Genomic DNA, 117538 nt, shown 5'->3' on the forward strand with positions numbered 1-117538 from the left:
GTTCTTTTGTGTGTGAAACTGTTTGATTTTTTTCGTGGGTGAATACTCATCTGTTTCACCTGAAATTTGTCGCGTTTTGTTTCAAATTCAGTGGAGATTCTTACGTGGTATTTCAGGAATAAACTATTTCGGGAGAATTTTTCAGAAATTTTGTGCAAACCAAGGCTATCCTCTACCGAAACTTGTGAAATTTCTCCCTAATTTCTGAAATTTTATTTTGGGTCCGTATTGCGCCGAAAAAAATCACACAAGTACCTTCCTATGTTGTTTGCACCTAGGTAGGGAGGCACGTCCATAAACAAATCACAGAAAGAAGATACGGGGTAGAAAAGCCAGGACGTTTCGTTTTCGGAAAACCAGTTTTGTTCACTCTCGGTCTGGGACTTACTACGCCTTACTCCTTGGGTATTTTGGTCTGAAGTTTTTACCAGACGTTCGTCACTGTGTCTACTGAGTTTTGGCTGAGATCTGAGCCCCAGATTCGTCCCACAAGATTGGCAATAAATTTTTTATTCATCACTGCCAGGGCTGAAAGGAAGGTTCATTTGTGTGTGAAACTGTTTGATTTTTTTCGTGTGTCAATACTCATCCGTTTCACCTGAAATTTGTCGCGCATTTATGAGGGGGTTTTTGGGCGCCAAGCGATGTGGGTCGTTGGATCAAGCAAATTCAACGGCTAAGATCTTGTGACATTTGGCTTTCCGAGACGTCTTCGAGCTATAAATAGGGGTTGGGAATAGTGCCCTCTTATGGTGGGCGTCACTGTACTGGTATGACCGGACGACTCACTGAGTCGGCCAGTACTCGGCCCATGCCGCCACCCAAACGATAAAGAGGCGACCGCGTTACACACGTGGTCGACCGATCCATAACGTTCAAGTCAAAGGTTGACCGGATTAGGGAGACTAATCCACGATTAAGGGTGGCTTAACACAACCCTAAGCGCAAACCAGCGCCCCTAACCTGGCCCAATAGTAAAGGCCCATTAAGGTAATATAAATATCACGCATTTCAAGGAGAAAGGTACGTCATTATCTACAGTACTCTAATAACCAAGTGCCGATACCCCCACTGACTTGAGCATTGGAGTGCCTTCCGCAGGTACCACCCCCGTCTGAGGAGTAGGACGACCGAGGGAAGGGAAGCACAACCAGGAGGGTGAACGCATCGAGGAGCATCGAGAATGTGAAATCGACCGAACACGGAAGTATGAGCAATCGTTCTCTAATCCCCAAACTCATTCGAAAACATAATCTAAAACAAAACAAAAAAAGTACTTGCTTGGGTCATCTAAAACTGAGTCCTGTATCATTTAATTTTATAATGTAAGTCTAAACATAATTTAATCTCATGAAACACTTACTTTGTCTCCTCAAGGATTTGTTGATTAATTAATCTTAATTTATTTAACATACTATGATCAGCTTAAAAGATTGTGGTGGTGAATCAAATTCAGTGTATCATAGATATTGTTTCTGCATGCACTATATCTAATCTACCATCAAATTTCGTGGCTTCAGATTTAACTCAGAGATATATAAGTTGAGGGACATAATTAATTCAGTGGAAATAAATTCAGAAACAGTATCTTATATTACAATATATTTTAAATATTTTCTTCACTTGCTTTAAAATAGCTTTAAAGTTTCAATAAAGTTTTTTATAATTATGTGTGTTTTTAGTATTCATGACATGGTGATTAACTGCAACAAACTTAATTTCTCAATTGTTTGTACTGTAGTTTCACATGCACATTTTCCATCACAATTCTTCTAATAAAACTAAACACATAGTATAGTATATATTAACACTAAAAATATTATTAAATAAAAATAATTTTTAAAAAAATAACTAATTGATATCTAAAAGAATTTATATTATTAATAAAAAAATTAAGTATTAACTAATTAGCTATTAATATTTTACCTCATGGTTTGTGTGAGTATTGTGAATCATAATTTATATAAATAAGTGAGAACTAATTGATTATGTATTAAACATAGTTGATTATATATTTATTTTATTGATAGAAATTAAGTTATATTTTATTATATAAAGGAAACTCATATTATTTTAACTTATATTGTAATATATTAGTAAAAATACATGTGTTCTCGCATATGTATATTCGTATTTTTTTAATTTAAATAATACAATTTTAGAAAAGTATAAATTTAAAAATTTATTTAAAAAGAAAAAATTTAGGATTTATGTTATCCTTCCCTTTTTCTTCTCTTGCCTTTCCTTTTAAATCAATCACAACCAATAACTTTGTCCTTCCTTTCCTTTTTAATCTTATGTTCACACTTTGTCCTTTTACCCCTTTCTTTTAATTTTTTTACAATTTTAAAAACATTAATATATATAAATAGATAAATTTAAACTAGAAAAAATGGGATAAATTTCTAAAATAACAAAACAGTTAAAATATCAAATTGATTTAATATATTATTGAAGAAGGTTTTCTCATTCCACATTATCACATTCATATTGACAAATTTTTATATAAAAGAGTTAAATATATTTTCTTCATAGTTCTTGTTTCCTAATCTAAACTTTGGTATTTGTAATAAAAAAATTATTGAAATTTTTTTATCAATACATAACAAACAAGCCTAAATTGTATTGTAATATTATAACATTTACATCAGCGATAAATCAACATAAAATGTTTTAACATTTTAGTTCACATTGAAAATTTGTTTGTCATGTAAAAAAAATTAGTAAGAAGTTACTCTAATAATTTTCTTATTATAAGTATCCAAAAAATCTAAAGTTTAAACTAAAAACAAAAATCAATTTCACATCAAAATACAAAACTAAAAACTAAAGAGATATTTAAAACTTTATAAAGTAGACTTTAAAAAAAAAACTAAAAAACCTAAAAGTCAAATCAAACCTACTAGACTTTTGAGAGGAAAAAAATGAGTTCATATATTTGAACCCGGATTTTAAATAGACCAAATCTATTTAATTAGATTTTTATTTAGCCTAATAATATACTTTTATTCAAACAACAACACGTTTTAAAAATACCAATATATATTTGCTGTCACAATAAATAAAACCTGATAATTATGAATAATGATAAATATACATTATTTATACTTGAGTTACATTCTATATATACTGTACTTTCCTCCATATTTTTCCTTTTATCGTCTCTTTTTCATTTAAAATAGAGATCATTATTTATTAGTTACTATTTTTAAACACATGACTCTTAATGTTAGAAGATAATGAGATTGGTTTACACCTTAATTCTATGGGATGAAGAAATTTAATAATATTTTTTATCGAAACTATTTGAAATAAGAATTAAATAATGAATAATTGGTGCGATTTATCCGTTTGTGTGTTGAATTGCAAAGAGAAGAAGATGATTGAATTTGGTGTGTGTGTCTCTTGATGGAGTGAATTATTCAGTTCCTTGTCCTTACGCAACAAAACATCATCCATCACATTAACATTTAAACATAAATTTTGATTTTCTCTTATGTTTTTGTTTTGTTGGAAGTTGGATGTTGGAGTGAGTGATGTCTGAAGGCTATTCCTGTGGCTGCTCCGACTCCGACTCTTCCTGCGGCTGTTGGTCTACCGCCGCCACCGCCGCCGCCGCCACCAGATCTGAGGCTTCAACCGAACTCAGACTCTACAGAGCCTTCATCTTCTGTGTCCCCATCTTCTTCACTCTCATTCTCCTCTTTCTCTTCTACCTCTTCTACCTCCGACCACGAACCAGGCTCCATTGGATCACCCACTTTGGTCTTCCCAACAACCTCGACGACCACAACCACAATGCCATCTCCACTGTAAGCAAAGTTACACTCTTTTTCACCCACTTCGATTCATTCGCATTTCTTTCTGTTCAATTTTCTTCTGGGTGCTCCTCTACCAGGCTGAGTTGGGCTTGAACAAAGAACACAGAGAGATGCTGCCAGTTATTGTCTACAAGGAAAGCTTCTCTGTCAAAGATACCCAGTGAGTTCATTTTCTTTTATCATTGCCCCCTTGTTTTTATTCCATAACTTTTAAATCATGTTTGAATTTGAGTTTAGGCCGTATTAAGCTCTAAAACCAAGTTATTTGATCATTATGAGTTATTTGATGAGAGATGCTTCTCAAATATACACACTGTTATAGTCATGTTACTAGTTAACATGAGATCTCTAACATTTTTGGGTGTCCTGAGAAAGGTCCAATTGTAGGCAACCCAATAGGCACAATATTCTCTAACATCTATGCTAAGGCCTAGTTCTAAAACTTGGTTCATGGGATGAAATTTGTTCCTACTTATATACCGTATTTTAATTATATTAGCAATGTAGTCTTTTCAACACACATTTTACATTGAGGACTAAAACTTTTGAGTGAGTAGTTCTCAGGACAGAACATTTGTTATAGGAGGTATAGTAAGAGGTGACATGATATGTCTAATAACAAATATTAGGATTGATTTTGATGCTATCTTAGAATTTCAGTTCAGGTCTAATTTAATCCCAAAAAGTAACTCTTACGGAGAGAGATGCCTTCCACTTATTTACATATTCTTAGCCATATCACTAGTGGGCTCTGATTCTGTTAATGTTGTAGTTGAAGTTAAGTAAATACTTAAGGACAGGACAATGTTGCAGTGTTGTGGAGTTAATGTCTGTCAACTGATGTCAGGAAATCTGTTAAGAAATGTCCCAAATAATGCTCTAGGACTTGCTCATGATGCCCTTAGCTTTGAGCTTCATTTTGTTGGAGATCACACATCGACTAGAGATTGAGACATTTCATTCTTTATAAGTAGGTGCAAACCTCACCTCATAAGCTGATTTTATGAGGTTGAGTTAGGCTTAAAGTCCATTTTTTAATATGGTATCATAGTCATTTTCGAGTCTATCTTAGCGAGTGTTTGTTGGACTTATCAGAAACAAAACGTTTTGTTGTAGATGCTCAGTATGCCTCTTGGACTACCAGTCAGAGGATAGGCTTCAACAGATACCTGCATGTGGCCACACATTTCATATGGGCTGCATTGATCTTTGGCTTGCCACCCACACCACCTGCCCTCTCTGCCGCTTCTCCTTACTAACCATAGCTAAATCTTCGACACAGACATCTGATTTGCAGGTAGATATCACCAACTTCGATCATTTTGTACTCATTTTGCAGCACTGAGTCTTACATATAAATGGTTTTGTGACTATTTAATTGATAACTGTTTGGGAAGGAGTGTTTGCAAGTTACTACTCTGCCCCACATGGTTTTAATCTTGACCCTTCTTTGATGACAAATCAATAGAATATACCTTTTCAAGATTCTAAGTGTAAACATGTCATATTAATGGATATATTGATATCTTTCTGATTTTCTACAAAGAAAGTATTGAATAAAAACAGTAAATAAATTTAATGCCTTCTTGGAAAGATAAAGGAGGATTCATAGGAAGATACTGTAGGAGAATTTAGAGTTATTCAATTGAATAACTGTTTATACTAGATTTGTGGTTATTCTCAATAGTACCGAACTGTTTAGATCACTGATCAATGGTCATGCCTCACACATATACTGACAAATGGAACAGTCACAGAACAATGAAGAAACACAAGCCGTGGAAGCATCTGAATCAAGATCTACTATGCATATAGAAACCACTGTCCTCCGAAATGTCTCTGGAGAAGTTGCAATCAGCTCTCCCTGCATTGATGTTGAAGGGCAAAATCAGCAAGACAATCAATAAGAGCATCTTGATATGAGAGACTCTTTCTGGTAATTTATTTTGCATTTTTCATATTTATTGCAATCAATGTTTGCACCTCAATTGAACAGACACTGACAAAGCTACAACATGGTATACTTGTTCTATAAAATATATGGTCTATTTACAAGGTAGCTTCGTCAGTTGGTGAGAGTTTTCTAAATGAATTATCAGTGTGTTTTAGAATTCGGTCATGTAGAAGGTTGCATGAAATGATCTGTTGTTGCACTAGACTTTATACTAAATTCATGTCTGATGAAAAACAAATTTCTTATGTTAATTTTCTCAGTCGTTAGTGTTTTTTTTTATAAAAGCTTTCATGTTAGGCATCATTATGCAACTTGACATCTCATCTAAGTTGACACTTCAAGTAACAACAATCATACATATGCTATCACGTGGAAAAAAGTATTATTAAAAAAAAGAAAATACAAAAAAAAATATGGGAGGAGTAGACCAAAATCCATATATTAACAAAACCGATATTAGCTAAACTATACATATTCATAAATAACCCAGCAGTCATTAGTGTTTGATGTTAAAATGGTTATAATGAGAGAAACAGTGACAAGATCTAAGAATATTGTGCTCAGCCTAAGATACCATCATAAATTGGAAGTACCAAGATTCCTAGAGACATATCATCCAAAAAGCTAACCTCAAGTAATAGGAACTTGAGGGTATTTTCTTACTAAATCTTTATTACTGAGTATTGTTTAATTAGTGTATGACAACCCTAAGATATTATTATTTTGGAATGGTGATTGTAAAATATTTTGATAGTACTCGGTCGTTGGGTTCAAAATAAGAAATAGAGTGAAGATGAAGTTATATCTTTATAATTATTTTGTAAAAAAATGAAAAATTTGTTTCCCAATTCAAACAAGCTTTATGTTTTAGCAAAAGATTATGAAGTTGACTTCCTTCTTCAATATATTACCTTTCTTGTTATGTATCTCCTTGGGTTCATTCATGAAACTTGAAAAGGATCATTACTTGATTTAAGATTCAAACTTTGCATATTGAGTAGTTGTTGTATCATGTTGATAATCGCTTCTATTATTAAATTGATGAATCCAGATATATTTTAAAAACATTCGCCTTAACCATTTTTTATAAGGGTTGAGACACTCCTAAAGTGTTTGTATAAGGATTAGAACACTCCTGAAGTATCTTATTTTATTTTATTTATTCTTTGCTGATAAAAAAAATTATTAAATTGATGAAATCCAGATAGATTGGCATACTTGGATCTTCCAACTCACTTGAAGCCCTCCAGAGTGCACAACAACAATCTGCATAGATTCATACTTCACCAAGAAAATGTCTTCATTCGGGAAACTACAACTTTGATGGCACATATGAATTGACTCATAATTGTTGTAACATATTATGGTTCCCTGAATGAATGGATCTTTCAAGCATTGTAATTTTAGGTAGTGTACCTAAAATAGTTTACTTCGTAAGTGAGCACAATCTTTTGGCTTTCATTTTTTTCATTAAAATTGCAAAGGGTTTGGTATTGAATTGTTGGTAAAATTTTAATACACAAACTTACTTTTAAGAATAACCAAATTTTACAAGGCAAGTTTCATGTAAAACTATAAGACACAGTTTTAGGAGAAATTCAATGAGTGAGTGAAATTCATATAAGGGATTGATATGCACCAATAAGTATAAAAACTTATCACTATATTGGCTGTGTTTTTCATCAACAACTCAAAAATGATGAGTAAGATGTGTTCCTTAAGCTTCTTAGAGTTGTTCTTTGAAGTTACAAATGTGATTCTTCATCAAAAGGTTGAGTTTAACTGTGATATATCAGTGTGGCATCAAAATATGTTTGGTTTGTGGGTAGTCAGAAAAACTTACAAAATGTATAAGGTCAACAAATTTACAAAATTTGAGTTTTCTTTTTATAATCTTGTTAGGCCATTATCCACTTTATAAAATAATAATTACATTTAAAAAATAAAAAATGTCAAAAAACATTTTATTAAACGATATATATTATAATTTATACATATTAAATAATAGTCTATTTACGTAAAACTATCAAAGTGTAATTATACTTATAAGTTAATTCATTACAAGGAGAGTTGTGAATTTATGGGTCAATCTCAACTCACTCCTATAATATCCCATTTTATTGGCCTATTAAAGAAGTGGGTTGAAAAACCCTTAATCCTGAAAGCTTCCTGGGTTAGAATCAGAACCAAAGATGGATTTGCCTGTTACAAGACTTTAATTAAATCCTAAATATTTTTAAAATTGCACAAGTCTTTTAACATGTTTTAAATTACAAATTTATCAAATATTTTACATTAATTATAGATTTATCTTTTATTAATTTTTACTATTTGCAACTTAATTGAAAGATTAAAGGTCAATCTAAATTATGTGACTAAGTTAAAACAACCCAACTTAAGTTCAAGTCAACTGATACTGTTTAACATAAATTCAACCTAAAAGGAGTTAATATGAACTTGATTCGACATGGACTTAAATCAACTCAACTCGAAGTGAATCAGTCTCAATTAGATCTAACATTATTTGACTCAACATCGACTTAAATCAACTCAACTCGAAGTGAATCCGTCTCAATTAGATCTAACATTATTTGACTCAACTAGTTTAATGCGACCTAACTCGATTAAGTCCGAGGAACTGACTTTACATTGAGACCTTTTACCAAACAACAAACCCTACGAAACTTGTAGAAAAGACTCTCATATTAACTTTATATATATTCATTAACTTTATCCCTTGTAGAACCCAGACTTACACTTGCAATTTAGCAGGAAGTTTCCTTCTTCTCTTGCTGATCCATTGTATCAGAAAGAGTCACTCCTCTGGTCTCTGGTAAACTCAACAAGGTGAAAGTGGAGCAAATTATAAGCACTCCAAACACCCCATAAGAGAAAATGTTGTTGTTCCTCCCTGCAGATATCAAAAACGGACAGAATATGCAACCAAACACCACAGCTTGCCTCGCAAGTGATGCTGCAGTGTTCCTCACGCATGTGGGAAATAGCTCTATCATGTATATCAGAAACACGTTGAAAGCAATGCATGCACAGAAAAACGATGCCACTGCTACCCACACCTTCACACCTTCTCCTCCATTGCTTATCACCACACACACTATGCAACATATTCCACTTCCCAGTGAGAATGCAAAAATGGATAACTTTCTTGAACAGTTTCCCAAGAAATAGGTCACCACGCAAGAGGGTATTTTCATCAAGCCATGGAACACAACAGCAAGGTAAATGTTGTAGTCCAAGTTTCCCACTGCTAGTGGCATGCCAAAATACACCATTCCAATGCCAAAACCTAACCCCATAACTGCCACCATCCGTTTTGGAGCCCAACTTGCTCTGAACAACATGGAAAATCATAGTTTGATTACTTGTATACAGTCTTTCTTTAGTTTAGAAATAAATATATAAAATAAAGGATAAATTTATAATTAAATGATATGAACTTTTGAGAACTGTAAATTGAAATGCATTAGTTTACAATTTTAAAATTGTTTCATTGTACAAAATTGTTTTTCTTTCGAGTTGTAATCGTGTTGATTGTAAATATATTATTACCATACGAAAAAATATTAAAATAATAATATTTGAGAGTTGTAATATGGTTATATAAAAGATTGAGGTTGAATGTATGATTACCTAAACAACATTGCTATTGAAGAGTAAAGTTGAAAAAATGAAACCCCTTCTTTCTTTTTGTCTTCACTCCTTTGAAGATAACTCTGTTTATGTTGAAGACATGATTGAGTACTAAATAAGGACATGTCTGTTGGTGAAACACTAGTTTCTTCTGCTAGAGTACTCAATCTTTGTTGGTGTAAAGTTTGTTGAGGAGGCTCTTCTGGTAGGTTTTCAGTTAAATCCATTGCTCCACCACAGCATGAGACATTAACCCTTTTTAGACAGTTATGTTGGAGACATGATTGAGTACTAAATAAGGACATGTCTGTTGGTGAAACACTAGTTTCTTCTGCAAGACAAAATCTTTGTTGGTGTAAAGCTTGTTGAGGAGGCTGGTTTTCAGTTAAATTTGCACCATTTTCCTGAACTCCTTTAAGCATTGCCATTGCTTCTTTCACTCGACCTTGCATGAGAAGCCACCTTGGAGACTCGGTGACAAAAAGGTAAGCAATGAGAGAGTAAGAAATGGCAGGAACAGAAGTCCACAGGTAAAGATATTTCCATGGAGAATTTCTGTTGGCATAAGCTAGACAGGGCAAGGACATGTACCCTGATGTGAAGAAGACAGAGTCTATGATCCCCACTGTGAACCTCCACTCAGTGCTCACTTTCTCTGTGAGTAACACCAAGCAACATGTGGAGATGGATGACCTGCAAAACCCAATGAGGAATTTCAAGGCAGAGTAGATCCAAATGTTGGTGGAGAGCATGATGGTGAGTGAAAGCATGGACATTGATAAACAAGAGAGAATGATCATGTTCTTCCTTCCAAGAGATGTGTCAGCCAAGGAGGCCAAGAGAAAGGAACCAAGAAGGCAACCAAGGAAGAAAGAGGATTGAGGTAAAGCTGTGATGAAGCTGCTGGCACATTCAAGGCCAAACTGTGATATGATTGTCCTAGAAGAGGGTCCATCCCATGACCAAGAGGACTTTGGGAGGTTGCAGATGTGAGAATGTGAGGTGCATGTTGAGGTGTGGTTGGTGCAGTGCCATGTTGGGTAATCATCAGTGTAGATTGCTATGAACAATTGCTGTGAATCGAAGAACATTGCCACTGACACAAGGATGCATTGAAGGAACTGTGTCCACCCAAAGTTTCCCAAACCCTTCTCTATCATTGACACACTCATGTTGTGTTGCTCAACAGAACTACACTCAGATGCATCTTTAACCGAATCCTCCATTTCAATTCTGTGTTTATTAGGTATCTTTGTTGATCTGAACTGAGATAATGGTTTCAAAATATATAAGTATCATGAATCTTTTATTTTTTATTTTTTTATTTTTTTTACTTGGTATTTCAAACAATTCAAATAACAAAAATCATTTAAAAAATATATTATTAAAAGAAAATAAAAAATATATATAAAAATACTAGATCAAAATTTAAATATATAGATAGATTATATGTATTTATAAAAAAAAAAATTAGATATAAACCTATTATACCAATAAAATAATTCTTTATAAATAAATTTTAAATTAATCAATTTTAAATAACATTATGATATCATTGAAGTGATGGTGAAGAAAGGTTAAAAAAAAGGTTGCTGGGGTTTTCCTCTCTGATTTCAAAATCCAGATTGTGTGTACCAATTGACTTTAGAATATTTGAAAGAGTGTTTTTGGATGTCTTTTGGAGTTATTCAGAAGACTGAGTAAAAGTAGAAAATAAATGAAAATGAAATACAAGTAAATATTAAACATGTAGATTCATTATTTTCCTTAATATTAATATTCCATGAAGGTAGTATATATTATAATTAATATTTAGTTAAAAAAAATCACATATATAAAAATAATTTTCAATTTATTTAAAAACCTCATTTAACCGATTAAAATTAATAATATATAATTAAGTTTTTTTAAAACATATAAAGGCTAATCTCTTTCTATTCCTAGGTGGTGTTCTGTTTACATAACAAAAAACTAATTAAATAAAAAAAAATGTGTTTTTATTCTTGTATTTTTTTTAACTTGGTTTTCATAATTTAACTTATTTTTAGAATTTTTAAGAACATGTGAATTTAAATATCTCTTTATATTTAAATTTATCATGAAATTGAAGAAGTTACTGAATTGAAGTTTAAAAAAATATAAACTAATTTATCAAAAAGAAACAAAAATGAATAAGAAAAAACATATATGTTTTTCAAAACAAAATTATTTTACTTAAAGGTACTTTAAGTCACTTTAATAAAGTTGATGGTAGAAAGTAGTCTCCCAATTTAATATATTAAATATTCTACTAAGAAGAAAAATCATTAAATAAAAATTAATTTAAAATATTATTTTAAAAACTAAAAAAATTATTATTTTTAAATTAGTTTTTATTATTGATAAATAATTTTTAAATTAGTATCTAATTATCTACTAAGATCTTTACTACCAAATTTAGATACCAATTAAAAAAAAATTATTAAAAATAGAAACTAATTTAAAAACTAATAATTTTGTTAGTCTTTAAAATAATATCTAATTTAATTAATATAATAATTAATTATTATTAATCTCTAAAATTAGTTTATATTTATTGATTTTCTAGTGTAAAAAATCAAAATCTATATCAATCAATTATTTTCACACAAAACTTAGCTCAATGTTAAGTTCTTGACAAGTATCAAATCATACAAAGTAAAATGAAAAACTCAAATATTATTTTTTCCAAGAGACTTATATAATATACTAGCAAAAGTATACAATTTCTTGCAATTAAACACCTTTCCTCTTGCAGTATGATCTCACTTTAAACTCAAAATTTGCTTTTACAATGAGTTTGGCTTCATCTTTCAAAGGCTTTTCTACCTATTTCTTCAATTCTTCCTTTTTTTTCTACAAAAAATAATTTAGATTTATAGTAATGTATTAGATAAAATATTAAAGCTTTAATGATTAGAATAACACCAAATTTCATTAAACAAGCCTTCAAGTAAAATATTTGTATATATATAAAGGATTTAGGCAGTTACAATTGAAGGGTAATTATAATCTTATCAATTAAATGAACCACAACACAGGCCTAACAATGGTCTAAGTATCTTTACCACGTCTCCAATATGTTGCTAAAATTGTTTAATTCAAAGGAAACCCCTTGTGTTTTCCCAATCAACATATATAAGTTGTTCTAGAATTGATTGATATGCATGATTATAGTAAATAGCATATGTGGTACTAATAGTTCATATACTACATATATTAAATCTTGGAATTTGAAACAGGATTTGGCTCTTGTTTGTAAATTATTCCTAGAATAAATAGGGATAAGTTTAATAAATTTTGCATTACAAATATTTTAAGTATTAAGTGTTTTTGCTATTAAATTGTTTGCAATCATATACCACATTTGTTGAGTATTAAGGGTTGTCTTTTTATTTCAAATTTTACTACTTTAACTGGAGTCAAAACAAAGACATGTGTTGAGTAATTTTCTCTTGCTTTTTGATTAAAATTTCTAATGACATTGGATTAGGCCATTTTTCATTTGCTTTAGAATTATTAATTTCTTATATTAAATTAGTTAATATAATTTTTTATTAAAATACTAGAATTATTTTTATGGTGTAATCGATATTGTTAATTTTATAATTGGTAAAATTGAAAAACAATTTAATCGGTTAAGCTATTAGTATGTTTGATCACAACTACTCGATTAAATAACACTATCTGAATAATAAATTATTTACAATTTATAGCTAAACTTCAAGGAGAAGACATTGTGTGATGTTTCTTGGTTATAATAGAATAGAATAGAACTTTTGAGGATAAGCAAGTTTAACCTCTTTGTTTATTTTTATTCTTCTTAAAATCCTTAAAGGGGTTAAATTGGAATTGGAAATAATATTAAAAGTTTAGAGTAAAAAAAATTGAAAACGGGATAAAAGTTGAAGAAATTCACAAGTTACGAGATTTAGATTTAAACAAGAAAAATGATGGTTGGTTTGTCAAACTAAATTTTTTTATGGGACATGGTATAGTTAGAGATTTTTCAGAATTTATCCTCCCACTTAACAACTACTTTTATAAATATTTTATTTAATAATTTAATTTATATTATAATTAAATAACTTAGATTAATATTTTATTATTGTTGGTACCATTTACATTTATTTATCTTCTAAAAATATTGTTATTTTATTATAATATAATATTTTGTGGAATAGAAACGTTGTGGGATAGATAACTTTTTTTAAGAGGAGTGTAAAAGGAAAATTTCCTTTATTATTATATATAGTTGTTAAATATAGGGTGTCAAAATAGTTTTTTACATTTTTTTTTTATTTAAGAAAAGTTGCTGTCGTCTTCCATTTTGGTCTTCCTGTTACCACAGACGCAGAAGATAGATGGAAGATTCAGTTCCTGTTTTGACAAACTGTGATTGTGTTGTGCAGGAAAACATGATTCAGAGTTCGGAGGAAATGATAGAAAATGGTTTGCGAAGATTTGGGTGGTCAGGGATGGTGCAATGCATCCTTGTGTCAACGGCTATGTACTTTGATGCACAGCAATCCTTCATGGCCATCTACTCTGACCAGTACCCAACTTGGCACTGCACAGATCCCACAACATGCACCTCACATTCCGACATCTGCAACCTCCCAAAGTCATCTTGGTCATGGGATGGACCCTCTTCTAGGACAATCATATCACAGTTTGGCCTTGAATGTGCCAGCAGCTTCATCACAGGTTTACCTCAATCCTCTTTCTTCCTTGGTTGCCTTCTTGGTTCCTTTCTTCTTGCCACCTTGGCTGACACATCTCTTGGAAGAAAGAACCTCCTTCTTCTCTCATGTTTCTTCATGTCCTTAACTTCTGCTATCATTGTCTTCTCAACCAATGTTTGGACCTATTCTGCTTTCAAGTTCCTCATTGGCTTTTGGCGTTCGTCCATTGGAACATGTGTTTTGGTGTTGCTCATGGAGAAAGTGAGCACAGAATGGAGGTTTACTGTGGGGATTGTTGAATATCTCTGCTTCACTTTGGGGTACATGACCTTGCCTGGAATAGCTTATTTAAACAGGAATTCCTCGTGGAAATCTCTTTATGTGTGCACGTCCGTTCCTGCAATTTGTTATTCTGTGATTGCTTACCTCTTTGTTACCGAGTCTCCGAGGTGGCTTCTCATGCAAGGTCGAGAGCAAGAAGCCATGGCAATGCTTACAGGAATGTCTAATTCTTCAGTAGGGAATGGGCCTGATTTAACTGCAGGCCTGCTAAAAGTTCCTGTTGTTAAACAAAAGTCGATTTTCGAACTTTACTCATCAATAGCAGAGTTGTTTGAGAGAAGTTGGGCTCGCAAACGGGTTGTGGCAATAATGGTGCTTGGTCTTGGGATTGGCATGGTGTATTTTGGCATTCCTTTGGCCGTGGGGAACTTGGGATTTGACATTTACTTGGCTGTGGTGTTTAATGCCTTCATGGAAATACCCTCTTGTGTGGCCACGTACTTCTTGGAAAACTGCAGAAGAAAGCCATCGATTCTTGCATTCTCAGTAGCAAGTGGGATATGCTGCATATTTTGTGCGGTGGTTAGCACTGGGCTGAAAGTGGCCAAGGTGGGGGTATCATTGGTAGCATTTTTCAGTGCTGTCACGGCTTATAATGTGTTTCTCATATACGTCATAGAGCTGTTTCCCACGAGAGTACGGAACACCACGACCTCGTTGGTGAGGCAAGCCGTTGTGTTTGGTAACATATTCATCCCGTTTCTTATATCTGAGGGGAGGAAGAATAAAATTTTCTCTTATGGCGTGTTTGGAGTGGTTATAATGTCATCCTGTTTGTCTTTGGTCTGTTTGCCAGAGACCATAGGAGTAGCTCTTTCTGATACCATGGAGCAACAAGAGAAAAAGGAAGACATACCTGCATAAAATGCTTCATTGGGTCAGCTTATCTTGCTTTTGTAGGTTCAGTGTCTTTGCTGCATTGGAAGGGAAAGATCTTTATGTTTTCATGTTGAATGAAGTATTCTTACAAAGTTTAATCGAGATTCAATCCGAATAGCTTTAATGTAATACAGTATTCTTTAATCCTTTTTGTCAAAGAATGCAAACAGTCCAACGTGCACCATCACAAACCCAACCAAATGCATCAACACAAACTCAACTCTCAACACCAGGCAAACACACCCACATACAGCAACATAAACCTAACAACCACTGCTTTTTAACTCCTAAAAGAAAGAATTCAACAATTAGCTAACTTATATTCTAGGAAAAGTTTCAAAATTGAACCAATTTACTATGAAGTGTTAGCAACTCCAAAACTTTCTCTAAAAGGTTAAAGTTGTTCCAACATTCTTTTGACCGCTTTATCTCATCCACAATGATAACGGAAGAGTCCAATTAATTGGTCACTCATAGATGTTTCATGTGAATTTGTCACTCTAGAAGAATTTGCCCCAACATTTGCATGCAGAGGTACCTGAATTCATGCCCTTTTAGAAGGATGGAAGAAGCCAATAATGAAACATAATTTGTTCAATTTGGAGAAAAATCAATAACATGAACACTGATTTGTGAATTTGGGGAAGAAGATCCCATTTTACCCAGCTATTTACAACGATTATTTTGTTTTTAAAACAAGAATATTGCTAACATTAAATTTAATGAACAATTCATATCCATACATGTACACTTAAGCGACAAATCAGATTTTTCTATCATTTTCTGTCAGCTCAAGATGGAAAAGACCAAAATGAATCATTTTAAAAGGTTAAAAAGATCAACTAAACTTTTTAAATGTTAAAGGTTCAAATTAAACATAAAAAGTAAATTAAAAGGACTAAATAAAATTTAACCAAACTTTTTTGCAGTTTTGTATGATTGAAGTTAATTAGTTTGTGCATTTTTGGGACTGTATCTCACTGACTCATCTAGCATATTCTTACACCAGCACCAGCATAAATACGCTAAGGATTTGATTGCTTTGGCTGGTCTTCAGAATTCCTTAATTAGGAGGGCAAGCTCCTTCCTTATCTAATCTTTGATTGTGCCGGTAGTCAATGGTGACTTAAATGACTAGACTATTCCTTGGCCTCATATCACATTTTTTATTAGCAGGTTAACAGTTTGTGCAGTCTTCATGACATTTACATTTGGTATTATTTGCCCCGTCCATATCATGTGATATCGACTTGGTTCTCTCTAACATACTATATTTCCATGCCTATCTTGTTTTTAGACTTTAGTGGTGTCGATTAGGCTGATTGTCTTGTCTCAGTACAAGTTGCTACAGCATTGGCGCATGTTTCTTGTACATGATATCATGTCAAAACACAAGAAACAGTATAACGCCTCCAAAATCCATAACCTACAGTGAGTCTGAATATTGAGTGATTGCTTCTGCTGCACTCTGATTACGCGGCCTTGTCTATTGAATTTGGTTTTCCTCAAACGTTCTTTTTAGATTGAATGGCAGTAAATGACAGTGCTACCTAGAAATCAATCAAAGTTCTGTATATTAATCTATATATAGAAAGGAAAATACAATCAAGTCACGAAACCATTCAGTCAAATATTTTTCCAAAATGATGTATACTAGTATCAAGAACATGAACAACTAAATTCAAACCCTCCTGAAGTTTCATGTTCTCTTCAAATATTACTGATTCAAAGCGACTGTGTATTCCTCTCCACAGGCACATTTTACCACATGACGAATCTCCTATAAAATCAGAAGCATCTTCATGAGTGCAAGGGAAATTAAGATAATGACAAGTTTCATTAAATATTGTCACTTTGATTATTCCTATTTGAGGCCCTGATTTTTCCGGATAACTATTTAAGTTTCTTGTAACAATTTTTGTGGATTAAACTTATCTTACCTTGAGTCTCTCGACTTGTTTCTCTAGAGATTGCAAGTATTCAGTTTCTCCATCTTTGTCGGACAAAAGTGCTTTATATTCCTCTTCAAGAGCAGTTAAATCTGCTGCTTTCAGCTCCGGCTAGCGTAGTTCGTTCATTAGAATTAAATAAAATAATTTACAAAATCATTGATTATAAGCCACAGATTTATTACTTGCCTCAATAAGAGGAGAAAAATAAACAGCTTACCAATCTAAATGAATGTATAGGGAAAAACTTATATATAAAATGGAAATCGTTTTCCACTTGACCATCCTAATAGTGGAAATTTTGATAGTCACACGTTTCTCAATAATTCTTGCAGAATAACAACAGACCTTAAACTCATTTTCTCTGCACTTCACTTCCTCGATGGCCAGTTTTATCTATTAAGACAAAAAAAGGCATGATAGTAAAAGAAGCAAATAAAGTATACAGAAAATATAGACATAATAGCATATTATAAATCAAAATCTTCCCATTCTTATTTTCTTGAAAGAACTAAAGGGTGGAAAAGAATCCTAGAATATAAGACTGTACAACCCTAATTACGCTTCAGGGTCATTTTTTTGCATCCCTATGTTTGCAAAAATCAATCAACGACTATTTTAACAAACTTATCGAGGGGAAAATGGCTGCATCTAATTAACTTTGTTAAAACTTGAAAATTGGCAATTTTCGGAAAATAACTTTTGCCAACCACAAAAAGAATATCAATTCAGAACTTCATCCATGATTAGATGAAACACCATTTAATAGAATGAACAGAAATTCTCATCAAGTAGGCAGCTATAAACTGGAGAAATAAAGACTAAATTGAAGAAAGTTTCTTTGTGACTCTCAATATTTTAATTAAAGAGACTGTAGGCAAAAGTCTCCTTGCATATCCATTTGCATACGTGAGGTCAATTGTCCAAAAAATTCAACAGATCAAACTTCGAAGAAACTGAATCTTTTTAAATTGGAAGATTAACATATATTTCAAACGGCAGGGTTCAACCTTAATCACGGTAAATGGGATGTACCATGTATATATTCAATCATGTATTATAAAAAATATGGTTGAAATGGAAAAAGTGTAGAAGCTGTAGAAAACGGAAATGGAAAAAGGAAAGAGAAAGAAGGTTATTTTGGAACGTATTTTCAAAAATTAGCAGGGACCAGGAGAACTTAAATTTGATTAAAATTATTTGCTTAATTTAAAACGGAATTTTAGTTTCTAGAATAAATTAAATATTTCATTGTATTTCCTATAAAAAAATTGCACTCGGCAAAAACAACTTTAACAACCAAGCTTGAGTAATTTATACTTCACAATCTGAAAGGGATGCAGATAAGTAACCTTGCTGTTCTCGGTAAGAACCTTGGCTTTCAGAGTAAGAATCTCATCAAGCGTTGCTTTAGCCGAATCCAATTCATTGATCAAATTGTTCCTTGCAACACTCCCCTGTCAAACAAAGATAAATTAGCAGCTTCCAACTCCATGTAGTATACATTGATGAAAGATGAGGCCTACCAAGTTATCCATGACAAGGTTACAAATCGCACCGGTCTCCCCTGCAAGATGAATAGAAAGCCCGCATATCAAATTTAGTTTCAAAAAATGGATTATAAAATGTCCGTTAGTTTAATAGCAAAAAATAAATAAACAACCGATTCAATGTTCAGCCTTGACAAAACCAAGGTATCGCAATCATTACTGATTTTGTTACAGTTAGCAGATATAAGTAGGTATTCATGGGGTGGTTTGAGTTTAAACTTAGACTGCTGCACAAAATTCCACTGGTTCTCAATTTGAGAAATTAAACCAAGCCATGCTATCTTAGAACCAGTCCAACAATGCGGTAAACAGTCATACATAACTCTAATGCATCTTAAAGTACAAGAACATTGGCTTGATCATGCGTTGCTATTAAATTTGTGTTAATTTATTTGAAAATGTAACATGTTTATTACTCTTCTTTTAAAAAAATGCTTTGGTAGAAGGAAGCGAAGAAATAGATTCTCCTGGAAGTTTTGGCGGAGTTTTAAGAGTCCCTTTCCGTAAAACGTTGTGTCAAACACCACACTAAAGTATAGAGCCATGCCTTCAGCTTTACTTATTTGCCCAGCAACCTTTCCGGTGACCTGTGTAAATTCAAACAGAAAGTGACAAGACATCAGAAAAGCATATAGATCAAATGATTAAATCAATAAAACCTGATAATGGAAGACAAAATCATATCATATCCTAATAATTTAATAAATAAGCAAGCTCAAGAAGTTTGCTCAAACACATGCCAAGGACTCTTATTTTCATAGGAACTATAGGATATATTCTGCTTATAGTTATTCGAAAGAATAAAAAAAGGCATACCAAATCATGCTTTTGCAGTTCACTTCTAATCTTCCGAGTACTGCTGACCCATTCCTGCCAAATACCTCTTTTCAGTACAAAGTTGCAACTAACTAAATGAAAGAACTCGCGTGAAAATGTAAGCAGAGCTGATAACAGGATAAGATTAATGGGACATGCTGGAAAATAGATTTACTCAGTGAATAAAAACTAATCCCTCTTGATTTGAACATAAGAAAAAATAAACTAATATCAATGGACTCGAAATATTTTTGAAAATAAAATCTGAATTAAATAAATTATATTTATGGGAAGATCTCATTAAGCAAAGTGCTAACCAGCAATGATTAAAGAATTGAAAGTGCAGAACATGTAAATGTATTTCAAAAGGAATTATTTCCCAAACATAATAACCCTTTTGATGTCAACATTTGTTGCTAATTCTTCAATTGCTTTCATGCATTAAGCCTACCCTCCAAAGGTCACAGAGCAATAACAAAGAAGAATAATGAAAGTCAACCTGTTGCTTCTGTAATTTGGCATTCATCTCCTCTGCAACCTTGCTATAGTAAGCTCTGAAAGGGTAAAACAATTTAGATGAATTTGCATCGAATGTATAAGATTACTCCATAAGTATCTTCAGATACCTCTTCTCTGAGAGTTTGGAAGATAACCCAACTCTCTCTTGCTGGATAAGCTCCAAAGTCTGTTGGTAGAGAGTCAGGGACAAGAATACCAAGATCACAGCTCAAGGCATCAGACTTTACCAAAACAAGAAATAAGATTCAAATTCTTCATAACCAATCCTAAGACCCCATATTATCAAGCTTTCACTTCAAATCTCCCTAATAACTCTAGAATTACTACAAAAGACAACTTTTAATTTAAAATTAATTTTACATTGTTCCAATGCAAGTATATATAGCTACCACATATGAGTTCTGTTTTTCTAAACTAGTGAGAACCTATAATGAGTGGAACGAACAAACTTGACTTAGGCTCTGAATGACTAAAATATCATCTAAAGTGAACTTTAATTCAACCTCACAAAAACCAGCTTCATAAGAAAATTACTTTGTGTATCCATTTATATAATTTACCTATATCTCTAGTCAACATAAGATCTCCAACAGTTTTATAAATTAGCTTATACATAACCTAATTTTCATTTAAAAAAGAAACTAAATTAATTCATTTTTACTTTCTTAATTGGTTTATACTGTAAATGCTTACTGAGAAACTATGACAGTAACAATGAACATATCACGCTCTACACTAGAGTGGGAAGAGGTAGCTCAACTGAAAAAAGTAAAAACTGTTCCAACACGTTCACAGTTAAACCGCAGTAGTCAGTTTTGAAATACTGATGCCAAAACTTATATTATGGAACCAATTGAATCATACCTGGGAGAGTTTGATTGTGTTAAACTCCAAAGAGGCAATCCTTTTCTGTTTTTCCAATATCTTCGAGCATATCTCGCCCTTTGCGGTCCTCATCTTCTCAGTGTCATCCTTCAGTTGCGTGATTCCCGATTTTGCTGCACATTCACATAACATAGCTATTTCAGTTCACAGTATGCATGAACTTTACAATTTCACCTTGTTACAAACTTATAATTATTACAAGTTATATCAATGACGATTAATCAGTTCATAGAAAACTAAACTCCATAAATAAAATAATAGTGAGGCCATGGCAATTGAAGGAAATGGAACAAAACGACGTGAAATTGGAAAGTGATGACCTGAGTCGATGTCGTTTTCCAAAGTGCGTACGTTGGTCAACTGCATTTCTTCTTCGACGGAAATCTTCGCCGCTTCATCTTCCACATCTGATTCAATTTCAGGTTTCATTTTCAGTTAGATTAAAATGAATAAATAAATGAAGTAACAGTGAATTTCGCAGGTACCGTTCATTTGAGAGCGCAGAGTTTTCATGTACAGCAAGTACTCCTCCATCTTCTTCCACAATCGGAGAAACGAGTTTCCCGGTGAATAGAAAACCGTTAACCGATGTAGTGTTTCTGGATTTGGAGGGAAAGGGTATTTATATATCCAATTCTCATATGCTACCTTCCCTTTTACACTCTGTTGCCGAAACTCTGGCGCGAGAACGATATTCGCATTTTTTTAAAATTTAATAAAATAATAGAAATTATTTTTTACAATATTTTATTTATTTTTTCTGTTTGTTTCATGTATGAAATATTAAAAAGTGAAAATTAAATAAAAATGAGTATTGGAAAGTTAACTATTATCTATCTTATATATATAGAAAATAACTATACTCAAAGACTAATTAAATAAAATTATATAAAAAAATCATTAAATATTTTATAAATTAACAATTTATTATATTCATATAATCATGTGAAATTAAGCCTCGAATTAAATATAGCAGTTAGAGAAATACAAAAAGTAACAATCATACAATTCGAACATCACTTTCATAATTTACTTGGAGAGAGTTTATTTTTACAACTTACGAAGCTTCATAATAAAACCAAACATAATAAATAGACAAACGTCCCATTTATTTGGTTATTTTCCAAACCTGCAGTTTAGCTGTTAGTACTTTTCCATGTGAAAGAAACTAAAGGAAAAGAAGAGTGGCATTTTGTTAGAAAGACATTTATTTATTGTCCTAACTATAAAAAAAATATAAACTTTAAAAAGAAAGATAAAAATGGGAAGAAAAAAAATTGCTCTCCTCTCATTTTCTTGGTAATTGTGCAGAGAGAAAACTTAGTATGAATCTCACTTCATTATTTAGTAGACTTGAATATTTGGTTCTCATAAAATGAGATCATACGAGTTACTTATAAATTAAACAATATTCACATAAAATGGTTGGTAATTTCTTCCTGTACCATATTATTTAAGATAAATAATATATACACCCAACACAAAATTTAAATTATAACATTATCTTGACTTTATTTTTTATTATGGACGTAGAAATGCGGAAGTGATTGTTATATATATTTTAGATTTCGATATCCAGAAAAATTCTTTTCTTGTATTTCATTTAAATTTGTTGAGGATCAAAATTCAGAACTCATTTATATTTGTTTATTAATCTTGACATTCAGAAAGTCATTTATTCTGTCCAGATAAATTTAAATTTTCAGATGACAAAATCCGAAGGGTCATATTAGTTTCAGACTTCCATAAACAAAATACATTTTCCATAAACAAAATACATTTTCCGTTTATTTGATATGGGGTTGGGAGAATTGGCCAAAATGGAAAAGAGGTACTTGTAGCAACTTTTAATTTTAGTTTATAGTTTCTCTTTGTTTATCATTTCTATAAAACTTGAAATCATTGTTTTAAAACTATATTTACTGTCAAAATTAATTTAAGTAATTTAAATCTAAAAATAAAAGAAAAATAAAACAAGGAAACTTAAAAATAAATCAAAATTACAAATTTCTAAAATTACAAGACTACATTCAAGATAAAAGAAAAGAAAATCACTTGAAGTAAATTTTCCCTGAACATGGATCAAAATTTTAGCCTCAAACTTTACAAACACCGTTTATTTTAATCTTTGTTGTAAGTGAAAAACTTAGTTCTGAAAATTAGAGACTAAAGTGATGGTTTTATAAAGTTAAAATATCGAACACTTGCAATCTCAGATAGCACAGGGAGTGTTCAGTCTATTCCTTACATATCGAATAGTGAAAATAGTGTGAATGTTGCCTCAACTGATCTGAATGGTGGCTTCCTCCATTCGAAGTTTCTCAATAAACTTGAAAACAGCAATTTTTTTGAATTGGAAAGAACATTTGTGACATTTCTATTCTTTGCGCGCTCCATTTATATTAACCTCAATCAACCCAATAAACCAGGGTACGGAAACTACAGAACATACATCTATAGGCATCCAAGTAAAGCACTCCCAGCAACGTTAAATAAAAGCATTGTAGGTTGCTCATCTCTTGGTTTTATCAAGAACTTCAATGTATCTCTTTGGAACTCCATATTGTTCCATCAAATGTCTAGCTAAGTCATCGATAACTCCTCCTTGAACCAAAACTTCATGCCCTTTTTTACCTGCAAGCAAACAAATGCTTTAGAATTTCAGATACACGATATAATAAACTACAAGTCAAAGTTCACAAGGCAGAAAGAAACCATGGATGTTGTTGCAAGGTGAGTCTCTGAGCATATTCCCCAACCCAATACAAATTTCAAATCCAAAAATTTGATTAACCAAACATGGAAACATATACACTCGCTGTTAGTTCACCTAGTACCTACTCTGCTTGCACAAAGAAGGATGCAAAGGATACTGAAGTGCAAATAAAACATAAAACTTTACCCTTGCAAACCACTCCCTGGTTTTGTTCAATTGTTATACTAAGAGAGAAACTGATATTAATTACAATACCCCTATTAACTCAAAAGAGACCATAGCGGTCACACTTACTGCACCTCACAAGTACCATATTAAATCAGTTTGTTTCACATATGACCCCTTACTCATCTACCCTCTGAGCACTGAAATGAATTCCCTCAAACTGTCATTATTTATTATTTATTTACAAGAATTCACCCGATAATGAATAGTTGATATATATATAATATAATTACATATACCAACCTTGGACTGCAAAGCAAAACACAGACGGCACCACTTCAATGATTTTAACACAAAACCAGATTTTAGAGAAAACACGTTTCACAATAGTATAGTTCCCCCGATCAATTCTATTCTTCTTCAGTGGTCAAAAATTTCATTTTGTTGCTTCACTAAAAAATATCATTCCTTTAATGGTATAATATCCTTATTTCCTAGTTTTCTTGTTACTCATTACTATGTTAGCTCATTGCATATTACCCTTAATATGTTTGTTAACGTGAAAAAAAATGCCTTATCAGAAGGCAAGATGACCAGCATAAAGTAAAGTAGGACATAACAGCTGGGAACTAAACATGTAGTTTTTTAGGTATCAGCATTTTATCAACCATGGAAAGATAAAAACAAAATATATATTCTACATGAATGCTGGGGAATAAACAACAGAGATTTGATATCTTATCCTTTCCACCTAAGAGACCACAATGTAGTTTAATAATCTCAGGTAATCATCAGCATTCTATCAACTATGGAAAGATAAAACCAAAGTATATATCCTATACGAATGCAGATATATTAATCAGACAACACAATATGAAATTGGATTTAAATCAAGAAAAGCAAAATCTAACAAAAATTGGTAATACAGAGTACAGACACTCGTATGCTCATAAATCCCATATTTCTTGATGAAGCACAAACCAGGATAAAACTTGTACTTTTAATGCAACCAATAAATACCTGGCAGTTCTGCGACAGTGGTGCTGCATGCAAACTTCTTCTGCAATTCTGACGCCAATGCTTCAGCATCTATAAGAAAAGTTTCCATGCCAGAGAGTTTGGTAACCTTCTTGTTGCCTTGCCGTCTCTCTGTCAACAACTGAACTGTCTTCAGTGCACCTTTACGAACTACAGATTCATTCCCTCTTGTTACAACATGGTGCGGCTGCATACGGCTCACAAATGTTGATCCTAAATCCTTCTTGTGAATTTCTGTAGGATAAGTTGTTCCTTTTTTAATAGCCCCCTTGAACAGTGCATCACATAATAGTGCATCAAGAATCACAATTGATTTATTTGTTGGTTTAACAAGATTTTCTTTTTCACAATATGTGAAAACAATATCAGTAGCTTCAGAAGCACTAAAAAGTTTTCCCGGGTCAGCTCCTACAGATGAAAATATGGAGTTGACATGTACACTTGGTTTGTAGATTTCAACCACTTCAAGAGTTTTCGACGAACGAGTTTCATTAGCAGACTGAACACTGGGCTGCTCACTTTTCTCAACTTGCCTTTTTTCGGGCTTAAAGGATGAATAATCAACATGGTTTCGGTTTACTGAAAACAGCATGACTTCCTTTTTGTGTTTATCTTCTTTCACTGATATCTGTACACAATGTGAATATATATGAAGAGAGAATCCAGAAACAGCATTGCAGAATATATCAATGCAGAACCAGCAGAAGACAAATTATTAAAAGGACCAAATACAATTGAAATTATCATTTGATCATGATGTATTGCATAAAATAGGCATGTAACTCCCTCGCATGATTTAATTTTGTTTGTCCCATCATGCAACTTATTTTACTAGAATACATTGATAAGAAACAGCAACATTATAAGAAACATCCCAATAGAGGATCATTTTTTCAGTTTATTCCAGCAGCTATATCAGTGATCCCTTCCAAAAGCAATCCATTCACCAAAAACTTCACAAAAGCCAGTAAGTTCCAACTCACAAGAAATTACAGATTTCGAATCCCCATTTTTCTGTTCAATCATTTCTCAAGATCGTGAGTTTTGAAAATACTGATTGTTATATAACTTCCAATTAATACTTTGCTCACTAAGGGTACTATTCTGGTCCCAATCTCCTATCTCCATTCCAATTCTTCATGAAAGGAAATCTATAGCATAAAAATGTTGTCAAACTTTTTTCTTTTTCCCATAGTGCCTTGACCTACGTACCTAAAATGCTAAGAGGTTACACATCTAACGAGCTAAGGAGGATACAAAGTGTCAAAATGCTTCATTAATAGGTGTATCCTGACAGAAGAGAGCATTAGGGCAATGACAGAAACCTACTTTAACACATTCTAGATTCTAAGTTTATGATTCATATAACAATTTAAAGATTTTCCTGTAAAATATCAGCAAGTTTCTATTACTATTGTACTAATCCAAGTAAAAAAAAAAAAGCTGTAGATGACAAACCAAGCCAGAGGTGGATTTTGCTTGTAACCACTTTGATAACTTTTTGTAGGAAGATTTCTTGATATCTAGAGTAATTCCTGAAGGTCTACATGGCAATATATGGTTTGACCTGCAATGCTCAAAAACAAATAATTATTAGATTACTGAAGGTAAAGCTGACTTCTGAATTCAATACACACAAACAATGTATGTTTAATACGAACTGAAATGAATTTAAGACAAAAAAAAATGTTGAATATAAATGGCAGTACATCTTATGAGTCAATTGGGAAAAAAAAATCAAAACAGAAATCCGATACTTAATTCTTCAGCACTGCTGTCCAGAGCTAAATTTTCAAATTTAGCTTAAATGCCCTGCTCTTGGTGTAAAAATCGAGATCTTGAAAAATCTCTACCGAAGTTCTCACATGATGTAATCCAGTTGAAAGTACACTCCACATAGATCATATTTTTATGCCAGTCTTATTGAGCGAACTATCTTTTTAAAATATATAAACCACACCTAATTGTCAACTGAAATTCCTGGTTTGCAAGATTTTTTGGCCACTCTATTTCAAATGGTTCAACTTTGTCAACCAAGAGGCAAAGAGAGAAAGTCCCACCATAGAGTGCTTCCAGGCAATGGAAGGTCTTTGTCCTTCACTGTTGTGTGCAAAGCTTGTAGAAGGCACTTATCTAACAGGGAATCTATATCTGCAGTTGATAGAGTCTGTTGGTCGTTAGGGTCATTACCAGACACAGTGTCCGATAACTTCAAATCAGACACGCCTTCAGTTACTCCAGTCGCAGCATCCTTTTCACCATTATTCGATGGCATCAATCCAGAGGTGGAATCATGTTGTAACTCATTTACATCCACAGATTCCACCACTTCGTCACTTTTTGGGTTGCTCTGCTGATCACCTGATGTATCACCCGCCACATCAGTTGAATCGGAATCACAAGAAGCTTGTAACCAAGAAGGATCCTCAAACACAACATCTTCGAAAAAACCTGCATTAGGCACATAACAGCCTTCCGCAGATTCCCTGCAAATCCAATGCACAAGGTTGATTCAATTTGACAGTTAGTTGAACTGAATAAAAGCATCACCAGGCTCTCTCTAGCTATACTTGCCAAAGCAAATCACGATAGTAATGAGTTATTCTTAGTGCCTTTCCGCGTAATCCAGCTTTCAATGCTTCAGCGCTGCTCATGGTGGTACTCCCAACCTTCAAGAGAATCAATAAAGGTTGAGCAAATAAATAGCATATGCACCAAAAATGTAAAGGGTATTCATAATGTCATGATGTGTCATCTCATCCACATACAAAACACACTATAATTGATTTCTGATTAGTTGAAAGTATGAAAAACAAATGAGTGCATGGAAATTAAACTCAAGTAAACACAATGAAGCAATGCATGTTACATACTGCAATGGGAGCAGGATTTCCGGGTACTTTAACGGCCCAAGGCTCCCCTGCCCGAAACGAAGGAAGACCTTCGGGAGGCACCGTTATGCCTGGAAACATCAAGTCTGCGCCTCCGATAACAAACCGTGACACCTCACCACCCTTGAGCACGAACGCCGGCAAAAGCTCAGGGACAATCCACAGTGCATAAACTGCGTGGAATCATTCTGAATTTAGTTCTAGTTCTAAATTATCAATGGAATTCGTAATTCTCAGGAAAACTAACGACACGAAACGAAACGAAACCTGTTGGGAAAATGTCATTGCCGCGGCCATCGACGTCGAAGAACATCGGAAAACCTCCCTCCACGGCGTACAAATGGACGCGGTTTTGAAACTTGGCCACTGCAATCTCTGCCTGGTAAATTCCTTTGTTAATTACAGCATTATATGTGAATATGTTGAACGAACTCATCGTCGAAATGAGAAGAGCTTAAGAAATTGAATTCACCTTTGGAGGAAGCAAAGCGTCTAAGTCGGAATCTGAAACCCTTTGGAATTTGTCCTTAATGCTTCGTCTCAGCTTCTTTCTGTCCGCACCAGAGAGTCTCTGGTGAGATTTCGCCTCCACCGCCTTCTTGAACATTCTCTACTTCTCTCCCACTCACTTCAGTTACGTGCACCAAACACAACCCACGCTGAGTTTTCCTCCTTTCTTTTATTCTCTCAATAAACCGTAACCTAGCTTACATTTTTCTCACCTTCCATCCATTTTCTAAATAGGACTTGTACATTATTATCCGCACCCTCCCCTTCTTGTCCAAAACAGAAAGGCAAGAGGATTAGCTCGTCCTACATTTGACCCGCAAAACACGAGTTGAGTTGGCATGTCCCGCATAAAGGTTGATCCATGGGCTTGTGGGTCAACCCATATAAGAAAAAAATTTGAAAAAAATTTATAGATATTGTTCTTACACTGATCGGGAAGAAGTCATTTCCTCAAATAATTGTTTTTTGGTCCTCATATGCGATCTTAGTCTGAGGTGGGGTGCATGCAAAAGACACTCCAACATTCAAATAAAAATTCGGTATTCGATGATTTGAGTATTAATTGTTGTAATATATGTGTACATTTGTCTTAGGTGGATTGCATATTTATAGTATCGTGGGTCTCTAATTTTTAGTCTAAATTAGGGAGAGTTATTGAGTTAATCTCGACATTAGAGTAACATTTTGTCATGTTGTGTCGAGAAATGCTTGTTGAGTATTGAGAACCACTTCAACCGCATCATCCCAATGACCTTTGGGTAGCCACCCATGTTTTACTTTTTGAACAATACATGTTGAGGTCCCTTTGACCACTTACATAACAAGTACCAAAAATTGGATTATTTTCCCTAAAACACATGTAACAATGATTTTTTTTTACTCTGAAGGCATTACATAAGAGGAAATATAACATCTAGGGATTGACTAGCCTAGATGTATTTTTTTATGGTAAAAATAAAATTATAGGATATGTTGATTATACATATTATCCTGTCTCATCGTGTATTTGACTCGTACTTGAAGATTATATGAGACGAACTTAAACATACCAATAAATTAAAATAGTCGATCATACCCCAACTTATCATGGACCGACCCACAAAGCGGACATCCATATATCCAAACCTAATCTTCCACAAAATAAATAAATAGTAATTGTCCATATTTTTTTAAAAAAAATGCTAAATAATTAGTTATTTTAAAAAATTAAATTAAATTTTGTAAAATTAAGAATAAAAACATTAATTTCAAACAACAAATAAGACAAAACACGGCCACTAGTTTTTCAAAGTAGCACACAAGCACAAAATCATAAACAAAACAACTAGCAATATAGAAAAGCTTTCAAACACTTCTCCAACCCTTAAATTTAACAAATTTTCAAAAATTTGACGTAGTCTTAAATTAAGGAAAACCAAAATATAAAAAACTTATGTTTGTATTTCTCATACATTATTCAAATATTTGCGTTAATTATTCACATTAAAAATTATTCACATTAAAAAAACTCAAGCCAATTGTCTTTTTTTATATCTTTTGAAAAATATTATACTTTGTCACCACTTTCTTAATATTTAGTAATAAGTAAACTTTTAAAGATATTTCAACATTATAAAATTAACTTATAAAATTGTAATCACTTATACATTATAAAATATTTTTATCTTTAATTGATAATAATATTTTAAAAAAAATCTTTTTTAATATAGTACAAAGAAAGTTATAGTAATAACTCATTATGCAAACCATCATTATTCAATATAATTGTTAAAGTTTAGGATGTATGGAATAAATCTGCTTATAGTTTAATAATAACTTTTCAGGTTTATGATGCACTATGCATCCATTAAATACTTGAAAGTGATGTAAGATAATGACAACATATTTGAAAGTTCTATGGCTGATTCAAATTTGAAGATAATAATAATATCACATTATGTTTAACATCAAAGAGACTAAATTTAATTGGTTTAATTTACAAAATTATATAATTAGTACGGTATCTTTAAGTGCATACAAACTGTTTTCTGTTTTCTATTCACCCGCGTATTTTATTTCATTTATTTACCATAACTCATTATGCAAATTAAACAAAACTTTGTAGGAAAAGTAACATTTCATTACATTCTTTTATAGCACCATTCTCAATTATATAAATAAAGGCACACAGGTGTATCAATAAATGTGTTTAGATTAATTTAAAACATTTAAAGCGTAAATTTCCATAAACTTATGCTAAAAGCTACATAAAAAATGCTCCTTGATAGAAAAAATTGTCATACTTAAACAAAACATTTGGAATTTGGTTGAATAATATGGATTTCCTCTATCTTAAATATTCAAAAAATAATGCTTAAAATTAAAACATCAGACGGTATTTAATAATAAGAATGCAAAATCAAAATGAATTTTTACACAAATAAGTTTTAATCATTCTCTTACATTACTCGAGTAGGTTTCTTCTTATTTCATTGTTAAGTAATTTTTGAAGTTTCATTTTCTATGATGTGATGGATGTATCTGTAAAAGGTATATTGACATTCATGGAGAACTCGATGTCTATTATCGAAGGACAAGAAAAAATGTCAATTGTTCTCACAAGAGTCGAGTAGGTCTCCTTCCCTTATATCATTGGGTAATATCCGACGTTTCATTGTCCAACATCTCAAGTTCAAGATAGAGAAGTGTATTTGTTAAAGGTACTTCAACCTTCAAGTCAATTTTATGATAGTTGAAAGAAATAAAAACTATTCAATATAATCTTCCTTGTCCCAACATCAACCTATTTATAAAGTTGAAATGAACCTTTGCATGAATGAGTTTAGATCAATATAGTTCTTAATCTTGTGTTAACTGAGATAAAAATGTTACTAAAATTTCTATTAAAATTATAAATTAATGGATAAAAAAAGTTATTTATTAATTATGTAATATTGTAATTACATTATAAGGGCATTTGCAATTTTTTAATCAAAATAACTATTATTTATTGTGAATAGTTTTTCACAGGTAGGAAAACTAATAAAGTTGATTATGTTTACAAAGGTAATCATAACAAAAGAAGTATACAAATTATTTACAAAACATAAAGGGTGAAATTGTAAGAAAATATATATACTAAAATAAATCATTAAAAAAATTATGAATGGTATAGATATAAATAATATATATTTTTCTACCAAAATGTTGCATTATTGACATCCGGTTTAAAATTGGACAATTTTTTTAATTACTTCCACTAGTCTTTAAATCAAATTTTAAACATTTTATTTTTAAATAATCACCCGTTTACATTTAGTAAATGCAATTTACTTTTTTAAATTTATTATTTTAAATGCAATAACCTCTTAAAGCTCTAAAACCTCTTGGGACTGAGATAATAAATTAAAAAAAAAGTGAGATAAGTTGTAATTCTTCGCATTTAAGGCTTGTCAATTCTTTATATTCTCTTAGTGCTTCTTTTCTCAATATTTTTTTTTGTTTTCATATATTGTTTGGTGATTATTATCTTTAAATAATCTCTACTTCTTTATATTGATTATTGATTTTTTTTTTCTATATCATGTATGAATTGAAATACTCATGAAAGATATTTATAGTTATTTATTTTTTAAATGTCTTTTCTTTATTTGTAGCATGACTGTGTCAAGATAAGAGTTAGAACGACTTTTATATAGGTTTGAAATATCCTTCAATATTCTGCGTTAATCTTTTTATTTAATTTTAGTTTTATCATTTTTTTCCTAATAATATTGCTTACCAATTAAGAAAACAAAAAATATAACAAGACTTGTTTTAAAAATACAGGCAGAGAGATCGAATTCTCTATTTTTTTATTAAATAATAATAATAATTACTATTTTTAAAAGGTATTTGTTGCATACTGATTTAAGATGTACTTAAAAACCTAAATTTCAAAGATAAATAAATATAATTTTATATGAATGAACATTTCATTCATTCAACGTACGAACGACCATAAAGTTCGATATACTCTTTTGTGTTTATAGTCAAAACATATGTGAAACTGATCAAATAATCATCCATTTGTGTAGGTCGAGTAGAGTTACAAGAGTCAATATGCATACGTTCATAACAATCGATTCAAGAACGACCCATAATCTCAAGGTAGTTTTGTTTTACACTTTGTTGTGATCGGTCAAAGGACGATATGTATTTGTTAAGTATAATGTCCTAACAAGTGACCAAATAATAACCCACATAAATCGAATCCGTTTTACATTTATTTTGATGATAAACATGAAGAAAAGAGGAGTCGAGTTCAATTTTAGTTTTCAACTCATAAAGAGTTTTTAGATAAACCATGTTTCTTTTAATAACATGTATCAAGTTCTCAAAATGTTAAGATATTATCCGAAAAAGTTAAAAGATTCTCAAAAGATTAAGATATTATCCCAAAAATTTAGAAGATATTTTGCTTAAACGGTTATTTTAAAAAAATTTAAGAAATTCATGAATAGATAAGAGAAGAATAAGAGTTAGAACTTGAGTTTTTTTAGTTGACTGAATAATAAATAAAAATGAGAAAATTTAGTAAATTCGAGTGAGAAGCGGAATTTTCTTAATTTGATCTCCAACAGAACATTATTGAATTTTTTTTTAATGAAGAAACAAATAAGACGAAAAGGATAATGCTTAGTTTATCTTAACCCTTGATACTACTTTTAATTTTTCAAAATTTTCGAGTTTCCTCAATATCAATTTGTATCACAGGTATTTTTTTACAATCACTTCAAAGTAAATATACCTAAGTTTTTTAAAACAATTTTCCTAAATATCATTAACTTTACAATCACAAAATATGAATTTGAGTTTTGTTTTTTAAACACTGAAAGAAAGAGTAACAAAGAGTATATAACAAAGCTTTAGTTTATTAGAATTTATTTTGTTTTTCTTCAGCCTTAACCATCACAGGTAGTGTATCAAATCGTAGAATGATAAATTGAAAGAAACAATTGTTAGGGGTGAAGAGACGTTGGGCGGTGAATTAAAAGGTAATTAGGTTGAAACAAAAGAGGATTCAAAATAAAAAGAGAGGACAAGACGACTGGGACAACCAACCATTTCAAAACGCAAGAGAAAGAGAAAGAGAGAGAAAGAGCGTGTGCTTTTTGAAATTTCTGAATCAAACTTCAATATAGTAAAAGACGAAACCCTCACTTGCTGAGTCGTAGAGAGAGAAACTCAGAGATCTGATTCACGCACCTTACCTTGCTCCAGATCCTCATTCCCGAGCTCCGATTTAGGGTTCGATTCCGATCGATCCCTATCCGGCCACACCGCGTTCCTTCGATTTCCTCAGCTAAGCTTCTTCGTTTTGGATTCGCTGATCGACCGATTCATCGATGGCGGCGATCGAGGACTTGTCGGAGCTCGCCGATTCGATGCGCCAAGCGGCGGCGCTGCTCGCCGACGAAGACGTCGATGAATCCAACTCCTCCTCCAACAATTCTCGAAGACCGTCTACTTTTCTTAACGTCGTTGCACTCGGCAATGTTGTAAGTCTCCGTTTCTTCGTGTTTTGTCATCTCATACGCAGTCGTTTTGCTCACTGCTCTGTGATTCCGATTTTGCAGGGTGCTGGTAAATCAGCTACTCTCAACAGTTTGATCGGACATCCCGTTCTGGTAACTTCAACTCCGAGCTCACTCTTAAACCCTAGTCTGTTACGCAAGTGAAACTGAATGGTGAATTTTGTATTATTCTGCAGCCTACTGGTGAGAATGGAGCTACACGGGCTCCTATATGGATTGATCTGCAGCGAGACACTTCGTTGAGCAGCAAATCCATTATATTGCAGATTGACAACAAGTCTCAGCAAGTCTCCGCAAGTCAGTTCTTATTCTCCTTTTCAAACTGCTAGCGCCGAAGTGCCTGATCTGTATATTTTGCTTTTATTTTTTACTGACGAACATATTTGCGTGCTTTGTTGCGTTGCCGCAGGTGCTTTGAGACACTCGTTGCAGGATAGACTCAGTAAAGGTTCCTCCGGCAAGAGTCGAGATCAGATTTATTTGAAGCTGCGCACGAGTACAGGTTTGTTAATGATTGATGATTTTTAGTCACCTTACTATCTTCAGGTTGTTCGATTATATAGAATTATACAGCTTTGAGCGGGTGAATTGTCTGACATCATACCTGTTGTTATGTCTTTTTGGACTATCCATATGTAGCCACCAATGAAGTTTGTTTGATGAAAATAAGTCTTGTTGAATTACAGTAGCCATGCAAAAACTTGAGTTTCTTGTTGCTGCATATACTTACTATGCTATGATATCAGATAACGACACACTCGAGTTATATGTGCTGTACTGTTTTCTTTAAAACAAAACGTCCCTAAAATACTAACATTCTTTCTACCAACTTATCTTCCCAGCACCACCTCTCAAATTGCTCGATTTACCTGGGCTGGATCAGCGCATCATGGATGAGTCAATGGTAACTGGTGTCCTACATTTCCCAATTGGTTCCCAAACATCCTGCTTTTTGTTATCATTGAACAGCTTTGAGATTCTGATGTTATTTATTGTGATCCTTGCATAGGTTAGTGAATATGCAGAGCATAATGATGCCATTTTGCTAGTTATTGTACCTGCAGCTCAAGCACCCGAAATTGCTTCATCTCGAGCCCTTAGATATGCAAAGGAATATGATGGAGAAGGTAGACTGTTTCCACAGTTCTTTTTAGGATTATTCTTATGTATAACTCGTTGAATTTATGAGCACTTGTTCGATTTCATTCTCTATTAGATATTAGTTTTGTCATTGTTAATTGACTAAATATGCAAAAACATTTATTCATAGGTACCCGAACCATAGGTGTAATTAGTAAAATAGATCAAGCTGCTTCAGACCAAAAAGCACTGGCTGCTGTACAAGCTCTCTTATTGAATCAGGGTCCTCCAAAAACCGCTGATATACCTTGGGTTGCATTGATTGGTCAATCAGTTTCAATAGCTACGGCACAATCTGGATCTGCTGGTTCTGAAAATTCTTTAGAAACTGCATGGAGAGCAGAAAGTGAAACCCTCAAGTCCATATTGACAGGAGCTCCTCAAAGTAAGCTTGGAAGGATAGCTTTAGTGGAGGCCCTGGGGCAGCAAATTCAGAATCGTATGAAGCTTCGGCTTCCTAACCTTCTTTCTGGGTAAGTTATATGTAGTGATATTTTGTCATTTAATTATACGTATTGTTGTTTTGAGTTGTTTCTTGTTTATAGTAGTGAAAAACTTATAGCTGGATAATAGATCTGTGCATCCTGTTTCTTGGCTTTTATGTAAAGTCTTTTGTGTTTTTAGTTTTCATGTTTATTATGTGCTTAGCTGCTCTATTAATCTTTACTTTGCTGGCACTTTTAAGGTTACAAGGGAAGTCTCAGATAGTTCAGGATGAATTGGCTAGGCTTGGTGAGTCAATGGTTACCACTTCAGAGGGTACACGTGCTATAGCCTTGGAACTTTGCCGTGAATTTGAGGATAAGTTCCTACAGCACATCACCAGTGGCGAGGTTTGCTCTCTGACTCTTATATTTAATTAAATTTTTTTATTTATTTTGATGTTAGTTATTTGGGGATGTTATTTTTAAGCCTCAAATAATCTTTAGCTTCATATTCTGTATATAGTTATCTAATATTACATTTCCTTGAATAAACCGTATTTCCGGGCCCAATTTAATTTTATATATCATTAAATTATCTGGCAGGGATCTGGTTGGAAAATTGTTTCTTGTTTTGAGGGGAGATTTCCTGATAGAATGAAGCAATTACCTTTAGATAGGCATTTTGATATCAACAATGTGAAGAGGGTAAGATTTGGACCAATGTGTTGTTGACATCTTTTTTCTGCATTACTTTTTTCTTCATTGTCCTTGTCCCCTTTATTTTTGGGGGGAGGGGTGGTTACTACTGTTGCTTATCCCTTTTGTCTGTTATCAGATTGTGTTAGAAGCAGATGGTTATCAGCCTTATCTTATTTCCCCTGAAAAGGGATTGAGATCTCTGATCAAAGGTGTTCTAGAGCTTGCGAAAGAACCATCGCGTCTTTGCGTTGATGAGGTAATGCTTTAATGTAGAATGAACTTGAATTATATTTAACTTCCTTTACCCTGTTGAGTTTCTAAATGATTGTTGCTTGTTCCTTGTATCCTGTAGTGTTTTTTCTTTGTATGATCATTTGGTTTGTCATTAGGTTTGAAGTTTGGATCTAGTGTCTATATTCTTTGCCCTTTTCCTTCCATTTGGATGTATTCATTCTACCTATTGTGAGAACATGTTACTTGTAGTGGAACGATAAATTTTTGTAATTTAAATTGGTTCCCTTGAATAGCTTTTGAGATTTCTCTCGAAGTGCACTGTGGATCCAATTGCAAGGTATTGGACTTGAGTCCCACACTAGAAGCATGAGATTTTGGTGTGGGGTTTCTAAGGTTCCTATTATTTGCACATCTTAAATGATGATTGCATCATTTCTATGTAAATCTTATGATTGTAATTCAATCAACTCAACTGATAGACCACTATTATGGAGGAGGGTAGAATAGGAATTGAAAGGAATGTTCATGTTGTCATATATAGAACACATCCGAATGATTGTCCAGAAAGAAATTATGGGAGGTGATACGCAGTTGGGAAGAAATGAGATTAAAGGAATATAGGAGGCTAGAATAGTTTGGTGTTTGAATTGGAGAAAATGGGCTTGGAATAAGTGGTTATGCTAGTCTCTGTTGTCTTTATTAGAGGAAAAGCGTTCCTATAAGAAGTCTAACATTGTAGTCGTACCTTGCAGTTATTGGCGGCACTGTTCATTTCTCGTAGTGTTCCTTCTATTATACTTTTTACTCATGGTGATTCTCATTGTCTTATGCTCCAGGTACATCGAGTCCTGATGGATATTGTTTCATCTGCTGCCAATGCTACACCAGGTTTAGGAAGATACCTACCTTTCAAGAGAGAGGTACGGTACTTTGTTGTTCTTTTTCATTTTCTACTTGATACCGTTATTGATTTATTATGTTAAATTTGAGTCCTTTTCCTTGTCGTGAATTGTTCATTTATACACTTTTTATTCTTAAAGGTTTCCCTTGGTGGGGAGTGCACCTTCTCTTTCTTTTATATGACACTGTTTAAAATTCTTTCAAGGTTGTCGCAATTGCAACGTCTGCTCTAGAAGGGTTTAAGAATGAGTCAAAGAAAATGGTGGTTGCACTAGTTGATATGGAACGTGCTTTTGTTCCACCTCAACACTTCATTCGCTTGGTACAAAGGAGGTAATTTGGACTTTTCTGAATGGATCTAGATCCTCTCATTTGGAGATCTGTTCCCTACACTTTATTTGTCTTTTTGTTATAAACTATTTTTCTTTGGGTAGAAACAATGGAGATACGAACTCTTCCAAAGAGAAAAAATGCAGAAAATAAAAGATAAATCTAGAGTCTCGAAGGTGCACATAACCTCTGGTCCTAGCCCTTATCTTATTCCCCTTTCCACTCAATTCATGCCCACCATGTACTACCTATCTTTCCTTGTAGTATTTTCCAACCAAATTCTAATATCTCCCTCTGATTAAAATCTACACTTAACTGGGATATCCCCTTTATTTTGCATATTGTTTATTCTTCTTTATTTTGCTTATTTGTAATATTATACATCTAGATATCTTCATAATTTATATTTGTGAGGTCAGTATTGATCTAATAATTCTATGCTATTTACTTTAGGATGGAAAGGCAACGTCGAGAGGAGGAGCTGAAGGGAGGCCGACCCTCAAAAAAAGGACAAGATGCTGAGCAATCTCTACTTAACCGGGTATGTGGTCTCTTACTGTAACAAAGAAGCTGTATATAAATTTAAAAAAATATAATTTTTCCTTTTACAACATTAATCTCTTGATTTATATTATACTCTTCTTTTTGTGACTTGTTGAATTTAAACTGCTTATTGTTAACTTGTAGGCCAGTAGTCCCCAAACTGGTGGAAGCATGAAGTCAATGAAGGAGGACAAGAAAGAGAAGGAAAAGGACAAATCTGGTCAGTCAGAGAAAGAAGGGCAAGAAGGCTCGGGTTTGAAGACTGCGGGTCCTGAAGGAGAAATAACAGCAGGTGTGTCCTATTCTATATGCTACTACAGTTTGCCGACAGAAATGTCTTGCAGTCTCAAATTGCCTTTAGCACTCTCTTAGGTTGTTTTTGCGTAGGTACTATTTTTGAATTTTGACAGGATGCTCATAGAAGTATCAGGAAAAAATTGGGTATCATCTGGGAAATTAATTTGAATTGGGATTTATACAGTACTGTAGTAGTTCAGTGGAATGACTGTTATTCTAATATATATATATATATTTATGTATTTTTATTATTATATTAATTCTTTTAAATTATTATATTTTTCTATTCATATATTATTTTATGTTGTTATATATTTGTCTCAATTATATAGTACATGGATAATCATGTATTAATATTATGGTGTATTTTTAAACAGTGAAACGATTATTCAACACTCCTCCCCCTACAGATAGACACTCTAAACTTTAATTTTGTATATTGATTTAACACCTTTTCCCATTTATAAATAGATACCCTTTGAACTTCAACTTTTGTCCAATTGATCCTTAAAATTTAATGTATTTTGTAAATAAACACCTACACTTTTAATTTTATTCTTATTATTCCGTTAAAAAGTATTATCTATTTATAAATTAATGAACTACTGACATTTAAATTATTTATCTTAAATGTTAGTGGTTCAGTAATCTTTTTCTTCTTTGTTGTTACAATTCACGTCTTTATATATTAAAATGTAATAAAAATATGAATTTAGAAATAAAGAATAAAATCAAATAATTAGAAGTTCTATTTGATTTTTTAATCCAAAATTGTTTTTGTTTTAATGTTTGAAAAAGTGATTTATAAAAAGAAAGTAATTAATGTTTGCTATTAAAAATAGATTTATAGTTGAGGTTTTTTGTTAATTGTTTAACCTCCATTTAATATAAGGAATTAAATACATTGTTTATCTGCAAAAAGAAATAAAGTTTAAGGATCAATTAGGATAAAATAAAGTTTAAGGATTAATTAGAGTTAAATTAAAATTTAGGGTGTCTATTTTCAAAAGATGTAAAGTTTAAGGGGTTAAATGCTCTTGCACCTTTTAAATATTACAGCATACTTTATTGTATTATAATAGTGTTGTCTTGTCATTATTATAATAAGAGTAAAATGGAAAAAACAGCAAAAAACTCCTGCGCAATTATTGAACTATTGGGGTCGACTATACCCCATTTTTGGATGCATGCCCAAACACCCTTCTCACCCAAATAGACCCGAGCCTCTTTCTTGGTTTCATTTCTCTTGGTATCATTTCGGCAGTCACTTCCTTCTCACCTATACTTTTTATGGGTATGATGGGTGTTGGGCCTGCATCTCAAACTGGGCCACTCTCCTACCACAAAAATGCGGAAAATATTAGAACTTAATCATATCTATATGATGTTATTATATAATAAAGGACAATTAATAACATATAATAATTATATATATGTGTATAATAAGAAAGAATATAAAATATTGTTAAATAAAATGTATGTTCAGTGTTTTAAAACTTGGACTGCACCCACCTCTTCAACAGGAAACTGTACCTATGACTAATAAATGTTCTTGAGATTGGATCTGCCATTCACCTGTGTAACACAACTCCGATTAAACCTGGGTTATTCTTGAAAGACCGAATGGCAGGCTTTCATAAAGGAACTTAACTCTTAAAAGCTCTGTCAATTCGGTTTCTTTGGCTAATTAACCCAGACTGGTATGGGAGCTATGCCTAATCAGCACTACTGATGCGTGGATTTGGAAATTTGAATTTGTTAAACTTTATATTTCAAACTCATTAATAAGCTAATCTTTTTTTTTTTTATTGTTTACAGGATTTTTGTTGAAGAAAAGTGCTAAAACTAATGGTTGGAGCAGGCGATGGTTTGTGCTAAATGAGAAGACAGGAAAGGTTGGTAAAACTATTGGCCAAGTTTTTAAATTATTTACATGAAGGCTTTTATCATTATTTTTTAAAAAATCTTGTTTCATTGTCCTGTAATTGACGTGCTAGTCTTTTGACTCATGGCTACTTTTTCTAGATGTTAAAATATAAATATCTAAGATGGCTTGTTGTTCTTTGCACTGTTCTGAAAATTTGAGAAAGTATTTGGTAGTCAGGTCCTGTAGATTTCAACTGTTTATCATATTTTTGAAACTTGGATTCATCTATTTTCATTCAGATATGAAATATATTGTCTGCCACTTTTACTTAATTTACCGAGTAGTATTGACTTTAACCTTTCACTTCACAGCTTGGGTATACAAAAAAGCAAGAGGAAAGACATTTTCGTGGTGTTATTACATTGGAGGTAAGGAGTACTTTCATTAATCATATACAATCATGTTTGATGAATTTTAGAGTACTATCTGTGCATCATATGAATTATGCTGGAATTCTCAACTCAGCAATTCATAACACTTGCTTGAATAGATGTTGCAGGTGCCTGCACTTGGCTGGCTTAGTTTAGTGACTGTCATCAAAATTTTCCTTATCACTGGGTATTTTAGTATGCGGTTGGAATGCTATAATTTAGTCTTGAAAAGAATTTATTTGAAATATGATGATTTATAAAACCTTTAAAATATGACATTGCACATCATATTTTTTTTATAAAAAATTTGAACGAGATAATTAAATTTTCAAGAAAATTTAATTGTCTGTCTCAAGTCATAAGTTGTAATAAAGCAATGGTGACTTTGTTGGTGCAACTGATGTTTAGCAATATGAATATTGAATCGGTCTGCTGCTTGCCTGAGCAAACGTTTTGGAGTTTTATTACCAAGGTTAAGTTGACACATGTACCAAATTTACATTCTGGACATATTTGCAGACCTTAAAAAGAATATTTACAATTAAGCTGCATACATCCTACCCTCCCTAAATCCCCCTCTAGGTCGTGCTTTGGACTACTCCTTCACCTTTACTTCTGAATATTGATGACTTCGTGCTTGTTATTCTAATTTGTCATGACTACGTGTCACTTAACTTTTAAACTACAGGTTTACTATGTTTGGTTGTAATCTGAAGTTTACACTTTCTCAGTTATGGCACTGACATTGATTTTGATAATGCCAGTTAATGAGTAGAACAGTGCATATATTAATTTTTGACAAGCATATGATTTAAATTGCTAACAGGAATGTAACATTGAAGAGGCTGGGGATGAAGATGATCCTCCATCCAAAAGCTCAAAGGACAAGAAGTCCAATGGACCAGATTCTGCCAAAGTCAGCCTTGTATTTAAAATTAGCAGTAGAGTTCCTTATAAATCTGTTCTGAAAGGTAACATTCTCTGTTGATATAACTGTCAATAGTATATGCACACTTTTATTTCTTATAAATTTTAGAAACCATTTTAATTACTGTGCGTTTTTCTCTTGCAGCATACAGTACTGTTGCTTTGAAGGCTGAAAGCGCATCTGATAAGGTTGAATGGATTAAGAAGATAAGTAATGTTATACAAGCAAAGGGGGGACAGATTAGGATCTCATCTGATGGTGGATCTACCATGAGGCAAAGCCTCTCTGATGGTTCCTTGGTTAGTTGCTAGCTTAAAGGCATTATTAGCATGCATTGCTTTTTTTTGGTGCATTCATTAGGCTAGAATATTAAAGCCAGTTCTTATAAATTAGAGTCTGCCTTATTTATCTATAGTAAGTTTAATAATATTATGATTCTAATGTTCTTTAACTAGGGGTGGCAAAACAAACAAATTCGCCTCATTTTTGTCAGTCCCACAGTTGGGTCGCCAAAAATAGGTCGGACTGGCTGGCTTGCCATGGTCAGGGTGTTATTCCTGCTATTTGTATTGACTGGCTATTATTATATTTCATATCTATTCTCAGGATACAATGGCTCGAAGACCTGCAGATCCCGAGGAAGAACTCCGATGGATGTCACAAGAAGTTCGTGGATATGTTGAAGCAGTATTAAATAGTTTAGCTGCTAATGTACCAAAAGTAAGATTCAGCTTTTAACATTTCCTATTTTTATAATTTTTTTTCAGCTTTTCCAGTTTTCATGCATTTTCTGTTACTTGGTTTACAGGCAGTTGTTCTTTGTCAAGTTGAAAAAGCTAAGGAAGACATGCTGAATCAATTATATAGCTCTGTCAGGTTCAGAAATTTGTTATTTCCTTCTATTTTTATTCTCTTGTGTTGGATTACTTTGTTTGCGTTTGTCACTTGTCAGTCTCATTCTTGAAGATTTCGAAGGAACTGAAGAGATTACAAAATGTCTTCAAATTCTCTTTACATTTCTTAAAAATTTCTGGAATGAGACTAACAAAATTTTGGGGAATATTTTGCTGCACAGTTTCAGACCTGCAATACATTGTGGAACTGAATGTTGGCAGATAAAAGCCACCAACATAATAGATTTAATGTAATGGAGGCAAGAATGTTGCATTGAATGAGTTGACGTGTTGGTAGATAAATGCCAACAAGAGAATAAATTTAATGTAATAGAGACGAGGATGTTGCATCAAATGAGTTGACAAAACTAGACAATATTGGGAGTGAATGCATTAGGGGAAAAAGGTAGAGTAGCAACTATAGTAGAGTCTTTCCTCTGGTGGTTTGTGAATGTGTGGAGATGACATCGTAACAAGGAAGGAGAGTAGATTAGATGGGGGGTTAGCTCCTTAATTAGAATAGAAGGCAACCAAGTGAAAGCCAGGCGAACCAATTAAGGAGGATTTATTTTCTTATTATAAATACTTCACAAAAACTTAGGAGAGAAAATAAAAAATAAAAAATTATTTTCTTCATAACTTAAAATTATCTTATGCATCTAATTTGTAGAAACTCTTTCATTTAGTTCTTCTAAATTTTTATTTGTAACTTGTACGTAAGCTAATTTTAGCTTATGGAGATACTCATTTTATTTGTTTGTCACTTCAAGAAGTGTTTATGGAGAAACTTCTCCAAATAAATCCTCTATCAATTATCTTGAAAAACAGTATGATTTCTCTGAACAAAATTGAGGATGCTAACCTATTTATGTGTATGTATGTGTTTCAGATGTGGCAATTTTGCTTTATGATTAATAGGGAAAATCTTTGGTATTATTTGAACCTGACACATGGCTCATTATTGATTCAGTTGTTAATTTATAAGTTACATGCTAACTAATCTGGATGCTGTAGTTTTGAATATGATAATGACGATTATTCATATATAATTTAATTGTTAACTTGATATATTTTGTTGACCTTTTTTTTCCATGATTAGTGCTCAAAGCACTGCTAAGATTGAGGAGCTGCTTTTGGAAGATCAAAATGTTAAGCGCAGAAGAGAGAGAATCCAGAAACAATCCTCACTTCTTTCAAAATTGACACGCCAACTGAGTATTCATGACAATCGAGCAGCTGCTGCCTCTGGCTGGTCAAATGGCAATGCAGGTGTGTTCAACTGCTTTCATTATGGATGGATGGGTGTGGGTAATCAACATTCATTGTTTTTTGGATGGGTGACCGTTGATTAATAATTTCAATCACACACAAAACACTGTTATGAATGTCCTAGAATTCACTATATTTTTTTTTATTAGCAGTTACCAATTGCTTGTTGTCTAAAGTGCTTTGTTTTAAAGGATCCAAATCTCATATCTTACTACCTTGTTTGTCCTGGTAATTGACCTCAATATTCATGGAGGCTTATTTTGTTGAAACTGATTTTTATTTTTTTAAATACTTGGTTGATACTGGTAGTTTCTTTCAGTGTCTTTTACCAGTGGGTACTTATATTATTTAGGACTTAGGGTTTAGGATTTCTTTCAGTGTCTTTCTCCAGTGGGTACTTATATTATTTATTTGTTTTGCAGAGAGTAGCCCAAAAAGCGGTGGACCAGGTGATGACTGGAGATCGGCCTTCGATGCAGCCGCAGATGGCCCTGTTAGTAGAAGTGGTTCTTCAAGATCGGCATCCAACGGTCACAGTCGACATTACAGTGATCCTGCACAAAATGGTGATGCGAACTCCAGTTCAAACTCTGGCAGCCGTCGAACGCCTAATCGGTTACCTCCAGCTCCTCCGGGTTCTTCAGGTTACAAATATTAACTTCCGGCTGACCGGTGATCATCGCTTGACAGTTAATATTTTAATACATTTTTGGAGGGTGAGGATGCTCCTGCCCCATTTCATACACCTTTGAGTATAAGGCCATATCTCAATTCTTTGTGTCTGCCGGTGGTATATTTAGGTGAGGAAGTGTTTGTGTATATAGAAGAAGACAATAGTTTATCAGTATATGTTTTCCGGCATTCGTCTCATTATCCGGAAGTTTGGTATCAAGGTGGACTTGAATACATTTATCATGTTTTGCTATTCAATATTCTTTTTACTTCTATTATAGCTTTTTTAATGTTTCCTTTTTTTGTTTAGAATTTGCACTCTTCTTGGATGCAACCCATGTATCTTGTTTTGTAATGATTGAAATAATACACCATCGCTCATGGATCTGTAACGAACATTTGGGGAGTATCTTAAGTTTGGGTTTATTTTTATTTTGGTCTCCTCAACTTTTCTCCTTACATTTTCGTTATTCTCAAATTTGGTCATGTTTTTTTTTCTCATTCAAATAGGCTTTTGTAAAATTTTCATTTTCTTATGCCATAATGATGATGTTAAATTTTTACTTTAGTGCATAATGCGATTTTTGTAGTATGGATGCACAAATTTATCTTTATTTGGATAAAAAGTTGATTTGAGATTAAAGTTGGAAGATAAATGATTGAGATTTGGTCCGCAAAAACGGAGTTGTCTATGTATTTAAGGCTGTGGCGGATTTTTGCTTTCTCCACCACCATTGTTGCCTTGCAAGAAAGAATGCATTTCCAAAAACATTATTCTGCAAAGCATATATATGTTTTGGAAAGTTTTTTTTGAAAATCTTGTTCCATAATGTTTATTCTTAAAAATTCTATTATGGAAATAATATATTTTGATAATTTTATTTCGGAAAGTGTTTTGAAATATTTTTCGAAATGAGGAATTTGGAAGTTGCTTTAGTAAAGACTAAAATGACTATTTTGAAAATTGTGGCAATTTGCCAAAAAACTGTGGGAGTGCATGAAGTAAAAGCCACAATGGCTTTCTTGTTGAAAAGATAACTTTTTTTTGTCAATCATCCCATCATCTCTAGGTTCTTATTGTATTTTTTAACAATTTAATATATATATATATATATATATATATATATATATATATATAATTTAATCATAAAATTTGAAGTTTGAATCAAGTTATAAGTGGAGGTGCAATTGGATGCGATGAGCACGACAGTTTCATATAAAGATAGTATTAATCGATATGTTAATTAAGAATTTAGAACTTATGCGAGGCACTTAAGAGGGAAAATGTCACTTAGCTTACGATCCATGAAGATATATTGTAGGATAAACAAGCCATTGAACTTAAATATTTCGCAAGAAAAACACCCCTAATAATGTAAACGTTAATTCATTGATTAATTGCATCACTTCCTCTATACTAGCTTTAAATAGTAATGCAAGAGAGAAAGAATAATCAAGAGCTTCGAAAAAGGTTTCTGTATCTGTATTGAAGGAGGCAACAGAATCACCAAGCATCTCCACCAGTTAACTAATATTTAAAAAATGGACTATCACAAAATTAATATTAAAATAATAATGATACAATTCAATAATAGGAGAAGCCAGGAAGAGCTAAGGGCACAAAAATTCCTAGAATAAGCTGTTGTATTAACACTTAGTACTCTATAGACACTTGTAGCCACATCTAGAGAAAGCCGAAATATAACAAGCAATAAAAAAATACAACACACTAAAAACACCACTGCACCCTTGTTTTCTAAAGATGCTTGCTTCCTCCTTACTTCATCAACCTCGGACCTGAATTATTATTGGGAATAAATCAGAGCCCAATGAACTCAATAATTAATAACATCCTTGAAGGAAAATAAAATAATCTTCATGCTTTCATAATCAAAGAGCAAGTACAAAGCATAGGTAAGGTCCAAAAACAAACAATATATACATGAAAATCATTAAACAAAAACCAATTTACAAGAAAAAAAATAATTAATTGTTATATTAATTAAATTAGATACTATTTTAAAAATTAAAAAAATTATTGATTTCTATTATTAATAAATGATTTTTAAATTGGTATTTAATTAGCTACTAAATTTTTTGCTATCAAATTTAAAATTTAAATAGTTGATAGTTAGAACCTTGATAGCTAAATAAATACCAATTTAAAAATTATTTATCAATAATAAAAATTAATTTAGAAAACAATAATTTTTGTAGTCTCTAAAATAGTATTTAATTAGCAACTAATTATTTTTAGTGTTTAAAAATAGTTTCTATTTAATAATTTTCTAGTACTGATAATATATAATTTTTCTTCATTTTTTTTTATCTATGGCATATATTATGTTTATTCCCATGATCAAGTTCTTCATAATCTGAGTATTGTCATAAATATAATTTGTTGTATAAAATGTTCATGTTCCCATTTGGTTGGTCTTTATTAGATGACCTCTTCATGATAAATAATAATATTGCCAAATCTAAGTTGGTTTTGTGGTTTGACTTCGAATTGGTTTTAGATCCAAACCATGCCTACCCTTTAGAGTATAATCATTTCATTAGTATAATAGGTTTTCATCTAGTTTTTTCTTAGAATTCTTTATAAATAGATATAGTCTACCGTTTTTGTTAACATATGGATTTTGGTCTAGTCTCCTCATTTATTTATTTTTTTCTTTCTCTTTTCTATTTCAATAATAATATGTGATGACATATGATTGTTGTTACTTGAAGTATCACACTAGCTAAGATGTCAAATTGCATAGTAATGCCTAATATGAAAGCTTTTATATATATAAAAAATGAATTACAAGTCTTTCTCTCTCTACATATATGTACACACACATATATGTACACACATATATATATATATATATCGGGTATATAAATAATTAACATCTAAAAGTATTTATGTTTAAACAGATCAAGTCACAAGACTAAAACACAGTTAAAAGTAGCAAGTCATATAATTCTAAAATTTTATTCTATACAGCAGATTATTGATAGACAGAATTAAAAAATTTATCTTCTTTTTATCGAAAACAGTAATTATAGTTTAGTACTCTCACTAAACTTTTTCCCTTAATTGTCATAAATATTCAACTTCTCTACTATTTTAAAGATACCCTCAAAGTGAACTGATTACTAAATCTGAACTAGCTCTTACATTCCTATAATACAAACTACAGAAAACTAGTACCATAAACTCTCACCTCAAAACAGCATTGTCCCTGAGTAGATGATTCAACTGCATGGAAATATGGGACTTCCAGGATTTGAGCTCACTAGCCTCTTTTGCCTGCAAGGTCAACAAATAATTTGAAAAATGAATAAAATGTAGATTAATAATATTTTTATCAAATTAAACACATGTGCTAACAATATTTAGGATAGATTTAACATACTATAGCATCCTGCTGGTCAATGAGATTCCTAATGTTTTCTTTGATCTTCTGTATATGTATATCTTTTCCTCCCATGTCTTTGCTGTACTCTTTGAAAATATTGACATATCTAGAATTCAAGTCATCCATATAATGCTCCAAAACAAACAAATTTAAGTCCAAAGCTCGAACTTTCTGCATCAGAATCTTGAGAACCGTATCCCCAGGCATCCGGCCAACTTGTTGACGGGTTTCTTCAACCGGATCAGGAATGTTACTGTTTACTTTCTCATGATTTGAAGAAGAGATATCTGAAGCAGGATCAGAATTAGTCCCTCCAAAAGCATTTTGATGAACATCTTCAGTTTCTGCAGGAGTAGGATGGTGTGGTGATACTGTTCTTTTATCAGTATTACCCTCTCCAGGAGCTAATAGATTATCCTGAGTGTTTATCAAATCCTCCAGCATCCTCTCAACAGCATCCACACCATAAACTTCAACTACACTTAGAGTGCAATAAAATTCAGAAGCATAGTGACTTTGAAGATTTAGCTTTAAATATCTCACCCATTTTGGTTCCTGAAGAACAAACCTTTGAGCATGCCTTACATTCGAGGCAGTGAAATTCCCAAGGAAAACCCATTCATCTGTTGGAAAGCTCAGACTGCCAAAAAGTTCAAAAGCTTTTAAATTGGAAGAATGATGCTCAAAATTAGCTATTTCTATTGTATCTACTAAGGTTTCTTCGGAGATTTCTATAATGACAAATTTCTCTTCAACAGAACATGGATTTCGAAGATACTTATCTTTGTCTCTGCTTAAGATATTAGAGGCACCTTTGGCTTCTTTGTTAGAGCCTAAAACTTTTGCTCCCTTTGAGGCTGAAGCATAATTGTATTCTTCACCACCTGGCTCCACTCTATGCATTACCCTTACAGATGAACCATTGCCAGATTTAACTTTGGAACTAATTGCTCTACTCTTAAATTCATCGAGACCAAGAGGCACAGACCAAGATAAATGATCAGATTTTTGCACATCATCTTCGAGTCTGACCGAAAAATTACCATTCTCAACTTCATGTACCTCTGTAATGGGAGTATCACAATATTGCTTATTACAAGTACCAGGTTCAGCATAATCGTGTGTTTCTTCATTGGGGAGTGACTCAGAAACAAATCCATTGGGCTGGACATCTTCAGATTGTAAAGCCTCAGGAGGAATGTAAGCAATAATTTCTTCTACCAAATCTTTCTCTGCAGTATCAGGGCTCTTACACTGTCCGAGCTTATCTTCCTTCCAATTCGGTAAAGGAACTGAATATTCTTCAGACCCATCTACATCCATACATAATAAACTGACTAATAAGAACATAGATCATGCACCATGAATCTGCAGTTGAATATTATCATGTTGAAATATGGTAAGAAAGGAGTGGGTAGGGGCTGATTCTCCCTGCACCTTTTCAATTCAAATCTGCACCCAATGCACTGAAGTGAAATGTCCTTTTTGCTTATAATAATTTAAAAAAATTTGCCTTCCAAATATTTATATTTGTAAGTCAAATCAAAAGGTTCTGAACTAATGTCACTTCCGGATTTCGCTATCCAAAAGCTTACTTGACCACCATAAATGACTTTCTGGACATGGAAATCCGGAAATCATAACTCACTTCCTCAATTAAAAACTTAAATGAAACACAAAAATGAACTTCCGGATTTGGATATCTAAATCCGGAGTATATAACAACCATTTCAGGATTTCTGCAACCGTAAGAAAAAATTAAGCTAATGTGGGTTTTAAATTTTATGTGGGGTGCATGTCTTAAATGATATGGTGCAGGGAGAAATTGCCGTGGTAGGTTGTGAGGTTTCGTACAATTTACTAGGGTTTTGGGATCCTAAAAGAGAAGGATTTGGTGAATTGGTGTTTGTGGGTCAGTTCCAAATCCTAAACCGAACAGAGTATGATTCATTCCATTCCATTAATGCAAAAAGAAAAGAAATTGATTGATATACTTGCCTGTGGGAGTGGGGGTGTAACCGTGACCGCGAGAGATCCATGAGCTTAAGAGGAAGATTAGAGTCCACAAAAGAAAAAGGAAAGAGAGGGAAACTGCATACCCAGAAGCAGTTTTAGCTTCTGTTGTTGTTGTTCTTGTTGTTGTTGTGGTTTTCGTTCTTCTTCTTCTTCTTTGGAGAAGAGCTTCACGTGATGTCTGCATTGCAATTGCAATTGCACACGCAGATGCACATGAGTGTCTGTGCTCAGCACAACAACTGCATCAAATTCCCTCTCTGCCACCTTTAATAGTTGAACAACATTCAATTCATTCTATTGAGATCAGAAAAGGAAAGAAATAGGGATCTTATCTGAGTTGGGGTTTTGAAGAAGGGAACTCTGTTTTTGCAAATCAAAATTTAGAAAGAGAAGAACCAAACAATTATAAGTCTTTATTATTCAATTTCTACAGCCTGTCACTGTAAATTTTTTAATTATCTATTAATTAGATGTGATTTTAAAAATAATTAAACTTTTTAATACTTTAAGGTTCATTAACAGTTAAAATAAGATAAATTACATGAGAGGTTATTGGATGATAATTAAGTTATGATAGATTGAGTTAGGATAACTAAAATTTTAATTTTCTTGAGCTTATATGTGGAACTTTTGTTCATAAAAGTATTCTAGTGTACCAAGATTTTATGCTTTTTTTAATCATGTTTTATTTGTATAAAACTTCTTCACTAATTCTCTTCTATTGAACAAAATTTTAAATAACATTAAAATTGTTAACACTTTGTATATTTTTTTAAAAACTATCCTTAGTAAAGATGGGATATACCTTCTTTTCATTCTTCCCCTTAATTGCTTTTTATCCTATTAGATTCATCTTTTCATTTTGGTACTGTAGTAGATTAGGATACTATGAAAGATATATTATTATTATTATTACTAGTCTAGTAATAAATTTTTCTTACTAATTACTAGCAAAAATATATGCATTTTATTCATATTTTGAAATGTTGTTTCCAAAATGAAAATTACAATTTACAATTCTATAATTCACAATTACAGTTTCAATTTTTTTTTCAAAAAACAAAAATATATTTGGAAATATACTTTCTAGATCAACGCTTTTAGAATACGTTTTCTAGAACGTATTTTATAGTTTTCTGAGCACAATGTCAACCATTCACACTACTCCATAAGACAAAATTGGTATTTCAAAAATTGTTATATTTTAAATTTAATTTAATATTTTTTTTCCTAAATAAACTATAACACTTATCTATTATTATTCAACTTGGTCCATCTATTTTTTTAAAGAGAAAAACTTTAACCGTTGCACTTACATCCAATCTCATTAAATATTTATTTTTATTGATCTTAAAACCATTTAACTAAATTTAAAATAAAAATTATAAATCAAAGATAGAAAGCATTCATTGTCAACATTTTTTCTTCATGTAGCATGGTATTCTTTATTGTTTTTTTTTCTTCGGTTTTCAGTATACATCATTGCAAAATTTATTACGAATATTCGTTTTTCTGACAATGTTCATTCTCACATTACATGAAGATTAAAAATACATTATACAACTTTTGAGTTTGAGATGAGTCTGCAGGAATTTGTGTTTTAATCTGGATGTATATCTTGCCCCACATGAAGCCAGGAATCACCACCTTGTTGCTGCTCTCCATCAATACCAGCATATTTAAGTAATATGCCAAACAAAATCTTTCCCTGTTTTGATATATTTATCTTAGAACAGTGATGCATCAAGAAAATGAAATACATATTACTGAATTCTAGCAACAAAACAAGGCCAACCTTTACTCTTCTGTAGGATGCTAAAGTTGTCAAAGGTTCATTTGACTTTTGCACTTGTCCCGAATTTAGTGTAAGGTTGATTAATTGGCATCGGTTACAGCCCCCTAGCGACTGATATCAAATTAAAAAAATTCAGCAGAACAATTACTTTCTCTTTTATCTCAGTCTTATATTTTTTGTAATTAGGATGTTTAGGATTTCTCCAAGCTATTTCTTATAAAGAACTCATAGTTACGGGGAATCAGTAATAACACATAATAATAATAATAATAATAATAAGTAAGAACAAACTTTATCTTAGAAGTCAATTTTGTAGGAGGGTTAAATTAAACTTAAATTTCATCTTTTTTTCTTTTTAAAATGATATTAGAGACATTTAAAACTTATCCTAATAAGGTATTGAGTCTTGTGGCACTTTCCTAGTTTCACATCCGAGATATCCACTTCTCGCTATGAGGGGTATGTTGAAGAAACCCACATCAAATAGAGATATGGTCAAATTATAGTATATATTTGAGTCCAAATATCATCTTATAAGGTATTTGCTCAAATAGATACCATAAATCAATGCAAGTAGCGTAGTTCAAGGTTAGTCAAAAGGGTTATCTACTATGTCAAATTTCTCAATAATAAGAATTGTTCTATCAGACCATGTAAAGGTTATTTGAACTTACACTGAAATACTTATTTCCAATCCTAATGTCCCTCCATCCATCTTCAGCATAAGGCCTACCTCCAGACACCACAAGATTGGGACGAAACCTACTTGCACTGACTTTCGCTATTGCTCTTCCAGATATGCCCTTCTGTACATCTATGAACATCATTACAGTTAGGAAACATTTAATATTCCAAAATATTGGGGTTGAGAGACTAAAACCAATACAACAGTTTGACTAGAATATGAGAACTTCAATATTATTTTTACTGGAATAATCTGTATTTGATTTCAACATTTATAGGATAGCTGATAAAATCTAGCCTCATATTTACATATAACAAATCCACTATACTAACTAAAGGAAATAAAGGAAAAGAAGAAATAAAAGGTATACAAGGAAACAATATTTGTACAACATGAATGGATATTTATCATTCCTAGCATGTTAATAAGCTCTCAGCAGCCTTTCACAGGAAGTCTCTGAGCTTTGTCCTATCATGCAATTATGTGGAGTACTAATAGTACATTTAATTTTGCAAAGAATCTTCCAAGGGACTTTATATTTTATTAAAGTCATCAAGTCTGATGTATTACTTGTGGTATGGTACTTCCAAGGATCTTATCAGTTAGACCCTTCCTTTCAATGTGGTTAAGCTTTCTTTCTACCCTTTAAGGTTCAAATGTGTTATTTGACGTCTAGTCTCAAACAGTCTAGACATATTGAATGACTGTGTTTGGATGATAAAAAATGAGATTATGTTTTGAAGTAATATTGGCTAATCAAACGTAATCAGAAAGTACATAAGATCTCACCATCCAATTTTAAATGTCTTTCTGCTTTGTTTATTATATTAAAATCTCTCAATTTTAAATGTCTTTCTGCTTTGTTTATTATATTAAAATCTCTTTTGCATTATTACGAATATCGAATAATCAAATCAATCAGAAACAAAGCAATCCAATATGCATCATGAACGAATTTTTTATAATTGCCAAATAGTTATTAAAATCTTCCATTACATTCTATAATGAAATTAAAACACAAAAGACAAGAACTGGTATATTATATCGAAAATGGGTACATCAGCATACCTGAGCTTAATCTTCTGTTTAGATCAGAAACACTTTCCTCAGATACAAGTAAGAACTGTGCTTCATTGGCAAAATTAAGTTTGTTGTTCATATCTCTACATGTGGCTGCACCTTTGATTTTTTTTAACAAAAAATCTCGATTGAAACTAGAATACCTTAACAAGGAGCAAGTTCTACCAATGGCTTCGCTAAACCATGCATTGGTCTCATTGTCATAACTATATACCTTGTACCTGTAAAAATAAAAATAATTCCAAGCATGAGAGACCAAAATAAAATTGAATCCGTATAACAATTTATTAACTTTCTAAATCTTACAATAGAATATCTTTAGCAATTACAACACAAAGTATTAAGATTCATGGGATACCCTTATATTCAATTAATCAAAGGCAGTGTATGTACCAAACTAATGAAATCACCCATAAGATACATAAAAATATTCATAATCAATTCCGAAGTGTATAGTAACTTACTCAGCTACTCAAAATTTATTCTCACAATCCCTAGAACTTTCTCAAGCATAATGATATATTTCCAAACGTATGTTCATCGATATCTTTGCAAAGTCCAATTTAATTAGTACACAGAGAAAACTAATTATGCATATAAGATTGTATACCTCTGACCATATAATTCAATCTCCTCTATAGCATCCTCATAAACTTCTGACTCAAGTGTAATTTGCAGTCTTTCTTTGCAAGATGGAGAATCTACAAACAAAATTCCCTGACTAAGGTCTATAAAGGTGCTTATAAAGCCCATTTCAGGAACCTACACAAAATTCAGATCAAACAAGTCAAAACTTAACAATAAAGCATCATCCACAAAAAGTAAAAACTGAGTAAACATGCAATAGAGACAGAGTTGGATAGAATATCATCGTTAAAAAAGACTTGTGCACATTCAGTCCTTCATTCATCTATAATAAAATTAAGAGTTTGAATTCAAAAGGTTCCCAAAGTCGTAAATATCTATCAACCATTCATTTTGGTTCATTTTAATCCATTGTTAATGGCATAAACTAACTCCCATGAGAAAAGAGTATCACTATTGTGAATTCACCTACACTTGATCTATTTTCATAAAGTCAATCAAACCGAAGCACCAAACCAAAACTGACAAAAAAGAAAGATTGCAATTCTCTAAGTGTGCATCCTGCATCCACAGATTATCTAAATTTAAAATCTTGTCTGCCATACAAAAGATTACCTTTTTCTGTGTAAGTATTTCACCGGTAAGGCTTCTAAGAATCCACTGGCGATCATGTGTCAGACCTGCACAAAATTTAAAGATATTGTTGTCAAAAGCTTAAGAAATTGTAGCTTGAAAAAAAATCAGAAAATATTAATTAAAATAGTTTTACTCCATAAGTGGAATGTTGTACTCTTTGTTAGTAATAAACTTAGTTTATAGACATAAATATCTCATTTAAGAGAAGCAAAATATCAAATTATAAATGTGTAAAATCAAGAAAAAAGTACCATTGCTGCTAAGAGGCCAACTCCTTGCACTGAAACCTCCGCATGATTTTATTGGATATACTGTAATTGATTTGAGATAATAACCAGTACGCACAAAACCATTCTCTAGACCTGCAGGTGATCAACTGAGTAAATGTTCATCTAAAACAATAAAAACAGAATTATACCGTGAAAATGTGCTACAAATTGATTATTAACAAATACAAATAAAAAAATTGAATTTGATATATGGCTCCACATGTTGAAATTTTTTGAGGAAGGATATTATCCCCTTTAGTGTCTGTTTCTTGAATGCAAATTCAAGAAGGATTTTGTAGAGGAAACATACAAGGATTCATTTCCCAAGGAAAGTGTATGAAGCAATGTAGACACAAGCTTTTTATATACAAAATCTAGTTCTTTTTCCAATAGATGGGTAAGCTACATAAATCAAATGACACCATCGTATCTATCCATAACTAATTCTTCAAAAAATTCATTTAATCTGGAACTCCTTTAGACGGTTTTCCTTAGACTATTTCACAGACTAACCCTACCTCTATTTATCCATTCATTTCTAGTATGGCATCACAGCCTATCTAGTTTTAATGTCAGGCCACTCACATGTCTAGTCATGTACCTTCATACTCCAATCCAGATGTCCATTCTTGGGTAGGGAGCGTCTTAAGATACCCCATATTTACTAGAAATAAGGCAAGATACCAGTTATAAAGTCTGAACCACCCCCAACCTCTCTTAACTACCTTTGGCATTGAGTTATGCCTAGTCCATTTCTAGCTGGCTGCATCAAGTATTGTGCATGAAAAAAACAGTTGGTTTACATGCTGTAGGATCCAAAATCAATGTCTTACACACAGATAGGCCCCAATTTCCAACACCATCTAACTTTTTTCTTGCATGAAATATTCAACCTGGAAGTTTTCCAGAAGTTGGAAACAACTTTGTGGCAAGTAGTGGTTGTGTTCTACTATTTGGCTTCCTTATTTTCTTTATCTCTAATAAGGTGCTTTTCCAATGATGTGTGACATTCTAATAATGACCTGGAAGGCCTGTTTGATAAGTTCCAATGGTTCTGATCTGATTTGGGACACACAACTATTTGGAGCCACATAGTGTTTTTTCCTTCTAATTGTCTGTTTTCTAGGGTGTTCCTTCTTGTGGTACTCTTCTTCTGTGCCTGTTTTGTAGTGGTTGCTTTCGGCACTTGCAGTTTTCTTCAATTTTCAATGGACTCAACACTAGAAATGTCGGAGAAGATAAATAAAATTCATGGAATCACAACGACCAATGTTGTACCCAGCCAAAAGATTGAGATGACTACTACTCATAAAGGAAAGAGCAGGCAACCCAGTACACGGGGCTACCACCAAGTGAGGTTTGGGGAGGGTAGATGTATGCAGCCTTACCCCCACAAGCAGACAGGTTATTTCCACCATTTGAGCCCATGACCTCCAAACACAAGGCAACAATTTACCATTGTGCCAAGCCTTGCCCTCGCATAAAAGAAAAATAATCAACAGCTCAAAATCTTTGATATCAGTTAAACAGACTTCCTAAAGATATTATTAGAAGACCCACATAAATATTTACTGGTGAGAATATCTTACTGAAAATTGTTAAGCAAGCATACTAAGTAGCTGCATTAAAGTATGCACTATATTCATGTACCAAATCTGTTTGTGCCTTTTCATGTGGGAAGGAGAGTAGCAAAAGTACAAATGCAATAAAAGTGCAAGTCCTTGTCATTTAACAGACATAACCAACAAGACGTGAATTCATCAACTACAAAGAATAAATTAATGTTAGAAAAGGAGGTTGACCTTCCATTTGATTTCCATGGTCAATGTGATTTTGAGGTGACACAAAGGAACTTGCAACAAAATCAACAAATTTCTGAAAATCAGAAGATAGACAATATAACAAAATTAGTTTTTTCAAATGGATAACCAAAATCTTGAGAAATGAACTTAATCCAACATCAAGCAGAATTAGAAATTCGCAATAACATAGTCTTTGATTTCCTATTGAAAAATGAACTTAATCGAACATCAATATGTTATCCCCTTTTCCATATTAAGAAAGTATAGGTTTACTCATGATAAAATAAAGAATGAATCCAGAACCAGATGAGCTACACAATGGTTCCAAATGTTGAACAAAAAATGCAAAATGATCCAAAGATTCCCAACCTTGGCATCCTCATATGTTGACATGTAGCCAAAGGATACTCTTACAGCACCAACAGGTTTACCATTGATTATATCATGATCATCCCAACAAATGTGGCCAGCCTGAATACAAAAAAATTTGTCATATGTCATACAATTTTTCTAAATTAAATTAAAATAGGGATGCTAAAGCATCACCATACATTCTATAACCCTAACTAGGTTGCCACTATAGAAGTATGTTATATAATACACAAACATCATTGGTTGATAGTAAGTAAAATAATATGTAGAAATACCTCAGTATTTGAAATAAGATCCAGATGAGACAAGCCAAGGTATTTTGCACATGCACCTGGATTGCAGAAGCATCCTGTCTAAACAGATAGCCAGTGAAGATAAATAATCAGAATTAAATCAATAACCTTAATATAAAAGCATGGCAAAAATAAAAATAAACAATTAGTTTACTACCATGACTACGTGAATTTACAAAAAGAAAACAGTGACACGAAGAAGACTGTAATTAATACCCTTAGCTGAATAGCTGAAAGTGACGCCAGCTTTTCTACTTCACGATATCCATACCAAGAGCCATCTAGCCGTTTCAAGTTGAATGAAATTATTGATCCCATTTCATGATGCAATTTCTGGGTGAAAAATAAAAAAGTATTAATTGGTTCCATGATACTAAAGATGGATGTAGAGAATAAATGAAATTACAAGTGATCTGCTTGCTATATGTGCATTGTGTGTCTGATGAGTTGAATTTTATTTTCAAAACAATAACTAAAGTATATCATTTCCTATGTTGGTTTGCAGTGTTGTATTGGCTACCAAACGAAAAGGTATATCAAATATGAGAAACTATGAAATTCGTGCATGTTAGTTAATCCTTTGGTGCTTATTTGTACAATTATAAAGACTTGAGTCTATGATCTTTTAAAGTGGTTGTTCATTCATTTAGAATACAAAATACTTTCTAAATTCTCTCTAAACTCCAATATAACTATTAAAGCACAAATAATTATAAATAAACAGTCCTTATTAAAGCTGTAAATATGACAAGAATTTGTGCACAAACTAACCTTTGAATTATGATGTCCGTAGAGGATGCAGACACTAGATCCATTGCCATGCCTCATGGCCAAAAGCATTTTCCTTGTATACAAGGCAAGAGATGCTATATGTCTACAAGGCAACAAATTTTTGCATGCTTTAAAAGATAAAAATTCAAATCAAACAATGTTGAAACAACTTAAAGCGAAAGATATTATAATAAATTACATTCAACAAGTTGGTGTGTTGAGATTCAACGTCAATTAGAGACATGTTACCAATGTAGTTCCTATAATGCTTAGGCAATCCTTGTTTTACAAATTATTTTTGTATGGTTGACTTAGACCCAAAAACCAAATTCTTAAACTTCGTAACACATCATAATACACTATACCAATTTAATACCCATTCATTGTGAACCTTTGCTCCCTCCTTTTCACCTTCCTTACCTACACCCAATAATATCAACAATCTCCACTTTGCATTCATGGGTTATCATTATGCAAAACACAAGAACACGGCGAAAAGAAATCTTCCCCTCTGTTATCGTAAATTTAAGATTGCTTTGAAGGATCTCCCTTTTGTTGGTATATGGCCCTTGAGATAACCAATAGAATATTCATCTTACAAATTATAAATAAGTACCAGATGCTTCAAATAAATATTATGTCTCCAAAACTATGTTGACAATCATGATCACATGCTTCTACAAAATCTTGAAATGTTTTATATTAAATTTTGTTTCTTGCAGCATTAGAACTGGTATTTAACCAACTTGTGATTAACCATGGTCCAAACATAGACATAGAATTTAACATTATTTCTGCAACAGTTTGATATTGTAATTAATTTGGATAGGATAATATTTAAGAGCCTCTGTTTACGTTTTGTTACATTATGCCTTCATAGTTTCAACGATATCAGATGCTTCGCCTGATATTGCTAAAGACAGTTTGATGGAGGACCATCCAATCCCCCATATACAAGAATAAAGACATAAGAATTGTCTGTATAAATAGTAGAATAGTCATGTATAGGACTTGTATTTTCAACTAGTTTATACAACTCTATATACCTTGATATTGCAGATACAGTTAGAGAAGAGAGGATTTTGAAGCCATGGCGGATAGATACTATGCTCAAGAATGAAACAGTTCCATCCTCAAACAGTTCCTCAATGCCTTCCCTTCTTTTAACAAAATCAATATCAGCAATGGATGCACTAACTGTTCCTGTGATAGGGTCCAACCAATCAAATAACCAAGTACAACCCGCAATGAGGCAAATAAATGCTAAGCCACAAACCTCCACTAAAATAATTCTTCTTCAGTAACATGGCAGCATCTGCAGTGTAAAAGAATAAATTAGTCAATGACAGAAAAACTTTTATAGAGTCAAATTAATAACCATGAGACACAAGTTTCATGCTTAAAGGGAAACAAGGGACAATTCATCAACAGAATTCACACAGAATAACATACAGTGAATTAATACAACATAATCATCTTGAGATATAAAATACCAACATAGATGATTGTCCTTATTAGAGTTTTTAGGTATGAGAGAAAACAAAGAAAAGATTAACAGAAAGTGTATTGTATTGTGATACATTCGAGTGAGAAATAAATTTCAGATTTAGTACCCATTTAGTGTTGTAAGTTAGTTAGGTAGCTAGTGAGCTGTTAACTAACTGCTTCTAATAGTACTATAAATAATAATGATGTATTGTTATACATGAGTGAGAAATAAATTCCAGATTTAGTACCCATATCTCTTGTTCTCTTTCTGTTTTTTGAGTGTGCTTAGTGTGCATTCTAACAGTTGAAATCAGTAGCTTACCATTTCGAACAATGAGAGCTCCAAGCCCAGTTGGGTAGCCAAAAAGCTAACAGAAATGCAGAAAGAAAAAACTTTAGTTCTCAAAGTAGTCCTTCGTCAAAATAAAATTAAAATATATACTCTTGTACCTTGTAAAATGAGATAGCAACAAAATCAGCAGGATACTTGGACAAATCAGGCGGCACAGTAGCACATCCCTTTGCAGCATCAATTAAGACCATCCATTGCCCATTTCTTGTGAAAAAACAATACAAAAGTAAACAAATATAAAATCATCGATGCTTCATGCTTTAGAGAATTTCAGAAGATAAATAAAATGTTCTCTCTCTCCATATATATAGACAAACATTGCACACAAAAAGAGAGAGTGGCTTAAAGAAAACAACAGCCCATTGTTTGCTTCTTTCGGAAAAAAAAGGGTAAGCAAATATGCAAATATCTATGCCCTATTGAAGGAGTCAATAAGACAGAATGATGTATATTACTTGCAAACTGAAGAAATTCCCAAGCTCTTGCTTGAGTCTTCCTTGATAATCTTCACCAAGTCTAGACCAAATCTCAACCCAGAGAAATTGCACTCGGAGGGAAAGGCAAACAAATTATACACATCACCTGCATTGAACAAACAGATATAATAAACCATCTAAAGCCCAGAAACATATCCATGACCTAAAGAGCTACCTGTTGGCTCTCCTTCTGGTGATCCAGCAACATTTCTCCTTTGAACCTGGTGTAGTGACATCTTTGTAGTAAGTGTGTCTCCTGTTATTCCAGGATGTATATCTTCTTCAATATCTACTGCAATGGCTGCTGCTCCATGAGCAAGAGCATATCTATACTAGTTAAGGAGGAATGCTGTTATTAATCATCTAATGTAGCAGAGCAATCACAATGGAACAAATTAAAAACATATTCACTTTTCAGAAAGTAAAGGAACATTTCACTAAAGCAGTGTTATTGCAAGAGAATATTATATTCAATAACAGTCAAAATGAAAAAATAAGACATTCTCTGAAGACAAACTCAAGAAAGTAAAAGAAAATCACTAAAAAAATTATATAAAATAGTCAAGTCCTCCTCAGGTCTTGTTGAACAGAAAAATGGTTTGAAAAAAAATGGAATTAGAGTCACATCAGGACCAAAAGAAACATCTTAATGACTTCCAAGACATCTAATGCCAAGATTCATCCCATTTTACTAAACTTAAATAAAGGCATTGTTTCATCAGTACAGCGATATATTGAACAGTAACTATCATGATAAATTCATCCCTTTTCCTTACAACAGCTCTGTGACAAGAAAGAGAACACTAGAATATCATGATGTCTTCTACCTCCATGTTGTAGAGCATTGTTAACCTTCATTATACAGAAGTTGGCCAAAGGTAATTGTTACAAAATTGAATAGCATATGATTTTTTAATCACGTAGGATACTCTCTTATCCCCAGAACACTATTATGATTCTCCATCGTATACATAAAACTACTGCTACGACTCCATGGAAAAGCCTCTCCAACCAGCTTCAGCGCTGCTGTTGCCCCAGAGGTAAATATACATGTGTATTCTTTAGGGGATGCGTTGCAGTAGTCAAGCACCTGCATGACCGATAGTTCAATAATCTGAGCAATTGTAGAAATTTCCAGAACAGATATAAAAAATGTACAAAAAAGAAACACCAGTAGCAACTTCCTAGTGAACAACTCCTAGTTGGACATACCTATTTGGGTGACCCAACATGGTCCATTCCAGTCAACCAAAGCAAGACAAAGTCAACCCAGGAAAATCAATTACGATCAATTTGCCATTGAACTTCATACTCTCTCATCTATCATCTATCTCAAATATAGACTAACAAATTCTTGCATAAAACATTAACTCTTACATATTTCTATCTAGTGGGCTTAACTCATATTTTCTGTATGTTTTTCCTTTGTATAAACATAACTCTATGTTCATCAGATTATTTTCTTTTTCTCTATTTTAATATTAACATTTACTTTTCACTACAAAAGTCAAATCTCAACATAATCATAATTCAATTGCAAAGAAGACAGTAAACATGCTTAATAATTAAAAATTTAGATATACCTGCTGGCGAGCATTCTTCACAATGTCAAGAGTTGCAGAACTGGAGTCACTTTGGCTATCTATATCAACGTTTAAGGAAATTTACTTCATAAAATCGGCGTCAACCAGCAATTAAGTAAAATCACTCTGCATGCAGTGTTAAGAACATTGAACTGTAAATATTATGAAACACATGAGGATACGAGGATTTCCGTATACGTTATTGGTGAGATCGTTGAAAACTGATTCCATTTGCAGGTCAGAGTACAGAGTTGCTCCAGCATGGTCCAAGTATACAAGATCTGTGAAAGCATGAAAACCAAAAATAAACAAAAGAAAATAAAAACAGAAACAGTTGAAGTAGATATTCGATGATTTTGATAGCGTTTGAAAGTGGAAGTATGAGTATGACCTTGAAGTTGTAATCTCTTGAATTGAGTAGCTCGAATTTGATCAATGGAGTTGGGAGCGTTAGGATAACCGTAATGTTCACCGAAATCTCTGAGGAATTGTTCTTTGCCACCGTCGCCCATCGAGTTGAGTGCTGGTGTTACACGGAACCGTAGAAAGAACCCGAACGAAGCTCCAAAGGCAAATAAACACAAGGGTGTCGCTTACAAGAGTTGATGGAAAACGATTGCAGAAACGTTTCTTCCGTGATAACGAATATATATATATATATATATATATATATATATATATATATATATATATATATATATATATATATATCCCAACACACTCACATGAAATGTCCATTTTACCCTTAATAATTTTAAACTTTTTCCTTCCAGATATTTATATCCGTAAGTCAAATTACAAAGTTTCGGATATACAAATCCAGAACTAATATGTGACTTCTGGATTTCACCATCCGGAAGCTTATTTGGACAACATAAATGACTTTCCAGATATCAAGATCCATAAACAAACATAAATGAGTTCCGAATCTTAATCCTCAGCACCATTTACAGTACACCATTCCGGATACAAAAATCCGGAACTCATAACTCACTTCCGGATATGACCATCCGGAAGCTTAAATGAAATATGAAAATAACCTTCCGAATTTCAAAATCCAGAATGTGTAAAAATGACTTCCGGATATTGAAATCCGTAAGCAAATGTGTGAAAAGGGGTAGAATGGGATTTTAAAATTTTTGTTGGGTGCGAGTCAAAATTGATTGGATGCGGGAAGCAATTGCCTATATACATATACCACGTCATGCGCCTTTTTTTGTACATCAAATGTTATGTTTATAAGCTTTTTCTTCCTCCACCCTCGTAATTGCTATATGTACCTCTGTAATGTTTAAAATAATCATTCTTCTTTCAGTAATTTGTATATATTACTTCTTCTAAAAATGTCTCAAAACATGTTTTCAGAACATATAAGAAACGCTTTCTCTAACAAGTTTTTCAGGATAAGTTTTTTGTAATAACTTTTCTCTAACATATGAAATGTTTTTCTTAGTACTACACTGCATAAACATTCATCTTCATTTGTGTAATTTTAAAGTTTTTTTTATTAATTTCGAGAATCCAAAAAAAACTAAAAAATGATATAATATTCACCAAACCCAACATTTTACTATTTTTTCTCTTTGTTCGCATGGTCTCTGATGTCTTCATAAAGAAGAAGACATAGTAGTAACGCAATGGTTGTAACACAACGAGTGAGGGTATTTTAGTCTTTTCATTAATAATATGGAGGTGTATATAGTAATTACGGGGTGGCAGAAGAAAAATTCTGCTTTAACAATGTTATATTATTGGTTAGAAAAATTTATCATCATAATGCTTGAGTGGATTATAACATATTTATTTAGTAGAATTTTCACTTTGAGAGAGAAACTATCCACATATCGTAGTAATATAATGCTTAGGCAAAAGAAAAATGAAAGTTAAGAAAAGTGAAAATTGTGTGTTTTGAGCATGATAAGTTGAAATTACATGTGTTGATGTGTTGAGTTGAGTGCTGAACATGTTTTATGCAGATTTAGACATCATTATGTAACTTGACATCTCAATTAAGTTGACACCTCAATTAATAACAATCATCTATTATCACATGAAAAAACTGATACATATTTCTCTTTATCTTCCATATACATTTACAAAGTTTTTATAAAAGTAGTTTTAGATTTCAGGAAAGCTTAGATTTTTTTACAACATTAATTCACTTCTACAAGTTATTATATTTGGTTTAATCTTCACTTTTCTTTATTTATATTTCAACAGTGCAATTTAGTTTTACGCACTCCTCTACTCTTTTTATGAAGTTCTAAATTTTTAGGGTTGATTTTCTAGTTTGATTTTTGTTCATTTGGTTGAGATTTGATTTTTTTATGATTCTAAATATTTGTATTTCAATGTTTTTTTTTTATATTGGATTTAGTTGAGATTTTTTATATTGGTTTTTATAGATTTGTTTGGTTAAATACTTTCAATTACATCATCGATTCAATTTATGTTTATGCAATTCTTTTTCCTAAGGTTAAAAATTCATGACTACAATTTGAATTGAATATTGTGGATTAAATCTAACTAATTAGTTGGAATAATGTATACATTTAATTTTGTGGTTATATATAGACCTGGAAATCGATGACATGCATGAATAAGGGAAAAAACTAGATAACTAACCATGTCTTTTTACATATAACTTTAATACCTTTGTTTTTTTAGTAATTAGAACTTCCAAAAGTTTTAAAATTATCAAATCCTTATTTAAAAATTTAAATTTCAATAATGATTAATGTTTATGGTGAACATATTATTAAACCTTAATTGTTACATGTATTTCATGTTATAAATTTGTTTAAGACATGTAGGTGACAAAACATTCATCAAAATACCACTTTGAACAAACATAAATGAAAAATAATTAACAATCACTTCATCTAAATATATTAATTCCAACAATAATCTGATTTTCTTAAGGATATTTGATTGCATCTAGAATATTCAATTTAAAAAAAAAATTCTCCAAACTCCATGGTTAATGTTCCAACGTGCACATTTGTCTTAATTATGGTTCTTTTCAATAATGTTCTTCCCAAAATGAGTGAATGGATATCTTATTTTTAACCAATTTCTCCTTTGAGGGTTTTTTTTTGCACCCAACAAATGAGAAATAGGGTAAAAGTTAAAAGTGTTTTATTTAAGTATCTTGCTAAAAGTAAAATATCATGCTAAATTAATATGCTAAAAGAATAACTTTCGTAAATAATTTAAGTCTTAAATTTAAGATGGAAAATGTTAAGAGAGAGTTGAAAAAAAAAAGGAGAAAATAAATGAGAAATAAATTAAAAGGGTAGAGATAGGATTTGTGATTTATTTTATTATTCTCATTAATTTCTTACAAACAAATCAAGTGTATGTTTGGACAAATTTGTCCATAAACACTTTTAGAAAAAAATAAGAAGAAAAAAATTGTAAGTTTTTTATAAGTTAAAATGAGCATAAGGTAATTTGTAAAGGGATTTATACAATTTTTTTTTTAATTTGTACATATACATTAATTTTACTTTATATAAAATCATCTTAATTTTTTTATTCTTATAAATACTCATGCAAAAAATTATCATGATGAATTAATTTATTTTCCACTGTATCCCTTCCAATGAAATGACAGAGTTTTGGATGGAGTATTTAAAAAATGTGAAGAGTTTAAAATTCTAAAATGTTTAATCACTTCAATTTACCTTACCCTTTGTATTTTATTTAGATAGGATGAACACTTTTTTTTTCTTTTTTATTTTTTTAAAAATAAAAATAGTCAGAATTCTTAATTTTTAATGTTTTTTATCAATTAAACGAGACTTAAAATTTCCACCATACAAAATATATAATGAGGTGTTGCCATTTTTGAATGAGACTTTAAAAGTTTGAAAATTAAAAGTTTAGTTTGAATTTTCTATTATACACATTGCCACTACTAGCTAAATTGTTGTGTTGCAATAATGAATGACAAAGTAAACGAATTTGTGTATTTATCTACCTAACTATTTATTTATTTGTATACATAAGGCCATAATTGTCTTAGATTTTTTTTTTTAAATAAATAAATAAGGGAAACTTTAAATTATTTTCAAGCTTTATCCCATATAAATAGACATTTTGAACTTTAATTTCACTCTAATTGATCTTAAAATACTAAGTTAAGTAATTGAAGTGGGTGTAAAAGGAAAAGGAGTTGGAATATTGGATAGAGTTGAATTTCCTTTAATGGGCTTAATTAGAATTTGAAGAATAATGTGTTGCAAGTTTTAATATCCACCAACCTAACTCAACTATCTTTCATAATCACTTAAATAAAAACTTTATTTCTCTACTAATTTTTTTCTATACAATTTATCACATTATTGTATGAATATTATGAGTAAATATATCATACCATACATGGTATTATATTAAGATTATAAAACAATATTTCAATAGAAAATTATTTTTTTTTATAAAATTTGTTATGTTAAACATCACTATACAACTTGACATCTGAGCAAGACTGATAAATCAAGTAACAACAATCCTCTACACTAAATTTATTAAGAGTTAAGTATACTTTTTTATTTACTTAAATGTTATATCATCGAAATATTTCTAATAATGTAAAACTAAATAAAATTATTATTTTTTAATAATTTTTATACTACAAGTATTTGATGGTCTATGATATATTTAATTTATTTGATAAATATTTATCAATTAATAACTAATTTTCTTCTAAAATTTTTTATAATAATTTTTTTCCTCTTTTAAGTACTTGTCAATATATGTAAAATGTTATTTATAGAATTTTAAAGATATATTTAAGGATTTAGTTAATGTTGTTAATGGTATAATAATTTAAAAAATATTTTGAAAAAAAAAGAAAAGAAAAGGAAGGCATGGTGGAAGAAAAAGATGAAGGAGGACAAAATAGACTAAAGAAGAAGGTGGGAGAAGGAAGATGAGATGTGAGAGAGGAGAAGAAGAAACATAAAGAGAAAGAGAAAGAGAAAGAGAGAAGTGATCGGGGCACAGTGTGAATCTCAATTTCATCTTCTTCAAAGTCTCAAATTCAATTTAGAGGGAGCTGTGCCCTGTCACGTGTTCTTCTGTTCTGTTCAATTCGTAGCTCAAATCTTCAAAAATGTCGCTCAATATGAAAACCCTAACCCAAGCATTCGCCAAAACCGCTGCGGTCATAGAGAAGACGGTGCAGACCACGGTGCAGGAGGTCACGGGCCCCAAGCCACTTCAGGACTACGAGCTTCTCGATCAGATCGGCTCTGCCGGGCCCGGGCTCGCATGGAGGCTCTACTCGGCCCGGGCCCGTGATCCGGCCCGCCAGCACCAGTACCCCGTCGTCTGCGTCTGGGTTTTGGACAAGCGCGCGCTCTCCGAGGCCCGCATGCGCGCGGGCCTCACCAAGGCCGCCGAGGATTCCTTTCTGGATTTGATTCGGACCGATGCCGCCAAGCTCGTTCGCCTCCGGCATCCCGGCGTCGTTCACGTCGTCCAGGCCCTTGACGAGAGCAAACACGCAATGGCTATGGTCACCGAACCCTTGTTCGCTTCCGCTGCCAACACTCTTGCCATTGTTGACAACATTCCTGTTCTTCCTAAAGATCTCAGGGGAATGGTACCTTGCTTTTTCAATGATTCACATCTCGTTTCGTTTTGTTACTTGATCTACTAGCTTCATTCGATCTACTCACTGCATTGCTCGTTCTTTTCGGAATAAACTTGTTTTATAGAATGAGTTCGTGATGTTTTTATGCGTTTCTCGGACTTTTAAATCCCTGTAATTTAAATCTGTTTGTTAGTTTAGTTTCTGTCGTTAATTCTTTTGGTCCCTGTTTTTGAATGCATTAGTCACGTTAGTTCTGGATTTAACATCGCAATGGACTATAATCATAGTGAATTGTGCTTATTAGGGACTCGGATGACAATAGTTTTAAATTTAGGGATTTGCTTGGCGTTTTTCTAAATTTAGGAACTAATGGGGGGTTACACTTCTTTTCACTTGTTGCTGATGAAGGAATCTTTGCTTTTCAGGAAATGGGACTGTTGGAGGTGAAGCATGGTTTACTTCAGATTGCAGAATCCCTGGATTTTCTCCACAACCACGCTCATCTTATTCATCGAGCTATATCACCCGAGGTGATAATCTTTTGTATTACTGTGGCTCATGGTCTTAATTTGGGTCGCAGTTTCTTAGTTCTTGTTAATGTAGGAAATTGTGGACGATGGGGCCACAATTGTGGTCGTTGACACCTAAAAATGTCTTGACGCGATGGAAATCACAGTTGTGGACTGTTTTGTAAAACCTTGCTTCGACTTAATTTTCCCCACTTATTTTTTGTTTTGTTTGTTTAGCCATCCTTTTTATAAAAGAAGAAATTCTGGCTGGTAAATATTGCCCGTGTGTGGCATCTAACTGGAAATGGTTTGTAGCAATTAATTATATTGGAAATTTTTGTTGTACCCGTCAGCAGCATCTATGTATTTCTAATTGCCACTTTCATAGTCTCGCTTAAGCTTAAAGGTATTTTCTGCTCTATGAATTTTTACGGAAGTGTCATTTTTCACCTTTCACAGTTCATTCATATGGATCACTTTTTGGTTTAATAGTTAACCTGTGGTACAATCCTTTTCTGTTCCTTTGTTAAATTTAAGATTGGCGAATTAAAATAAATTGTATATATTCCGCAGAACATTCTTATCACCTTGAGTGGAGCCTGGAAACTTGCTGGATTTGGTTTTGCAGTTCCTGCTACTCAGATCTCTGGTGACTCATCTAATCTGCAACCCTTCCATTATGCTGTGAGTGGAACAATTAATAAGATTGTATTAACTTTGTTCACTTGACCTCCTTGATGTGTTAAATACTGTAACACTTTCAGTAATTTACTGTTGCATACGATGTCTATTTTTTTTTAATACTAATAACTCATCTCTATAAATTTGTTATATATATTTGATCAATTCAGTGTTATATCACCAATCATATAATCTTGTACAAAACGATTCTTTTGTGTTATATGTTTCTTCTTTATTAAGATCTCAATATTTTCTTCCTTTGATTATATTTAGACACAAACTCTGCTTTCAGTAACCTTATATTCCTCTGGAAGTAGATGTTTCTGCATTTTGTAATCATACCTGTGCTGTTACTCTTCCTGGTACATGATTTTGTATAGTATTTCCTTGTGACTTGATTTTCTTGATTATAATTGTAATATATGGGTCTAAACTGCGATTTATAAGAAGGCCACATAAAATTATCACTTCTAAATGACAAACTATACTATCTACATCTCTATCTAATTCTCGTCCTTAGGAGCAAAGTAAATTTTGCTTAAACAATCTGTTATGTATCTTATTTGACTTCAACTGCTGTACAGGAATATGATGTCGAGGACTCTATTTTGCCTCTTCAGCCATCACTTAATTACACTGCTCCTGAGTTGGTGAGGAGCACTGGGTCTTCAGCTGGGTGCTCATCTGATATTTTCAGTTTTGCATGCCTTGCCTACCATTTAATTGCCCGCAAGTCTTTGTTTGACTGCCACAACAATGTCAAGATGGTACATACAAATCATTTTCTTTTTACCTTTTGTAATTAAGTTTTTGTTTGACTGCCACAAGATTGTGAAGATGGTAGATACAAATCATTTAATTGTGCCCCCCCATCTCCCCTGCCCTTACTTCAATTAAGTTGCACTGATTTCAAAGTTACATATTTTTTTTTCAAACTTTCTGAATAGAGATTCTCATTGATGGTTGTACGTGTCCTGTCCTTGAAGAGACTTTTTACGTATTTAAATAGAAAGAAGGAAAATCATTAGTTTCATTACTTGACGACAAGATTTTAGGCTCTATTATTAATTTGTTAGATAGAAGGTAATAAGAAATTTTGGTTTTGTACTTATGCAGTACATGAATACCTTGACTTACTTATCCAGTGATGCATTCTCATCTATCCCATCAGAACTGGTTCATGACCTGCAAAGGATGCTTTCTCTGAATGAGTCTTCCAGGCCAACAGCAATGGATTTTACAGGTAAAGATAATTTGGAGAATAAATACATTTCTCCATTGCTTAAATAAAGAAACACATGACATCTTAAATAGTTCTTTATGGTGAATGGGTTTTCTTCTCTATCTGAAATTGCATCCCCATAAACAAGAATCAGTGGTTTTTAGAATTAATGCCAAACTCGCCCTGCAAGGTTCTATGGACATTTTTAGGTGCTGGAATGTATGGATGCAATGGCCTATAAGCCCAAACTCTCTTCTGCTTTAAGGATGCATCCTGTGTTCAATGCATATCATTATTAAAGAGGATTGGTGGGAATTATCATGTGGAAAGATTTGCTTGTTAGGCTTGGAGGGAGAATGTGGTGGTGTGCTGGAGCTTGCTGCACTGTTAGCAACCCTCCAAAGTTCAACCTTGAAGACAAGGCTGAAGCTGAAGACTGTGGCAATGATAGGGCACAAAATAATTTAGAGATTCAGAGAGAGGTATTGGACATTCATGATTCACATGTCAAGTGGGCTAAAAGACTTGGAAGGTGTACACTAGGAGGAATAGAGGGTGATGTTGTGATGGCTGTGTTGGAAGAGAGAGGGAAGTAGGGAGGAAGTTAGTTAAGTGAGTGTGGTGCGGTTATTAGAGTATTAGAATCGTCTGTGTGAAAATTAGGTATATTTGTTATGTAGTTCTCTACAAGAGCCGGTAGCTCTCTATAGGAGCATGGCTCTTTGGCAGTATCTCTACATAGGAGCCTGGCTCTCTATACTGTAATTTCCTAGTTTACTGAATAAATACTCACCTTTCTCTTAATTTCATTTGGTGATTATTGTGTTATTGCCTATACTGTTTCTAGTTTGCATCAGATTACATGTGTAATTCTTCAGGATCAAGTTAGCAAAATCATTAGGTTGTCATTGAACATTGCAATTAATATACTGTCTCTGCTGGCTGTTGGAGCCTTTAGATAGTCTGCTGAACATGATTGCCAAATTTCTTGGCTCCTTTATCATCTCTGTCATCACAATAATATATGCTTCTCACTTTTGTAGGATCACCATTTTTTCGGCATGACACTAGGTTGCGTGCCCTACGCTTCCTTGACCACATGCTTGTAAGAATTTTTAGCTGTCTAGTATTACAAAATGGATAACATGCAAATTTTAGAGTTGAATTTCTTGATGACGTGTCTTCTTTTTCTTTAGGAAAGAGATAACATGCAGAAGTCAGAGTTTTTAAAAGCATTGTCAGATATGTGGAAAGATTTTGATTCCCGTGTATTGCGATACAAGGTATGCTACATGCTTCTTTGCTGAAATTTATGTTTTTGTTTCTGCTAGTCAATTTTATGAAGGTCTCTCCCAGCATACACAATTCATATACTCTTGCTAGCATTCACAATTCAGTATACTCTTGCTCTGTCTTATTTAGTCCTGTGCCCTATAACTTTGATAGCTAATATGGTCTCTCAATCTTTCATGATTTTTGAATTTATGTTGCATGTGTTAAACTCATGTTATTCCGCTTTCCCCAAATGTGGTTGCTTCTGAGTTATGATTTTCTAATTTTGCCATTAATGTAATCTGGACAAATAAATTTCCATGCAGGTCCTTCCACCACTTTGTGCAGAACTTAGGAATGTGGTGATACAGCCAATGATTCTACCAATGGTTTTAACCATTGCAGAGTCTCAGGTATTAATATCCCTCTTTCATTTCCTCACTTCCATAGAATATCTAAATTTTTTAGTCTCAGAAGTTATTAATAATTACATTGCTCTGATTTTTTTTATTAATTTGGTTTTGATGGAGCTCAATGGTGTGGTTCGGTCCCTATATGTATCCCCATCCGTCCTTGTGGGATGAGGCTTTGTTTCTCGCTGTCTTGTGCGAAGCTTTTACTTTTATATAAGACTTTTTTTCCTGCCTTACTGGCTGTTAATTTATCAGATATCTCATTGCTTGTGTCTCCTTGCTTTATTTGAAACAGATATTCTGTTTTTTTGCTTTATCTTGATCTACAGTTTAGGAAATTTTACAATTCAGTCTCTTCAATGATGAAATGAGTTAATATCTCTTTTTTGGTTTTTGATAAACGAGAGTAGTGTATCATTAGTAAATAAGGTATATGCAAGGGCACTATTGATTAATATTTTGAGTTTCTTTTTTAATTTTATGTAAAAGAATAATATACTTTTTCAGGACAAGAATGATTTTGAGCAATATACGCTTCCAGCCCTTGTCCCTGTGTTGAGCACTGCTGCTGGTGAGACACTGTTACTACTTGTGAAGCATGCCGATCTTATAATAAACAAGGTAGTTGAGAGCTTATTTCAGTTTCCTTATTTTGTTGATTGAAATATCTCTATCAGTGGCTAAGTTTATTCTGACTTTTTATACCATTTATTATTCTTTTAGACTAGTCAAGAGCATTTAGTTTCTCACGTTCTTCCAATGATTGTTCGGGCCTATGATGATAATGATGCTCGTTTGCAAGAAGAGGTCCTGAAAAAATCTGTATCCCTTTCCAAACAGCTAGATGCCCAGGTGAGTTCTCTTTTCTAACCGAGTAGGCTTGAATTCTTTTAATTATCACATGTTTACCATTGAATGTTAGTACTTTGTAAATTGGGATCACAGACTTCTTAACTTAATTTCTAATGTTTCAACTTGCTACGTTTGTTGTTGGGGACTGTTCAAACTCTATGATTTGGAAAGGATAACAATTATAACGAATGCACCTCATTGTAATTAAGTTACAATAAATTGAATAATCCTTACCATCTTAATTGTCACCTTATTTTTCCATTTCCCTAGTGCTGCCCAGCCCATAATCAGAGAATTATTGGCACTTCTTTTAAACTTCAATTCAATTGTTTGCTATCAAAGCAGGAATATCTATTATGTTTTTTTTTAAATTTTTTTTTTCTTCTGCCTTTCAGCTTGTCAAACAAGTGGTTTTGCCCCGTGTTCATGGATTAGCACTTAAAACAACAGTTGCGGCGGTATGTTGGTATTTTGTTTGAAATTTTACCTTTACTTGTAATGTCTTAGCTTGACACGTCTGCCTGTGCACTCACACATTGTGTCCTTTTAGCATCTAACCCTAAATCAGAATAATTAGATCCTTATTTGACTACATGGTTGTTATTTAATTAAATGGTAGTTATTAGCATTTTAAAGTTTCATATAATGTTTTTCGTGCTCCACATATTTCCTTCATTTAACATATGAACTTTCTGGTGTCAATACTGTTGTTTTTGTTATTATATTTTTTCACATTGCATTATGAACATCACTGTGAGGTCCATGTTTCATTCTTCAAACTCTTGCTGAGCGAGTGTTGTGGGGTTCCAATTCCTTGAACCTTTCCTGCTATTGTGTTTTCTGAAGCTCAACTGTGATTTTGTGCTCTGGATGGGTTCTGGACTAGGTGACAGGGGACTGATTTCTGGCACCTTTATTTCTGTATGGATGATTTTTGTGTGTGCTATTCTTGGTTGGATTCCGAGACTGCAACAACCGTCCTCTGTTGTTGCATTCTGGTTTGTGAGTATGCCAATCTGTTTTTGGGTATTCAAATTTTTAGCTATGCTGGTCTGAGTGATGCTTTAACGGTACCCCTGTTTCTGCCACATAATCTCCTTTTTTTTCTCATTAATGTTGAGAGTTGCTAATACTAACTTCAACTGCTTTATTTAGAAACCTATTTTGTTACAAGGCTATCTTTAATAGGTTAGAAGCCTTTTGTTTTCTTACAAGGCTTGTCTTTGGTAGTTTAGGACCCTTTGTCTTGGCTTGTACATAACCTTACAAACTTGCATCTGATATGCATTCAGAGTTAGGAGATTCTTAAATGCTAGACACTATTTTGTTTTACTCAGCTGTATGTGTTTGTTATTTTCTTTTCTATCTCCAATCGGAGGTAAGTCTGAGTTTGACATTGTGTAAATATGCTGGTCCTTTCACCTTATATGCAGACATGTTGTCTGTATTTCTCTCTTTTGTTTGATAGGTTAGAGTCAACGCATTGTTGTGCCTAGGAGACATGGTTAACCGACTTGATAAACATTCTGTCTTGGACATCTTGCAAACAATTCAACGTTGTACTGCTGTTGACCGTTCCCCTCCAACCCTTATGTGTACCCTGGGGGTTGCAAATTCTATTTTCAAGCAGGTGATGTTTCCAATGATGTGCATGACACGAATCATAGTTTTTTTTTTTCATATTATCAACTGCTATGATCAATGATATTTGGGGTTGTTGCTAAATAGCATTTGGAGTAACACCCAAGTCTTGTTTGATTTCTCATGTTCAGTACGGAGTAGAATTTGTAGCTGAGCATGTTCTTCCATTGCTTATGCCCCTCCTGTCTGCTCAACAATTGAATGTCCAACAGTTTGCCAAATATATGCTCTTTGTCAAGGATATGCTCCAGTATTCTTTCTTTAATTTTTCACACTCTAACTTTTACATTTTTTTTTGTCTTCCCCTTTGTTCTTGATCTCTGACAAACTTCTCTAATATTTTTTTAATTGTTTGGTTTGTACAGCAAAATAGAAGAGAAGCGAGGAGTGGCTGTGACTGATTCTGGAATGCCAGAGGTAAAACGGGCTCCTGTGGTTAATGGTCTTCAATCCGAAGCCCTTCGAACAAGCAGCAGTTCTGCTGTGCCTTCTTCAACTAAAAGCAGCGCCTCTTGGGATGAAGATTGGGGTCCCAAAACAAAGAGCACTGCTTCTTCTACCGAGAATTCTATTGATGCAGCCAGTCCATCTATGGCAGGAATCCCTGCGGGTCAAGTAACATCTTTACAAAAGCATTTGTCTTTAGCTGCTTTGTCTGCTCAGCAAACAACCAACTCGTGCCCCTCAGTAGATGTAGAATGGCCACCTCGGGCATCTCCTAGTGTTACCCCACAATTTAGTGATACTGAGAAGCAGACAACAGGAGCAGGAACTTCATCCACATTTAATCTTGAACCTGATGATCCTTTTGCTGATTGGCCTCCACGTCCTAATGGCTCAGTATCAGGTGGATCTGGAATACCGATCAATGGTACTTCAGGAATGCCACTAAACATTGGGCTTAATTCAATGACAAATACTTCAAGCAATATTGGTCCCCAAACTAGCTTGAGTTGGTCTGTTAGTTCCCAAAGTTCTACAGATTCCATTAGTTTGAACTCAAGGACTAGTTCCACTGTGGGTAGCCTGAATAGTGGCCTTGGGCCTCAGAACTCTCTTGGCTTCCTAAAACAAAGTCAAGCTTTGCCAGCATCGAATGTTTCATACAATAATGTTCAGTCAAAAGCAACAGATATAGGTTCAATATTTTCTTCCAACAAGAATGAACACATTGCACCTAAACTTGCACCACCCCCATCATCTGCAGTGGGTAGAGGACGAGGAAGAGGGAGGGGAGCTGTGTCAAACACTAGGTCCTCTCACACCAAGTCACAAACTGAGCAGCCACCCCTTTTGGATTTATTAGGGTAACTTGCTTCTATTGTTCATGTATTAGTAGGTTACTGCTGAGATTGTACATTTTGTGCAACATCCCGTGCTTGGAGACATTTAGTGTGATGGGAGATTTCAGAAAATCTTGCCAGGCAACATGTTTTAAGGGACGGCTACTCTATGTAAAGGTTTTGTTGTATGTTCCTAGTCTATAGTGATTTTGCAAAAATTGGATTATTATTTCTTATTTTTTGTCCTTGCTATGTTATATTTCATTCTTAGGGCTTCGGGAAAGTGTATTAAGAAAAGTCCTTATTACTGTGACTGGTTTGAAATTAATAAAGTCTGTCATGAAGTTTCTTTTGTACAAGGATTTGAATTCCATATGTATGATTTGACCTTAAGCATATTAGAAATAGTGTGGTTAGGTTAAGGTTTAAGCTAGAAGTCATGTTGGGACTGAAACGCTAAGAGCAGGTTTTGTTTTTATAACTTGAGTTTCACTTGTTTTTAAAAGTAGTAATTTTGGTATCCTCATTTTATTTATTCCTGCACATCTAATTATTTAAAGGTTTTCACTCAGTTTCAGGTTAACTTCAATTTGATTTTGTCTTGCGAAATTTGAAGAACTTTTAAGGGGAAAAACATTCAATCACTTCACAATCGATGTCTAATAAAATTTTCCATGATAAAGGAAAAAGGTTGCAAAATATAGCACAGAAAAGGAAGAAAGGGAAAAACTTAAATAATTAGTGTTTTCTTTCTGTTTTTATAATATATATTCTAAATAACATTATATACAAATATTCTCAATTATTCAGAACAATCATTTTATTAGATTTTTTTTATATTAAAGGTTTTGATTATTATAAATAGACACTGAGAAAATAATTGGTGTGATTGTAATCTATAAAATAATTATTTATTATTTTTACATAATTAAAGTTAGTATCAAAGTTTTTTTATTTTGGAAGTCCTTTTTCGCTATCTTGTTAACAATTGTGAGCCTTAGCTCATTCTAAAGGGTGGACACGTCAGATTTGATTTTGATTTTAGTAAATATGATTTCTTTCGTCAAACAAATTATTTATGCTACCAATCAAAATAACAAGGGTTGAATTTTTATTAACTTTTTGTTTAATTATTATTTATGCTACCAATCAAAATGATAAATGTTGAATTTTTATTATCTTTTTATTTTATTTTTATTCTAATGTCAGTTATAAAAACTTTTAGAGAAACTTGATCGATTGAGAATAATAATTGAATTAATGACTAAATTTTTTGAATTGTAAACCAAATTTAGGAAATACTACATTTCATATTATTGACCTTTTTTCTCATGGTGTTTGAAATCTTGATTTAATAGCAACTAATCACACAAAATGACTAGAAAACAACTTATTACGACTGTAAATGGGAATAATATACCAATATGTGGATCTATGAATATGAATGTAACTTTAGAATTATCTATTATATTAAAAGATGTTTTATATATATTCCAATTAACCAATAATTTAGTTTAATAAGGATGAAATATATTGAAATAATAAATATTTTATCAAAGATAATCTTGATCGGGGCCTAATGGTTACAACTCATATCCTAATTTGAGGGATGAGTGTTGTAAATAACATATTATAGGATACAAATGTTTTCAATATCTCAATAGTAAACAGGAAAAAAAGTATCTTCAAAATCTTTATATTCTTTTCAACATATTTTTATTTTCTTATTTTAATAACATGTTTTAAACCCAGTAAAACACACTTTTGGATCTTATATCCAATCTCTTTCTATTAGAGGTTAAATAGATGAAGAAGAGAGGAACCAAACACTTTAAGATCATAATATGCAATTCCTTATAAATTGTTTTGAGAGGTGACTTATTATTCAAAAAGGGGTTGATTGCCTATTGATTATGTGTACATGGATACCAACAAAGTTCAAAAACATTTTGATAAATTAGATTGAAAAATAAGAGCTATAGTAAAATTCATAATATTTGATTTTTTTTTCAACAATTTTATTTTGTTGAGTAGTTTCAACAATTTCATTTGGTTGAGTGATTTCAACATTGTGAGTTATTGTGGTATATGAGATACCAAATCTACAAATAATATTTTTTTAGACAAATGTTTGAACTTGTTGAGTTGTTATTCTTGTAAGAGTTTCTGGTTCTATCCATGTTGTGAAATAATCTATTACCACCACTAAAAACTTTGTTTGTCCTAGAGGAAGTGTCTATATACGTTTTTTCATTTTTTCCGATTTTCCACATTTCGGGTCTTTGAAAAAATACAAAAAATACTTTCCCATGGAGAAAATTTCTAATTTTTTGCAGGCAATGTTATACCAATTTTATGAGGATCCTTGCAAAAAAATCTTGTCAAAATTCGATCTCTAGGTCCCAAAACTTTGATATTTGATCTTTTATAAACATAAAATTAATTAAGTTTAAACTTTCTCATATTTTTAGACAGGATAACCACTATGCAGATAAACGCGTCTCTTTAGGGTAGTAATAGGCTTGAATATATTTGGTATAACCGTCTATCATTTAGTATTTCTTTATATTTTTTTCATAACGGATATAAACTCCCAAAGTCCCAATACCATTTTTCTTAGACTGTTATAGAAAGTTTTCCTTATCCCAATAATTATTTATTTATTTTTTCTTTCTTTTATGTTGTGTTTGATGTGATAACGTATAATTATGGAAATATATTAGTTATTACCTTATCATCATAAGAGTTTTAACATTTATAGGTCTGATTTGTTTAAAAGAATGAAAGTAACCAAGATGGTTTGTTGTTCCAAAATCAGGAATCCAAATGAGTGGGTTTGTCAGATTTGAGAACAGAATTACCTAAACTTTCAGCATCTGAAAAGGATAATTGATTAACGAAACTTTATGTTGCTCACGAGTGAAAAGGATAATTGATTAACAAAACTTTATGTTGCACACGAGTGAAAAGGAAAATTGATTAACAAAACTTTATGTTGCTTACGAGTAAAAGCTAGACTTGAGTCTTTAGTGCATGCAAAATCTTCTTCAGTAGCATCATTGAACCTCGAGACATCAGAATTTACACAATTCACAGTTCTATCTTCATGAAATTGGGAGAAAAACATGTTTCTTGTAACAATCTTCAATTGTGTGACCAACCCAATTGCAATATGAACATTGTTTGAAATTAGAACCTTTTACCAAGACATTCCTCTGATTTTGAACCACTATAGGATTAATTTTACCATCCAGAGTTCACCACCCATTGTAAAAGAAATTTTCTTGACAGCTAAAGTTGATGCTAACTTGCATAAACATTGATCAATTTATAAATTGTCAAAATCTTCAACAATTTGTTTACGGTTTCACACACTAATAGTTACTGTTCAAAATACTGATTTTGTACCACATAAACCACGTCTCCCTATTTTTTTTAAAAGTTTTAGCTTAGTTAGGCTATAAAACACTTCTCACTTATTAATTGAATCCATTTACTACAAGCACAGAACACAGACTAGCCAGCAGTTTATAATATGAAAACTTGGAATGTGAATGTAGTTTTTGGGAAGCAAGAGAACAAAATGAGCAGGGAGGCTTGCATATTTTGGGGAAATACCAAAATTAATTAGCCAAAGATGGTTCAAGCCTTGGTTATAGTTGAAAACTTGGATAACATATATAGAATGCATGAATCTGAAGAGACATGCATCTATTTATTCATATTGAGTAAATGGATTTATTATCACTAAGGAGGTTGTGCTGTTGGGACTCAAACAGCAAATGAGCAGGGCGAGCATTCACAACTCTGCAATTTGTCCTAACTTCCCCAGGCCTACCAGATTGCAAGTCTCCCATTTTAAGCATTCCTTCCACAAAGGCTTTGAAAAAATCATCTTGGTTTCTACTGAAATTTCTCACAAACTCCCTTGTCTGTGGGAATGTGAAAAGTGTTTGATCAGAGTTCAGAAACCCTCTTCCAGCAACCAAGTCCTTGAAATACTGGTTATCAAAAAGAAGAGGTGTGAAGTCAAGGTTCCCTGTCACATTTTGATCAACATCAAGTGGACATAGCTTCTCAAGCTCTTCCCTGTAGCCAGAGTCAATGGCAGGATCAGGCCTTCCAGTGCCAGATTGATTGTAGAGCCTGAACATGACAGAGAAGCAACGACCTTGGCCAATGGAGTGAGACCCTGAGAGTGCAACAAGGTCTTTCACAGTGAGATTGTACTTTTGGAAGAGATCAATAAGAGCACTGGCGTTGGCTCTTGGGCTTGGCATGATGTCGTTTGAGTCTTCTTGACTAGCACTCAAGCTGTCCAATCTTCCCAACCTCACCTCCCAATCGGGTCCACCTGTCTGCAATCAAAGTAAACAAATTCAAACCATGTTCGACATTACTATACAACTTGACATTTTAGCTATTCACTTAGCTATGTTATTCATGTTCAACATCATTATACAACTTAACATCTCAGCTATACACTTAGTTATGTTCTGCATATTCGACATCACTATCCAACTTGACATCAATGTACGCATGTAACAACAACCATCAATTCTTTACTTAATGCTTCTCCAATTACATTAAATGACAAAGGAAAAGAAATAGAAGAATACCATAAATATCTGATTTAAAATGTATTACTAATAAATTATCAGACACACTTTCAAAATGCAATTAATTTAGTCTTTATACTTTTTTCCATCTAGATAAGAAACTGCAGCATATACCCTCCTTTATATTTCCAACACCATCTCTTTCATCAGTCTAAAATTAATAATTCATAAAGCGTTTAACTTCTAAACTAACAGAAACAAACGTTTTTTTTTCTCTTCTAAAAGTAGACAGAGAGAAAAAGAATTCTAAAGTTCTTGCTAAACAAAGATCATCATCAAAATCTGTATGATTGGGTTAACTTCACACAGATAAAGTAATTTTCATTGATGGAAAATAAAAAGAGACCAACTTGTAATGAAATTATGTGAAACAGAGACAGAAAGGAGGGAAGAGTTTTGGGAAGAAAGAAAGAGGAACGAACCAGAGCAACAGCATCTCTGGAAGCCATGATAATGATGTCAGCACAGGAAACAACTCCAGGGCATGCGTTCTCTAGGGCTTCCTTCACTTGATCAACAACTTCAAATGATCTCAGAGAGTTTATGTTGGAGAGAGCAAGTTTCTCCCCAACCATGCTCGGTGTATCATCAAGCAGCATGGAGGCATCACACCCCTGAACCATCATGCATCACCAAATCCACAAATCAAACAAGAACACTCACAAAATTACAATTTACAAAAAAAAACAAAAAACCATTTTTCACGTACATTCACAAAACAGTCATGGAACTGAAAGCGCATAACAGAGGCAAGGCTTCTGGGTTCCTTCACAAGGGCCTTTTTCATGACATCTCTGACTATCACTTCTGCATTCGGACATGTTGTTGAGTAAAACCCAGGTCGGAGATCCGATGTTGCCACCATCTGCACAAGAAACATCACAACCATGGCCATCATCATCATCATCATCATCCTCATCCCCATGGTCATGTATGTGAAAGATGCTAAAGATGGCCCCTTTTTGATTTTGAAGCTGCTACTCACAGTGGAGACCAGACAGAGACGCAGACACTGATCAGATGATGCCTATATATGGTTTGTGTCAGCTCAGCTGCTACACACTCACTTTTTCAAAGATAAAGTAAATTTCCTTTTTAAGTGCTAAATTATCCTCCTTAATCTTAGTTTAATGTATAAAAATAAAACTAATTTAAAAACTAATTTCACACCACATATTTCATTTCTAAGCTACAATCATCATCTTATTAAGTTTTTGGATTATTTATATTTTTTTATGAAAAAAATATGTGTTGATAAATTAATTAATAAAATAAACTTATATTTAATTTATTTTTAAAATTCTTTATATATATATATTCTACTTATATATAGTTTTAATTAACATATAAATTTTAATATAATCTTTCGATATTATTTTTAATAATATTTTTTTATGATGATGAATAATTATTTTTACTTGAGATTTAAATGAAATACTAAGTTGCATAATAAACTAAAATGTGTTTATATATTGTATTAATACACTTTTATCTAATATGTTTTTAGAATTTATTATAAATAGATATAGTTTACTTATATATTTTTTAACATGCGCTATATTTATTAAATTATTATTATTATTATTATTTAAGGACCTATTTAGATACCAAATTGCATGAAGATGCCTAAAATACTTTTATAAAAAAGAAGTTAATTTTGTATTTTTTACTAAGAATCATGTTATGTTTTTTTTATTATTATTCTGTCCGAAAAACACGACCAATGAGTGTGGGTGTATTCTGAATGTCGAAGGGGCTTTATTGGAATGAAATAAAAATTGTGTGCAAGTTGAAACGGGTTTCCTTGGACACCACTAAACCTTTGTTTCATTGGTTGGAAATAAGGTGGCAACACTCAAACACATCATTCTTTCCTCATCAAAATATACCAAAACTATCGCCAACTTTATTTATATTATTCGTTTTTTTTTTCACTCCAATACAAATTCTTCATTTTGTTTCTTACCAATTTCTATTATTTTCTTGTTCCATTTTCTTTATTTCTTCTCTTTTTCTACAAAGGGAGAAAAGACAAATGTTTTTAAATGATGACAAAAATAACCTAGTAAAAGCTAAAAGTGCATGCAAATAAAGTTACCTACTACAAACAAAATTAAAATTATTCTTTCTTATAGTATGTTATTATTTTTTCTTACAATTTTAAAAAATGTTGCTTGTTTATTCTCTCTACAAATTCTTTCACAATGATTTTATATTTAATTATTTAAATTATTTTTAGCAGTTTTAAAAAAGTGAATTATGTGGGAAGTAGTTTAGAAAAAATTGATGAATAGTGTGAATGAGTTGTCTCCTTATTCCATGGTTGGTCTTTTGAGTTTTGTTACATCCCCTTTGCCTTGTATTGGTAACCACAGTCTAGGGAAGAGCAAACAGATTTCATTGGAAGAAAAAAATTATATTTTAATTATACCAATATCCACCATCACTTTTACTAGTTTTTATTCAATAATTTAATTTATTTTAATTCAATAAATAAATTATTTTAGTTGTCCAAACAAATTGTCCAATCCAACCTCACTCAAGAGGTAAAAAATAAAAAACATAAGATGATCTTGTTTATTCCTTGTTTCAAAGAGGGGAAAAATGTAAGAAAAAGGATTTTGATAAAAGAAAATAAAATTTAAATAGAAATAATTTTAAAATATTTAAGAAAAAATGTAAAATTTCAAAAAATATACTAAAATTGGTATAACAAATTAACACCTAACTAATATTAAAATTCCAATAGTATAATAAAATAAGATAAAAAAAACACAGTTAAATTATAATAATGAAAAAAAAAATCATTTGAAGAGATTTTTTATTAAAAAAAGTTTTGAAGGTCATCAAATCTTTATTATAATGGTAATTTTTTGATGTACCATCTCAAAAAAATTGTTTACATTGATATTTATAATATTTAATTCTTAAATTTAAATTGTGAAAAATGTCTTTCATGGACCATATGGTGTATTATAAATACACATTTTTTATACACAAAAAATTTATTAAATCTTAATGTCAAATATTATACATCATTTACACAAGTCACACCCATTTCCGTTAAAATTTTGAATCTAAATCAACTCAATCAAAACTTTTTATTTTAATCTAAATATTCAACTAACGGATATAACATTTATGATTTATCTAATTACATATAGTAATATTTAATATTTAATAATTAACGTATACATATTTAATATATTTAAATACACTCTTCAATTCAACTTATGCATATTTATATTATAATATTCAATCTATCAATTTCATCTGGATATTTATATTGTAATATGTTTGGATTAACGTCCATTCATAAAAAATAACCTAGAAAGAATTTTTTTCTCACAATATTAACGTCTATTCATAAAAACGAGTATTAAACTTTGACAAAAGTAAACATAAGTTTATCATATTCATCCACTAATTAGGATAATCCAATATGCTATCTAATTAGCACTCATGCAAAAAACCAATATATAAACTTAAATAAAAACAAAGATATTAAGGAAAATTAAAAAAAAAAACTTAAATCAAAACAATGGCATGAAAGAAATTTTTTTAAACAAACAAAAATAGTGCATAGAACTAATAAATTTAATTTAAAAAATTTAGAGCTAAACAACAATTTGGAACCACATTTGAATTTAGTTCCAAATCTCTTCTTCACCTTCTTGAAACAACTTCAAATAGTAAGAGGTGTGCTTTAGAATTCGCAATTACCACTTAATCTTTTCCAATTCAAAGATCTGGCAATTTAACAAAGTTGTTTCTGGCGCTAATTTAATCTGTCACCAATTCACATATTTCATTCATTCCAACAAAATTTGATTATGATTTTTTTTATCATCAATAAAAAATAAAAATAAATAGGAACCACTTCAGGATGGTCCAACCCTTATACAGAAATACTTGACACTAATCTCCTATTAGAACGCCTACCAAATTAGCAAAGGGATAACCATACCAACACTAACCAATATTAATGAATCAACCTCATACAAGCCAGAGGATTTAAAACCCAACTAGAATAAGGGAAATAAGCAGAACGAGACTTTGCATAAATCCAAGACCATACCTTTACTTGCACTGAAGCGAACACTTCAGACACATCTGCCACACCTCTATTGAAGATGACCGAGTTCCTATGTTTTCAGATTTCGCTTACAATGCCAACCCAAATTGTACCCCAAACTTCGTTAACCGAAACAGAACCCTAAACCCTAAATTCGATTATGATAAAAGCACCATGAATTGAAGAACAACGTAGATTTATTTGGAGAAAACCATGGCAGAGTATCAAGAATTCACACAACAAGCTTTTTACAAGCTTTATAGAAGTAGACTGATATTACTATAAAATTATTAAACAAAAATCAATTTTATAAATACAGAATAATTAATTATTTGTTATTTTAATTAAATTAGATATTATTTTATGAATTTTAAGATTTAATTAATTTTTAAATTAATTTTTATTATTGGTAAATAATTTTTAAATTAATATCTAATTAGCTATCAGGGTCTTTGTTATTCAATTTAAAATTTAATTGATAGTTAAAATCTTGATACCTAATTATATACTAATTTAAAAATTATTTGTTAAAAAAAAATATAAAAAAATAATTTTATTAGTATCTAAAATAATATCTAATTTAATTAATATAACAACTAATTATTTTTAGTTTTTAAAATTAATTTTTATTCATGATTTTCTAGTAACATGAAGGCTTTGTTTATTGTATGATAGTGTTGAAGTCAAACATCAAAGTACATCCACTCATTTCCAATCTTTTGATGGAACAAATACTAGGGATTGGAGAGAGAACACATAGTAATTTTTTAAAGTTAGAAGGACCCTGTTGATCATTTTGCTTGGTTGTTGCTTCTTTCTATGATGACAAGGTTTTGTTCTTGCAGAGTCATGATTTCAAGATTAAAAGTTGGCAGCAGATTTGCAAGATGTGGGTTATAGATTTGATGAAGATATTTTTATGGTGGGGTTTAGGGTTTAGTTTGTACCCTGATGCAAGCAAAGGTTTGGTTTTGAATTTCTGCAAAATCTCGCACTACTTCGATTTCCTTTTCCAGTTGGTATTTGGAATCTTTGGAATGTATGCGTTTAGTTATTTGATGCTTTTTAAGTTTTTAGGTTCTTAGAGCGGACTTTGCTTTTGCCTGTTAGGTTTAGAGGGTACTGTTAGACGTTGGATTATGTATTTATTGTATAAGGGTTGATCCACCTCTGAAAGAGTGGCTCGCATTTATATTTTTGTTATTGCTGATAAAAAAAAAAAATGGTGGCAGAGGTTGCAAAATTGAAACAGGAAATTCTTTAATTGAATACTTGGAAAATCTTGACAATCTTTTGGTTGAAGTAAGAGTTTCAGATGATATATAACCTTCAGTTTCTTTCTTTCAGGTTTCAATGTGGAATTGGAGAAATATGTTCGTTTGCATCACCATCCATGATTCAAGAATCAGTGTGCTTAACAAGATGGCATGGGAAATTCCAATTTAGAATTCCAATTGAGATATTCTGGAATGTGATCTAATCAGATTTTGAATAATGGTTAATTTTACTCACACTTTAAAAGCTGTACTTTGATTTGTACTAAAATTATTTATAAATCTACTATTTTAACTATAATTAATCTAATTGAATTTATTTAGAGTTTAAATTTAATTTATGCTAATCAGATATTTTTATTTGTAATAGATGATCAGATATTTTTTAGAGTAGGCTATTATATGAACTTTGTGAGTCTATTGAACAAAAGTTCAAATTACTTTTCTAAATCATAAAAAAAAACAAAATCTAAATTAAAAAATTAGAGAATAAGTTTTTTAATTTTATTAGTTGCATGGAAGTTATAAACACTACTTGATTGAATTTATTATTGTGAGACAACTTAAAATTTTCCATTCATTTGGTTTAGAATTGAGCTGGCTCTTTTGTTCTAATTTAGAATGAACAATTCCGTGTGCTAAAAAAAAAATTCTTTATTTTATTTTTAACTTATTTTTTATGGTATTCAAAAAGAAGTCTTAACTTATATATGTTTATGTTAATAATTTGAGTTTGTAACAAATTGAAAAAGACATATGCTTGTGACAAAAAGGAAACATCAAAATTATGTGAATTCAAATTTCTATTATGAAAATATTTGTGTAATTTTGAAATAAAGGGAATTATACTTTGATTTGTTTTATAAGTATGATTGTGACCACATTTACACTATCATATATTTTGTTTTAGACCGTCTAAAACTACTTAAACAGTGTACACATAATATCATTTTAATTTGAATTTGAATGTAAAACGACTTTTCTATCAATTGTGCACCATCTCTTACCACACTAAAGGAGAATCATCTAACTAATGTCTTAAAAGCATCCCTTATGGCTGATTCAGAACCTTCTTCTACTAGATCTATTTCAGGAAAAGAGATTGGTGATAGAACCACTAAAGGGTTATATAAATTTTATGGAGACAAATGGGATAAAAAAAACCATAAGGTTTGGTGTAAGGTCTAGGGAAAGTTAAATGCGATTTTCTTGGCCCAAGGAAACATGGAAGATAAAGGGATTTCAGATAAAAATTGCGTATTACTAAAATTTGCCCTCAAGTTAATTGCATGGAAATTTAATAATCACTTGTTCCATGCTCATTTCCTTGTTTTGCCTAGTAATCATTTTGGGGTGATATCTTAGAATTGTGATTCTATGACTTTTGAGCATCAAGGTGAGATAGTGGTGTTATAGAGTGGCCAGAATGTTCAAATATCTGGGAATTTAAAATGGGCAAAAGGTCAACCAATGTTGCTGGTCATGCAAACAAGACCAATTGGTATAACAACTGTTTTAAGGAACTCTTTCAAGAACCTACTTAAAAGAAAAACTTTTCACATTAAATATCAAACATTACATCATTAAATATCAAACATTACATGTTATCTAGATTAACACCTTATTAGGTATCACTGTATAAAATATTTTACATCATTAAATATCAAACATTTCATCATATCTAGATTAACGCCTTATTAAGTATCACTATATAAAATATCTTAAAAAATACCTTATTAAGTATCACTATATAAAATATCTTAAAAAATTACTATTAAACATGTGAAACATCACATCTTTTCTAGATTAACACCTTATTAGGTATCACAATATAACATATCTTAGTTAGACAGACACTTCAAATAATCTCAGTTATACTGTACACTTCAAATAATCTCAGTTATACTTCAAATAATCTCAGTTATACTGTATTTTTCAAGTAATCTTAGTGTACACTTTAAGTAATCTCAGTTATATTTTAAGTAATCTTAGTTATACTGATACATCAAGTAAAAATTAGACGAATATTTCGAATAATCTCAATTCAACTCAAGTAACCTCAGTTATACTAATATCTCAACTAATCTAACTTATCCTAATCCTTCAATCAATTAATAACAATCATATGTGAAAATCTACTTAATTACCAACCATAAACTTGTTTTAACTAGGATTATTCATGTTTTTCTAGACCCTTTCAAAAGAAGGAAATTGAGAGATAAGTTGAGTCCTTACTATCATCTACCAGGTTCATTAGAAGAGAGAGTTCAAGCTGTTATTGCCTCTCCTTTGCTGTTTCACACAGATGAGAGAAAAACATGTTACAACTCTTTCAATAAAATTAGGGTTTCTTCTGGTTCTGTGAACCCTGTTGCTAAAAAGACAACTCGTTCGATTTTTCTTGGAGGATAATGAGAAAATAATTCAGTTTCACAGCTTGAAAATTGTCGTATATTCTTCGCTGGAGAATCCAACAATGCCCGCTCCAATCCGTTTCACAAATCTCCAAATTCCACCAGCAGTAATTGGATGGTGAATAAAGCCATTCAGCGTACAGAAGTTGCGCAGAGACCCTGTTTATTGTGTAGGTTGAAGACAACACCGAGAGAATCAATCTGAGAAGCAACGAATTCCACCGCTTCACCATGCTTGGAATCAATTCATCCACTGAAATTGACATGCGACGTGAATTTTGGGATGACAAAGCACTCAGCACCTTCAATTTCATCCACGCCATGCTCTGTTCCATTTGGATCGAAACAGGTGTGGATCAGATTTTCATCTCCATTTCCATGGTTTTGGTTTTTCCTTTACACCCTTCTTCTGTCATTTCTGACATGGTGATGTGTGGAATCTTGAAAACCCTTAGATGGGGATTTCTTACAACTGTGTTTCACCTATACTTATTTACCAAGACTAATTGCTAACTATTATCTTTTCTACAATTGTTTTAATATTTTTATTAAAATTACCTTTTAATTTTTGTTTTGGCAATTTATTAGCATATAAAAAATATGACACATATTATCTCTAAATCTAACTATAGATGATTATGATTATTGTTAGAAAATGATATTATAGATGATTATGATTATTGTTAGAAAATGATAAAAGAAAAAGTAAGAATGTAAATGAAAGATAAAAATGGGGAAGAGGCATGACTGTCTGAGACTTGCAGGGAGACGTCTCCATCATATTTGGTAAGCTGCTCTTCGACAGAGTGCAATTCATTGAACTTGACCGCCATAGGAATAACGAATATTGAAATTAAATTAAATAAAATTTTTTGACATTTAATTCAACTTTATTTAAGCAATTTGCTCCTATTCTCTCTTCTGCTTCTGTGTCTCTCCATAATCTCTCACCTGTTTCATTCCATTTCATGTAAGTTTCATTTTCTTCTCTGTTGCTGCTCTTCAATGGGTAAATACACCGATCATTCATACCAACCCCACTACTCTTTTTTATGCCTAAATTCATTCTCTCCTTAATCCATTCATGCCCATGTCTTCATTTTTTCAAAAATTATCTCTAATTTTCTTCAATTCAATCTAAATAAATGCTTATTGGGCTCTGGGGTTGTTTTCTTGTTCTTAATTGACCCTCGACCACTCTCCCTTCACTTTTCTGCTGTAATTGGCTGCACAGGAACACCATATTTCCAACTTTCTATCTCTGCCTTCGTCTTTCTTTCTTGTACTCTACTCATGATTTGTTTCAATGGAGTTTATATTATTGTAGCTGCCCATTGGACTACACTTCTGTCTTCCGTTTTTCATCCACTTGGGCATGTTTGCAATACTTTTTGTACATACAAATACTTGGTTTCTTGGTGCATTTATGCTCCATGTTCTTGTAAGCAGACTAGCTCTGAGCTTTGAGAAATAAAAGGGGTCGTGCTTGTTGCATTTGATGAGTTCTGCACTTGCATGCCGATTAAAAAGGATTTTCTTAGTTTATTGTCTTTCTAGAATCTGTGCATTTATTTTTTCGTATAATGTACACAACATTGTTGTTATTATTACAAGTTTGTCCTTAATTTTTCATCAATTATCTCCTAATTTTTGTCTTCATTTGATATTGTAGTAAATTTTTTCAGAATCTGATTTTAATAAAGTCAGAATTATGATCAGATTATAGGTGATAGGCTATTTATTGCTTCTTGGTATTTCTCCCCGATTGGGGCAAATTTCGTAGCCTTATTGGGACTAATTCTGTCTCTAAATCAGTGGCTGTACTTTGTTGAGTTTTTAATTTGTTTTGGATCATATTTTATTCCCCTCTTGCTGTACTCTGTTTTCTCTCATAAAATATTGTTTTCTGTTTTAAAAGGAGTGGAAACTTTTTGTAGGTAGTATTCTGTCCTGAATAAACTATCTCAAAAGCTTAAGCTATATGTTATATTGCATCTCTGAAATGCTCCCTCATGCAAGAGCCTTTTGGGGTTAAAATGGATAATGCACAGACCCATCTGTCTTCTGTTGAAATTTAACTTTTTCATTAGAATAACTTTTACACACACACACACACACATATATATATATTAAATAATATATTTTATATTATTAAATTTATATAACTAATTTTAATTAGTTTCATATTAATTTTATTTTGTATAATTAAATAAAAAAAATGTAAAATTATTATAATTGTAGATTGACTTGAGCCGAGCTTGAACTGAGTTGAGTTCAAGTTGAATCTAAAGGTTCACATTGAACTTGAGTCAAACTTCAAGCTGAGTCCATTGGTATCGAACTGGGTCGAGTTTGGTTAAGTTTGAGTTCACTCATTTACAGCACTGAATATTCTGATGTTAATATTCAGTTGATGGTATTTTTTTTCACTCTAGTGTTATTGTTGTTTTGATCTGTTCCATTCTATCTTATGCTTAACTTTTTTCCATCTTTTAAATGTAGTTATGTGAAAGGGAAGATTTGGCGGTTCATTCACTATGGAATCCTGCAATTGTATTGACCCTCAAATGCCAGCTGATGACATATTGGTGAAATACCAATATATGTCTGATTTCTTCATTGCCCTTGCTTATTTCTCAATCCCTTTGGAGCTTATCTACTTTGTTAAGAAATCAGCAGTATTTCCATATAAATGGGTCCTTGTTCAGTTTGGTGCTTTCATAGTTCTATGTGGAGCAACACATCTAATTAATTTATGGACCTTTGCAATTCATTCAAGAACTGTGGCCATTGTAATGACCACTGCTAAGGTTTTAACTGCTGTAGTATCGTGTGCAACTGCCCTCATGCTTGTACATATTATTCCTGATTTATTAAGTGTTAAAACAAGGGAATTATTTTTGAAGAACAAGGCTGCAGAGCTTGATAGAGAAATGGGCCTGATTCGCACACAGGAAGAAACCGGTCGACATGTTAGGATGTTGACTCATGAGATTAGAAGCACTCTTCATAGACACACAATACTGAAAACGACTCTTGTTGAGCTGGGTAGAACACTGGGACTAGAGGAATGTGCCTTATGGATGCCAACACGAACTGGGTTGGAGCTTCAACTCTCTTACACATTGCGACAGCAGAACCCAGTTGGATACACAGTACCCATTCATCTTCCTGTGATCGATCAAGTATTTAGTAGCAACAAGGCAGTAAAAATTTCGCATAATTGTCCAGTTGCTAGATTACGATCTTATGCTGGAAAATACATGCCTGGGACAGTTGTAGCTGTTCGAGTTCCTCTCCTACATCTATCTAATTTCCAAATATATGATTGGCCTGAGGTTTCAACAAGAAATTATGCTTTGATGGTTTTGATGCTTCCATCAGATAGTGCTAGACAATGGCATGTGCATGAGTTAGAACTGGTTGAGGTAGTTGCTGACCAGGTTAGCAATTTTTCATTTTATTCAGTTACCTTTCTATTGTATTTTATTTCCATCTTACATGCCTTTACATTTTAATTGCACCTAATTATTTTGCATTTGATATATTTTTCATTCATTACTTTGTACCTTAAGTTACTAAATTTTGGAATCTTGACAAAGTGGTTTTTTATTTTTTTATTTTTTATTTTTATTTTTTTATATTTGTATGTTATTATTTCTAATAGATGAGCTTAAGTTATTTGATAGATTGTTTCATGTATAAATTCTCTTAAGTTCAATTTGTTATGTGTCTGCATTTTTATGAATGATAAAAATCTTTCGGTTCAGAGTAAACAGCAAATAATTGTGATTTTTTTTTTCTATATTCATATGAATCTGTGCCTGCTTTACACAATGAATAGTTATGGTAAAGAAACCATCAGAAGATTAAATGATGTACTACTGTTTAATGCACCATTGCAATAAAAGTATATGATGTGGGAACCATCGGTTTCTTTTACTGCATTAGTCTTTCGTTTGATTATGCCTTCAATTTGCCTATGACAATTGTCTCGTACATTAGGTAGCTGTCGCTCTTTCACATGCTGCAATCCTAGAAGAGTCAATGAGGGCAAGGGATCAGCTCATGGAGCAGAATGTTGCACTGGATCTGGCAAGAAGAGAAGCAGAAACTGCAATCCATGCTCGGAATGACTTTCTAGCTGTTATGAACCACGAGATGAGAACTCCCATGCATGCAGTTATTGCACTCTCTTCGTTACTACAGGAAACAGATTTGACTGCTGAGCAACGTCTGATGGTGGAGACAATATTGAGAAGCAGCAATTTGTTGGCTACCCTCATCAATGATGTTTTGGATCTTTCACGGCTTGAAGATGGCAGTCTTCAACTTGAAGCCACAACATTTAACCTTCATTCTTTGTTCAGAGAGGTGAGTTCTTCATATTAAATTCTGAAATTCCATTATATCAGTCTGACTTCATGTTAAAAGCTGATGTTGTCAGAGCTGTTATTCTGCTTGCAGGTCCTAAACTTGATTAAGCCTGTTGCATCTGTTAAGAAGTTGTCACTCACTTCAAATTTAGCTTCAGATTTGCCAATGTATGCCATTGGTGATGAAAACCGTCTCATGCAAACTATTCTGAATGTTGTTGGTAATGCTGTTAAGTTCTCAAAAGAGGGCTGCATTTCCATCACTGCTTTCGTTGCAAAACCTGAATCCTTTAGAGATGCTAGAATTCCTGACTTTCTTCCAGTGCCAAGTGATAGCCACTTTTATTTGCGAGTACAGGTTTGTTTCTTCAAGCTTAGTTAATAATATTCTACCTTGGGGTATTGTGTTCTCTGTTATTCGACTCAAAATATGGAGTATAAGTTTTATATAAATTATAGGTAAAAGATTCAGGATCAGGAATCAACCCACAAGATATCTCAAAGTTATTCACCAAGTTTGCACAAAACCAATCATTAACAACAAGAAATCCTGCTGGAAGTGGACTTGGCCTGGCAATTTGTAGGAGGTGCTACATTCTTGTCTGTTTACAACCTTAAACTAGGATGTGAAGCACATGTTTTATTTGCCATTCCTTAGAATATTGTCAGTTTGGAATCAGGTTCTTTCTAGAATTCCTATTTGAGTTTTTTCTGTTGATTATGTTCTGTAACTTGATTATGAACAGGTTTGTAAATCTTATGGAAGGGCATATTTGGATTGAAAGTGAAGGTATTGGTAAAGGATGTACAGCCACGTTTATTGTAAAACTTGGAATCCCAGACCGATCAAATGAACTTAAGCTACCTTTTGTACCTCAAGTTCCGGGAAATCCTGTTCATGGATGTACACACTTTGCTGGTCTCAAGGTTCTTGTCATGGATGACAATGGGTCAGTCAACACTTTATTCTTGTACCTTTAGTTCTGAAATTTGTTTCCATGTCAATTTTTTTTAAAAAATCATGCTAGGCATGAATTTTAATATCTTAATTAGGTTGACACCCCCAAAATCCACAAATCATAAATCATCTGCCATCACATGAAACATAACATAAAAGAGAAAAAGAAGGAATACAGAACATGAGGGGACCAAACCAAAACCCACAGGAAGGCATAACAAAGTACCAAAAAAAAGTCTAACTTAATATCGACACCCGAATTAGCCAATTTATTAGCACAATTATTGCCCTCCCTAAAAATCCCTAAAAAACACAAGAAACTTTGAAGTCCCCTAAATTATGAGAAACTTTGAAGTCCATACCAACACAGGTGCATACACCTTCTCCACCTCCCTCTAAGAGTCCGAGGAACCACATCAATAGAGGAAAAAACTTGATAGAGCAAAGTAGAATCACTCTCCAACCAAAGCTTTCTGAACTTAACACTTAACACTTAGAGCATATTCAGTGGCAAGAATAGCCTCCATGACCTCAACATACAGGCCTTTTGATTCTCCAAAAGGGTTTATGCTATTTAAATTTATAATTTACAAGCTCTAAAAGTGTTCAGGATCCTTCAGAGCGTCATATCAGTGATAGAAAAGTATAATTTAGAGATTAGATATATTCAATTCTGTAACATTTTTATTAACTTTTTAAAGTATTTTTTGATTGGGCTTAGTTTGTTTTCTTTCTTTTTCATTATGCATGGTCTTCTAATTACCAAGGCTCCTTTGGTTTCATGCTTTGAATTTCAATTGTTGCCACCATGGTACATTCTAAAATTTGAGTTTACCAAAACTAATAAATTCTAAGAAAAAATGTATGTGATTTTCTACTACATGTAATATGAATGTATCAATGTGCAGTCTTATTCTTGTTATCCGCCTTCTGCTTTCAATAAAGTTAAAATGCCTTAGTGGCTGGTGGAATTGTTGTGTGTGTGAAATTGGAAGCAAAGCAGGCCATTGAAGTTTCTGTTTGATTCTCATGACTGATGGTGAAACTTGTGTACAGGGTTAGCAGGACAGTAACAAAGGGACTTCTTATGCATTTAGGATGTGATGTTACCACTGCAAGCTCAAGCGAAGAATGCCTTGGTGTGGTTTCTGTGGAACACGAAGTGGTCTTCATGGATGTTTGTACAGGGTTAGATGGTTATGAACTAGCAGCACGTTTGCATGAGAAGTTTACGAAACATCAAGATAGACCACTGATAGTTGCTCTTACTGGAAACACCAAAAGGGTAACAAAAGAGAACTGCATGAGGGTTGGTATGGATGGCCTTATATCAAAACCTACTTCCGTTGACAAAATGAGGGGTGTTTTATCAGAACTCTTGGAGCGTCGAGTTCTGTTTGAAACTGTTTAACCTGTTAGATTGGCTTAGTATTAATAAAACAATGGTTGAGTCTGTCTTTTTAAATCATTTTTGTGAACATGGTATGTGCTTTATATTCTGCTTTTTTATTTCTTTTATATAGAATTTCAAAGTTTTGTTGGTTAAGATATGAGTTTTGGTTTATTTCTCCATATTTTTTTATTTTTTAATAATATTTTTTTCATGTGATAACAAATAATTTTTGTTGAGGTATTGAGATCTTAATCTTCTTAAGATGTCAAGTTGTATAATATTATCTAACATTAATTTTTTTTATAAAAAGTAAAATAAAAATATGAGAGAGTAAAATTGCATTCTCCCTATTGTATGATATTATCTACCCTAAAAACTTTTATAAAAAGTAAAATAAAAATATGAGAGAGTAAAATTGCATTCTCACTTTCCTTGGTTGTTTTGATTAGTTAATCCATGAGAATTGTTTGTTACACAATTTCAGTGGTACTCTTTTAAATTAGTTGAAATTTATTGTAATTCATGGATTAGGAGTGTGTTGTTAACATTTTTTATTTACTAATTCTTTTGAGTAAGACATCCAGGTATTTGAACTAGAAAAAGTGTAGGATCAGGAACCAATTAAAAAAAAATATTTTAGAATGAGAAATAAATTATGGAATATATAATTTATAATTACTATTAAACTATTTAAAATTATTCACTCTTCAACATATTTATATTTTTTATTGTAGAATAAAATTTTAAAATAGTTCAAAATCTATTCTAAAATATTGTTTGAGAAATTGTATAAAAGGCATAATGTTTTTTTCCTAAGCCTTTGTTTGGAAGAGGGTGAATACAACATCATAACCAATAATAATGAATAATGTTGATACCAAATATTGGCCCACAACACCTCAACTTTGAATTCATTTCAAAATTTTATACACAAATTAATGTGTCTGAATGTGTACTGTGATTTAATGGAAGTTTGTACTCATATAAGATTCACATGCATAATGCCATTTATGCCAACCTAATCACTTCTGTGATTTAATGGCAAGTTTGTACTCATATAAGATTCACATGAATAACCCATGCCAACCTAATAACTTAATAAATTTGTCAAATCACGTTTTATTTAAAAAACTACAAAACATAATGAACTTTTTTTATTCAATAAAATATTTCTAATATTTTTCAGTTTTAATATAATATATATACACACTTTTTTTTCATGTGATTGATGTAAGTAGGAAAAAATAAAAAATTAAATTTAATAATTTACCAAAATGTGTTTGAATTTATTTTGTAAATGTGAATATTAAAATAATTGAATTGAACATGAATGCTTGTGCTTAAATGATACACACACTCACCTACATAATCAATTAATTATTCTTCTGTTTTTTGTGGCCCAAACCTAATTTCTTCGTTTCCCCATCCCATCAAATAAGTAGATTCAATGTGAATAGTATTTTTGGTAAAAGTCACGTTTTATAATTCGTCTTTTTCTCCCCACATCTCTTTCACCCTACCTTCTCCTTACAATTAATGATTTCTCTTTTAAATTTTTATACTTTTCTGGAAATAAAATCAAAATATTATAAAGTTCTTGAACTATCCAAGATTTTGTCAATAATAGTGCTAGTAACTGGTTGTTTCTTTAGATGGTAACATTTGAGAAAGATTTTAGGTTACTAGTCTAATGTTTAGAACTACTTTTGCTGATTTGGTTCTAACAAAGTCCACTAAGAAAAAGGGCTTTTGCTGATTATTTAATTTAAATTTTAAAAAAATGTGTTTTGTATTAAGTATTCTGATTTTTATGATAAAGATGTATTTTTTTTATGTTAGAGATTGCATTATATATAGAACACACTTTTATTTTCTAAATTATATATTTCGGAATGTTAACTCAATAATATTTGTAGAAAATGTAATTCACAAAATAACATGAAAAAACATAGTATGATCTTTTTACAAATTATGGGATGCGACAAAAAGAAAACTCTTTTCTCACTCCAACTTCCCAAAATCCTATCACATGCATCCACCTAATATGTTAAAATGCTTTCCATAATTCTTTAGAAGGATGAATCTCAAATAAAGTATTCAATTTTAATAAAAAAATATATAAGAATTTCTAATTGAGCTTATGTTTTACCTTCTTTCTATTGTAGTCTCCTTTTTATGTTCCATGTTTTTTTTTTTTAATGATCTTATTTTTAGTCTTTTAATCGGGCTTCAAAGCAATGAGGGATTGGAGGAGGTGCCAAATGAAGTTTTATTAAGAGTTCTATTGAAGAAATAACACATATACTCGAACGTGAATAATTCAAAGACTAATATTAATATATATATATATATATATATATATATATAATTATTCAAGAAGCTATTAATCAATGTCATACTTTTTGTGGACTAATTCAAATTTTTGCTTTTTTTTTTATTCTTATCTTAACTTATAATATTTTCTTATGTTGCGTGTTTTATAATCAACAAGTTTTCTTTGTAAACAAATGTTAGATAAGATTGATTGTGTTTTTAAATAATACTCGATTCTTTAATAAAAAATAATTTATATTTAAAGAATATTTGTTTTGTATTTTGTAATAATAATATAATCAAGAATTATATGTAATTTTGGTTAACTAAGAAACCAATTTAAGATAAAAAATGTAATTCTATTTTAGATTTTCAATGTTATTGAACTGTTACAAAAGCTTAAGGAATGAGTTGCTTTGAAAACATATTAAAAAAAAAGGAGTTGCTTTGAAACATTTAAAAAAAAGAGTTGACATTGAATCTATCAACCCGAAAACTTCGTCTAATCATTCAATAAAACACCGTCTTTGTAAAATATAGTAAAATTTGTAATATACAATTCAATAATCTTTTGTTGTGTATTTGACATCCCATTAGTAAGAGTTTAAGATTTTTATGTGTACATGCTATAATTTACACACTTCCAAGTTTAAAGAAATCGAAAGAATCAATTTTTGTTTACCATTTACATAATATTACTGAAACAATTAATTTAATTTTAATTCTCCTATTATAAATTTATTTATAAAGAAATACATTACATGAGATTAATTACATAACAACAATTGAATGCATATGGAATCATTTACCAATAATCATTGCAAGAGCATTTCCCATCCTTCATATGATGAAACCGGTATGCATCTCTGACCACTATCTCTCTTCCACTAACTATTGATATGTACTTCATTGCCGTATGGCAGTCCCCACAAACTCGGAGATTTTTAAATACTCTAATAGGTTTTGGTTTCGGGGTACTTATAAGAGCAAATGCCACTGCAATTTTTTCACTGTGTTGAAACAGATAGTGATCCTTCTGTTCATCCTCCACATCGTGAAGAACAAAATCTGTATTTGGGACATAACCCAAGTTCTTTATTTTTAAAGCCAATTCATCAAGTTCATCATATATCTTTTTAGCCTGGGGATGTGAAGTATCCCCTACGTGGAATTTGTGCATCTGGTTGTTGACTTCAATCCAGCTATAACCTGTTTCTTTCATCATTTTTTTCTGTTTCATGCATTTTCTTATGGCTGCTACATCATCCCACCTCCCTTCTGACGCATATAAGTTTGACAATAGTATATAGGTAGCTGGATCATGAGGTTCCCGCTCAAGAATCATTTTTGCAGCATGCTCCCCAAGCTTGGTGTTACGATGAACCCGACAAGAACCAAGAAATGTACGCCATACCAGTGCATCAGCATCAAAAGGCATTGAACGAATAAATTCAACGGCTTCTAAAAGCAATCCAGATCGACCAAGCAAATCAACCATACATGCATAATGATCCATCCTTGGACTGATACCATGATCATAATGCATAGAGTTGAAGTGTTTCCATGCCTCATCAATCAAACCAACGTGACTACAGGCTGATAAAACCGCAATATAAGTGACCTCATTAGGCTTTGCACCTATTTCAAGCATTTCATGGAACAATTCTAAAGCTTCTGTAGCAAATCCATGTTTTGCCAAAGCACTTATGATAGAGGTCCAAGTTATTACATTGCGATGCCCCATGTCATTAAAGACCTGCAAAGCAGCTTCTTTGTTTCCGCACTTGGAATACATAGAGATCAAAGCATTATTAATGCATAAATCGGTTCCAAATCCTGACTTCACTACGAGGGCATGGATTTGTTCACCCTTACCGATTGTACCTAAACAAGCTGCGCCGCTTAAGAGGCATGCATATGTAAAAGAACTAGCTCCAATAGCAGTGTGCTCAGTATCATGGTTAAAAGATTCTTCAGAATCCAATTCTTTTGCATTTGCATCAATATCAGTACTGTGCGAAATTAAATTCTTTTCAAACAAGATATCGAAAGCTTTTCGAGCACAATCCGTTCTTCCAGACCTTGCATACATGTTAATAAGAGAGTTCCCCACACAGTTAATTGCGGAAAGGCCCAGTTTAATTGTCTGGCCATGAAGTTCTTTGCCGAAGCTAAAATCAGGAAGAGTTGCACAAGCCTTGAGCACGCTGGAGAATGTGAAGCAATTTGGTGCAACACGACCATGAAGCATGTTACAAAACAATTTCATGGCTTCCTGCTCTTTTCTGCCCTGTACATAACCAGAAATGAGAGCAGTCCAAGACATAACATTATGAAGTGGCATGCTATCAAACACTTTCCTAGAATTTTCCACCGATCCAACAGCTGCACATTTTGCATACAAATCCACCAGAGTGCAACCCACACAGACATCTGAAGCCAGCCCAGAGCGGATAACCCAAGAATGAAATTGTTTCCCAAGTGAGAACCACCCCATATCCACGCTGCCCGACAAGAGACTAGTCAGAGTAAACCCATCAGGTGTGTGGCCACATAACAACATACTGCAGAATAAATCAACAGCATCGCTCAGCAAACCAAGTTGAGCAAACCTAGTAATCATCAAAGTCCAAGTAACTAGATTTCTGTCTCGCATTTTGTCAAACACCATGCGTGCAGAGTGGATATCACCACCGCCTTTCGCAAACATATCTATCAAGCCACAACCAACAGACACATGAGAATCAAAGTACCCGGTCTTCAAAAGAAAGCCAAAGATTACAATTCCGATAGAAAAATACCGAGCATTAGAACAAGAGCGAATCGAAGCCGTGAAGCAATATTCGTTGGGATAAATCCCGCATTGGAGCATGCGAAGAAAGGTAAGAAGCGCCTGGGAGTGCATGGTGTTATTGGCGAAACAGGAGATGAGCGCACTCCACGAGACCAAGTCTCGCTTAGCGCCCATGCCTTGGAATATGGAAAGCGCGTTTTGGCAGTCGCCAGATTTGGAGTAGAGGCTAATGAGGGAGTTGAGAAGAACAGAGTCGAGGGAGAGTTGAGAGTGAATGAGCTTGTGGTGAAGGAGTTTGCCAAGCTCCAAATTACCAGACCTGATGCAGGCTTTGAGGAGAAGGGAGGAGTTTATCAGTTTTTGACGGCTAACAACCTCGTCCTGCTCCACCGTCAGGTCAAGCCTTTGGATGCTTTTGCGGAGTTCTGAATTTCTGCCTCCATGGACATCAACTCGCCACGGAACACACAGGGAGCTTACGCTCGCCATTTCTTTATTATTTCTCTTCTAACTTACACTCACACTCACACTCATCAAATCAATTATTGTTTATTCTTCTCTGCCACCCGTTTTCTATTCAAATCACGATAACTAACAACTCATCATTGTAGCTAGCAAACTGGATATGGCAAGTTATGTAACTTATATTAACACGCATATTAATACCACATGAATACGGATAATCATAATAAAATTTTATATAATAAATTTAAATTTTTGAAAAATTGTTAAAAATTTAATAAATAATTTTTAGATAAGATATTTCACTGATACATATTCTACAAGTGTCATAAAAATATCGGTATCCGATACAGACACATCATTTAAGAGTCATGTTCGAATCCTATAGATGACCAATAAAAAAAATAATCAAAATAGAAAAATTGAGATGCCTACACACTACTTCGTGTTTAAATTATCTCTAGTGGTTTATTTACAAAGTAATAAATTTGCATTGTTAGGTAAAAGTAATTCCAACAAAACAAATAAAAAAAAAGAAGAAGAATAAAGAGAGTTTGTTTTACAACCAAATGACTAATATAAATACTCATTCTTCAAAATCATTGTTGATAGTAGTCAAGTATGAGTAAAAGTAGGTTGTAAAACATTAAGAAGATAAATGGATGTTTTAACATTTAAAAATTTGAAATAATTGAAAAATTTGAAATAATTGAATAGTTTTTTTTTTTTTATTTATAAAGTGTAGACAAAAGATAACGAGAAGAAAGAATGTGATAAGTTTAATAAAGTGTATAAAAGAAGGAAATGATAAAGTAGTTAATACAGGCGTAACAGGAGAGTTACTAAAGCGACTTTTGGAGAGAAGAGTTGAAGCAGACACTTTGGAGAGTGAGGTTCTCTCGAATAACCTCTTATTGAAAGTGTGAGTTGATGTTTTTTTTATTCCTTAACTTCATTCATTATTGCATTGGTTCTGGATTGGATTTAGTTTGACAATAAAATTCAAGATTGTTTGTTTCTTGTACTTATATCAGTTATATGAATCAGTATTTAGATATGCGATCTTGGCATTGTTGTGTGTTTTTGGGGTATTACACAAGGATGGAATCAAGAATTGATGGGTTATAGTGAATGTTTCAATAGGTTATTTGAGGTAGGGAGAAAGCTAAGAACGAGTAACATGTTCGTTTTCAAAGACCTGAAGATTTGGTAAGAGGTCTCACAATTGATTATGTGTTAACTGCTTTAATTGTCATATATTATGAATGTTTTTGAATTGTTTCCTTAAGAAGATTGCAAGCAAGAAATGCGCTTATAATGTATGACACCAACCCTCTCAACAAAAAAGATAGTTTTACTTTTCCCGGAATAGATGACATGTCTATATTCCGTGTAGCAGGAGACACATCAAGTTGATTTACATACACTATCATAACTACATCATATGATACTTTTTCTCTGAAAGATGAGTAATGCTAGCATCATTAATTACAAAAGTAAGAATCAAAGACAAACATTCTGCAATGAAATAAATTCTATCTAATGACAGCTAAACAAACCAGTTTACACTATAAAAATTGATGTCCTTTTATATATAATGTTCATGTTTCATAGGTCTATCAAATCTAAGCTAAATCCAGACAAATACACCTAAACTTATGGGACCTCAAGCACATACTGCTTCCGCTTCCTGATGCACACGCCTGCTCTCAATAAATGTCAGTCGAAATTTCTTAAATCTTCCGTCCTTTATTGCTTCTCTTATTACACGAAAGAACATCAGGTAGTGGTGCGTATTATGGCTGCAAAATTCAGTATAAATTAATGCTTGCATGTTCAAAGTATTAATTATTTGTAACATTATTGTTTGATACTATAATTTGAAGTAAAGAAATTCATACATTTCTAGCAGAGTCTGTGCCAGCATTTCATGAACATTATATAAGTGATTGATGTATGCTTTAGTATGATTCTGGCATGTATAGCAGGTGCAGTTTCCTAAAATTGGGGACATATCTTTCCTGCATGAAAAAAAGAGCAGAAAGATGAGTAAACAAGGTGATATTAAGTTGATTTCATTTTTAATCAATGTGTTCTTTGTTGGAATCCTCTTCAACTAAACACCTTCAATCCTCATCTATTTCCACTTTACCAACTTATTTCTATCACACCTATTTCTTTCCTCTCAGCTAAAACAAGGTATAACTAAATAGCATAACTAAATAGCTATTTAAATAAAAGCTATAACTAAATAGCATCCATTTACATTCAAGTTTCATAAAGTGGGGTTAATGGATAGCATCAAAATCAGAAAGAAGTTAAAATGGTGCCTACCTGTAAACTTTTGCTCTCAAATTGATTTTAGTCAAGTCCCTATCCATCTGGCATTTCTGAAAATCATATTGATCTCCACCCTTGTCTAGTGAAAACGTTAGTGCAAATCCTCCAAGTGTAAGGGAATATATGTACCTATGAACCATCACAGAAAACCATCCAAATTCCATAACACAATAGATCAAGAAATTAGGGATATTGAGCAAATGAAAATTGGAATTAGCTACTAACGTTGAATCAAAAAGATCAATCCCAGCTTCAATTCCTTCCAAGATCTCCTCTGTAAGGTTGAGATCAGTTTTAAGCACAATAAATTTGTTTTCCAACTCAATAAAGAAACATCAAGAAACAGATGTAAAAACACATGTATTAAGCAAAGCAGGAGGCTAACATAGATATTAAACTAGGTGTACCTGGGAGCCCAAGCCCACTGATCATGCGTGGTTTTTCATCCGGCAAGACATCCTGGGAACAAGGTCACCTTATGATATCAAATGATATAACTTTCACCAACAAAGTCTCCCAAAAGCTTAAGCTATTTATTGACATGAATGAATTTGTATTTGTTGATTATGTGACTCATTCATCTATTATTATTCCTCTATTTCCTAATTTCCTCATCTATTATCATATTAACAATAGAAACATCCAAGAGTGTGTAGTAAGAATGAAATGGAAATGTACAACCCATAACTATAGTTGGACTTACTGTAACAGCACTTAGAAGAGCACCTCGTTCTTCAATGCCCTCGCCTAGACCAAATCCTCCAATCCAATAACCTGCATCAGTCATTACAGTTCATCAATAATATGTATCAAAACAATACATGCATTTGAAGATCTCAAATGAATCACACATAGTATTCAGCGTCATTGATTCAATGCAATAAATACACAATATTCAGCCAGCATTTCTCCTAATTATGGAACAATAAAATCTGTACAAAGAAGTGTGAACACCATCTTCAGCAGCATATTCCTAGAGAACACCATCTTCAGCATACTTTTAGAGATTCTAACACAAAAAGAAGTGTGAACACAGTAACACCAATGTATAAGACAACTATAGAAAAAAACCTGAAACATTTCGCTTGGCCACCTCCACTGCACATCGCTTCCTTTCATCCAAATTTGGGCCTCCAACAATAGCACCAAAGACTGACCCAGCTGCCTAATTTTCAGACATTAATATAATTAAACTAGTTATGACAACATTATCGAAACCACATTCATTACATCTATTAAATTTCTGAGAATTCGTGAACTTCAGGACACAATTCATATCACAAGTAGAGCAAAAGAAGAAAACACAAATTGTCCTTTACCGGATTTAATGCAAGGCAATCGTCAAGCCATCGCACAGTTCTATCTACTGAGGTTTTGTTCCTTTTATCAGACACCCAAGCAGGTACCTCATCAGCCAAAGTGGCCCATATATTTGGCCTCATGCATGAAATCATTTCAACATAATCTTTGGGTTTAATCTGGGCATTTGAAGATACATTAGATTCATCCTTATTTAAAATGTAAAACTACAGCAGATTGACACTAAATTTACCAACAGACGACCACAAGGAGTCTCAAAAGATGCTCCGAGTTTGGTAGCTCCCTTAGACTCAGGAAGGCATTGGATGGAATCTCTGGGTACCGCCGCAATTCCATATTGGTGCAAACCAAGCATCTGGTGAAGGCCTCCTATTTTTGATATCGTGGTTGAAGCAAGACCTTCCAAACTAGAAAAATGGAGCAGAAGAGAATCAGAATAACGTGAATTATAGATTATGAAAATTGGAGGCATTACTTCTTACAAGTGGAGTGGAGAAGTTTGAAGGAGATGGGAATCAGGAAAAGGGAGAGAAGTGAGTAGGTCAGGGGCGATAAAATGTGGAAGCCCTTTACGAGTGGATAGGAGAAGAGCTGGGGTCTCCATGGCTTTTGGGCAGCTTCCCATCTCTAGTGCTCCTACCCGACCACCGCCACAGCATGCCTTCTTCACCACAAACTTCATTTGCATGTTGTGCTGGCAGTCGCCGTCGCCGTCGCAGTCGCAGTCGCAGTCGCAGGCGCAGCCTTCTTTCTGATGCTAAATGGTACCGTTACTGGTTTCTGCACCCTTGCAATGCACAGGTATTCGGTCCGGGTCTTAGAAAAAAAATATATTTATATGTAAATTTTAATTGATAAAAGTAAAATAAATTCAGTTGTTAAAATAATATTAAATTGATTAATTTTATGGAGTATTTTTTCTTCTATTAAAAATAGAAGATGCAGTTAGATTCACCTCAATTGAATTTGATTTACTCCACATTGCTTAAAAATACATTGTTACAAATTCAATTTCTGAAAAAACAAAATAAAATTTGAAGGAAGTTTTCCCAATTAAAAAAAAAACAGAGTATTAAAAAATAAAATAAAATGTACATCAATTAAATAAAAATATCCAATTTGGAGCCGCTCTTGTATTCTGCAGCCTAATAAAAAAAAAACAGAACCCAAATAACCTAAATCCCAATGTAACCCTAATTCCGCACCACCCAACGGCACCACTGGGACTACCGTCGACCTAAAACCCGCAACCTACAAACACCGCACGAACCGCCACCACCGCGCGACGACCTCTGCCCAATTGTCATCACCGCGCGACCTGCTCCGCTCGATCGCCACCACCTCCGCTCCAGAGAAGACGCAACGAATGTGACTGAAACCAAAACGCAACGCGAAACCCTAAAGTGAGTTTATTCCATTTAATTTTCCTCATTTGAATATGTATTTCTTACTTAATTACAAGCTATTCAAATTATTAAGAAATAATAATAATAATTATTATGAATTAAACATGTCCATCATGATAACTTTGTTGTATATTATAAGTATAAGTATAAATATAAATTATTAATTTCTTGGAAGATCTCCCAATGCTGTTATCCCTTGCATTTGCCCTGAAATTTCTTTTTTCGTGCGCAGTTCAGAGGAGGAACAAAAACAGAGCAAGTTCACTCCAAATGCCGCTCAAGCATTTTGGAGTTTTGAAATCAACTGTCGATTTTCTCGGTAAAGTCTCAGAGTTCTTGTTGTTTTGGCCAGGTTCAGAGTTCTTGAATTCCTTTCCTACTATACTTCACCCTCCAAAACCGAGTTTAATTGAAACCTTGAACTGTATAGATTTCTTGTGTTTATGTTAACGGCATGGCTAACAATGCCAACTCTTCCTCCAAAACCCAACCCCCTTATGCTCCTAATCCTAACCATCAAAATTTCTTGCAAAACAATGGTGTGGGCATGACACCCCAGGCCCAATTAGGTTCTGGCAATGGCAACCACCTAAGCCAAAGCTTGATGACCCCTTTTATGCAGCCACTACCCATGAGTGCAGCACCTTTCATGAATGCTGCAAATCACAATCATTTTCCCCTGCAAAACAATCAGATGCATCTGCCTCAAATGGGTTTGCCTGGTCATCAACAATGTCAACCCCATGTGGGGGGTTTAGGTCCCCAAAATAGTGTTGGCAATCCCAATTACAGCAATCCGATGTATCCTGTTCAGGGACAAGTCATGCAAAACGCAACTCAACTCAATTTGTCTCAATTACAAGGACAAATGTTGGCACAAAGTATTTTGAATATGCTTCAGCCGCCTAATATGAATTTGAGTATGCCAAATGGCCAATTTTGTGCCCCTTATCCTATGCAGAATATGAATCAACAGTTACCTAATCAAATGCCAAACCCTTCTCAAGGGGTTCCTCATGTCATGCATCCTGGTTCCTGCCCTGTGTTTGGGTTTCCAAACCAAGTGCCTCAGGCTATGGTCCCTCAGAATTCATTATTTTCTCCAAATGCCCAATTAGGTTTTGTTCCTGGAAATCAGGTTCGGCCGCAGATGGACCTGAACGAGAAAAACCTTGCTCCACCAAATGTGAGTGCAAATGCATTTGTATCATGGTCTCCTTTTTCATCTCAGCAGTTACAAGGGAATGCTTCTGGATCACTTAATCCTAATTTGGCTCATACAAGTAACTCTCAACCTCCTGCATTCATGAAGTCACACTCGCAGGTATTTAAAACTGAAGTCTTTTCTGTCTTTTAATGTGTGTTAACAGAGTTTGTTGTTTCACTACGCATAAATACCATACTATTGTAAATGAAGCTGTGGTATTTATATTTACCGCAAATCCCAATAATTGCTGCAGGAAAATCCTTGTGGCAATATTAAAACTAATGTTCCAAACACTAACTGGAATGGATCACCAAGTAAAAACTTCAAAAATAGACCAAATCGAGGGGGCTTTCAAGGAGGGTATGTTATTTTCTTTTCTCTTTTATTACTCCTGATCACTTGCATGCTTTTCCTGCGAGTTACAATGTTGCCTTGTTCCTTTAGATTCCAGAAGTCTAAATTTCATGATGTCAATAATGGAAAGAGGAGAAATGGGTTTCCTAAAGAACATGATGGAAGAGGTTTGAACTTTTCTTCCTTGTTACCCAGATGAAACATTTTATGTGGTTAGGCTAATGCTTGTGATGAAAGCAGGCCCTTACAGTGGGAGGGCAGGACATGATAGATTAAGATCAAAGGAACATAAGCAGCAACCTGAAAGGTAGCTTCTGCTTCACTTTCTGATCCTTTTTTATCTGGTCCCAGTTTATTACTTGCAAGCAGTCATGTTTTAATTGTCTCTGTTCATAATGATAATGTGTAACGACGAGATGCTAATTAAGTAGTTCTTAGTTTATTTGGTACTTCCTGAAAGTGAAGGTTATTTCACATTGCTGTTTCTAGAGTCCTAAAAAAGATGGTACTAGATATCAACTCAGTGTAATATTTTCTTGAAAATGTGAGAATTTACTTGAAAAAGAATGATGTGCACCAGAAAAGTAAAACAATGTTAATAGACATTTTTTGCCACTCTGATAGAAGTTTAGTCATATCATATTATCCTCGATTCTGTGTACAAATGTCCAGTTTTCTAGACTGTCATTAGTCACTACATATGGGACATAGGGAATAAGTCAACTCTATATTGAACCATTCTCTGTAACAAACTTTAATAAATGCAGTTATCAGCTATTCATTTTAACTAAAGGTTCGCAAAGTAAAAATACTTGACATATAAGCCTGTTGTAGGACAGGAAAATATTTTGGTCTATTTTAATTTTGAACTATGAGATCAGGCATGGTCGTTAGAAAATATCTGAGACTGAAAATACTGTATGAACATAATGGTGACATCAAGCCATCTTAGAGACCCAAAATTGTGTCAACCACGGTACTTTGTAGGTCATTTTTTGAACACCTCTGAAAGCACAAGTTTATTTGGGATGACCTTCAGTGCACACACTCTTGCAGTGTATGTGGCATTAAGGATCCAACAATGGTAACTTTTCTTGCCTTTTATGTGTTGTAAGTATGTTTTACTTTTATTTGATCCATCTGAATTTTTAATTGAGACAAGTGTGGTAGTCAAAAAACACCCGTGGTTCTATATAATTAAAATGACCTAACTACCTTCAACATATTGAATCAATAAGCTTGTTACCTTTCACAGTTTTAGTACCATACTTGTGATTTTTGTCTAAATAAATGTCTTCCAGAATCCAGATAACCTTCTAAATGAAATTAGATTTCCTTTCGGTGTTATTTTTATAAATTATTTCTGCTTTCTTATCAGATTTTTATTGTCTTTTCACTATTGAATTACTTTTCTTAGACATATAGTTTCACAACTTATTCTTTTATACTGAAAATACATTAACTCTAAACCTGATTTTGTTTATGATTGCTATTATCCTCGATTCTTGAATGGTTAGATCTTTCTGCGTGACTTACTCTGAGCAAGAAATTCAACAATGGCGTGAAGCACGGAAAAAGAATCATCCTTGTAACAACTTTCAGAAGGTTGTAAACAAACTGATCTATCCATTGCTTGTGTGTTATCACACATTATTTTCTAAATATCAATTCCTGAATACTAATTGCAGAGGCACAGTGAATGCCCGATGGACTCCAAGGTCATTAAAAGGGAGGTCTTACAAAGAGAGGTATAGTTCTTAGAGGGATGTTATTAGCATGTAACACTTCCCAATATATATCATGTCGTGAAATTTAATATTGTTGTTTGATATAGAAGTTAAGCAAATAGTCTTTTTTAGCATGAAATGTAAGTGCGGGTACATAAATGGTTCTGTATGATAAGAATTGACATATTTCGTTTTTAGAACGAAAAAATAAATAAATAAATAAATAACATACAAAAACTTTAATTTCTTTAGTTTTGTTTGAACTCCGTTAATGATTGAGTTGAGATAATTAAGCACATGTTTGGTCTTTAGTAATTGCCATATCCTTTTATTAAAGGATAAATTAACATTAATAAGTAATTAACCTTCTGTTAATATGCAATCAAATATAGTATTGGCATATTTCCTTTTTAATACAAAAAAACCTTTGTACAAAAGCTTTAATTCTGTTAGTTTTGTTTGAACTCCATTAATAGTTAAGGTAATTAAGTACGTGTTTTGTATATAATATTTGTTATGTGTGTTTATTAAAGGAATAATTAATGTTAATATGTAATTAACCTTGCAATTATCCCAACTCTACTTCAATTACTTTTTTAACTCAGCAAATGGTATTCCAATTCATTAATGCAGTGTATATATTTTGTCTTTGCAGCTTAAGGAGGTTTTAGCAAAGCAAGCTGAATTGGGAATCGAAGTTGCTGAAATACCATCACATTACCTTAAGAATTCTGAAAATCAAGGTCTTCACAATGAAGGGAAAAACAAATTTAGTGACAAAAGAAAGTTCCAAAATAAGTTCAACAAGAAATTAGACAGAAAAGGTCGGTTAGGCAAGAAGCAAAAGTTTGCTGACAAAGACTCTTCAGAAAGCCCTTTTTTAAAGAAGACGAAGCCAACCTTATTGCAAAAACTCTTGAGTGCTGATATAAAGAAGGATAAGAGCCACTTGTTTCAGGTTTTCAGGTTCATGGTAACAAATTCCTTCTTCAAACATTGTCCTGACAAGCCACTTAGATATCCATCAGTCATAGTTAAAGAAAACGGGTCTGAAGTTCACACTGAAAAAAATGTTCTTAAACGCGGGAACGAGGCAGCTGTTAAAAAAATCGTTAGCCTCAACAACGATGATGATCATGATAGTGAAGACAAAGACAGTGATGTGGATGAGAATGACTCTATTGTGCATAGCAATCCACACAAAGAACTTTTTTCCATGGTTAAAGGTAGTGAAGAAGGATTTGAGAAATCTGATGAAGAGGAGGGAGAAATTTTAGAATGAAATTCCAAGGTTGCTGCTCCACTTTTTGCAGCAAAGTTTTGAATGCTGGTGGTATACGTTTTCTGTTTAATCATTTGCTTCCCTTATGGTTTTACCACCACACCCTCCTTTCATTTAAGGTTATTTTTGTTATTTTGGATGAAATTTTTGTCATTTTCAATTGCAGATTGAGTGTATGTTGGAATTGATATACCGCATGAAGAAATTGTCTAATTTTTGTTATACATCCCAACGCTCCCACCGCCCCTATATGTTATAAAGTTTACCAAAAATAGATTAATAGTCAAACTTATATTTTCTTTTTTCAAATTTCATCCTAAACTTTTTTTTATATAATTATTGAAAATATTCATTTAAATATGATAAAAAATTTATTGAAAGTTTCATTTTAAGGATTGCCTTTAAATGAGTGATTTATTCAAAAAATATCATACTCCTAGTGATTAGTTTTGTAATACGAAATAAAATTAATTAGGCTGCAACATTTTTCTTTACGTGGAATTTCAGGAAAAAACTATATTGGAAGAATTTTTCTGAAATTTTGTTCAAACCAAGGTTATCTATCCTCTACGAAAACGTGTGAAATTTTGTCTTACTTTCGACAATTTTTATTGTGGGTCCGTATTGCGTTGAAAAAGTTCAGTACTTCCATATATTGTTTTCACTCAGGTAAGGAGACACGTCCAACAAAGAATCATAAAAAGGAGATACGGGGAAGGACGTTATGTTTTCGGAAAATAAGTTTTGTTCACTCTCGGTCTGGGACTTACTACGCCTTACTCCTTGGGTGTTTTGGTCTGAAATTTCTACCAGACGTTCGTCACTGTGTCTATTGAGTTTTGGCTGAGGTTTGAGGCCCAGATTCGTACCACAAGATTGACAATAAATTTTTTATTGATCACTGTCAGGGCTGAAAGGAAGGTTCATTTGTGTGCGAAACTGTTTGATTTTTTTCGTGGGCGAATACTCATCCGTTTGACCTGAATTTTATCGCGTTTTGTCCCAAATTCAGTGGAGATTCCTACGTGGAATTTCAGGAAAAAATTATTTCGGGAGAATTTTTCGAAAATTTTGTGCAAACCAAGGCTATCCTCTACCAAAACTTGTGAAATTTCGCCTTTCGGCAATTTTTATTCTGGGACCGTATTGCGCTGAAAACGTTCACACAAGTACTTCCATATGTTGTTTGCACCCAGGTAAGGAGGCACGTCCATAAAAGAATCACAAAAAGGAGATACGGGGAAGAAAATCCAGGACGTTTTGTTTTCGGAAAACCAGTTTTGTTCACTCCCGGTCTGGGACTTACTTACTACGCCTTACTCCTTGGTTGCTTTGGTTTGAAATTTTTACCAGATGTTCGTCAATGTGTCTATTGAGTTTTGGATGAGATTTGAGGCCCAGATTCGTCCCACAAGATTGGCAATAAATTTTTTATTGATCACTGCCAGGGCTGAAAGGAAGGTTCGTTTGTGTGCGAAACTGTTTCATTTTTTTCGCGGGGCGAATACTCATCCGTTTGACCTGAAATTTGCCGCGTTTTGTCCCAAATTCAGTGGAGATTCTTACGTGCAATTTCAGGAAAAAACTATTTAGGGAGAATTGTGCAAATCAAGGCTATCCTCTACTGAAACTTGTGAAATTTCACCCTACTTTCGGCAATTTTTATTCTGGGTCCGTATTGCGCTGAAAAGGTTCACACAAGTACTTCCATATGCTGTTTGCACCCAGGTAAGGAGGCACGTCCATAAAAGAATCACAAAAAGGAGATACGGGAAAGAAAATCCAGGACGTTTTGTTTTTGGAAAATCAGTTTTGTTCACTCTCGGTTTGGGACTTACTACGCCTTACTCCTTGGGTGTTTTGGTCTGAAATTTTTACCAGACGTTCGTCACTGTGTCTATTGAGTTTTGGCTGAGGTTTGAGGCCCAGATTCGTCCCACAAGATTGACAATAAATTTTTTATTAATCACTGCCAGTGCTGAAAGGAAGGTTCGTTTGTGTGCGAAACTGTATGATTTTTTTCGTGGGCGAATACTCATCCATTTGACCTGAATTTTATCGCGTTTTGTCCCAAATTCAGTGGAGATTCCTACGTGGAATTTCAGGAAAAAACTATTTTGGGAGAATTTTTCGTAAATTTTTTGCAAACCAAAGGCTATCATCTACCGAAACTTGTGAAATTTCGCCCTACTTTCGGCAATTTTTATTCTGGGACCGTATTGCGCTGAAAAGGTTCACACAAGTACTTCCATATGCTGTTTGCACCCAGGTAAGGAGGCACGTCGATAAAAGAATCACAAAAAGGAGATACGGGGAAGAAAATCCAGGACGTTTTGTTTTTGGAAAACCAGTTTTGTTCCCTCTCGGTCTGGGACTTACTACGCCTTACTCCTTGGATGTTTTGGTCTGAAATTTTTACCAGACGTTCGTCACTGTGTCTATTGAGTTTTGGTTGACGTTTGAGGCCCAGATTCGTCCCACAAGATTGACAATAAATTTTTTATTGATCACTGCCAGGGCTGAAAGGAAGGTTTGTTTTGTGCGAAACTGTTTGATTTTTTTCGTGGGCGAATACTCATCCGTTTGACCTGAAATTTATCGCGTTTTGTCCCAAATTTAGTGGAGATTCTTACGTGGTATTTCAGGAAAAAACTATTTCGGGAGAATTTTTCGGAAATTTTGTGCAAACCAAAGGCTATCCTCTACGGAAACTTGTGAAATTTCGCCCTACATTCGGCAATTTTTATTCTGGGTCCGTATTGCGCTGAAAAGGTTCAGCAAGTACTTCCATATGCTGTTTGCACCCAGGTAAGGAGGCACGTCCATAAAAGAATCACAAAAAGGAGATACGGGGAAGAAAATCCAGGACGTTTTGTTTTCGGAAAACCAGTTTTGTTCACTCTCGGTCTGGGACTTACTACGCCTTACTCCCTGGGTGTTTTGGTCTGAAATTTTTACCAGACGTTCGTCACTGTGTCTATTGAGTTTTGGCTGAGGTTTGAGGCCCAGATTCGTCCCACAAGATTGGCAATAAATTTTTTATTGATCACTGCCAGGGCTGAAAGGAAGGTTCGTTTGTGTGCGAAGCTGTTTGATTTTTTTCGTGGGCGAATATTCATCCGTTTGACCTGAAATTTGTCGCGTTTTGTCCCAAATTCAGTGGAGATTCTTACGTGGGATTTCAGGAAAAAACTATTTCGGGAGAATTTTGTGCAAACCAAGGCTATCCTCTACCGAAACTTTTGAAATTTCGCTCTACTTTCGGCAATTTTTATTCTGGATCCGTATTGCGCTGAAAAGGTTCACACAAGTACTTCCATATGCTGTTTGCACCCAGGTAAGGAGGCACGTCCATAAAAGAATCACAAAAAGGAGATACGGGGAAGAAAATCCAGGACGTTTTGTTTTCGGAAAACCAGTTTTGTTCACTCTTGGTCTGGGACTTACTACGCCTTACTCCTTGGGTGTTTTGGTCTGAAATTTTTACCAGACGTTCGTCACTGTGTCTATTGAGTTTTGGCTGATGTTTGAGGCCCAGATTCGTCTTACAAGATTGGCAATAAATTTTTTATTGATCACTGCCAGGGCTGAAAGGAAGGTTCGTTTGTGTGTGAAGCTGTTTGATTTTTTTCGTGGGCGAATACTCATCCGTTTGACCTGAAATTTGTCGCGTTTTGTCCCAAATTCAGTGGAGATTCTGACGTGGGATTTCAGGAAAAAACTATTTCGGGTGAATATTTCAGAAATTTTGTGCAAACCAAGGCTATCCTCTACCGAAACTTGTGAAATTTCGCCCTACTTTCGGATATTTTTATTCTGGGTCCGTATTGCGCTGAAAAGGTTCACACAAGTACTTCCCTATGCTGTTTGCACCCAGGTAAGGAGGCACGTCCATAAAAGAATCACAAAAATAAGATACGGGGAAGAAAATCCAGGACGTTTTGTTTTCGGAAAACCAGTTTTGTTCACTCTCGGTCTGGGACTTACTACGCCTTACTCCCTGGGTGTTTTGGTCTGAAATTTTTACCAGACGTTCGTCACTGTGTCTATTCAGTTTTGGCTGAGGTTTGAGGCCCAGATTCGTCCCACAAGATTGGCAATAAATTTTTTATTGATCACTGCCAGGGCTGAAAGGAAGGTTCGTTTGTGTGCGAAGCTGTTTGATTTTTTTCGTGGGCGAATACTCATCCGTTTGACCTGAAATTTGTCGCGTTTTGTCCCAAATTCAGTGGAGATTCTTACGTGGGATTTCAGGAAAAAATTATTTCGGGAGAATTTTGTGCAAACCAAGGCTATCCTCTACCGAAACTTGTGAAATTTCGCTCTACTTTCGGCAATTTTTATTCTGGGTCCGTATTGCGCTGAAAAGGTTCACACAAGTACTTCCCTATGCTGTTTGCACCCAGGTAAGGAGGCACGTCCATAAAAGAATCACAAAAAGGAGATACGGGGAAGAAAATCCAGGACGTTTTGTTTTCGGAAAACCAGTTTTGTTCACTCTCGGTCTGGGACTTACTACGCCTTACTCCTTGGGTGTTTTGGTCTGAAATTTTTACCAGAGGTTCGTCACTGTGTCTATTGAGTTTTGGCTGAGGTTTGAGGCCCAGATTCGTCCCACAAGATTGGGAATAAATTTTTTATTGATCACTGCCAGGGCTGAAAGGAATGTTCGTTTGTGTGCGAAGCTGTTTGATTTTTTTCGTGGGCGAATACTCATCCGTTTGACCTGAAATTTGTCGCGTTTTGTCCCAAATTCAGTGGAGATTCTTACGTGGGATTTCAGGAAAAAACTATTTCGGGAGAATTTTGTGCAAACCAAGGCTATCCTCTACCGAAACTTGTGAAATTTCGCCCTACTTTCGGCAATTTTTATTCTGTGCCCGTATTGCGCTGAAAAGGTTCACACAAGTACTTCCCTATGCTGTTTGCACCCAGGTAAGGAGGCATGTCCATAAAAGAATCACAAAATGGAGATACGGGGAAGAAAATCCAGGACGTTTTGTTTTCGGAAAACCAGTTTTGTTCACTCTCGGTCTGGGACTTACTACGCCTTACTCCTTGGGTGTTTTTGTCTGAAATTTTTACCAGACATTCGTCACTGTGTCTATTGAGTTTTGGCTGAGGTTTGAGGCCCAGATTCGTCCCACAAGATTGGCAATAAATTTTTTATTGATCACTGCCAGCGTTGAAAGGAAGGTTCGTTTGTGTGCGAAGCTGTTCGATTTTTTTCGTGGGCGAATACTCATCCGTTTGACCTGAAATTTGTCGCGTTTTGTCCCAAATTCAGTGGATATTCTTACGCGGGATTTCAGAAAAAACTATTTCGGGAGAAATTTTCGAAAATTTCGTGCAAACCAAGGCTATCCTCTACCGAAACTTGTGAAATTTCGCCCTACTTTCGGCAATTTTTATTCTGGGTCCGTATTGCGCTGAAAAGGTTCACACAAGTACTTCCCTATGCTGTTTGCACCCAGGTAAGGAGGCACGTCCATAAAAGAATCACAAAAAGGAGATACGGGGAAGAAAATCCAGGACGTTTTGTTTTCGGAAAACCAGTTTTGTTCACTCTTGGTCTGGGACTTACTACGCCTTACTCCTTGGGTGTTTTGGTCTGAAATTTTTACCAGACGTTCGTCACTGTGTCTATTGAGTTTTGGCTGAGGTTTGAGGCCCAGATTCGTCCCACAAGATTGGCAATAAATTTTTTATTGATCACTGCCAGGGCTGAAAGGAAGGTTCGTTTCTGCGCGAAGCTGTTTGATTTTTTTCGTGGGCGAATACTCATCCGTTTGACCTGAAATTTGTCGCGTTTTGTCCCAAATTCAGTGGAGATTCTTACGTGGGATTTCAGGAAAAAACTATTTCGGGAGAATTTTGTGCAAACCAAGGCTATCCTCTACCGAAACTTGTGAAATTTCGCCCTACTTTCGGCAATTTTTATTCTGGGTCCGTATTGCGCTGAAAAGGTTCACACAAGTACTTCCCTATGTTATTTGCACCCAGGTAAGGAGGCACGTCCATAAAAGAATCACAAAAAGGGGATACGGGGAAGAAAATCCAGGACGTTTTGTTTTCGGAAAACCAGTTTTGTTCACTCTCGGTCTGGGACTTACTACGCCTTACTCCTTGGGTGTTTTGGTCTGAAATTTTTACCAGACGTTCGTCACTGTGTCTATTGAGTTTTGGCTGAGGTTTGAGTCCCAGATTCGTCCCATAAGATTGGCAATAAATTTTTTATTGATCACTGCCAGGGCTGAAAGGAAGGTTCGTTTGTGTGCGAAGCTGTTTGATTTTTTTCGTGGGCGAATACTCATCCGTTTGACCTGAAATTTGTCGCGTTTTGTCCCAAATTCAGTGGAGATTCTTACGTGGGATTTCAGGAAAAAACTATTTCGGGAGAATTTTGTGCAAACCAAGGCTATCCTCTACCGAAACTTGTGAAATTTCGCCCTACTTTCGGCAATTTTTATTCTGGGTCCGTATTGCGCTGAAAAGGTTCACACAAGTACTTCCCTATGTTATTTGCACCCAGGTAAGGAGGCACGTCCATAAAAGAATCACAAAAAGGGGATACGGGGAAGAAAATCCAGGACGTTTTGTTTTCGGAAAACCAGTTTTGTTCACACTCGGTCTGGGACTTACTACGCCTTACTCCTTGGGTGTTTTGGTCTGAAATTTTTACCAGACGTTCGTCACTGTGTCTATTGAGTTTTGGCTGATGTTTGAGGCCCAGATTCGTCTCACAAGATTGGCACTAAATTTTTTATTGATCCCTGCCGGGCTGAAAGGAAGGTTCGTTTGTGTGCGAAGCTGTTTGATTTTTTTCGTGGCGAATACTCATCCGTTTGACCTGAAATTTGTCGCGTTTTGTCCCAAATTCAGTGGAGATTCTTACGTGGGATTTCAGGAAAAAACTATTTCGGGAGAATTTTGTGCAAACCAAGGCTATCCTCTACCGAAACTTGTGAATTTCGCCCTACTTTCGGCAATTTTTATTCTGGGTCCGTATTGCGCTGAAAAGGTTCACACAAGTACTTCCCTATGTTTTTGCACCCAGGTAAGGAGGCACGTCCATAAAAGAATCACAAAAAGGGGATACGGGGAAGAAATCCAGGACGTTTTGTTTTCGGAAAACCAGTTTTGTTCACTCTCGTCTGGGACTTACTACGCCTTACTCCTGGTGTTTTGGTCTGAAATTTTTACCAGACGTTCGTCACTGTGTCTATTGAGTTTTGGCTGAGGTTGAGTCCCAGATTCGTCCCATAAGATTGGCAATAAATTTTTTATTGATCACTGCCAGGGCTGAAAGGAAGGTTCGTTTGTGGCGAAGCTGTTGATTTTTTTCGTGGGCGAATACTCATCCGTTTGACCTGAAATTTGTCGCGTTTTGTCCCAAATTCAGTGGAGATTCTTACGTGGGATTTCAGGAAAAAACTATTTCGGGAGAATTTTGTGCAAACCAAGGCTATCCTCTACGGAAACTTGTGAAATTTCGCCCTACTTTCGGCAATTTTTATTCTGGGTCCGTATGCGCTGAAAGTCACACAAGTACTTCCCTATGCTGTTTGCA

At 33.2% G+C, this 117538-nt stretch overlaps 14 protein-coding genes and 1 long non-coding RNA gene across 24 annotated transcripts; 7 read left to right on the plus strand and 8 right to left on the minus strand.

Moving 5' to 3' along the window:
* Positions 1 to 3338: 3338 nt before the first annotated feature.
* LOC137826235 (RING-H2 finger protein ATL7-like) lies at positions 3339 to 9275 on the plus strand. 3 transcript variants are annotated; one of them, XM_068632134.1, is made up of 5 exons: positions 3339 to 3812; positions 3899 to 3981; positions 4938 to 5118; positions 5573 to 5757; positions 8548 to 9275. In XM_068632134.1, exons 1-4 carry the CDS (start codon positions 3537 to 3539, stop codon positions 5726 to 5728), a joined length of 696 nt encoding a protein of 231 aa, XP_068488235.1. In that variant the 5' UTR covers positions 3339 to 3536; the 3' UTR covers positions 5729 to 5757; positions 8548 to 9275. The 3 variants fall into 3 exon arrangements, with proteins under 3 accessions (XP_068488235.1, XP_068488230.1, XP_068488243.1); XM_068632129.1 differs by lacking the exon at positions 8548 to 9275 and adding an exon at positions 6980 to 7273; XM_068632142.1 differs by lacking the exon at positions 8548 to 9275 and adding an exon at positions 6980 to 7273 and having other exon boundaries at positions 3346 to 3812; positions 5579 to 5757.
* Positions 8109 to 10717, minus strand: LOC137826231 (organic cation/carnitine transporter 2-like). Its single transcript, XM_068632122.1, has 2 exons — positions 9427 to 10717; positions 8109 to 9126 (listed from the first exon to the last, which is right to left on the minus strand). The coding sequence occupies exons 1-2, from the start codon at positions 10650 to 10652 to the stop codon at positions 8541 to 8543; spliced, it is 1812 nt and encodes a 603-aa protein (XP_068488223.1). The 5' UTR covers positions 10653 to 10717; the 3' UTR covers positions 8109 to 8540.
* Positions 10718 to 13808: 3091 nt separating this feature from the next.
* Positions 13809 to 15479, plus strand: LOC137829016 (organic cation/carnitine transporter 3-like). Its single transcript, XM_068635815.1, has one exon. The coding sequence runs from the start codon at positions 13809 to 13811 to the stop codon at positions 15333 to 15335; it is 1527 nt and encodes a 508-aa protein (XP_068491916.1). The 3' UTR covers positions 15336 to 15479.
* A 1422-nt stretch (positions 15480 to 16901) lies between these two features.
* LOC137829023 (GRIP domain-containing protein RUD3) lies at positions 16902 to 21722 on the minus strand. The gene is made up of 12 exons (XM_068635822.1): positions 21555 to 21722; positions 21390 to 21476; positions 21049 to 21182; positions 20292 to 20350; positions 20165 to 20219; positions 19666 to 19719; positions 19397 to 19436; positions 18826 to 18866; positions 18652 to 18756; positions 17648 to 17695; positions 17291 to 17410; positions 16902 to 17130 (listed from the first exon to the last, which is right to left on the minus strand). The coding sequence occupies exons 1-12, from the start codon at positions 21601 to 21603 to the stop codon at positions 17068 to 17070; spliced, it is 855 nt and encodes a 284-aa protein (XP_068491923.1). The 5' UTR covers positions 21604 to 21722; the 3' UTR covers positions 16902 to 17067.
* A 1376-nt stretch (positions 21723 to 23098) lies between these two features.
* LOC137820444 (uncharacterized) lies at positions 23099 to 28710 on the minus strand. The gene is made up of 8 exons (XM_068624549.1): positions 28352 to 28710; positions 28147 to 28258; positions 27862 to 28052; positions 27563 to 27657; positions 27049 to 27474; positions 26447 to 26555; positions 24971 to 25616; positions 23099 to 23703 (listed from the first exon to the last, which is right to left on the minus strand). The coding sequence occupies exons 1-8, from the start codon at positions 28484 to 28486 to the stop codon at positions 23582 to 23584; spliced, it is 1836 nt and encodes a 611-aa protein (XP_068480650.1). The 5' UTR covers positions 28487 to 28710; the 3' UTR covers positions 23099 to 23581.
* A 4587-nt stretch (positions 28711 to 33297) lies between these two features.
* On the plus strand, positions 33298 to 45004 carry LOC137819764 (dynamin-2B-like). 2 transcript variants are annotated; one of them, XM_068623745.1, is made up of 22 exons: positions 33298 to 33908; positions 33987 to 34037; positions 34121 to 34241; positions 34354 to 34446; positions 34787 to 34848; positions 34954 to 35071; positions 35215 to 35557; positions 35770 to 35917; positions 36113 to 36214; positions 36345 to 36464; positions 37279 to 37362; positions 37548 to 37675; positions 38126 to 38213; positions 38360 to 38507; positions 40331 to 40407; positions 40751 to 40807; positions 41637 to 41781; positions 41883 to 42037; positions 42345 to 42458; positions 42547 to 42614; positions 43731 to 43900; positions 44323 to 45004. In XM_068623745.1, exons 1-22 carry the CDS (start codon positions 33756 to 33758, stop codon positions 44556 to 44558), a joined length of 2781 nt encoding a protein of 926 aa, XP_068479846.1. In that variant the 5' UTR covers positions 33298 to 33755; the 3' UTR covers positions 44559 to 45004. The 2 variants fall into 2 exon arrangements, 1 of the variants encoding a protein (XP_068479846.1); XR_011082390.1 differs by having other exon boundaries at positions 33350 to 33908; positions 42194 to 42458.
* Positions 45005 to 46033: 1029 nt separating this feature from the next.
* LOC137822735 (SUN domain-containing protein 4-like) lies at positions 46034 to 50396 on the minus strand. The gene is made up of 4 exons (XM_068627720.1): positions 49978 to 50396; positions 47977 to 49292; positions 47785 to 47870; positions 46034 to 46369 (listed from the first exon to the last, which is right to left on the minus strand). Exons 1-4 carry the CDS (start codon positions 50177 to 50179, stop codon positions 46123 to 46125), a joined length of 1851 nt encoding a protein of 616 aa, XP_068483821.1. The 5' UTR covers positions 50180 to 50396; the 3' UTR covers positions 46034 to 46122.
* A 1004-nt stretch (positions 50397 to 51400) lies between these two features.
* Positions 51401 to 62825, minus strand: LOC137819775 (molybdenum cofactor sulfurase). 3 transcript variants are annotated; one of them, XR_011082412.1, is made up of 23 exons: positions 62574 to 62825; positions 62365 to 62463; positions 62183 to 62241; positions 61529 to 61689; positions 60775 to 60926; positions 60579 to 60705; positions 60222 to 60327; positions 60094 to 60139; positions 59560 to 59598; positions 59330 to 59486; positions 58284 to 58386; positions 57729 to 57845; positions 57495 to 57572; positions 57217 to 57318; positions 56848 to 56920; positions 55028 to 55138; positions 54756 to 54820; positions 54166 to 54317; positions 53699 to 53776; positions 53544 to 53598; positions 52465 to 52604; positions 51791 to 51901; positions 51401 to 51703 (listed from the first exon to the last, which is right to left on the minus strand). XR_011082412.1 is itself a non-coding variant. In XM_068623760.1 (22 exons), exons 1-22 carry the CDS (start codon positions 62692 to 62694, stop codon positions 51596 to 51598), a joined length of 2454 nt encoding a protein of 817 aa, XP_068479861.1. In that variant the 5' UTR covers positions 62695 to 62825; the 3' UTR covers positions 51401 to 51595. The 3 variants fall into 3 exon arrangements, 2 of the variants coding, with proteins under 2 accessions (XP_068479861.1, XP_068479860.1); XM_068623760.1 differs by having other exon boundaries at positions 53544 to 53776; positions 59330 to 59480; XM_068623759.1 differs by having other exon boundaries at positions 53544 to 53776.
* Positions 62826 to 67033: 4208 nt separating this feature from the next.
* Positions 67034 to 76013, plus strand: LOC137832926 (SCY1-like protein 2 A). The gene is made up of 14 exons (XM_068641331.1): positions 67034 to 67790; positions 68207 to 68311; positions 68864 to 68974; positions 69556 to 69738; positions 70088 to 70214; positions 71237 to 71298; positions 71390 to 71476; positions 71792 to 71878; positions 72386 to 72499; positions 72602 to 72730; positions 73126 to 73188; positions 74199 to 74360; positions 74503 to 74621; positions 74737 to 76013. The coding sequence occupies exons 1-14, from the start codon at positions 67299 to 67301 to the stop codon at positions 75680 to 75682; spliced, it is 2787 nt and encodes a 928-aa protein (XP_068497432.1). The 5' UTR covers positions 67034 to 67298; the 3' UTR covers positions 75683 to 76013.
* Positions 76014 to 79258: 3245 nt separating this feature from the next.
* On the minus strand, positions 79259 to 81338 carry LOC137811221 (peroxidase 17). The gene is made up of 3 exons (XM_068612871.1): positions 80983 to 81338; positions 80696 to 80887; positions 79259 to 80012 (listed from the first exon to the last, which is right to left on the minus strand). Exons 1-3 carry the CDS (start codon positions 81202 to 81204, stop codon positions 79374 to 79376), a joined length of 1053 nt encoding a protein of 350 aa, XP_068468972.1. The 5' UTR covers positions 81205 to 81338; the 3' UTR covers positions 79259 to 79373.
* A 3799-nt stretch (positions 81339 to 85137) lies between these two features.
* LOC137810671 (uncharacterized) lies at positions 85138 to 85861 on the plus strand. Its single transcript, XR_011080944.1, has 2 exons — positions 85138 to 85311; positions 85696 to 85861. It is a non-coding gene; the product is annotated as an uncharacterized lncRNA (long non-coding RNA).
* A 1930-nt stretch (positions 85862 to 87791) lies between these two features.
* LOC137817793 (ethylene receptor) lies at positions 87792 to 94916 on the plus strand. 5 transcript variants are annotated; one of them, XM_068621040.1, is made up of 7 exons: positions 87792 to 88385; positions 90539 to 91479; positions 92042 to 92410; positions 92504 to 92770; positions 92872 to 92999; positions 93159 to 93362; positions 94427 to 94916. In XM_068621040.1, exons 2-7 carry the CDS (start codon positions 90574 to 90576, stop codon positions 94779 to 94781), a joined length of 2229 nt encoding a protein of 742 aa, XP_068477141.1. In that variant the 5' UTR covers positions 87792 to 88385; positions 90539 to 90573; the 3' UTR covers positions 94782 to 94916. The 5 variants fall into 5 exon arrangements, with proteins under 5 accessions (XP_068477141.1, XP_068477151.1, XP_068477135.1 ...); XM_068621050.1 differs by lacking the exon at positions 87792 to 88385 and adding an exon at positions 88697 to 88822; XM_068621034.1 differs by lacking the exon at positions 87792 to 88385 and adding an exon at positions 88871 to 89006.
* A 2871-nt stretch (positions 94917 to 97787) lies between these two features.
* Positions 97788 to 100494, minus strand: LOC137827306 (pentatricopeptide repeat-containing protein At3g49170, chloroplastic). Its single transcript, XM_068633599.1, has one exon. The coding sequence runs from the start codon at positions 100357 to 100359 to the stop codon at positions 97882 to 97884; it is 2478 nt and encodes an 825-aa protein (XP_068489700.1). The 5' UTR covers positions 100360 to 100494; the 3' UTR covers positions 97788 to 97881.
* A 1304-nt stretch (positions 100495 to 101798) lies between these two features.
* LOC137824952 (uncharacterized) lies at positions 101799 to 105023 on the minus strand. The gene is made up of 10 exons (XM_068630645.1): positions 104475 to 105023; positions 104225 to 104399; positions 103992 to 104150; positions 103744 to 103837; positions 103376 to 103446; positions 103080 to 103131; positions 102898 to 102946; positions 102667 to 102801; positions 102234 to 102353; positions 101799 to 102134 (listed from the first exon to the last, which is right to left on the minus strand). The coding sequence occupies exons 1-10, from the start codon at positions 104678 to 104680 to the stop codon at positions 101999 to 102001; spliced, it is 1197 nt and encodes a 398-aa protein (XP_068486746.1). The 5' UTR covers positions 104681 to 105023; the 3' UTR covers positions 101799 to 101998.
* Positions 105024 to 105175: 152 nt separating this feature from the next.
* LOC137824883 (uncharacterized) lies at positions 105176 to 110192 on the plus strand. The gene is made up of 8 exons (XM_068630583.1): positions 105176 to 105395; positions 105631 to 106722; positions 106859 to 106965; positions 107050 to 107126; positions 107200 to 107266; positions 108477 to 108564; positions 108648 to 108707; positions 109342 to 110192. Exons 2-8 carry the CDS (start codon positions 105853 to 105855, stop codon positions 109966 to 109968), a joined length of 1896 nt encoding a protein of 631 aa, XP_068486684.1. The 5' UTR covers positions 105176 to 105395; positions 105631 to 105852; the 3' UTR covers positions 109969 to 110192.
* Positions 110193 to 117538: the final 7346 nt, after the last annotated feature.

The sequence above is a fragment of the Phaseolus vulgaris genome, chromosome 11 (assembly GCF_000499845.2).
Source record: "Phaseolus vulgaris cultivar G19833 chromosome 11, P. vulgaris v2.0, whole genome shotgun sequence".
NCBI lineage: Eukaryota > Viridiplantae > Streptophyta > Magnoliopsida > Fabales > Fabaceae > Phaseolus > Phaseolus vulgaris.

What these genes read in the sequence shown, in the direction of transcription:
- LOC137826235 (XM_068632134.1), top strand. Translation starts at nt 3,537, where the DNA reads ATGTCTGAAGGCTATTCCTGTGGCTGCTCCGACTCCGACTCTTCCTGC. An exon ending in TTCTCTGTCAAAGATACCCA is followed by an intron (nt 3,982 to 4,937) that starts GTGAGTTCATTT and finishes GTTTTGTTGTAG; the next exon opens with ATGCTCAGTATGCCTCTTGG. An exon ending in CACAGACATCTGATTTGCAG is followed by an intron (nt 5,119 to 5,572) that starts GTAGATATCACC and finishes CAAATGGAACAG; the next exon opens with TCACAGAACAATGAAGAAAC.
- LOC137829023 (XM_068635822.1), bottom strand. Translation starts at nt 21,603, where the DNA reads ATGGAGGAGTACTTGCTGTACATGAAAACTCTGCGCTCTCAAATGAAC. An exon ending in AACTGCAAAAGCATGATTTG is followed by an intron (nt 19,437 to 19,665) that starts GTATGCCTTTTT and finishes GAATTTACACAG; the next exon opens with GTCACCGGAAAGGTTGCTGG. An exon ending in AACAAGTCGAGAGACTCAAG is followed by an intron (nt 17,131 to 17,290) that starts GTAAGATAAGTT and finishes CTGATTTTATAG; the next exon opens with GAGATTCGTCATGTGGTAAA.
- LOC137822735 (XM_068627720.1), bottom strand. Translation starts at nt 50,179, where the DNA reads ATGCAGACATCACGTGAAGCTCTTCTCCAAAGAAGAAGAAGAAGAACG. An exon ending in TTACACCCCCACTCCCACAG is followed by an intron (nt 49,293 to 49,977) that starts GCAAGTATATCA and finishes GTATGGATGTAG; the next exon opens with ATGGGTCTGAAGAATATTCA. An exon ending in TTGACCAGCAGGATGCTATA is followed by an intron (nt 47,871 to 47,976) that starts GTATGTTAAATC and finishes TTGACCTTGCAG; the next exon opens with GCAAAAGAGGCTAGTGAGCT.
- LOC137820444 (XM_068624549.1), bottom strand. Translation starts at nt 28,486, where the DNA reads ATGTTCAAGAAGGCGGTGGAGGCGAAATCTCACCAGAGACTCTCTGGT. An exon ending in CAATGACATTTTCCCAACAG is followed by an intron (nt 28,053 to 28,146) that starts GTTTCGTTTCGT and finishes GATTCCACGCAG; the next exon opens with TTTATGCACTGTGGATTGTC. An exon ending in GAAATCCTGCTCCCATTGCA is followed by an intron (nt 27,658 to 27,861) that starts GTATGTAACATG and finishes ATTCTCTTGAAG; the next exon opens with GTTGGGAGTACCACCATGAG.
- LOC137824952 (XM_068630645.1), bottom strand. Translation starts at nt 104,680, where the DNA reads ATGCAAATGAAGTTTGTGGTGAAGAAGGCATGCTGTGGCGGTGGTCGG. An exon ending in CTCCTTGTGGTCGTCTGTTG is followed by an intron (nt 104,151 to 104,224) that starts GTAAATTTAGTG and finishes TCAAATGCCCAG; the next exon opens with ATTAAACCCAAAGATTATGT. An exon ending in ATTGATCTTTTTGATTCAAC is followed by an intron (nt 102,802 to 102,897) that starts GTTAGTAGCTAA and finishes GATGGTTCATAG; the next exon opens with GTACATATATTCCCTTACAC.
- LOC137819764 (XM_068623745.1), top strand. Translation starts at nt 33,756, where the DNA reads ATGGCGGCGATCGAGGACTTGTCGGAGCTCGCCGATTCGATGCGCCAA. An exon ending in TGAAGGAGAAATAACAGCAG is followed by an intron (nt 38,508 to 40,330) that starts GTGTGTCCTATT and finishes TATTGTTTACAG; the next exon opens with GATTTTTGTTGAAGAAAAGT. An exon ending in CAATTATATAGCTCTGTCAG is followed by an intron (nt 42,615 to 43,730) that starts GTTCAGAAATTT and finishes TTCCATGATTAG; the next exon opens with TGCTCAAAGCACTGCTAAGA.
- LOC137826231 (XM_068632122.1), bottom strand. Translation starts at nt 10,652, where the DNA reads ATGGAGGATTCGGTTAAAGATGCATCTGAGTGTAGTTCTGTTGAGCAA. An exon ending in TCAATAGCAATGTTGTTTAG is followed by an intron (nt 9,127 to 9,426) that starts GTAATCATACAT and finishes CATGTTGTTCAG; the next exon opens with AGCAAGTTGGGCTCCAAAAC.
- LOC137824883 (XM_068630583.1), top strand. Translation starts at nt 105,853, where the DNA reads ATGGCTAACAATGCCAACTCTTCCTCCAAAACCCAACCCCCTTATGCT. An exon ending in CGAGGGGGCTTTCAAGGAGG is followed by an intron (nt 106,966 to 107,049) that starts GTATGTTATTTT and finishes TTGTTCCTTTAG; the next exon opens with ATTCCAGAAGTCTAAATTTC. An exon ending in CATAAGCAGCAACCTGAAAG is followed by an intron (nt 107,267 to 108,476) that starts GTAGCTTCTGCT and finishes TTGAATGGTTAG; the next exon opens with ATCTTTCTGCGTGACTTACT.
- LOC137819775 (XM_068623759.1), bottom strand. Translation starts at nt 62,694, where the DNA reads ATGGGCGACGGTGGCAAAGAACAATTCCTCAGAGATTTCGGTGAACAT. An exon ending in TTGGCCTCTTAGCAGCAATG is followed by an intron (nt 54,821 to 55,027) that starts GTACTTTTTTCT and finishes AATTTTGTGCAG; the next exon opens with GTCTGACACATGATCGCCAG. An exon ending in CATCCTACAGAAGAGTAAAG is followed by an intron (nt 51,704 to 51,790) that starts GTTGGCCTTGTT and finishes ATATCAAAACAG; the next exon opens with GGAAAGATTTTGTTTGGCAT.
- LOC137832926 (XM_068641331.1), top strand. Translation starts at nt 67,299, where the DNA reads ATGTCGCTCAATATGAAAACCCTAACCCAAGCATTCGCCAAAACCGCT. An exon ending in GCTTCCTTGACCACATGCTT is followed by an intron (nt 71,299 to 71,389) that starts GTAAGAATTTTT and finishes CTTTTTCTTTAG; the next exon opens with GAAAGAGATAACATGCAGAA. An exon ending in CCGATCTTATAATAAACAAG is followed by an intron (nt 72,500 to 72,601) that starts GTAGTTGAGAGC and finishes TTATTCTTTTAG; the next exon opens with ACTAGTCAAGAGCATTTAGT.
- LOC137811221 (XM_068612871.1), bottom strand. Translation starts at nt 81,204, where the DNA reads ATGACCATGGGGATGAGGATGATGATGATGATGATGATGGCCATGGTT. An exon ending in TCCATGACTGTTTTGTGAAT is followed by an intron (nt 80,888 to 80,982) that starts GTACGTGAAAAA and finishes ATGATGGTTCAG; the next exon opens with GGGTGTGATGCCTCCATGCT. An exon ending in CCAGAGATGCTGTTGCTCTG is followed by an intron (nt 80,013 to 80,695) that starts GTTCGTTCCTCT and finishes CTTTGATTGCAG; the next exon opens with ACAGGTGGACCCGATTGGGA.
- LOC137827306 (XM_068633599.1), bottom strand. Translation starts at nt 100,359, where the DNA reads ATGGCGAGCGTAAGCTCCCTGTGTGTTCCGTGGCGAGTTGATGTCCAT.
- LOC137817793 (XM_068621040.1), top strand. Translation starts at nt 90,574, where the DNA reads ATGGAATCCTGCAATTGTATTGACCCTCAAATGCCAGCTGATGACATA. An exon ending in ACTTTTATTTGCGAGTACAG is followed by an intron (nt 92,771 to 92,871) that starts GTTTGTTTCTTC and finishes TATAAATTATAG; the next exon opens with GTAAAAGATTCAGGATCAGG. An exon ending in CTTGTCATGGATGACAATGG is followed by an intron (nt 93,363 to 94,426) that starts GTCAGTCAACAC and finishes ACTTGTGTACAG; the next exon opens with GGTTAGCAGGACAGTAACAA.
- LOC137829016 (XM_068635815.1), top strand. Translation starts at nt 13,809, where the DNA reads ATGGAAGATTCAGTTCCTGTTTTGACAAACTGTGATTGTGTTGTGCAG.